The sequence below is a fragment of the Engystomops pustulosus genome, chromosome 3, assembly GCF_040894005.1.
Source record: "Engystomops pustulosus chromosome 3, aEngPut4.maternal, whole genome shotgun sequence".
In the NCBI taxonomy this organism is placed as follows: Eukaryota; Metazoa; Chordata; class Amphibia; order Anura; family Leptodactylidae; genus Engystomops; species Engystomops pustulosus.
In genome coordinates, this window is record NC_092413.1 from 11,282,847 (window position 1) to 11,399,452 (window position 116,606).

Here is a 116,606-nt window from a genome sequence, read left to right on the forward strand (position 1 = left end):
CAAAGTCATGTGACAATGAGCAGAAAAGAGTCACATTTAATTTGAAATGTGTCAAAATTAGAGATTGCAGGGGGAGAGTCACCTCAGCAATCTATACAATTAAAGATGTACTTAGAAAAGTGAGCGGCAGGTAAATAGAGGCTGGAATAGGATCTTTATCTGCCTCTCCCAGAACCACAATCCCAATAGGACCTGAAAGAACTGAATCTTTAAAATGACACCAGTGTCATTTTTCTAAGTGCTATAGCACCGCGAGATAGAGACTTCTTTTGTCATTTTAAAGATGTGATGCAGCATCGGGGTTCTGGGAGCTACCGAACCAGAAATACAGGCAGGAACAGGACCTTTAATCTGCAGCTCACATTTCTAAGGCAGAACAGTGGCTCGGTGGTTAGTATTACAGCCTTGCAGCGCTGAGGTCCTGGGGTAAAGTCCAATCCAGGTCAACATCTGCAAAGTGTTTGTATGTTCTCTCCATGTTTGTGTGGGTTTCTTCTGGGTCCTCCGGTTTCCTCCCACACTCCAAAACATACTGGTAGGTTGACTAGACTGTGAGCCCCCACAGACAGGAATGTCTGTGCAGCGCTGCATAATCTGTGTGCGCTGTATAAATAAAGGAATTACTATTATCAGTGTCTTCAGTTGTCCGTATCTCCCCTTGTGTAGATCACAGAACCATAATCTTCAAAAAAAAGATATTTTTATCTTTAATATGACACCAGTTAAGGTGCTATAGAACAGTAGAAAGGGACGTCTAAATTGACTCTCCCCCTGCAGCTCTAAACATGACTCCTCTCACTAAAATATGACTCTTCTCTGCTCATTGGTGAGATTTTACATTTCATCCCCGACCTGAGGGGTTGGGCATTTCGTGGGGTAAAATCTGATGACAGGTTCCTTCTAAGGTCCTGGGGTCCTGTGCGTCTCCCCCAGTTTATGTCGTACACATCACCAGGAGACATTTTTATTAAAATCTTTTCATTCTCTTCCTCTCGGTTGATGACGTCTAAGCTACGAGTAAAATAAATATATCACAATGTTTTTTGTTTTTTTTTAGTAAAATCCCTAAATCTACAAGTTGCTAAAAAAAAAAATGTATATGAGTCTTTGTTAGTGAAGAAAAATAAAAAAGGATCCGTAAAATCCGTAGAAATATAAAGTCCGGATTCTGGATGTGCGAAAGTCACGTGGTGCAAGAGATGAGGTGGCCTCCGGGGGGCGCCATGGGAAGTCCCAATAATATCAGGAGACCTGGAGGCTGAGAGTCCATACATATAGTTCTGTTTTAAAGGTGAAATCCTTCATATTGTGGCGGAGCGGCATCTCCCGGGATCTGGTTTATGCCAAAGTTCTCTGTCGCGGTTTAATCCTGGGGTAAAGCTGTAAAACGAATGTAATAAATGTCACTCCCAATATATGAAGGTCATGATGGCCATTAGCTCCTCCCACAGAGGACACTGCCCCAAGTGGCTGCACCGGGTATGACACGTTACCAATCCTTTCATTACACACATTCTACAACGTGGATACAATGTATAATCCAACAGCAGCGACACTTACCCCCAGGAGATTACGTGGGACGTATCCTTCCTTATCCTGCAGGCGAGCCCACCACCAGTCTGTCTCATTGTCATCCTCCCTGCGCAGAACAGTCATACAATCCCCTTCCTTCAGGGTCATCTCATCGTCATTCTCAGCCTCATAGTCCCATAAAGCGTAGATGACGCCGCGGTTCATGATGCCCATCTTCTCCTGGACACCTATAGATGTGTACAGCGCACAGTGTCATATATAACTGCTATAATACTGCCCCCTATGTACAAGAATATAACTACTATAATACTGCTCCCTATGTACAAGAATATAACTACTATAATACTGCCCCCTATGTACAAGAATATAACTACTATAATACTGCCCCCTATGTACAGGAATATAACTACTATAATACTGCCCCCTATGTACAAGAATATAACTACTATAATACTGCCCCCTATGTACAGGAATATAACTACTATAATACTGCCCCCTATGTACAGGAATATAACTACTATAATACTGCCCCCTATGTACAAGAATATAACTACTATAATACTGCCCCCTATGTACAAGAATATAACTACTATAATACTGCTCCCTATGTACAAGAATATAACTACCATAATACTGCCCCCTATGTACAAGAATATAACTACTATAATACTGCCCCCTATGTACAGGAATATAACTACTATAATACTGCTCCCTATGTACAAGAATATAACTACTAAAATACTGCCCCCTATGTACAGGAATATAACTACTATAATACTGCCCCCTATGTACAGGAATATAACTACTATAATACTGCCCCCTATGTACAGGAATATAACTACTATAATACTGCCCCCTATGTACAGGAATATAACTACTATAATACTGCCCCCTATGTACAGGAATATAACTACTAAAATACTGCCCCCTATGTACAGGAATATAACTACTATAATACTGCCCTCTATGTACAAGAATATAACTACTATAATACTGCCCCCTATGTACAGGAATATAACTACTATAATACTGCCTCCTATGTACAGGGATATAACTACTATAATACTGCCCCTATGTACAGTAATATAACTACTATAATACTGCCCCCTATGTACAAGAATATAACTACTATAATACTGCCCCCTATGTACAAGAATATAACTACTATAATACTGCCCCCTATGTACAGGAATATAACTACTATAATACTGCCCCCCATGTACAGGAATATAACTACTATAATACTGCCCCCTATGTACAAGAATATAACTACTATAATACTGCCCCCTATGTACAAGAATATAACTACTATAATACTGCCCCCTATGTACAAGAATATAACTACTATAATACTGCCCCCTATGTACAAGAATATAACTACTATAATACTGCCCCCTATGTACAGGAATATAACTACTATAATACTGCCCCCTATGTACAGGAATATAACTACTATAATACTGCCCCCTATGTACAGTAATATAACTGCTATAATACTGCCCACTATGTACAGGAATATAACTACTATAATACTGCCCACTATGTACAGTAATATAACTGCTATAATACTGCCCACTATGTACAGGAATATAACTACTATAATACTGCTCCCTATGTACAGGGATATAACTACTATAATACTGCCCCCTATGTACAGGAATATAACTACTATAATACTGCTCCCTATGTACAGGGATATAACTACTATAAAACTGCCCCCTATGTACAGGAATATAACTACTATAATACTGCCCCCTATGTACAAGAATATAACTACTATAATACTGCCCCCTATATACAAGAATATAACTACTATAATACTGCCCCCTATGTACAAGAATATAACTACTATAATACTGCCCCCTATGTACAGGAATATAACTACTATAATACTGCCCCCTATGTACAAGAATATAACTACTATAATACTGCCCCCTATGTACAGGAATATAACTACTATAATACTGCTCCCTATGTACAATAATATAACTACTATAATACTGCCCCCTGTGTACAAGAATATAACTACTATAATACTGCCCCCTATGTACAGGAATATAACTACTATAATACTGCCCCCTATGTACAATAATATAACTACTATAATACTGCCCCCTATGTACAGGGATATAACTACTATAATACTGCCCCCTATGTACAGGAATATAACTACTATAATACTGCTCCCTATGTACAATAATATAACTACTATAATACTGCCCCCTGTGTACAAGAATATAACTACTATAATACTGCCCCCTATGTACAGGAATATAACTACTATAATACTGCTCCCTATGTACAATAATATAACTACTATAATACTGCCCCCTATGTACAGGAATATAACTACTATAATACTGCTCCCTATGTACAAGAATATAACTACTATAATACTGCCCCTATGTACAAGAATATAACTACTATAATACTGCCCCCTATGTACAGGAATATAACTACTATAATACTGCCCCCTATGTACAGGAATATAACTACTATAATACTGCTCCCTATGTACAAGAATATAACTACTATAATACTGCCCCCTGTGCACAAGAATATAACTACTATAATACTGCTCCCTATGTACAATAATATAACTACTATAATACTGCCCCCTATGTACAGGAATATAACTACTATAACACTGCCCCCTATGTACAGGAATATAACTACTATAATACTGCCCCCTATGTACAGGAATATAACTACTATAATACTGCCCCCTATGTACAGGAATATAACTACTATAATACTGACCCCTATGTACAAGAATATAACTACTATAATACTGCCCCCTATGTACAGGAATATAACTACTATAATACTGCCCCCTATATACAAGAATATAACTACTATAATACTGCCTCCTATGTACAAGAATATAACTACTATAATACTGCCCCCTATGTACAAGAATATAACTGCTATAATACTGCCCCCTATGTACAAGAATATGACTACTATAATACTGCCCCCTATGTACAAGAATATAACTACTATAATACTGCCCCCTATGTACAAGAATATAACTACTATAATACTGCCCCCTATGTACAGGAATATAACTACTATAATACTGCCCCCTATGTACAGGAATATAACTACTATAATACTGCCCCCTATGTACAGGAATATAACTACTATAATACTGCCCCCTATGTACAGGAATATAACTACTATAATACTGCTCCCTATGTACAGGAATATAACTACTATAATACAGCCTCCTATGTACAGGAATATAACTACTATAATACTGCCCCCTATGTACAAGAATATAACTACTATAATACTGCCCCTATGTACAGGAATATAACTACTATAATACTGCCCCCTATGTACAGGAATATACATGTATATGATCACTTCTCGCTGGAGTCCTGTGATGGGTCACATTCCTGGGATACATAGTTCTCTCCCTCGGGCATCTGATAATATATTACCGCCACCTGCCTCTCACAGAGGATGACACATGGCGCCAGTTCTCTCTCATAAAACTTAATCATAGTATAGTCTTCAGATTATGTTCTTTGCTTGCAGTCAGTGAATGTAACATTCTTCTTTCCCTATAGACCTGTCCATGGCTTCTGTGTGGCCAGTAAAGGGCTATAGACCTCCCCCATCACTGCACTGTACTGAGGGCATGGTTCTGGTCTGAGGGTGGACTTCCCCTTTAAGGAGTTATCTATTCTGTGAGTGCAGTAGCTGCAGAGCTCATGTATAGCACTGGCTGGGAAGTACTTACCGTACAGGAACTGGGAGCACTGACTGTACCCCTCCTCCATCTCCTCGCACTTGTCGGCTGCGGTCTGGCGGTCGCTGTATGTCATGGCGAACACCGCGGCTCCGGACTCCACCAGGAACTTGCACACCTGGACATTGTTACAGGAGGCGGCACAGTGCAGCGGGGTCCTGACAACAGCACAAGGGGAGAAGTGGTCACAGGCAAATACAGAGCTCTTCCTAAAGGGGGATTTTGGTTAAAACAAAGTAAAGGGAACCTGTCAGCAGGTGTGACCATACAGACTGCACCCAGTGTTGGAGAGATGTGTAATCAGACCTTTGTGTGTGTTAGTAGCTGCAGGACTGTGAAATATAGATTTTTATTCCAGGATTTTATTGGGGGGTGGGGGGGGGGGTTAGGCTCATACTGCTGTTCTCTGTGCTCTCTGCAATGAGTGTTATGTATAGTCCCTGGAGAGATGTGTAATCAGACTTTTGGATATTCTGTTAGTGGCAGCAGGACTGTGATGTATGGATTTATATTCCAGCATTGTACTGGAGATTTGTCCCTACAAAGACGTGTAATCAGACCCCTGTGTCAATAGCAGCAGGACTGTGCAGTATAAATTTATATTCTGGATAAGGCTTCTATAAGTGCACTGGAGTTGTGTCCTCACACTGCTGTGCTCTCTGCATTAGACTGCTTCACAGTCATTCCTATGCTGCAAGTAATGTAAGTAGCAGTCATATGGTGGACTCGCCCAGAGCAGAGAAGAGGCTGTGGAGCAGTTCAAACAAAAAGCACAGCAGTGTGAGAAAATGCCTGCAGTGCACTTAGAGAAGATACAAACCTGGATTATAAATCTATACATCACAGTCCTGCTGCTACTAACATCATACACAAAGGTCTGATTACACATCTCTCCAGGGACAGTACATAACGCTGACTGCAGAGAACATAGAGCACAGCAGTGTGAGGTCTGATTACACATCTCTCCAGGGACAATACATAACACTGACTGCAGAGAGCACAGAGCACAGCAGTGTGAGGTCTGATTACACATCTCTCCAGGAACAATGCATAACACTGGCTGCAGAGAGCATAGAGCACAGCAGTGTGAGGTCTGATTACACATCTCTCCAGGAACAATGCATAACACTGGCTGCAGAGAGCATAGAGCACAGCAGTGTGAGGTCTGATTACACATCTCTCCAGGGACAGTATATAACACTGGCTGCAGAGAGCACAGAGCACAGCAGTGTGAGGTCTGATTACACATCTCTCCAGGGACAATACAAAACACTGGCTGCAGAGAGCACAGAGCACAGCAGTGTGAGGTCTGATTACTCATCTCTCCAGGGACAATACATAACACTGGCTGCAGAGAGCACAGAGCACAGCAGGGTGAGGTCTGATTACACATCTCTCCAGGGACAATACATAACACTGGCTGCAGAGAGCACAGAGCACAGCAGTGTGAGGTCTGATTACACATCTCTCCAGGGACAATACATAACACTGGCTGCAGAGAGCACAGAGCACAGCAGTGTGAGGTATGATTACACATCTCTCCAGGGACCATACATAACACTGGCTGCAGAGAGCACAGAGCACAGCAGTGTGAGGTCTGATTACACATCTCTCCAGGGACAATACATAACACTGGCTGCAGAGAGCACAGAGCACAGCAGTGTGAGGTCTGATTACACATCTCTCCAGGGACAATACATAACACTGGCTGCAGAGAGTACAGAGCACAGCAGTGTGAGGTCTGATTACTCATCTCTCCAGGGACAATACATAACACTGGCTGCAGAGAGCACAGAGCACAGCAGTGTGAGGTCTGATTACATAACACTGGCTGCAGAGAGCACAGAGCACAGCAGTGTGAGGTCTGATTACACATCTCTCCAGGGACCATACATAACAGTGGCTGCAGTGTGTATGGTAATCTGATCCGCTCACAGTCTACAAAATACTTTATGTAATAAGACCACTGCTTGCTGCCATTTAATAGAATCTTTCCAGGTCATGTGATGTCAGTCACATGATCAGGAGATATTTTTAACCCCTCGGAGCTCCACACTGAAGGCCCCACCCATAACATGGACGTACCAGCCGTCGCTGTCTGCCGCGTTGACGTTCACTCCAAACTGTACCAGGAATTTGACGATCTCGGTGTGACCGGCGCACACGGCGTTGTGGAGGGCGGTGATCCCCTCATCGTTGGGCTGACTGGGGTCTTCCACCTGCACAGGAGGAGGAGGAGAGAGGACATCCATCACTGCTCCAGTCACTGCCAAAGCTGCGAGCAGAATTTACAGCCACATTCATCAACACAATGAGCCTCATCCATCAAAGCGAGCGAGCGGTATGGTAATGAGCGAGCGGGACAAGGTCGGCATTCACCAGGACTGAATGTTATATAAGGGGGTGGGGGTTTTATAATAAGAATGATATAAGAGAGATCACCCTCCCCGCAGAGCACAGATCCTACACCCCACCCCTGAAGCTGAAAACAGATCTGTAACTTCAGCATGGTGCCCAGGTGACCATGTGGTTCTGACAGTTCTGACATTTATACAGATCTAAATATATCTTTATCTTTTGGATCATCAGAATCTTCCAAACCCTGAATCTATGGTCAGTTCTTTATGACTTTCTGCACTGTGGCATACAATTCTGGTGTTATTTTGAAGAAGAGAATCTCCCCTTTAATACAGCACAAGGATTGTGCCTAAAGATGCCAAAGAAGCAGAGGTATCCACTGCTATAGTCATAGTCTGGAGCCGGAGCTGTATATGAAAATTACATTACTTTGTGTCATATTAAAGAGGAGATTGTGTTCTTTAAAAGGACACCAGAACAGTGTTTTTATATGCCCTCGTTCAGGATATGCAATTCTTTGTAACTGTAGAAAATTACTGCAGTCATAATGGGAATCACTGGAAAATCTATCAATACAATCTATTAATTCATACAGCAGGAGACCTCCATGTCCCTATGACAGCTCTGCCTGCAAAATACCTGACCCTGGAGTAAAGTCTCTGGCCCACAATCCTATCACTTACTTCATAGATTATTCTCTGGACGAGGTCAAATTCTCCCTCCAAGGAGGAGTCCAGGAGCAGCGCGAGGGGGTTGAACCGCACCCGCATGCCGTGATTGATCCGCTCCGAGCCCGTCTTCCTCAGGTTTGTTCTTTTACCCTACAAGTAAAAAAACACAAAAAGTGTATGAGCGCTAAGAGACCTCAAGAGCGCGGGCACCCCGCCAAGGGCCTACAAGAGCGCGTGCACCCCGCCAAGAGACCACAAGAGCGCGTGCACCCCGCCAAGAGACCACAAGAGTGCGTGCACCCCGCCAAGGGCCTACAAGAGCGCGTGCACCCCGCCAAGAGACCACAAGAGCGCGTGCACCCCGCCAAGAGACCACAAGAGTGCGTGCACCCCGCCAAGAGACCACAAGAGCGCGTGCACCCCGCCAAGAGACCACAAGAGTGCGTGCATCCCGCCAAGAGACTACAAGAGTGCGTGCACCCCGCCAAGAGACCACAAGAGCGCGTGCACCCCGCCAAGAGACCACAAGAGCGCTTTGAACCCTTTCTGTGTCACACAATTAAAAGATTTGCTTTCTTTTTTTATATTTTTTTTTCTGTAATGGATGAGCATTGTTTTTTCCTTTATTATTTTTGTTTTATGCTGGGTTGGTGCGAAAAAAAAAGTGTACATGATTTTAATTTTTTTACTTCAAGTTAAAAAACGTTATTAATCTATAACCACTTTGTCCCACAAGGGGGCACTGACAGGAGATCACTTGATCTCACTCGGACAATGCATTATACTGTCATCTACATGTCTATGGCCTGGTCCAATAGAAAGCTACTACAGGCAGCTGAGGGGTCCCTCAGAGGACCCCCAGGCTACCTGTGACATCATCGGCGCCCTGCGATTGCTGTTGGCAGAGGAAGCTCAATCCCACTGAGCTTTTTCGATCCCGGTTGTTAGTTCTGGGCTGTGAAAGCACAGCGCCGGCACCATGTATTCTTCTTCTCATATGGCGCCGTAAGAGGACGATATGGTGGTCATTAGGGGGTTAAGAGGCACGAATAGTATTTAGAGACAAAGCCAGCCCTAGTGGAAAACCCTTTGAAGAATGAGGGTCTGGGTTGATGTGAATAGACCAGTGGCCATTCACAAGAACAGCTGCAGGCGTCTAAAATATCAGAGATGGAAATAGCCCTGGTGCAAGATCTGACTACACAGAGTGAGCTTGTAGTCTGTAGCCATGGAGACAAATAGATCTACATAGGAATCTGAATAACCTGTAAATGTAGATTATATGGTGCCTGGTACTTACTGGAGGGAGGGAGAAGTGGCCGGTGATCTCCGGGGGGCTCAGGTTACTGGTGTCCTCCACCATATTGTCCTGCTCTCCGGCAGTGGGATAAGGCGGTGGGGGATAAGGAGGATATTCCTCAATGTAAGGCTCCGGGGGTTGCGGCAGCTCTGGATTCAGCTCCGTTTCTACAGGGGGAGGAGGGAGACCCTCGAAGGGAATCCCCTCAGGAATACTGTCAGGCCCCAGCTCTGGTGACGGCAGCTCAATGTCCTCAGGGAACATGTCTATGGTCTCCTCGGGAGGAACCACGTCCATGACGTGTAGGGTGGAGGAGCTTTCTGAGGGAACCTCGGTGTCTACGTCTGCCGATACCTGGGCCCCTTCTGCAGAGCTCTCGGAGATGGAGGTGACAGCAGTCTGTTTGGGGGCAGAGATGGTCTCCATGGCGGCCAGCGTCGTCCTCTGGTAGAGGAGCTTCTGAATATTTGGTCCATTAGGTCCTTCAGGCTCGGTGATGGAGCTGCGTTTTTTGAGGGGTCGGGGGGCGTTGTAAAGCTTCTTCCGGAGAGCCTCCAGGTCTGCGTCGCTCTGGTTCCGGTACGGGTTAGACAGGAAGGGGAGGAGCTTGGTCGGACTGAGAGGTCGAGGGATTCTCTCCGTCTCCTGGTTCTCGTTTCCGGGTGCTGGGGCCTCCGTCTCAGGCTCTGGACTTGCGGATTTACCGTCTACCTGCGAACCATCGCTGGACAGGCTGCCGTTGTGCTGGTTCTGAGCGGAGCCTCCGATCACGGGTTTACCATACACTGCAGATAGAAGATAAAAAAAAAATTGATAAACCCAATAACATATTAAAGGGATCCTCTGATATGTATAGAAACTTTAAAGGGATCATCTGGTTGCGAAAAAACCCTTATAAACACCCAATTAGTGCAATTTGCAAAGGCTCCATGTAATGCTTCTTTTCACCAGCGAGGGCGCTACTGAGATATTGCAACTAGGGACCAGGATTCCCTTATATATAGAGATTATCTTTGTACAAGATTAAAGGAAATGTGAACGGTGTAGACTTGATGCCTGTTCTCACTGCTCTGCATTTATCTACTAGACACTCCTCACTGATGTAATGCTGTGTTGCAGCTAAATGCAGAGAGCACAGAGCACTGCAGTGTGAGTACACACCTCCAGTGCACTAGGAGAAGCTATAATCCTGGAATATAAATCCATGTATCACAGTCCTGCTGCTACTAACCTACAACCTTAAAGCTTTGATTACACAACTCTCCATGGACAATACATAATATATTGGCTGCAGAGAGCACAGAGCACAGCAGTGTGAGGACACAATACTGGAATATAAATCCATGCATCACAGTCCTGCTGCTACTAACATATATAATGGACAATTCATAACACTGACTGCAGAAAGCACAGAGCACAGCAATGTTGGGACGTGCTCCCTATAGAATCCGGGAATATATATCAATATTTCACAGTCCTGCTGCTACTAACAACATACCCAAAGATATGATTACACATCTCTCCAGGGATGATTCCTAACACTGGTTGCAGTCTGCATGGTTACACTGCCCTACTGACAATGATGGACGTACCGCTGGGGAAATGTGTCCGGGTCTGGGCTCGGCTGAGTGCGTTCTGGACGCTGTAGTTCTTCCCCGGATTCTGGGTGTACATGGAATAGATGGAACTGGCGGCCACCATCTGAGGCTTGCGGAGCGGTGGAGGAGGCGGCTCTTTCACTGGTTGTGGTGTGAATGGACGCACGGCCACCGCAGGAGGGGTCTCGATTTTGGCTGGAGAAGGGGTTTCCTGGCCTGGAGGCACAGGGACCCTCTGTGGGGGTCCTCCTTTCTGCTTGTGTGCCGCTGGGGTCTTCACTTCAGGCTTTGAGTCTGCGGGAGGCGCTGGAGCGGCCTGACCGTAGTAAGGCAGGTTTATCTGTTTGGGCTTTGAAGGAACCGGCGGAGGCACCTTCACCACATTCTTATTTGGCGCCTGGAGATACAACAACATATTTTAGTTACCGGCAAAGCCGTGAGGACCTTGTGACGGCAATGACCAATAGCTGGCCTCATGGGTTACAAGACATCACTGTTATTGCTCATGTGACAATGAGGCCGGTGATTGGCTGCAGTGGTCATGTGATCTGCACCACTTCCAGTCCGGCCGCTGCACTGGCATTTAAGAGATTTTCCCTCTATAATAAGAGAGAACCTACCTGCGCGTCTCTCAGGAGATCTTCACTGCTCTGGTTTTTCCTTAATGTCCCGAAGTTAGGGAGTGCGGGGGGCTGCTGGACGGAGTCAAACATGGAGCTGGGTCTGATCTTCTTGTCTTTATCCCTCATAGAGGGGTCAGCATCTGGAGCTGGAAAGATCAGTAATAGCTTGTGACCCCTTATCTGATGTCTTTACGTGGCCCATGAATGTCTGACACCTGTCGAATGTGTATGTCAGCTCCCAGGTCACATAAGGTCACGCCTGGGCCGTGCATATAGAAAATCTTCATCATTATTCATATGCAAAGGAGCTTATTTGGTGCACCATGGCTGGTGCACCCTTTCTTAACCGGGTCTACTCCCAGTTAGACTTGATTGACAGCTCCCGGCTGCTCCTCCAACGAATAAGAACAAGAGTTTGTGCAATGGACCTTATGGCAACACCCACAATCCACCAAAAGGTCTGTTTGCATATGAGTAAAATGAGAAAATCCCTGACCCAAATGCAGATAATTCTTCAAGAAAGACTTCCTGATGACAGTGGGAATGCCATCTACAAGGCCATAGGTTTAATTTATAAATTTATATCTAGACTCTTTCCAGTCTCCCAAGGACAAGTCCCTATAGTCGGCCTCTGCTGATAACAGAGAACAATACCCTGAATTCAACAGTGCAGCAGCAGAGGAACCATCTGCAACGCTACACGATAAACTACAATCAAGTGATCCATTTCCCTGCATGGTGTATTGCAGTGTAACGCCGTGTCCTGTCCACTCACCTGCTGCGGGGGTATTCGTGGCACCTTTCGCCGGTGCCTGGCCGTTGCCATTGACAGCGCTCCAATCGGTGCCAGTCTGCAGCTGAGGTTTGATGTTCTGAATCCCGGTCCCTGGCAAACAGAATGGAGAGACATCAGCACAATGCACACTTCAGGCGTCAGACACTGGGGTCATTGTGATCTATAGTGTCACAGCAAAACTGTCAATGTTAAAGTGACATTGCCCCAATCTAGTAGCTGGGCTGGGTTCTGTAGAAGTGGGTTTCGGTATCACTCAGTAGCCTTGGCACCTATACCATACGCTCTGATCTATACTGTGGATGGCAGCAGAAAGCTCCGTCCATCGTGTAGTGGTGGTGCCAGGGTATTACAGCTTAGCTATTACCTACTTACATAGAACCTGACCTGCTGTTCCCCGGTGGATTGAACCTTCTGTTTCATAATCTATGTGGACCCCCACAATCTGATACTGATTACCTATCCTGGGTATAGGTCATCCGTATGAAGAAAGCATAAGGGGTCAGACCAGACGACCTCTAAGAAGTCGGCATGAAGGTTTTCCTATGGGCCACACATTTGGACAGCAGTCGCCTCTCACCCCTATAATACAGGGGTAATGTACAAGCAATGGGTCAGAAAATTACCGGATGGCGCTTTGCCCTGGGACGCAGTCTTCATGTTGGGCAAGGTCTGTGACTTCAGCGGCACTTCGGGCACTTGTGTGGTCACGGTGCCCTCTGTGTAGGCAGGTTTCACCAGCAGCTCGGGCCTGGACGGCATGCGGGGCATGGTGGCGGACTGGATGTAAGGGCCGACAGCCGCCACTCTGCTGGAGCCACCCGCTACCTGCTGAGGTAGATTCCCGTCAGATGCAATCTAAATTGAAGAGAGGGGGCAAGCTATTCAACACAAAAACACACATGCGGCAACAGAGCAGAAGATGGGGGGCATGCAGGATGGGGTAACAAATCAGCCAAATGCAGAACGTTCAGAAATATCGTATTCAATTAGAAATCTAATGGCATGAGCTCAGGATTGGCAGATAGCCCGGGTATCATATGGTCCCCCTGCAGGTGGCAGAACAACAGACATCCTGTCTGATCATCCCCCCAGACCAATAATGGCAGAGAGGAAAAAAAAAAATTGCATCAATTTTGCAACTTTCAAGTATAATTTGTGAGTCAATTGTAAAGTCCTGGATAGAACAAATACTTCTCACAGATGTGGGTTTGTTACAATCGCATTAAAGCTTACGTAATCCTCTAAACCGTTTTTCGAAACAATGTTTCAGTAACAATCTGTTAGTAGTACACCAACATAATTGTAACAACCTCTCATGCTATCAGACACATGACTGGGGTCCAGGTGTGGGGCCCCCGCTCTGGCCACATAGTGAGGACTTGCCAAGGGGGAAGGTCAATAGTCTCAAAGATGAATGGTGAGAAATGGCTGCAAAAATATTCATTGGAACGAAGCAAAATTAGGTTAACTTATATAAAAGCATGAAGTGAGATGTAGACTCTAAGTATATACGCGACATGTATATGACCCTGTACGTATATACGCGACATGTATATGACCCTGTACGTATATACGCGACATGTATATGACCCTGTACGTATATACGCGACATGTATATGACCCTGTACGTATATACGCGACATGTATATGACCCTGTACGTATATTTGCGACATGTATATGACCCTGTACGTATATTTGCGACATGTATATGACCCTGTACGTATATTTGCGACATGTATATGACCCTGTACGTATATTTACGACATGTATATGACCCTGTACATATATTTACGACATGTATATGACCCTGTACGTATATACGCGACATGTATATGACCCTGTACGTATATACGCGACATGTATATGACCCTGTACGTATATACGCGACATGTATATGACCCTGTACGTATATTTACGACATGTATATGATATGCCCCATTCATGCAATGCCACCATCACCCTATATGCAGTGCCATCCCGTTCCAAGCATCAATAATTTACATGCCACGTCCACTAAATCTCCCACATTTCACACTTCAGAGGGCATGAAAAGCCAAGGATCTCTGCCAAAGCCTTGCTTGGCGCTGGGGAGGAGCGTACGCGACACGACACACAATCTGCCATGTGAACCGTGTGCCGGATATTGGGTCGGCTATAAAAAACACAATCCATTATCCCGAGGACCATGGGCTGATTTATAGGAACAGTACGGCATATTATATTAACAAGGACTTATGCAAATCGAGGCGTGGGAACTATAAGGAACTGTTCCAGGGAAGTTATTATTAGAAGGGACACAACCAGTGCGACGGGTTTATGGTCCCATCATTTATCCGGGAGGCGGCCTGGCAGTGCCGGGGTTAATGGGCGTCACTTACTGGTACGTTCTCCTTCTGCTGCAGAGCGGCTTTCTTCTTCCAGAGCCGGTCCCGCAGCTCGCTGACGCGCTTGTCCATGGCGGCCACCTCCGAGTTGCGCTTGTTCAGGCTCTCCCTCTGCTGCTGCAGCTTTGCATTCTGCTCCTGATTCAGCTTGTTCCTCAACTGAATGGAGTCACACAACCACAAAACACTTAGGACGGAGGGGCACGAAAAGACAGGCTGAGCAAAGCCCTGCATGCTAATTCTAGAGGACAAACACAGCCCAGATCCACTTCCTGAAAGAACCCAGAATCTACCTATACCGGGGGATATTCAGGGAACGGCAGACCACAGCCGGGACACGAACTAACAATTAGGAGGCTAAAAATATAAGAAGAAACAGGAGCCGTCCTCCCTACACATGACCAATGCGGACATCACCTTCACCACCGTCTCCCCAACATGGATAATACAGGATTGTGCCCTTCATGTAACACAAACAAGTGCCGGACCCTCCAGAACTGCACTGGCCCTCGCTATACAGGGGGTGGTCTACAGGGACAAATCACCTGTACAATAACCCAAAAAGTAAATCGACAACCAGGAAAAACCCTCCTGGTATAATGTAGACAACAAGCAGCGCATTGAGAAGTACTATTATTTAAAGGGCATCTACCACCAGGATGAAATACTGCATGCAAATGAGCCTCAATGGCTCCAGGCTCCATTAACAACTACGGAGCCCCTCCGGCTCATTTGCGTAAAGTCCTTCATCCTGGTGGTAGATACCTGTTAAGAAGGATGAAATATACCTCAACAAGGATCAGTGGGCAGCAAAGAAAAAGCATTGAAGGCCTGTGAGTTCAGCCTATCCCCCTCCCAGTCATAGAGAAAGCCTGCGAGTCCTGCTTCCTCCTCCCAGTCATAGAGAAAGCCTGCGAGTCCTGCTTCCCCCTCCCAGTCATAGAGAAAGCCTGCGAGTCCTGCTTCCCCCTCCCAGTCATAGAGAAAGCCTGCGAGTCCTGCTTCCCCCTCCCAGTCATAGAGAAAGCCTGTGAGTCCTGCTTCCCCCTCCCAGTCATAGAGAAAGCCTGTGAGTCCTGCTTCCCCCTCCCAGTCATAGAGAAAGCCTGTGAGTCCTGCTTCTCCCTCCTACTCATAGCGAAAGCCTGTGAGTCCTGCTTCTCCCTCCCACTCATAGAGAAAGCCTGCGAGTCCTGCTTCTCCCTCCCACTCATAGAGAAAGCCTGTGAGTCCTGCTTCCTCCTACTACTCATAGAGAAAGCCTGTGAGTCCTGCTTCTCCCTCCTACTCATAGCGAAAGCCTGTGAGTCCTGCTTCTCCCTCCCACTCATAGAGAAAGCCTGCGAGTCCTGCTTCTCCCTCCCACTCATAGAGAAAGCCTGTGAGTCCTGCTTCCTCCTACTACTCATAGAGAAAGCCTGTGAGTCCTGCTTCTCCCTCCTACTCATAGAGAAAGCCTGTGAGTCCTGCTTCTCCCTCCTACTCATAGAGAAAGCCTGTGAGTCCTGCTTCTCCCTCCTACTCATAGAGAAAGCCTGTGAGTCCTGCTTCTCCCTCCTACTCATAGAGAAAGCATGTGAGTCTTACGTTCCTTCCCAGTCAGTCCTTGCTCCCCCTCATATGTCTTATGTAAGGTCCTGTAATCCGCAGCTAAGAGTACACGATGTTTGTATAAAGTTTGTGGCTCACCAGGGATGTGTGGTGACCCATAACCTGTGACTATCTGCTGCTGATCATTACATCTGCCCTACATTAGAGAATCCCGCCATCTCCATCACTTACCTGAAGCTCTTTGTAGAGTCGGTCGAGTTCAGCCACAGCGGACTGGTTGTCGTGATAGCCCTCAATGCGGCCGTTCTTCAGCATCTCCAGCTGGCGGCTCAGTTCCTCCACCTTGGACACGGCCACCATGAGCTCTTTTTGCTTCTGCTGGAACAAGTTGTTCATCTGTTCGATTTCCTCCACTAAGCGAAACAAAAAACCATAGAAATCCATTATCTCTTATGAGCAATCTGAGAAAACGGAGCGTGCAGGACAGAACGCAGACGCTCACCTAGTCGGCCATTGCTGAGCCTCTTCTGCTCCACGTGACCCTTTAATGCCCGCACTTTCTTCAGCTTGGCCTCCTGGTTTTCGGCGATCTCCCGCAGACGCTTCAGCTTCTCCTGCTCGCTGGCCTGCTGCTGCTGACGCTGGTCCTGCTGCTTCAGGTACCTCAGGCGCTGCTCCTGCAGGATGTTCATAGACCGGATGTAACTACGACTTAGGGTAAAGCTCACACTGCGTTTTGTGTAGTTTGTGCTAATAGCTAATGTGATATATCAGGATTTTCCTTTAAATACTTGATCCATATAACATCAGCGGGTTCCAATTTGATATACCCCCACAATCAGCTATTTGCAGGGACACACTTTTGCTGTCTCTTCACAATCCACTAGGCACAGCGCCGTACACTGTATAGTGGCTGTGCTTGGGATTGCAGCTCAGACTCTTCACTTGCAACCAGGTCAACGTCCTGGGAAGTGAAAACGGGACTCCCTGGAGCGCCATAACCTGATTGGCAGGAATGTGTCGGTGGTTTTACCTTTGTGGCCAGCATTAGCTGCTGGGCCTCGATCTGCTGCTGCTGTCTCGCTGCCATCTCCTGCAGTTCGGCCAGAGTCATGTCCATCCTGGGGCCGTTCACCTATTTCATAGGGGAAATCAAAGTTCATTACTGCGCTCTAAGACTCTACCACAACCCATCAGCACAGAAGGACAATGATTTGTATAGCTATCCTATACACTACAGCTATAGATAGAGACAAATCTTGGCGTCTGGGGTAACACTGAGATAGAAGTCTGTATAGGGACACGTAATATACTCACCCCATTCTCAATCCTCCTATCAGAAGGAACCTTCACCCCATTTCTCTTCACATTGGGATCATGGGATCTTTGTAGATTTCCTAAAATGAGGTAACAAAAAAAAAAAAAAAAAAAAAAAAAAACACATGAAATTTCCTTCTGCTCACGGACATTGATAAAACCCCTATAGCAATGTCATAAAGCAGTTACATTGGGCAGGATTAGGTAAAACTTAAAATCTACTGTTCTCCCCACGACTTCCCATCTTGGTGATGTTAGGCCTGTGTAATCCCACTTCAGCTCCCTCTTCCCCTCTCACAGCAAGAGGAAACCTGCAGCTGCATCCCCTGCCCCACTACTACATAATAAATCACTGTAGACAAGTTCCAGGACAACTCACCGGACTCTCTAGACGGAGGGCGATTGTGGCGCAGGTAAAAGCGCACCTCGTTGCGCTGCATGCCGTACTTCTGCAGAACATCGATCATGCGCTCGTTGTCCGCCACGGGACGTTCTGTAACACAGGAGAAAAGGAACCAGTTGTCATGGGAGGCCTAATCTTATGAATATTGGCGGGAGCCACAGTGGGGTCCCAAGCAATCGGGCACCTATTCTGTGGACTTCCTATAAGTTGCTAGAGTGGGACAACCCCTTGAAGGTCTTCTCCGTACTGCGTAATGGTGGCGCAGGTCACCCCCCCTCCCTACATTTCTAAGATTTCTTCCTCTACAAAATGTCAGAAATAATTAATTATAGAACAAAAATGTGCAAAGAGATTTGAAAAATGCACAGAAAGTGGCAAAAGCCTAAGCACAGGTATCACTGGACTCAACAGCAGGAAGGATGGTCCGATGGGTGCGTGATAGTCCAATGGGTGCATACCCACCCCCCCCTTCCTGGTGAAATGTGACATTCAGATTTCAGGTATTTGGGGGGTTCAGAGCATGTAAAGCATATACTTAATATCTATACATTATATATGTGACTATTATCCATCGTCAATCATAGCAGTACGGGTGTAATAAGAGCGGACACCGCTCCACCAGCGCGGCCCTCACATGAATAATGGGAATTACGGGCAGAGAGCGCGGCGCTTTGTCCTGCCAAAGGCTCAACCTGCCAACACAAAGCCCCTTTCTTCTCCTCTGGATACACAGGACTGGACAAACAGTATTACACAATCACCATCTACAGGTCCCGTCCCCCTGCAGGACCCCCCACCCCCCAGTGGGATTGCAGCACAATCAGGAGTCATACACAGATATATTTAGAGAGCAAGAGAAGTTCATTATCAGAAAGACTGCAAACTTCCTGGGGGTTTAATAGTCACTTTCCAGGTGGTCTAGTGTAGTGTAAGGATCTAAAACTAGCATTACTTGTGTGGACAGGTTACTACACACTTCTCAGGGGGTCTAGGGTAGTGTAGGGATGTAATACTAGCATTACTTGTGTGGACAGGTTACTACACACTTCTCAGGGGGTCTAGGGTAGTGTAGGGATGTAATACTAGCATTACTTGTGTGGACAGGTTACTACACACTTCTCAGGGGGTCTAGGGTAGTGTAGGGATGTAATACTAGCATTACTGGTGTGGACAGGTTACTACACACTTCTCAGGGGGTCTAAGGTAGTGTAGGGATGTAATACTAGCATTACTGGTGTGGACAGGTTACTACACACTTCTCAGGGGGTCTAAGGTAGTGTAGGGATGTAATACTAGCATTACTGGTGTGGACAGGTTACTACACACTTCCCAGGGGGTCTAGGGTAGTGTAGGGATGTAATACTAGCATTACTTGTGTGGACAGGTTACTACACACTTCTCAGGGGGTCTAGGGTAGTGTAGGGATGTAATACTAGCATTACTGGTGTGGACAGGTTACTACACACTTCTCAGGGGGTCTAAGGTAGTGTAGGGATGTAATACTAGCATTACTGGTGTGGACAGGTTACTACACACTTCCCAGGGGGTCTAGGGTAGTGTAGGGATGTAATACTAGCATTACTTGTGTGGACAGGTTACTACACACTTCTCAGGGGGTCTAGGGTAGTGTAGGGATGTAATACTAGCATTACTGGTGAGGACAGGTTACTACACACTTCTCAGGGGGTCTAGGGTAGTGTAGGGATGTAATACTAGCATTACTGGTGTGGACAGGTTACTACACACTTCTCAGGGGGTCTAAGGTAGTGTAGGGATGTAATACTAGCATTACTGGTGTGGACAGGTTACTACACACTTCCCAGGGGGTCTAGGGTAGTGTAGGGATGTAATACTAGCATTACTGGTGAGGACAGGTTACTACACACTTCTCAGGGGGTCTAGGGTAGTGTAGGGATGTAATACTAGCATTACTGGTGAGGACAGGTTACTACACACTTCTCAGGGGGTCTAGGGTAGTGTAGGGATGTAATACTAGCATTACTGGTGTGGACAGGTTACTACACACTTCTCAGGGGGTCTAGGGTAGTGTAGGGATGTAATACTAGCATTACTGGTGTGGACAGGTTACTACACACTTCTCAGGGGGTCTAAGGTAGTGTAAGGGGTTACTACTAGCATTACTGGTGAGGACAGGTTACTACACACTTCTCAGGGGGTCTAGGGTAGTGTAGGGATGTAATACTAGCATTACTGGTGAGGACAGGTTACTACACACTTCTCAGGGGGTCTAGGGTAGTGTAGGGATGTAATACTAGCATTACTGGTGAGGACAGGTTACTACACACTTCTCAGGGGGTCTAGGGTAGTGTAGGGATGTAATACTAGCATTACTGGTGAGGACTTCTCAGGGGGTCTAGGGTAGTGTAGGGATGTAATACTAGCATTACTGGTGAGGACTTCTCAGGGGGTCTAGGGTAGTGTAAGGGTCTAATACTAGCATTACTGGTGTCCTTTATCGTTTAGCCTGTGAATAGGGAATAACGTGCTGTAACTGGATAACCCCTATAACTTCCCTTGTAGTCTACGTTAGGCCATCGCTGGTGGTTCAGGATATCAGACGGGTTCATGCACACTTTCCAGCTGGTCTAGGGTGGTAGATGTGTTACAATCACTTTCCCAGTGGTGTGAGGCAGCGAGGAGAGTCCCTGGCAAGTGAAGGATTCAGTGCAGACTACAGAAGTGATGCACATTATTAGTTTCCCTGGTTGTCTGGAGTAGTGAAGGAGATCCCTGCTGGTCTAGTGTAAATGAGAGAAGCGTACATGAGGGTGTTACACCGCCATACATATCTATACGTACCGCTGCCTCGCCATACTTCAGACAGGTGGCACTCTGCCTCGCCGGGCTCCTTGCACAGCTCCACCACGTCCCTGCAGGTGGTGTCAGGGGTGACCGGCACCTCGCTAAAATGCTGCTCATTGTTACTCAGATAAACCGTGAGGAACATCTGGAAGAAAATCAGAAAAAAGAATAGATAAGAGACATTGAAGAACGATGGATATTCTGCAGATATGGAGCACAAGTCCACACCCGGCGGGGGCCTACACATCACATACAAGCCCCGGGTACAGGGACAGGATCCACAGTCCTACCCGGGACTAACAAACAACCTGCCCCCCAATGCAATAGGACTATAGTAGTGGGGGGCATCTGGGTGAGGTACAGGGTCTCTAGGGTTCCCCCCGCAGAGCCCTCTACCAGCTTGTAGGCTTTCTACCCTATAAACAAGGTAAAGGGGCCAAGTAGAATTATTTATGTTTTTACTAGGGACACATTTGTTCCTGGACTATAAGCCCCTCAATGTGGCCCCCTCTGCCGGAGATGCCACTGCCGTCCTGTACTTTCCCCGGCCTGTCAGAAGGTACACGTTACATCCACATGGAAATATTGGCGTCTCAGCGGAACGGTTTAAACACACAGATGTCGTAAGCGCAGAGAGATGATTCACGTGAAGACACGAGGCAGCAGAGCGACACCCGGATGTAGAGGAACCGGGACACAAACACCGCAGCAGAATCGCAGGCAGAGGATAACCCTACTGTAATACAAGGGTTAGGCCTCCCTCATCATAGTCATGGGAACAATGATGCACCCACTTAAATTGAGGTCAGACTGGAGAAGATCGGGTGGAAAAAGCCATACATTGCTTTCCCTGGTCATCTAGGATGGGGAGGGGGGCAATCGCTTTCCCTGGCCATCTAGGATGTGGAGGGGGCAATAGCTTCCCTGGTCATCTAGGATGTGGAGGGGGCAATAGCTTCCCTGGTCATCTAGGATGGGGAGGGGGGCAATCGCTTTCCCTGGCCATCTAGGATGTGGAGGAGGCAATAGCTTCCCTGGTCATCTAGGATGGGGAGGGGGGCAATCGCTTTCCCTGGTCATCTAGGATGTGGAGGGGGCAATAGCTTCCCTGGGCATCTAGGATGGGGAGGGGGGCAATAGCTTCCCTGGTCATCTAGGATGGGGAGGGGGGCAATAGCTTCCCTGGTCATCTAGGATGTGGAGGGGGGCAATAGCTTCCCTGGTCATCTAGGATGTGGAGGGGGCAATAGCTTCCCTGGTCATCTAGGATGGGGAGGGGGCAATAGCTTTCCTGGTCATCTAGGATGTGGAGGGGGCAATAGCTTTCCTGGTCATCTAGGATGGGGAGGGGGGCAATAGCTTCCCTGGTCATCTAGGATGGGGAGGGGGGCAATAGCTTCCCTGGCCATCTAGGATGTGGTGGGGGGCAATAGCTTCCCTGGTCATCTAGGATGTGGAGGGGGCAATAGCTTTCCCTGGCCATCTAGGATGGGGAGGGGACAATAGCTTCCCTGGTCATCTAGGATGTGGTGGGGGGCAATAGCTTCCCTGGTCATCTAGGATGTGGAGGGGGCAATAGCTTCCCTGGTCATCTAGGATGGGGAGGGGGCAATAGCTTCCCTGGTCATCTAGGATGTGGAGGGGGCAATAACTTCCCTGGTCATCTAGGATGTGGAGGGGGCAATAGCTTCCCTGGTCATCTAGGATGTGGTGGGGGGCAATAGCTTCCTTGTTCATCTAGGATGTGGTGGGGGAAATAGCTTCCCTGGTAATCTAGGATGTGGTGGGGGGCAATAGCTTCCCTGGTAATCTAGGATGTGGTGGGGGGCAATAGCTTCCCTGGTCATCTAGGATGGGGAGGGGGGCAATAGCTTCCCTGGTCATCTAGGATATGGTGGGGGGCAATAGCTTCCCTGGTCATCTAGGATGGGGAGGGGGGCAATAGCTTCCCTGGTCATCTAGGATGGGGAGGGGGGCAATCGCTTTCCCTGGTCATCTAGGATGTGGTGGGGGGCAATAGCTTCCCTGGTCATCTAGGATGGGGAGGGGGGCAATAGCTTCCCTGGTCATCTAGGATATGGTGGGGGGCAATAGCTTCCCTGGTCATCTAGGATGGGGAGGGGGGCAATAGCTTCCCTGGTCATCTAGGATGGGGAGGGGGGCAATAGCTTCCCTGGTCATCTAGGATGTGGAGGGGGGCAATAGCTTCCCTGGGCATCTAGGATGGGGAGGGGGGCAATAGCTTCCCTGGTCATCTAGGATGGGGAGGGGGGCAATAGCTTCCCTGGTCATCTAGGATGGGGAGGGGGGCAATAGCTTCCCTGGGCATCTAGGATGGGGAGGGGGCAATAGCTTCCCTGGTCATCTAGGATGGGGAGGGGGCAATAGCTTCCCTGGTCATCTAGGATGTGGAGGGGGCAATAGCTTCCCTGGTCATCTAGGATGGGGAGGGGGCAATAGCTTCCCTGGTCATCTAGGATGTGGTGGGGGGCAATAGCTTCCCTGTTCATCTAGGATGTGGAGGGGGCAATAGCTTCCCTGGTCATCTAGGATGTGGAGGGGGCAATAGCTTCCCTGGTAATCTAGGATGTGGTGGGGGGCAATAGCTTCCCTGGTCATCTAGGATGGGGAGGGGGGCAATAGCTTCCCTGGTCATCTAGGATGTGGTGGGGGGCAATAGCTTCCCTGGTCATCTAGGATGTGGAGGGGGCAATAGCTTCCCTGGTCATCTAGGATGGGGAGGGGGGCAATAGCTTCCCTGGCCATCTAGGATGTGGAGGGGGCAATAGCTTCCCTGGTCATCTAGGATGTGGAGGGGGCAATAGCTTCCCTGGTCATCTAGGATGTGGAGGGGCAATAGCTTCCCTGGTCATCTAGGATGTGGAGGGGGCAATAGCTTCCCTGGTCATCTAGGATGTGGAGGGGGCAATAGCTTCCCTGGTCATCTAGGATGTGGAGGGGGCAATAGCTTCCCTGGTCATCTAGGATATGGTGGGGGGCAATAGCTTCCCTGGTCATCTAGGATGTGGAGGGGGCAATAGCTTCCCTGGTCATCTAGGATGTGGAGGGGGCAATAGCTTTCCTGGTCATCTAGGATGTGGAGGGGGGCAATAGCTTCCCTGGTCATCTAGGATGGGGAGGGGGCAATAGCTTCCCTGGTCATCTAGGATGTGGAGGGGGCAATAGCTTCCCTGGTCATCTAGGATGGGGAGGGGGCAATAGCTTCCCTGGTCATCTAGGATGGGGAGGGGGGCAATAGCTTCCCTGGTCATCTAGGATGGGGAGGGGGCAATAGCTTCCCTGGTCATCTAGGATGTGGAGGGGGCAATAGCTTCCTTAGACTAGACGGGGAGGAGAGTGTAGCCTGGTCAGAAGAGCCAGACAAGGCAGCAGCTATGGGGTGAGTAGCTGAGAAGGAGGATAGCCTGCAGCTGAGTGGAGGTGGGCTGTGCCCATACATAAGAGATACCCATGAAGGTGACTACAGGTATCGGGGGGCTGGTTCTGCAGGTGTGGTCCATATATCAGGGGAGCGCAGACCGGAGTCAGGACGCTGCAACCACTGCAGATTTTTCTTTTTTGCACAAATCAGCAACATCTACGAGGTGAACCTGAAATCTGCAGAACAGGAGGCGGCGATGGCTGCGCGGCGGATATTACCGTGTCATCCACTGACTGCAGAGATCACAGCAATGTCCTTCATGGTCTGGGTCCCCGTCATACATAATGCGCAGAGATCAATGGGTATGATCAAACATCTCTCCAGGGCTGCAGAGAGCACAGAGCACAGCAGTGCGAGGACACAACCCGAATACAGTCCTGGAATATAAATCCATATATCACAGTCCTGCTGCTACTAACAACATACACAAAGGCCTGATTGCACATCTCTCCATCGACAATGGCTGCAGAGAGCACAGAGCTGGAATATAAATTAACAGTAGCAGCAGGACTAAAGTGTGACTACAAGGCAGCTGTCAGGGATGCACTTTCCTAACCTAGATTTGGGAGCGCAGTTACCTACACTCCTGGATACTGACACTATGACTATACCCACACTTGTGTCTGGGTACACGGAGGTGACCTCAGCTCCACGTGGCATGTATACAGGACATATACAGTAACACGCAGGCTGATACCCCGGGGTGACTCACATATAATGTAACACATTGTATCCTCCCGCAGGCCATGATGTAACCAGTAACCAGGCAAACAGCCACGGCGGCTGAGTCACCTGCCCAGCACCTCCTCCCCAGAACTGGTTCCTCCGGTCTCCTGGGCACAGGCTGCTCTATGGGGATCCGGATGATGAGATCCAAGGAATCGGAACAACCTTACAATATACGTGTATCCATAGGACGCCCTGTGGTGGTCCGGTGCTGGGGATGGGTTAGGGGCTACAGCCAGTTGTTACTCACCTCCAGTAACACAACGACCACTATAAGGGGGTCAGACCTGGTGGTGGGGTCTATATAATGTCCAAACTACTATCACTATTAGTGCAGGGGGTCCTGCATCATTATTCTGTCTTTCATTACGTGCAGCTACTTGCGCTCATTTTGATGCAGAGAATCGACTGCCCCCGCATATTGAGACTTTTTAACCCCTTACCGCTGCACCCGTTTTCCTCCGTTGCCCCCCAGGCTCTTTCAGATCTTAGGTGTAGGGGGGGGTATGTTTTTTTGCGGGACGAAAGGTAGTTTTAAATAGCACAATTTTGGGTTTCACGTGTCCTACTGTTGACCTTTCATTAACCCTTTCTGTGCAGTAGGTTTGAAAAAAAAGAACAGATATGCTTTTCCAATCATAAATTTCTGTACTTCATTGTGGAACCAAAGTTTGTGAGACGCTTCCGATGTTCTTGCACGTGTGGAATCACTGTATCTGGAAGACAATGTCACCCATTTATAAAGTGGGAGCACCCCTTTAGCGCTCTGTGGCAGTGTGCAGGTACGCCGGGTGCTGGGACATTCAGTTCTGGCAGTCACACGCTCTTATCTACATGTCACACATTCCAGGAATAGTTCTCGGCAGGAGCTCGGCGGCACCAGGAGAGGAGAATAACTCACACTTTCTAGTCCGTGTACACACCAGCCCCAGCACCAGAGAGGGATCAGGTGACTGGCACCATGGGGAGGGTACAGGGGAGACACCAGGAATAAGGTCACCTTACATGATGCCCGGGCATCACACACCGCCTGGGCCATTCACATAGACAAGTTCGTTCAAGTTGTTCCCATTATGTGACTACTGGGGGGCAGGGGCATGTACTGTATCCCACAATAAATCTAGGGAGACATATAGTCCCTGAAAGAGATGTAACCCAATCCCAAAACATTATGACGTGCAAGAGAGCAAACTGATCAGCGTCAGGCAAGACGCCACATTCCCCCCCCCCCCCCCCACGTAAGATAACGCAGAAGGCGGTAAGCGGAGATGATGCCCAGGAGCTGACAATCTGACTCTCATCTACTAGAATTTCCCTGATCCGAATAAACAAAAAGTCTCTCGGGTTACAGCAGATGCGGAGGAGATAAGGTGATGGTGTTATACCTGGGCCAGAGCATGGCGGTGCCAGGGTGTTGGGAGGTGGTATTATAACCGGTCCAAAAGCATGGCGGTGCCAGGGGGGGGGGGGGCGTAAGGTGCATGGGAAGAGATAAGCAGGGGAAGTGATGGGATAGTATTATACCTGGTCCAGAGCATGGCAGTGCCAGGGGGTAAAGGGCCACGGGAAGTGATAAACAGGGGAAGTGAGAGGATGGTATTTTACCTGGCCCAAAGCATGGCGGTGCCAGGGGGTGGAGCGGCACGGGAAGAGATAAACAAAGGAAGCAAAGGGGATGGTGATCTACCCAAGTTTAGAGTATAGCAGTGCCAGGAGGGCACAGGATGAGATGTGAGGGAACAGTTTTATACCTGGGTACAAAGCATGGCAGTGCCAGGAAGAGATGTGCAGGGATTGTGTCATACTGGATCTAGAACATGGCATTGGCAGGCGGCGAGGTGAGTGGAACATGTTATACCCAGGTCCAGAGCATGGCAGTGCCAGGGGGGACACAGGAGGAGATGATGTGACTGGATGCTGTTATACCCAGGTCCAGAGCATGGCAGTGCCAGGGGGGACACAGGAGGAGATGATGTGAGTGGAACATGTTATACCCAGGTCCAGAGCATGGCAGTGCCAGGGGGCACAGGAGGAGATGATGTGACTGGATGATGTTATACCCAGGTCCAGAGCATGGCAGTGCCAGGGGGGACACAGGAGGAGATGATGTGACTGGATGATGTTATACCCAGGTCCAGAGCATGGCAGTGCCAGGGGGCACGGGAGGAGGTGATGTTATACCCAGGTCCAGAGCATGGCAGTGCCAGGGGGGACACAGGAGGAGATGATGTGACTGGATGATGTTATATCCAGGTCCAGAGCATGGCAGTGCCAGGGGGTTCACAGGAGGAGATGATGTGACTGGATGATGTTATACCCAGGTCCAGAGCATGGCAGTGCCAGGGGGTTCACAGGAGGAGATGATGTGACTGGATGCTCTTATACCCAGGTCCAGAGAATGGCAGTGCCAGGGGGGCACAGGAGGAGATGATGTGACTGGATTATGTTATACCCAGGTCCAGAGCATGGCAGTGCCAGCGGACACAGGAGGAGATGATGTTATACCCAGGTCCAGAGCATGGCAGTGCCAGGGGGGACACAGGAGGAGATGATGTGACTGGATGATGTTATACCCAGGTCCAGAGCATGGCAGTGCCAGGGGGTTCACAGGAGGAGATGATGTGACTGGATGCTCTTATACCCAGGTCCAGAGAATGGCAGTGCCAGGGGGGCACAGGAGGAGATGATGTGACTGGATTATGTTATACCCAGGTCCAGAGCATGGCAGTGCCAGCGGACACAGGAGGAGATGATGTTATACCAAGGTCCAGAGCATGGCAGTGCCAGCGGACACAGGAGGAGATGATGTTATACCAAGGTCCAGAGCATGGCAGTGCCAGCGGACACAGGAGGAGATGATGTTATACCAAGGTCCAGAGCATGGCAGTGCCAGCGGACACAGGAGGAGATGATGTTATACCCAGGTCCAGAGCATGGCAGTGCCAGGGGGGCACAGGAGGAGATGATGTTATACCCAGGTCCAGAGCATGGCAGTGCCAGGGGGGGCACAGGAGGAGATGATGTGACTGGATGTTGTTATACCCAGGTCCAGAGCATGGCAGTGCCAGGGGGGCACAGGAGGAAAGCCTCTAGAACTGTGTGATTGTTGATGTGACAGGTTTTCCTTTTCCTTGTACTGGAGGAAGCCGCCATTGTCCGCACCACATTGTGTTTACACAGGAGACAATGGCGCTGGCAACAACAATGGGAAAGTAAGAGCAGCCGGAGAAACTGAAAATCAAGGCTTTTTACCAGTAAAGCTTAGTTCTGGCCCTGCACCAAAACCTCAGCTGTGAGAAGCATTAGCCTTTAAACGTAAACAGAATATTCTCTTTGATCTCCGCTTGATGTAAGGGAATGGAAACCTAAGGCTGTGGGGCTTTATTATAATTTCTGAATTCTATCTATCAGTTTCTGGGAAAGCTGGGTGACATTAATAGAAGGAGACCTTGGAACGGCAAGTCTGCAGTCCCCTATACTGTCCCCCATCACTCAGCTTTCCCAGGCACTGGGTCCTTTATCGGAAGGGGGGGATGCACACATGACTAATGCCTGCATTTAAGGGGGCGGGTAGGGTCACATCCCTATTATTAAGGACTCTTCATTAACCCCCACCCTCCCCCCAGGGATGAATCAGTCTTCTGCTGGATTCATTATAGGTCAAAGGACGACCTCGCACAAAGAATAAGCCATAAAACATGAAGGAGAAGATCCTCTCAGGCTCCATGAAGACGAACAGCGCAAAAAAATCCAGAACCCCCCTCCCCCAGAGCCGCAGGCGGACAGCACAGATACGGATTACAGAGGAGAAGACGCTCATCACAGCTCAGAAAAGTTTTTAAACTTTCTAGTAAACTTTGTGTTTCAATTTGCCCATATGTCCTACATTTCTGCTTGCTGTCAGTGAATGAGCCATTAGAGGGGCATTCCATATATGTCAAGGTATCCCCTGTCCACATCATGCCCGATCCATGGGGAAAGGGGGTCCATGAAAGGGGACTATCATCTCTGATATACATCTGGGGGTTTGTTACAATTGTGTCACGATCGGGAAGATTTTAAAAACTTTTCATCCTGGGATCATGAAACTTTAGTGACTTGAAGACATTAAAGGGGCGATACCAGACGGTGATTCACTGCAGGGATACAGACCTGAACATGCACACAGTGACGACCCACCCAGCAGCGCCTATGGAAGGACCTCAGTGGGTGGGAGAAGTTTCTGTAGGGCACTAGCACCCCCACCCTCCTTCTTGCTCCAGGCGTAGGAGAAGATTGCACCCTAGACCCCCCCCCCCAACCCCCACCACCACCCGGGCCTCTGCTTCATGTTATAGAATACAACAACCCATCCTCCCCTTATCTGTCCGAGATAACAGGATGGATATGGATATGGAGGGGTCCCCCCCCCCCCCCCGATGTGCCCAGCCCTAGCCCAGAGGTCATCACAGGTAGTCACCGGCCCATTAGCTGTTGTGTACACAGGGATCCCAAACACAACACAAGTGTCCAGACCTTCTCCTCTTTATAGATAAGAGGCTGATCTGTTGTGTACATAACATTACACCAAGTACAAAGACAGGACAAAGCCTGACAGCCCCAGTATATAGGAGCCGAGGACAGGGGAAACTATAGATCCTGACATACAAGTTACCAGCAGAATAGTGAGTGCAGCTCTGGGGTATAATAAAGAATGTAACTCAGGATCAGTACAGGATAAGTAATGTCATGTATGTACACAGTGACTGCAGCAGAATAGTGAGTGCAGCTCTGGGGTATAATACAGGATTTAACTCAGGATCAGTACAGGATAAGTAATGTCATGTATGTACACAGTGACTGCACCAGCAGCAGATTAGTGAGTGCAGCTCTGGGGTATAATACAGGATGTAACTCAGGATCAGTACAGGATAAGTAATGTCATGTATGTACACAGTGACTGCACCAGCAGCAGAATAGTGAGTGCAGCTCTGGGGTATAATACAGGATGTAACTCAGGATCAGTACAGGATAAGTAATGTCATGTATGTACACAGTGACTGCACCAGCAGCAGAATAGTGAGTGCAGCTCTGGTGTATAATACAGGATGTAACTCAGGATCAGTACAGGATAAGTAATGTCATGTATGTACAGTGACTGCACCAGCAGCAGAATAGTGAGTGCAGCTCTGGGGTATAATACAGGATGTAACTCAGGATCAGTACAGGATAAGTAATGTCATGTATGTACACAGTGACTGCACCAGCAGCAGAATAGTGAGTGCAGCTCTGGGGTATAATACAGGATGTAACTCAGGATCAGTACAGGATAAGTAATGTCATGTATGTACACAGTGACTGCACCAGCAGCAGAATAGTGAGTGCAGCTCTGGGGTATAATACAGGATGTAACTCAGGATCAGTACAGGATAAGTAATGTCATGTATGTACACAGTGACTGCACCAGCAGCAGAATAGTGAGTGCAGCACTGGGGTATAATACAGGATGTAACTCAGGATCAGTACAGGATAAGTAGTGTCATGTATGTACACAGTGACTGCACCAGCAGCAGAATAGTGAGTGCAGCTCTGGAGTATAATACAGGATGTAACTCAGGATCAGTACAGGATAAGTAATGTCATGTATGTACACAGTGACTGCACCAGCAGCAGAATAGTGAGTGCAGCTCTGGGGTATAATACAGGATGTAACTCAGGATCAGTACAGGATAAGTAATGTCATGTATGTACACAGTGACTGCACCAGCAGCAGAATAGTGAGTGCAGCTCTGGGGTATAATACAGGATGTAACTCAGGATCAGTACAGGATAAGTAATGTCATGTATATACACAGGGACTGCACCAGCAGCAGAATAGTGAGTGCAGCTCTGGGGTATAATACAGGATGTAACTCAGGATCAGTACAGGATGAGTAATGTCATGTATGTACACAGTGACTGCACCAGCAGCAGAATAGTGAGTGCAGCTCTGGAGTATAATACATGATGTAACTCAGGATCAGTACAGGATAAGTAATGTCATGTATGTACACAGTGACTGCACCAGCAGCAGAATAGTGAGTGCAGCTCTGGGGTATAATACAGGATGTAACTCAGGATCAGTACAGTATAAGTAATGTCATGTATGTACACAGTGACTGCACCAGCAGCAGAATAGTGAGTGCAGCTCTGGGGTATAATACAGGATGTAACTCAGGATCAGTACAGGATAAGTATTTCTATAGTGATTATCCTGCTCCTATAATAAATTTTCAGGCATGAATATGCAGGACCTTATCTTTCTTGTTTATGTCACAATAAAGGAGCAGTTTCCTCAATAACGAGCCTGTGGGGAGTAGTAGTAGATGATGTTGGGGGTTTCAGGTGCAGCTTTGTCCCTATTATGTCCATGTTTATCCTGTGAGATGAGGGAACAATGGCGCAGAATACAATGGAAGCTTCAGCTCATTATGTAAAGCGGATTATACGATCCTATTAACAATCAACCAATTAAAAAGAGGAAATGCTGCAAAAAAAAAACTGTAAAAATCGAGGAGACAACTTGTAATAGTCCCACAATTACCCCTTATCCAGGACAAGAGGAGGGGTCATGTGTATACAAGGGGCTCTCTATCCAATATACTATAGCAATCTCCATTCCACGGCTCCCCAGCTGCTGAAGCACTACAACTCCCAGCATGCTGTGGCTGTAGGAGAATGCCTGGAGTTGTAGTCTTACAGGTTCGGAGGAGACTCTGCTCCTTGCAGCATGTTAACTCCTCCACGGCTGCAGTGTGAACTTTACACCCGCACTACCATGTGCATTATTCAGACAGATCATGGCGAGAGGCTGAGGGTGCAGGAGCCGCACAGACACCGCGGCATAGCAGAGCCGACCGAGCGGGGGCAAGGAACAGCCGCCACGCACTGCACCGCGCACAATGACAACCTTTGTTCTGCCGCGAAACATAACGCAGCTTTGTGTTACTAGGAAGTCACTTCACAGATCACAAGCAAAATGCACCGAAAAGGGTCAAAACCCATCACAAAACATCAAAACAGGGTCAAACGGCCCCCATCTATGCTACCGCAGCGAGAGGGGGGGCGCTGGGACTGGTGGAGAGGTTACCATAACTGTTTATGTCTGTAATAACAATAATAATCTTTATTTATATAGAGCCATTATTTTCTGTAGTGCTTTACGTTTTTTGCTGTGGAGGAATCAGGCTGCGAATAGTTAACTTTGCAGGGACCCCAAAAGGAAATGACACATCATAAAGCGCCCAGTGAAACCGACAAGACAGGCAGATGGGCAAAAGCCGTAGAGGGGGGCGACTGGCGGCCAAGCAGGCAAACATTACAGAGGGGGGCAACTGGCGGCCAAACAGGCAAACATTACAGTGGGGGGCAACTGGCGGCCAAACAGGCAAACATTACAGAGGGGGGCAACTGGCGGCCAAACAGGCAAACATTACAGAGGGGGGCAACTGGCGGCCAAACAGGCAAACATTACAGTGGGGGGCAACTGGCGGCCAAACAGGCAAACATTACAGTGGGGGGCAACTGGCAGCCAAGCGGACAAACATTACAGTGGGGGGAAACTGGCGGCCAAGCGGGCAAACATTACAGAGGGGGGCAACTGGCGGCCAAACGGGCAAACATTACAGAGGGGGGCAACTGGCGGCCAAGCAGGCAAACATTACAGAGGGGGGCAACTGGCGGCCAAACAGGCAAACATTACAGTGGGGGGCAACTGGCGGCCAAACAGGCAAACATTACAGTGGGGGGCAACTGGCGGCCAAACAGGCAAACATTACAGTGGGGGGCAACTGGCGGCCAAACATTACAGAGGGGGGCAACTGGCGGACAAGCAGGCAAACATTACAGTGGGGGGGAAACTGGCAGCCAAGCGGGCAAACATTACAGAGGGGGGCAACTGGCGGCCAAACAGGCAAACATTACAGTGGGGGGCAACTGGCGGCCAAACATTACAGAGGGGGGCAACTGGCGGCCAAGCAGGCAAACATTACAGAGGGGGGCAACTGGCGGCCAAACAGGCAAACATTACAGTGGGGGGCAACTGGCAGCCAAGCGGACAAATATTACAGTGGGGGGAAACTGGCGGCCAAGCGGGCAAACATTACAGAGGGGGGCAACTGGCGGCCAAACATTACAGAGGGGGGCAACTGGCGGCCAAGCAGGCAAACATTACAGTGGAGGGCAACTGGCGGCCAAACATTACAGAGGGGGGCAACTGGCGGCCAAGCAGGCAAACATTACAGAGGGGGGCAACTGGCGGCCAAGCTGGCAAATATTACAGAGGGGGGCAACTGGCGGCCAAGCTGGCAAACATTACAGAGGGGGGCAACTGGCGGCCAAGCTGGCAAACATTACAGAGGGGGGCAACTGGCGGCCAAGCTGGCAAACATTACAGAGGGGGGCAACTGGCGGCCAAGCAGGCAAACATTACAGAGGGGGGCAACTGGCGGGCCTTCCCCCAATCGGTACAGAGGGGGCAACTGGCGGGCCTTCCCCCAACCCTCACAGAGGGGCAACTGGCGGGCCTTCCCCCAACCCTCACAGAGGGGCAACTGGCGGGCCTTCCCCCAACCCTCACAGAGGGGTCAACTGGCGGGCCTTCCCCCAACCCTCACAGAGGGGGCAACTGGCGGGCCTTCCCCCAACCCTCACAGAGGGGCAACTGGCGGGCCTTCCCCCAACCCTCACAGAGGGGGCAACTGGCGGGCCTTCCCCCAACCCTCACAGAGGGGGCAACTGGCGGGCCTTCCCCCAACCCTCACAGAGGGGGCAACTGGCGGGTCTCAACCCAACCCTCACAGAGGGGGCAACTGGCGGGTCTTCCCCCAATCCGTACAGAGGGGGCAACTGGCGGGTCTCAACCCAACCCTCACAGAGGGGGCAACTGGCGGGTCTTCCCCCAATCCGTACAGAGGGGGCAACTGGCGGGTCTCAACCCAACCCTCACAGAGGGGGCAACTGGCGGGTCTCAACCCAACCCTCACAGAGGGGTCAACTGGCGGGCCTTCCCCCAACCCTCACAGAGGGGGCAACTGGCGGGCCTTCCCCCAACCCTCACAGAGGGGCAACTGGCGGGCCTTCCCCCAACCCTCACAGAGGGGGCAACTGGCGGGCCTTCCCCCAACCCTCACAGAGGGGGCAACTGGCGGGCCTTCCCCCAACCCTCACAGAGGGGGCAACTGGCGGGTCTCAACCCAACCCTCACAGAGGGGGCAACTGGCGGGTCTTCCCCCAATCCGTACAGAGGGGGCCATCAAGTTGTTATTCAAAAGATTTTAGAAGGGACTGAATGCAACAGACCCTTCTACACAGATAAGTGATGACATAAATCCTTGTGCACCATGTGAGCTTCATCCTCCCTGCACTGTGCGGCCTCCCCCGGCTGTGCGGACCTGCCAGTAACCTGCTGGTAACCTCAGCCGCACCCAAAGACTGACGGATTTATAGGAATCTCTCCTGCTGTTTATATACATCTGGAAAGAATTCCTTTACCTCCGAGCCAGAGGCGTGCAGCTGCCACGGTAATAAGACACTGCAAGGGAAGCTGCTGACAAAGCACTCACAGCAGCACAGAGTATGTAAGATATATAAGCAGTAACTAACCTACCGGCCTTGGGGTCAGGGGCCCTTACTCCCACCCATAGCACCAGGACCACAACCCTTTAATTTGTAGTGTATATGGAGAAAGGGAGGGGGTCTTTTGGATTAGGACCCAGCTTTCCCAGGTGCTCCCCAAGACAATAGGATACGTACAGGTGATAGTAGACAGGCAAGACAATGGACAGACGCCCAGCAGATGCGTCCCCCTCCCACCAGACAGTTACATGACAAAGCCTGTTACCATATCAACACAACACTCCTTCATAGAGACCTGAGGACTGAAGAATTGGGGGGGGCTCACCTGATACTGACTATGGACGAAACCTGCTTCAATACAATGCAACAGACCTGCGATGCCCCGCATCATAGTCATAGAGGGGAGTACAAAGGGCTATAGTGAGACACATGGACGTCAGAGTGGGACCCCAATTACTAGTCCATACGTATCGCCCAATCCAAGAGTAGGTACTGCACCCCCCGTGTACTCACCGGCATCATCTTGGCTCCGTACCGCATTTATAGAAGCCGGGGGGGCGACGTCAGCTGCCGAGAAGTAATCCGGGGGGTGTCCGGGTGACGTCGCTCATTCAAGACGCAAGAGAAGGTTTGAGAAGAGGCCGAGACCCTGCGGAGGGAAAGAAAAGGAATGAATCCAGGAACGACAGATGACATCACCTCCATCCTCTGCTACGGATGATGAGGATCCACTCCGCTGCAGAGATCTCTATAGGCTACAGGACTATATCCACTTACCTGCAGCACCTGCTCATACACATCTGCTAACACTGCTTTGTCCTGATCCGGCACAACACTGAGCCCCCTATGGACCCCTAATACAGGACCATAGTGTTCCCTATGCCGCCATATAGTGCACAGACGCTTACATTACAACAGATCCATATAAAGTCTCCGGACATGATGGATGCCCAGACGTGCAGCAGTCGCCCCCATAACTTATGAACATTCCTGTAGCCTTATCTCACCTGCTGCCTAATCTGTAACCCCCTCTCCATACACACACACACTGTAACGCCCCCGCAGCAGCTTACCCTCAGCACCCTGTGTGCCTGATCTATATCAGGATAATCTGTACCTGTCTAACCAGCGCCCCTCCCCCACACAGACCTGCTGACAACCTTCTATAGGGCCAACATCATGGACCAGGTAAGGTCAGGGGTCACGCTGATATCCCTAATATGGCATCATGGCAGACTTAAAGTTCTGTAATTCGTACAACTGAGGGTTTGTTACAATTGCATCCAGTCTAGCGGTGCCCCTGCTGTGGGTGTTAGTGGCAAATTCCTAATCTACATCAGGACGAGTCCAGCAACAAGTGGTTAATCACCAGCGATATCCTGACCCTTAATATCACCCTTTAGGGGTACAACTGTAACAAAGCTTCAGCTGTAAGAACATTGTATTGGCTCCAAGTATAAGCCGGAAAAAAATAAATAAATCACCTTCTCCTTCTAAATTGGAAACAACTGAAACGAACCCTCTGCTGTGAGACTGCTTGTGAAAAAACAATCAAAAGCAACATAAGTTTCTCTCCTGTACTGGTCCCTTGTTACAATGTATCAGCGCACTATCCAGGCTGTTCACATCTATCTAAATATAAACTACTGTAACAAACCCTCTGCTGTGAGGCTGCACTCGTACTCTGCTCGGATACCACTTAAATAACACCTCAAAGCATAAGCAACAACATTTCTCTTTATACGCTGTTGTTTGTTACAGTGTATCAGTGCACAAATCAGGGTCTGATCAAGTCCTTCTTAAATGTAAACTCCTGCAACAAACCCTCTGCTGTCCAAGTATCAAGTCTGTGCCGCTTCTTAGATCCTATACGTAAAAAGAGTCATCTCATTCACTGTCAGCAAGCGGAGATCTTAAAGAACTGATGTACAAAGTATCTGAGAAAGTAGAGAAAGTTGCAGAACTTATCAGTGCACAATGATCAGCCTACAGGTAACAGATGGACCCCTTCAACGCCCCTGCAGGGCCCCACATTGTGACTCATAAGATGGGGGGGGGGGGCTCTTAAAGGGATAAACAGTGTAAGATGTTGGTGATGTTTACAATGATTTATTAACCCATTCTGTTCACTGTGGGACAGAATCCCTTCTATATGTCAGGGCAGCTGCACATACATGTAACATGTGTCATATATGTAACATACATAAAAAATTATTATACATTAGTTGTGTCATACAGGCAACAAATATGCACCATACATCAAATAAAGGTACATTACATTCATCATACATACAATACGCATGTCATACATGTAACATGTCCATTATATGCATCATACATCAGATATGGGTACTTTAGATGCAACATACGTCCATTATATGCATCATACGTGTAACATACGTCCATTATATGCATCATACGTGTAACATACGTCCATTATATACATCAAACATGTAACATACGTCCATTATATACATCAAACATGTAACACACGTCCATTATATACATCATACATACAATATGTGTGTCATACATGTAACACATGTCCATTATATGCTTCATACATGTAACATACGTCCATTATATACATCATACATACAATACCTGTGACATACATGTAACATACGTCCATTATATACACCATACATTATATATATGACCACTTTATTAGCACAGCTAACCATTCCCCCAGTGTAAATAAGTAGCAAGAAGCCCCTCAGCTCCATAGCGCCCCCCATCCCGTGCAGTATGAGGAGCAGCCCCCGTTTCATCTCCTGACACCTCCCCTTTAAGGACTTGTCCATGTCCCACCTGTGTCCGTGCAGTCCCCCGTCCTCTCCTGGGATCTCCAGCTTTGTCCTGTGGAGAGGAGACGCGTCTGACCGCAGCTGAGAGGCCGAAACCGCAGCGCCCGCCCCCTCCTGCCTGAGCGGCGGCCGTGACGTATCGCCCCGCCCCGCCCCCCCCCGGGTTACGTCACTCCTTACCTTGAGATCACATGACCCGCCGCTCCTTCTTCTCCCCGGGCTCTGAAATCGGCGACCTGATGCGTTATAGAGGTCGTGAGGGGCGACAGACGCGACACTGAGCGGCGCTTAGGACTTTGTGGTAGTTGAGAAAAAGTTAAAATGGCCGCCGCCCCTTCCCGGGGCACAACATGGGTTGTCATGGTAACAGTGGAGTCATCCCCCTGGCGGGGATGAGGGGAGGGGCTGCAGTCCTCTGCTCACAGCGCCCTCTATAGTGTGGAGGCCGGCACTGCATCCAGAACAGGCGTATCAATGGCGATCAGTTATCAAGCATAAATAATACAAGTATTTAGAAAATATTGGTTATTTTGTTTTTGGAGTCTTAACCCCTCGTCGCCCATGCATTTCCGCTCATCTCCTCCGAATCCATAACTTTTTACATGTGAATATCTGTACGAGGGCTTGTTTTTTTATTGCACAGCAGATTGTACCTCCTGGTGGCTCCATTTAATATGTCATGGATTATATTGTAATGGGAAGCTGGAAAACATTCCAGACACATTGAATTTGACAAAAAAAAAAAATCACATTTGCGCATTTCTCCTACAGGCTCCGTGTCTACGGCTTTCAATGTTCGGTCCAGGTGACATCTCCCCTTTATTCTTTGTACAATCAGAGATAACACATTCAGACAGGATTTATTATAGGTTATTAAATTGGTCGTCACCTTTAAAAAAAAAATAAAAAATTTATATACTTTCTTGTAACAATTCCTCATTGTTTGCAAGATCTCTGCTTGCTGTCATTCTATCGGTAGCTTCATTGGTTACTTCCCTTGGATATATATTGGTCCCTGGCCATGTGATGTCACACAGGTGCACGGCTCATTATATCCCTGGTCATGTGATGTCACACAGGTGCACGGCTCATTATATTCCTGGTCATGTGATGTCGCACAGGTGCACGGCTCATTATATCCCTGGTCATGTGATGTCACACAGGTGCACGGCTCGTTATATATCCCTGGTCATGTGATGTCGCACAGGTGCACGGCTCATTATATCCCTGGTCATGTGATGTCACACAGATGCACGGCTCATTATATTCCTGGTCATGTGATGTCGCACAGGTGCACGGCTCATTATATCCCTGGTCATGTGATATCACACAAGTGCACGGCTCATATCTCTGGTCATGTGATGTCACACAGGTGCACGGCTCATATCTCTGGTCATGTGATGTCACACAGGTGCACGGCTCATTATATTCCTGGTCATGTGATGTCGCACAGGTGCACGGCTCATTATATCCCTGGTCATGTGATGTCACACAGGTGCACGGCTAGTTATATGCCTGGTCATGTGATGTCACACAGGTGCACGGCTGATTATATTCCTGGTCATGTGATGTCGCACAGGTGCACGGCTCATTATATCCCTGGTCATGTGATGTCACACAGGTGCACGGCTAGTTATATGCCTGGTCATGTGATGTCACACAGGTGCACGGCTCGTTATATCCCTAGTCATGTGATGTCACACAGGTGCAAGGCTGATTATATTCCTGGTCATGTGATGTCACACGGGTGCACGGCTCGTTATATCCCTGGTCATGTGATGTCACACAGGTGCAAGGCTGATTATATTCCTGGTCATGTGATGTCACACAGGAGCACGGCTCATTTTATCACAAAGCTCTGATTATTCTCTGTGATATAGCGAGTTGTGCACCTGTGTGACGTCACATGATTTTTAATTACGAAACTTTTTTTTTTCGTAGACAAGGTTTTGATTTTTTAAAATCTACTGAAACCTGAAAAAGCCTATATAAATTTGGTACCCCCCCCCCCTGATCGTGCCGTCCAAGAGAATAACATCCAGGTGTCATTTGTGGAGCACAGTGAAGGCTGTGAAAAAAAAACACAAGAAAATGGGCCAAATGGTGTTTTTTGCCAATTTTGCCACATTTGGAATTTTTTTCCAGCTTCCCAGTACACGGCATGGAATGCAGCACGGTGGCTCAGTGGTTAGTATTACAGCCTTGCAGCTCTGCACATCTGGTTTCAAGTCCCAAGGTAAACATCTACAAAGAGTTTGTATGTTCTCTCCGTGTTTGTGTGGGTTTCCTCCGGTTTCTTCCCACACTCCAAAACATACTGGTAGGATGATTAGATTGTGAGCCCCATTGCGGACAGGTACCGACTTGGCAAACTCTGTGCAGCGCTGCAGAATCTGTGTGCGCTATAAAAATAAAGGAATAGATAGATATTGAATACCGGCACTAGGAAATACAGTTTGTTAGGCAGAAAACAAGCCCTTATAAAGCTCCAAACACAGAACATTAAAAAAGTTCTGGAGTTTTAAAGGAGGGGAGCGAAAAATGGAAATGCAAAACATCAGCGAGAAAGGGTTAAAGATGTTGGAAAGCTTTTGCCATTTTTCTTTTGGAGAAACCATATGAATCTCCCTCTCCGTGCTGGTTTCTAGTGATGTGTCATTCACGAATCAGCTGGCTCTTGTTCATGAACGTCGTGAGCCCATGAGCCAATGGCTCTCTTAACCCCGCCCCTTACCGTCTCACCACGCCCCCTTTAACCCGATACAATCGGGTTAAAAGTGGAGTGGTGAGGGTTGATTGACTGGTCTGCGGATCCCTATTATATATTTAATAGGGAGCCGTTCAGGAGCCAGAAGAGCCGGCTATTCTTAGTGAGCGGAGCCAAATGAGCCAGCTCACTAAGAAGAGCCGGAATTCCCATCACTACTGGCTTCAGAGATTCACCTACCTGCATGCCACTATGGGCGTATCGGAGGGGAGGGGGGCCGGCAGAGGGCGGGCCCAGGCAAAAAAAACGGAGGAGACTATAGCGACAAACTTATATTTACTAAAAGGACGCAGTCTCTTTGTAATTACTGGCGCAGGAACGCTCACGGGGGAAATATTAAGAATGTGTTTGTGTTTGAAACACGCTGTATTTTACATGACTTAATAAAAATAACCATTTTTAACATGGAAAGGGCCTCTTCCGTGCAGAGCTGGATTAAATCGGACCGACTTCCGTCATTCACCTGGAAAAGATGCGTCTCTACTATTCAATACTCTCCGATACTCTCAGGAGGAGTCCCGCTCATTTTGGTGGTGCGGTGGGTCCACGCCCGCAGTGTTACAATGGGATTCTAGAATATCCTAGATCACTAATATATAAAGTATTTTGGTGCATTTTTCCTGCATGAAGATCAGGGCAGGAACCGTCAGGAACCCACAAGTGATGACGTTCTGTGACGTCTCCCAGTAGTAGGGAAACATTTTTTCTTAATTACTTCACACCAATTGTTATGTAACATAAGGGATGAGTAATTAGAGCTCCGCTGGCTACGTGTTTGCTCCATGTATATTTTAAGTTTCCAAAATTACTCTTGTTATATATAGTTACCATGTGGCCCCACATTATACCCCCACAATGTCCTGATATGTAAGTCAGTCCACTGCCCATAGTTGTACCAAATCTATAGGGGAAGTAGAGGTGCCTCATTATTGTCATCCTGTATCACAAACGGAACTCCGTGTCACCCCTATTTATCTGTTCGGCGCTTATGTGGATGGACAAAGGCCGATAATGGTTTTTGGCGTGCGAGGTGCATGTGGCGGCATTATTTATACCAATATTTTATGTATTTTCTGATGTAGTCAGTCCACACCTAGTAGTGACTGTGGAGAGGGCAGTGAGGGTACATAAAGAGTGGTGGTGACTGGTAGAGGGACACTGAGTATGTAGAGGGCAGTGAGGGTACATATAGAGTGGTGGTGACTGGTGGAGGGGCACTGAGTATGTAGAGGGCAGTGAGGGTACATATAGAGTGGTGGTGACTGGTAGAGGGGTACTGAGTATGGAGAGGGCAGTGAGGGTACATATAGAGTGGTGGTGACTGGTAGAGGGACACTGAGTATGTAGAGGGCAGTGAGGGTACATATAGTGTGGTGGTGACTGGTAGAGGGACACTGAGTATGTAGAGGGCAGTGAGGGTACATATAGAGTGGTGGTGACTGGTAGAGGGGTACTGAGTATGGAGAGGGCAGTGAGGGTACATATAGAGTGGTGGTGACTTGTAGAGGGGTACTGAGTATGGAGAGGGCAGTGAGGGTACATATGGAGTGGTGATGACTGGTAGAGGGGTACTGAGTATGGAGAGGGCAGTGAGGGTACATATAGAGTTGTGGTGACTGGTAGAGGGGTACTGAGTATGGAGAGGGCAGTGAGGGTACATATGGAGTGGTGATGACTGGTAGAGGGGTACTGAGTATGGAGAGGGCAGTGAGGGTACATATAGAGTGGTGGTGACCGGTAGAGGGGTACTGAGTATGGAGAGGGCAGTGAGGGTACATATAGAGTGGTGGTGACCGGTAGAGGGGTACTGAGTATGGAGAGGGCAGTGATGGTACATATAGAGTGGTGGTGACTGGTAGAGGGGTACTGAGTATGGAGAGGGCAGCGAGGGTACATATAGAGTGGTGGTGACTGGTAGAGGGGTACTGAGTATGGAGAGGGCAGCGAGGGTACATATAGAGTGGTGGTGACTGGTAGAGGGGTACTGAGTATAGAGAGGGCAGTGAGGGTACATATAGAGTGGTGGTGACCGGTAGAGGGGTACTGAGTATGGAGAGGGCAGTGAGGGTACATATAGTGTGGTGGTGACTGGTAGAGGGGCACTGAGTATAGAGAGGGCAGTGAGGGTACATATAGAGTGGTGGTGACTGGTAAAGGGGTACTGAGTATGGAGAGGGCAGTGAGGGTACATATAGAGTGGTGGTGACTGGTAGAGGGGTACTGAGTATGGAGAGGGCAGTGAGGGTACATATAGAGTGGTGGTGACCGGTAGACGGGTACTGAGTATGGAGAGGGCAGTGAGGGTACATATATAGTGGTGGTGACTGGTAAAGGGGTACTGAGTATGGAGAGGGCAGTGAGGGTACATATAGAGTGGTGGTGACTGGTAGAGGGGTACTGAGTATGGAGAGGGCAGTGAGGGTACATATAGAGTGGTGGTGACTGGTAGAGGGGCACTGAGTATGGAGCAGGCAGTGAAGGTACATATAGAGTGGTGGTGACTGGTAGAGTGGTACTGAGTATAGAGAGGGCAGTGAGGGTACATATAGAGTGGTGGTGATTTGTAGAGGGGTACTGAGTATAGAGAGGACACTGAGGGTACATATATAGTGGTGGTGACTGGTAGAGGGGTACTGAGTATGGAGAGGGCAGTGAGGGTACATATAGAGTGGTGGTGACTGGTAGAGGGGTACTGAGTATGGAGAGGGCAGTGAGGGTACATATAGTGTGGTGGTGACTGGTAGAGGGGCACTGAGTATAGAGAGGGCAGTGAGGGTACATATAGTGTGGTGGTGACTGGTGGAGGGGTACTGAGTATAGAGAGGGCAGTGAGGGTACATATAGAGTGGTGGTGACTGGTAGAGGGGTACTGAGTATGGAGCGGGCAGTGAGGGTACATATAGTGTGGTGGTGACTGGTAGAGGGGTACTGAGTATGGAGCGGGCAGTGAGGGTACATATAGTGTGGTGGTGACTGGTAGAGGGGTACTGAGTATGGAGCGGGCAGTGAGGGTACATATAGTGTGGTGGTGACTGGTAGAGGGGTACTGAGTATAGAGAGGGCACTGAGGGTACATTTATAGTGGTGGTGACTGGTAGAGGGGTACTGGGTATGGAGAGGGCAGTGAGGGTACATATAGAGTGGTGGTGACTAGTAGAGGGGTACTGAGTATGGAGCGGGCAGTGAGGGTACATATATAGTGGTGGTGACTGGTAGAGGGGTACTGAGTATAGAGAGGGCACTGAGGGTACATTTATAGTGGTGGTGACTGGTAGAGGGGTACTGGGTATGGAGAGGGCAGTGAGGGTACATATAAAGTGGTGGTGACTAGTAGAGGGGTACTGAGTATGGAGCGGGCAGTGAGGGTACATATATAGTGGTGGTGACTGGTAGAGGGGTACTGAGTATGGAGAGCGCAGTGAGGGTACATATAGAGTGGTGGTGACTGGTAGAGGGGTACTGAGTATGGAGAGGGCAGTGATGGTACATATAGAGTGGTGGTGACTGGTAGAGGGGTACTGAGTATAGAGCAGGCAGTGAGGGTACATATAGAGTGGTGGTGACTGGTAGAGGGGTACTGAGTATAGAGCGGGCAGTGAGGGTACATATAGAGTGGTGGTGACTTGTAGAGAGGTACTGAGTATAGAGAGGACACTGAGGGTACATATATAGTGGTGGTGACTGGTAGAGGGGTACTGGGTATGGAGAGGGCAGTAAGGATACATATGGAGTGGAGGTGACTGGTAGAGGGGCACTGAGTATGGAGCGGGCAGTGAGGGTACATATAGAGTGGTGGTGACTGGTAGAGGGGTACTGAGTATGGAGAGGGCAGTGAGGGTACATATAGAGTGGTGGTGACTTGTAGAGAGGTACTGAGTATAGAGAGGGCAGTGAGGGTACATATAGAGTGGTGGTGACTTGTAGAGAGGTACTGAGTATAGAGAGGGCAGTGAGGGTACATATAGAGTGGTGGTGACTTGTATAGAGGTACTGAGTATGGAGAGGGCAGTGAGGGTACATATATAGTGGTGGTGACTGGTAAAGGGGTACTGAGTATAGAGAGGGCAGTGAGGGTACATATAGTGTGGTGGTGACTGGTAGAGGGGCACTGAGTATGGAGAGGGCAGTGAGGGTACATATAGTGTGGTGGTGACTGGTAGAGGGGTACTGAGTATGGAGAGGGCAGTGAGGGTACATATAGAGTGGTGGTGACTTGTAGAGAGGTACTGAGTATAGAGAGGGCAGTGAGGGTACATATAGAGTGGTGGTGACTGGTAGAGGGGCACTGAGTATGGAGAGGGCAGTGAGGGTACATATAGAGTGGTGGTGACTGGTAGAGAGGTACTGAGTATAGAGAGGGCAGTGAGGGTACATATAGAGTGGTGGTGACTTGTAGAGAGGTACTGAGTATAGAGAGGGCAGTGATGGTACATATAGAGTGGTGGTGACTGGTAGAGGGGTACTGAGTATGGAGAGGGCAGTGAGGATACATATATAGTAGTGGTGACTGGTAGAGGGGTACTGAGTATGGAGAGGGCAGTGAGGGTACATATAGAGTGGTGGTGACTGGTAGAGGGGTACTGAGTATGGAGAGGGCAGTGAGGGTACATATAGAGTGGTGGTGACTGGTAGAGGGGTACTAAGTATGGAGAGGGCAGTGAGGGTACATATAGAGTGGTGGTGACTGGTAGAGGGGTACTGAGTATGGAGCGGGCAGTGAGGGTATATATAGAGTGGTGGTGACTGGTAGAGGGGTACTGAGTATGGAGAGGGCAGTGAGGGTACATATAGAGTGGTGGTGACTGGTAGAGGGGTACTGAGTATGGAGAGGGCAGTGAGGGTACATATAGAGTGGTGGTGACTGGTAGAGGGGTACTGAGTATGGAGAGGGCAGTGAGGGTACATATAGAGTGGTGGTGACTGGTAGAGGGGTACTAAGTATGGAGAGGGCAGTGAGGGTACATATAGAGTGGTGGTGACTGGTAGAGGGGTACTGAGTATGGAGCGGGCAGTGAGGGTACATATAGTGTGGTGGTGACTGGTAGAGGGGTACTCAGTATAGAGAGGACAGTGAGGGTACATATAGAGTGGTGGTGACTGGTAGAGGGGTACTGAGTATAGAGAGGGCAGTGAGGGTACATATAGAGTGGTGGTGACTGGTAGAGAGGTACTGAGTATAGAGAGGGCAGTGAGGGTACATATAGAGTGGTGGTGACTTGTAGAGAGGTACTGAGTATAGAGAGGGCAGTGATGGTACATATAGAGTGGTGGTGACTGGTAGAGGGGTACTGAGTATGGAGAGGGCAGTGAGGATACATATATAGTAGTGGTGACTGGTAGAGGGGTACTCAGTATAGAGAGGACAGTGAGGGTACATATAGAGTGGTGGTGACTGGTAGAGGGGTACTGAGTTTAGAGAGGGCAGTGAGGGTACATATAGAGTGGTGGTGACTGGTAGAGGGGTACTGAGTATGGAGAGGGCAGTGAGGGTACATATAGAGTGGTGGTGACTGGTAGAGAGGTACTGAGTATAGAGAGGGCAGTGAGGGTACATATAGAGTGGTGGTGACTTGTAGAGAGGTACTGAGTATAGAGAGGGCAGTGATGGTACATATAGAGTGGTGGTGACTGGTAGAGGGGTACTGAGTATGGAGAGGGCAGTGAGGATACATATATAGTAGTGGTGACTGGTAGAGGGGTACTGAGTATGGAGAGGGCAGTGAGGGTACATATAGAGTGGTGGTGACTGGTAGAGGGGTACTGAGTATGGAGAGGGCAGTGAGGGTACATATAGAGTGGTGGTGACTGGTAGAGGGGTACTAAGTATGGAGAGGGCAGTGAGGGTACATATAGAGTGGTGGTGACTGGTAGAGGGGTACTGAGTATGGAGCGGGCAGTGAGGGTATATATAGAGTGGTGGTGACTGGTAGAGGGGTACTGAGTATGGAGAGGGCAGTGAGGGTACATATAGAGTGGTGGTGACCGGTAGAGGGGTACTGAGTATGGAGAGGGCAGTGAGGGTACATATAAAGTGGTGGTGACTGGTAGAGGGGTACTAAGTATGGAGAGGGCAGTGAGGGTACATATAGAGTGGTGGTGACTGGTAGAGGGGTACTGTGTATGGAGCGGGCAGTGAGGGTACATATAGAGTGGTGGTGACTGGTAGAGGGGTACTGAGTTTAGAGAGGGCAGTGAGGGTACATATAGAGTGGTGGTGACTGGTAGAGGGGTACTGAGTATGGAGAGGGCAGTGAGGGTACATATAGAGTGGTGGTGACTGGTAGAGGGGTACTGAGTATAGAGAGGGCACTGAGGGTACATATAGAGTGGTGATGACTGGTAGAGGGGTACTGAGTATAGAGAGGGCAGTGAGAGTACATATAGAGTGGTGATGACTGGTAGAGGGGTACTGAGTATGGAGAGGGCAGTGAGGGTACGGTACATATAGAGTGGTGGTGACCAGTAGAGGGGTACTGAGTATGGAGAGGGCAGTGAGGGTACATATAAAGTGGTGGTGACTGGTAGAGGGGTACTAAGTATGGAGAGGACAGTGAGGGTACATATAGAGTGGTGGTGACTGGTAGAGGGGTACTGAGTATGGAGCGGGCAGTGAGGGTACATATAGTGTGGTGGTGACTGGTAGAGGGGTACTGAGTTTAGAGAGGGCAGTGAGGGTACATATAGAGTGGTGGTGACTGGTAGAGGGGTACTGAATATGGAGAGGGCAGTGAGGGTACATATAGAGTGGTGGTGACCGGTAGAGGGGTACTGAGTATGGAGAGGGCAGTGAGAGTACATAGAGAGTGGTGGTGACTGGTAGAGGGGTACTGAGTATGGAGAGGGCAGTGAGGGTACATATGGAGTGGTGATGACTGGTAGAGGGGTACTGAGTATGGAGAGGGCAGTGAGGGTACATATAGAGTGGTGGTGACTGGTAGAGGGGTACTGAGTATGGAGAGGGCAGTGAGGGTACATATAGAGTGGTGGTGACTGGTAGAGGGGTACTGAGTATGGAGAGGGCAGTGAGGGTACATATAGAGTGGTGGTGACCGGTAGAGGGGTACTGAGTATAGAGCGGGCAGTGAGGGTACATATAGAGTGGAGGTGACTGGTAGAGGGGTACTGAGTATGGAGAGGGCAGTAAGGGTACATATGGAGTGGAGGTGACTGGTAGAGGGGCACTGAGTATGGAGCGGGCAGTGAGGGTACATATAGAGCGGTGGTGACTGGTAGAGGGGCACTGAGTATGGAGCGGGCAGTGAGGGTACATATAGAGTGGTGGTGACTGATAGAGGGGTACTGAGTATGGAGAGGGCAGTGAGGGTACATATAAAGTGGTGGTGACTGGTAGAGGGGCACTGAGTATGGAGCAGGCAGTGAAGGTACATATAGAGTGGTGGTGACTGGTAGAGGGGTACTGAGTATAGAGAGGGCAGTGAGGGTACATATAGAGTGGTGGTGACTTGTAGAGGCGTACTGAGTATAGAGAGGGCAGTGAGGGTACATATAGAGTGGTGATGACTTGTAGAGGGGTACTGAGTATAGAGAGGGCAGTGAGGGTACATATAGAGTGGTGGTGACTTGTAGAGAGGTACTGAGTATAGAGAGGGCAGTGAGGGTACATATAGAGTGGTGGTGACTGGTAGAGGGGCACTGAGTATAGAGAGGGCAGTGAGGGTACATATAGAGTGGTGGTGACTGGTAGAGAGGTACTGAGTATAGAGAGGGGAGTGAGGGTACATATAGAGTGGTGGTGACTTGTAGAGAGGTACTGAGTATAGAGAGGGCAGTGAGGGTACATATAGAGTGGTGGTGACTGGTAGAGGGGTACTGAGTATGGAGAGGGCAGTGAGGGTACATATATAGTAGTGGTGACTGGTAGAGGGGTACTGAGTATGGAGAGGGCAGTGAGGGTACATATAGAGTGGTGGTGACTGGTAGAGGGGTACTGAGTATGGAGAGGGCAGTGAGGGTACATATAGAGTGGTGGTGACCGGTAGAGAGGTACTGAGTATGGAGAGGGCAGTGAGGGTACATATAAAGTGGTGGTGACTGGTAGAGGGGTACTAAGTATGGAGAGGGCAGTGAGGGTACATATAGAGTGGTGGTGACTGGTAGAGGGGTACTGAGTATAGAGAGGGCAGTGAGGGTACATATAGAGTGGTGGTGACTGGTAGAGGGGTACTGAGTATGGAGCGGGCAGTGAGGGTACATATAGTGTGGTGGTGACTGGTAGAGGGGTACTGAGTATGGAGCAGGCAGTGAGGGTACATATAGTGTGGTGGTGACTAGTAGAGGGGTACTGAGTTTAGAGAGGGCAGTGAGGGTACATATAGAGTGGTGGTGACTGGTAGAGGGGTACTGAGTATAGAGAGGGCAGTGAGAGTACATATAGAGTGGTGGTGACTGGTAGAGGGGTACTGAGTATGGAGAGGGCAGTGAGGGTACATATGGAGTGGTGATGACTGGTAGAGGGGTACTGAGTATGGAGAGGGCAGTGAGGGTACATATAGAGTGGTGGTGACCGGTAGAGGGGTACTGAGTATGGAGAGGGCAGTGAGGGTACATATAGAGTGGTGGTGACTGGTAGAGGGGTACTGAGTATAGAGAGGGCATTCAGGGTACATATATAGTGGTGGTGACCGGTAGCGGGGTACTGAGTATGGAGAGGGCAGTGAGGGTACATATAGAGTGGTGGTGACTGGTAAAGGGGTACTGAGTATAGAGAGGACAGTGAGGGTACATATAAAGTGGTGGTGACTGGTAGAGGGGTACTAAGTATGGAGAGGGCAGTGAGGGTACATATAGAGTGGTGGTGACTGGTAGAGGGGTACTGAGTATGGAGCGGGCAGTGAGGGTACATATAGTGTGGTGGTGACTGGTAGAGGGGTACTGAGTTTAGAGAGGGCAGTGAGGGTACATATAGAGTGGTGGTGACTGGTAGAGGGGTACTGAGTATAGAGAGGGCAGTGAGGGTACATATAGAGTGGTGGTGACTGGTAGAGGGGTACTGAGTATGGAGAGGGCAGTGAGGGTACATATGGAGTGGTGATGACTGGTAGAGGGGTACTGAGTATAGAGAGGGCAGTGAGAGTACATATAGAGTGGTGGTGACTGGTAGAGGGGTACTGAGTATGGAGAGGGCAGTGAGGGTACATATGGAGTGGTGATGACTGGTAGAGGGGTACTGAGTATGGAGAGGGCAGTGAGGGTACATATAGAGTGGTGGTGACCGGTAGAGGGGTACTGAGTATGGAGAGGGCAGTGAGGGTACATATAGAGTGGTGGTGACCGGTAGAGGGGTCCTGAGTATGGAGAGGGCAGTGAGGGTACATATAGAGTGGTGGTGACCGGTAGAGGGGTACTGAGTATGGAGAGGGCAGTGAGGGTACATATAGAGTGGTGGTGACTGGTAGAGGGGTACTGAGTATGGAGAGGGCAGTGAGGGTACATATAGAGTGGTGGTGACCGGTAGAGGGGTACTGACTATGGAGAGGGCAGTGAGGGTACATATAGAGTGGTGGTGACCGGTAGAGGGGTACTGAGTATGGAGAGGGCAGTGAGGGTACATATAGAATTGTGGAGACCGGTAGAGGGGTACTGACTATGGAGAGGGCAGTGAGGGTACATATAGAGTGGTGGTGACCGGTAGAGGGGTACTGAGTATGGAGAGGGCAGTGAGGTTACATATAGAGTGGTGGTGACCGGTAGAGGGGTACTGAGTATGGAGAGGGCAGTGAGGGTACATATAGAGTGGTGGTGACCGGTAGAGGGGTACTGATTATGGAGAGGACAGTGAGGGTACATATAGAGTGGTGGAGACCGGTAGAGGGGTACTGAGTATGGAGAGGGCAGTGAGGGTACATATAGACTGGTGGAGACCGGTAGAGGGGTACTGAGTATGGAGAGGGCAGTAAGGGTACATATAGAGTGGTGGTGACCGGTAGAGGGGTACTGAGTATGGAGAGGGCAGTGAGGGTACATATATAGTGGTGGTGACTGGTAGAGGGGTACTGAGTATGGAGAGGGCAGTGAGGGTACATATAGAGTGGTGGTGACTGGTAGAGGGGTACTGAGTATGAAGAGGGCAGTGAGGGTACATATAGAGTGGTGGTGACTGGTAGAGGGGTACTGAGTATGGAGAGGGCAGTGAGGGTACATATAGTGTGGTGGTGACTGGTAGAGGGGTACTGAGTATGGAGAGGGCAGTGAGGGTACATATAGAGTGGTGGTGACCGGTAGAGAGGTACTGAGTATGGAGAGGGCAGTGAGGGTACATATAGAGTGGTGGTGACTGGTAGAGGGGTACTGAGTATGGAGAGGGCAGTGAGGGTACATATAGAGTGGTGACCGGTAGAGGGGTACTGAGTATGGAGAGGGCAGTGAGGGTACATATAGAGTGGTGGTGACTGGTAGAGGGGTACTGAGTATGGAGAGGGCAGTGAGGGTACATATAGAGTGGTGGTGACCGGTAGAGGGGTACTGAGTATGGAGAGGGCAGTGAGGGTACATATAGAGTGGTGGTGACAGGTAGAGGGGTACTGAGTATGGAGAGGGCAGTGAGGGTACATATAGAGTGGTGGTGACTGGTAGAGGGGTACTGAGTATGGAGAGGGCAGTGAGGGTACATATAGAGTGGTGATGACTGGTAGAGGGGTACTGAGTATGGAGCGGGCAGTGAGGGTACATATAGAGTGGTGGTGACTGGTAGAGGGGTACTGAGTATAGAGAGGGCAGTGAGGGTACATATAGTGTGGTGGTGACCGGTAGACGGGTACTGAGTATGGAGAGGGCAGTGAGGGTACATATAGAGTGGTGGTGACCGGTAGAGGGGTACTGAGTATGGAGAGGGCAGTGAGGGTACATATAGTGTGGTGGTGACTGGTAGAGGGGCACTGAGTATAGAGAGGGCAGTGAGGGTACATATAGAGTGGTGGTGACTGGTAGAGGGGCACTGAGTATAGAGAGGGCAGTGAGGGTACATATATAGTGGTGGTGACTGGTAGAGGGGTACTGAGTATAGAGAGGGCAATGCGGGTACATATAGAGTGGTGGTGACTGGTAGAGGGGCACTGAGTATAGAGAGGGCAGTGAGGGTACATATAGTGTGGTGGTGACTGGTAGAGGGGCACTGAGTATAGAGAGGGCAGTGAGGGTACATATAGAGTGGTGGGGACTGGTAGAGGGGCACTGAGTATAGAGAGGGCAGTGAGGGTACATATATAGTGGTGGTGACTGGTAGAGGGGTACTGAGTATAGAGAGGGCAATGCGGGTACATATAGAGTGGTGGTGACTGGTAGAGGGGCACTGAGTATAGAGAGGGCAGTGAGGGTACATATAGAGTGGTGGGGACTGGTAGAGGGGCACTGAGTATAGAGAGGGCAGTGAGGGTACATACAGAGTGGTGGTGACTGGTAGAGGGGTACTGAGTATGGAGAGGGCAGTGACGGTACATATAGAGTGGTGGTGACCGGTAGAGGGGTACTGAGTATAGAGAGGGCAGTGAGGGTACATATAGAGTGGTGGTGACTGGTAGAGGGGTACTGAGTATGGAGAGGGCAGTGAGGGTACATATAGAGTGGTGGTGACTGGTAGAGGGGTACTGAGTATGGAGAGGGCAGTGAGGGTACATATAGAGTGGTGGTGACTGGTAGAGGGGTACTGAGTATGGAGAGGGCAGCGAGGGTACATATAGAGTGGTGGTGACTGGTAGAGGGGTACTGAGTATGGAGAGGGCAGTGAGGGTACATATATAGTGGTGGTGACTGGTAGAGGGGTACTGAGTATAGAGAGGGCAGTGAGGGTACATATATAGTGGTGGTGACTGGTAGAGGGGTACTGAGTATAGAGAGGGCACTGAGGGTACATATAGAGTGGTGATGACTGGTAGAGGGGTACTGAGTTTAGAGAGGGCAGTGAGGGTACATATAGATTGGTGGTGACTGGTAGAGGGGTACTGAGTATGGAGAGGGCAGTGAGGGTACATATAGAGTGGTGGTGACTGGTGGAGGGGTACTGAGTATGGAGAGGGCAGTGAGGGTACATATAGAGTGGTGGTGACAGGTACAGGAGTACTGAGTATAGAGACGGCAGTGAGGGTACATATAGAGTGGTGGTGACTGGTAGAGGGGTACTGAGTATAGAGAGGGCAGTGAGGGTATATATAGAGTGGTGATGACTGGTAGAGGGGTACTAAGTTTAGAAAGGGCAGTGAGGGTACATATAGAGTGGTGGTGACTGGTAGAGGGGTACTGAGTATAGAGAGGGCAGTGAGGGTACATATAGAGTGGTGGTGACCGGTAGAGGGGTACTGAGTATGGAGAGGGCATTCAGGGTACATATATAGTGGTGGTGACTGGTAGAGGGGTACTGAGTATAGAGAGGGCAGTGAGGGTACATATAGAGTGGTGGTGACTGGTAGAGGGGCACTGAGTATAGAGAGGGCAGTGAGGGTACATATAGAGTGGTGGGGACTGGTAGAGGGGCACTGAGTATAGAGAGGGCAGTGAGGGTACATACAGAGTGGTGGTGACTGGTAGAGGGGTACTGAGTATGGAGAGGGCAGTGACGGTACATATAGAGTGGTGGTGACCGGTAGAGGGGTACTGAGTATAGAGAGGGCAGTGAGGGTACATATAGAGTGGTGGTGACTGGTAGAGGGGTACTGAGTATGGAGAGGGCAGTGAGGGTACATATAGAGTGGTGGTGACTGGTAGAGGGGTACTGAGTATGGAGAGGGCAGTGAGGGTACATATAGAGTGCTGGTGACTGGTAGAGGGGTACTGAGTATGGAGAGGGCAGCGAGGGTACATATAGAGTGGTGGTGACTGGTAGAGGGGTACTGAGTATAGAGAGGGCAGTGAGGGTACATACAGAGTGGTGGTGACTGGTAGAGGGGTACTGAGTATGGAGAGGGCAGTGACGGTACATATAGAGTGGTGGTGACCGGTAGAGGGGTACTGAGTATAGAGAGGGCAGTGAGGGTACATATAGAGTGGTGGTGACTGGTAGAGGGGTACTGAGTATGGAGAGGGCAGTGAGGGTACATATAGAGTGGTGGTGACTGGTAGAGGGGTACTGAGTATGGAGAGGGCAGTGAGGGTACATATAGAGTGGTGGTGACTGGTAGAGGGGTACTGAGTATGGAGAGGGCAGCGAGGGTACATATAGAGTGGTGGTGACTGGTAGAGGGGTACTGAGTATGGAGAGGGCAGTGAGGGTACATATATAGTGGTGGTGACTGGTAGAGGGGTACTGAGTATAGAGAGGGCAGTGAGGGTACATATATAGTGGTGGTGACTGGTAGAGGGGTACTGAGTATGGAGAGGGCAGTGAGGGTACATATAGAGTGGTGATGACTGGTAGAGGGGTACTGAGTTTAGAGAGGGCAGTGAGGGTACATATAGATTGGTGGTGACTGGTAGAGGGGTACTGAGTATGGAGAGGGCAGTGAGGGTACATATAGAGTGGTGGTGACTGGTAGAGGGGTACTGAGTATGGAGAGGGCAGTGAGGGTACATATAGAGTGGTGGTGACAGGTACAGGAGTACTGAGTATAGAGAGGGCAGTGAGGGTACATATAGAGTGGTGGTGACTGGTAGAGGGGTACTGAGTATAGAGAGGGCAGTGAGGGTATATATAGAGTGGTGATGACTGGTAGAGGGGTACTAAGTTTAGAAAGGGCAGTGAGGGTACATATAGAGTGGTGGTGACTGGTAGAGGGGTACTGAGTATAGAGAGGGCAGTGAGGGTACATATAGAGTGGTGGTGACCGGTAGAGGGGTACTGAGTATGGAGAGGGCATTCAGGGTACATATATAGTGGTGGTGACTGGTAGAGGGGTACTGAGTATAGAGAGGGCAGTGAGGGTACATATAGAGTGGTGGTGACTGGTAGAGGGGTACTGAGTATAGAGAGGGCACTGAGGGTACATATAGAGTGGTGGTGACTGGTGGAGGGGTACTGAGTATGGAGAGGGCAGTGAGGGTACATATAGAGTGATGGTGACTGGTAGAGGGGTACTGAGTATGGAGAGGGCAGTGAGGGTACATATAGAGTGGAAGTGACTGGTAGAGGGGCACTGAGTATGGAGAGGGTAGTGAGGGTACATATAGAGTGGTGGTGACTGGTGGAGGGGTACTGAGTATGGAGAGCGCAGTGAGGGTACATATAGAGTGATGGTGACTGGTGGAGGGGTACTGAGTATAGAGAGGGCAGTGAGGGTACATATATAGTGGTGGTGACTGGTAGAGGGGTACTGAGTATAGAGAGGGCAGTGAGGGTACATATAGTGTGGTGGTGACTGGTGGAGGGGTACTGAGTATGGAGAGGGCAGTGAGGGTACATATAGAGTGGTGGTGACTGATAGAGGGGTACTGAGTATGGAGCGGGCAGTGAGGGTACATATATAGAGTGATGGTGACTGGTAGAGGGGTACTGAGTATAGAGAGGGCAGTGAGGGTACATATATAGTGGTGGTGACTGGTAGAGGGGTACTGAGCATAGAGAGGGCAGTGAGGGTACATATAGTGTGGTGGTGACTGGTAGAGGGGTACTGAGCATACAGAGGGCAGTGAGGGTACATATAAAGTGGTGGTGACTGGTGGAGGTGTACTGAGTATGGAGAGGGCAGTGAGGGTACATATAGAATGGTGGTGACTGATAGAGGGGTACTGAGTATGGAGCGGGCAGTGAGGGTACATATATAGAGTGATGGTGACTGGTAGAGGGGTACTGAGTATAGAGAGGGCAGTGAGGGTACATATAGAGTGGTGGTGACTGGTAGAGGGGCACTGAGTATGGAGAGGGCAGTGAGGGTACATATAGAGTGGAAATGACTGGTAGAGGGGCACTGAGTATGGAGAGGGCAGTGAGGGTACATATAGAGTGGTGGTGACAGGTACAGGAGTACTGAGTATAGAGAGGGTAGTGAGGGTACATATAGAGTGGTGGTGACTGGTAGAGGGGTACTGAGTATGGAGAGGGCAGTGAGGGTACATATAGAGTGGTGGTGACTGGTAGAGGGGTACTGAGTATGGAGAGGGCAGCGAGGGTACATATAGAGTGGTGGTGACTGGTAGAGGGGTACTGAGTATGGAGAGGGCAGTGAGGGTACATATATAGTGGTGGTGACTGGTAGAGGGGTACTGAGTATAGAGAGGGCAGTGAGGGTACATATATAGTGGTGGTGACTGGTAGAGGGGTACTGAGTATAGAGAGGGCACTGAGGGTACATATAGAGTGGTGATGACTGGTAGAGGGGTACTGAGTTTAGAGAGGGCAGTGAGGGTACATATAGATTGGTGGTGACTGGTAGAGGGGTACTGAGTATGGAGAGGGCAGTGAGGGTACATATAGAGTGGTGGTGACTGGTGGAGGGGTACTGAGTATGGAGAGGGCAGTGAGGGTACATATAGAGTGGTGGTGACAGGTACAGGAGTACTGAGTATAGAGACGGCAGTGAGGGTACATATAGAGTGGTGGTGACTGGTAGAGGGGTACTGAGTATAGAGAGGGCAGTGAGGGTATATATAGAGTGGTGATGACTGGTAGAGGGGTACTAAGTTTAGAAAGGGCAGTGAGGGTACATATAGAGTGGTGGTGACTGGTAGAGGGGTACTGAGTATAGAGAGGGCAGTGAGGGTACATATAGAGTGGTGGTGACCGGTAGAGGGGTACTGAGTATGGAGAGGGCATTCAGGGTACATATATAGTGGTGGTGACTGGTAGAGGGGTACTGAGTATAGAGAGGGCAGTGAGGGTACATATAGAGTGGTGGTGACTGGTAGAGGGGCACTGAGTATAGAGAGGGCAGTGAGGGTACATATAGAGTGGTGGGGACTGGTAGAGGGGCACTGAGTATAGAGAGGGCAGTGAGGGTACATACAGAGTGGTGGTGACTGGTAGAGGGGTACTGAGTATGGAGAGGGCAGTGACGGTACATATAGAGTGGTGGTGACCGGTAGAGGGGTACTGAGTATGGAGAGGGCAGTGAGGGTACATATATAGTGGTGGTGACTGGTAGAGGGGTACTGAGTATGGAGAGGGCAGTGAGGGTACATATAGAGTGGTGATGACTGGTAGAGGGGTACTGAGTATAGAGAGGGCAGTGAGGGTACATATAGAGTGGTGGTGACTGGTAGAGGGGTACTGAGTATGGAGAGGGCAGTGAGGGTACATATAGAGTGGTGGTGACTGGTAGAGGGGTACTGAGTATGGAGAGGGCAGTGAGGGTACATATAGAGTGCTGGTGACTGGTAGAGGGGTACTGAGTATGGAGAGGGCAGCGAGGGTACATATAGAGTGGTGGTGACTGGTAGAGGGGTACTGAGTATAGAGAGGGCAGTGAGGGTACATACAGAGTGGTGGTGACTGGTAGAGGGGTACTGAGTATGGAGAGGGCAGTGACGGTACATATAGAGTGGTGGTGACCGGTAGAGGGGTACTGAGTATAGAGAGGGCAGTGAGGGTACATATAGAGTGGTGGTGACTGGTAGAGGGGTACTGAGTATGGAGAGGGCAGTGAGGGTACATATAGAGTGGTGGTGACTGGTAGAGGGGTACTGAGTATGGAGAGGGCAGTGAGGGTACATATAGAGTGGTGGTGACTGGTAGAGGGGTACTGAGTATGGAGAGGGCAGCGAGGGTACATATAGAGTGGTGGTGACTGGTAGAGGGGTACTGAGTATGGAGAGGGCAGTGAGGGTACATATATAGTGGTGGTGACTGGTAGAGGGGTACTGAGTATAGAGAGGGCAGTGAGGGTACATATATAGTGGTGGTGACTGGTAGAGGGGTACTGAGTATGGAGAGGGCAGTGAGGGTACATATAGAGTGGTGATGACTGGTAGAGGGGTACTGAGTTTAGAGAGGGCAGTGAGGGTACATATAGATTGGTGGTGACTGGTAGAGGGGTACTGAGTATGGAGAGGGCAGTGAGGGTACATATAGAGTGGTGGTGACTGGTAGAGGGGTACTGAGTATGGAGAGGGCAGTGAGGGTACATATAGAGTGGTGGTGACAGGTACAGGAGTACTGAGTATAGAGAGGGCAGTGAGGGTACATATAGAGTGGTGGTGACTGGTAGAGGGGTACTGAGTATAGAGAGGGCAGTGAGGGTATATATAGAGTGGTGATGACTGGTAGAGGGGTACTAAGTTTAGAAAGGGCAGTGAGGGTACATATAGAGTGGTGGTGACTGGTAGAGGGGTACTGAGTATAGAGAGGGCAGTGAGGGTACATATAGAGTGGTGGTGACCGGTAGAGGGGTACTGAGTATGGAGAGGGCATTCAGGGTACATATATAGTGGTGGTGACTGGTAGAGGGGTACTGAGTATAGAGAGGGCAGTGAGGGTACATATAGAGTGGTGGTGACTGGTAGAGGGGTACTGAGTATAGAGAGGGCACTGAGGGTACATATAGAGTGGTGGTGACTGGTGGAGGGGTACTGAGTATGGAGAGGGCAGTGAGGGTACATATAGAGTGATGGTGACTGGTAGAGGGGTACTGAGTATGGAGAGGGCAGTGAGGGTACATATAGAGTGGAAGTGACTGGTAGAGGGGCACTGAGTATGGAGAGGGTAGTGAGGGTACATATAGAGTGGTGGTGACTGGTGGAGGGGTACTGAGTATGGAGAGCGCAGTGAGGGTACATATAGAGTGATGGTGACTGGTGGAGGGGTACTGAGTATAGAGAGGGCAGTGAGGGTACATATATAGTGGTGGTGACTGGTAGAGGGGTACTGAGTATAGAGAGGGCAGTGAGGGTACATATAGTGTGGTGGTGACTGGTGGAGGGGTACTGAGTATGGAGAGGGCAGTGAGGGTACATATAGAGTGGTGGTGACTGATAGAGGGGTACTGAGTATGGAGCGGGCAGTGAGGGTACATATATAGAGTGATGGTGACTGGTAGAGGGGTACTGAGTATAGAGAGGGCAGTGAGGGTACATATATAGTGGTGGTGACTGGTAGAGGGGTACTGAGCATAGAGAGGGCAGTGAGGGTACATATAGTGTGGTGGTGACTGGTAGAGGGGTACTGAGCATACAGAGGGCAGTGAGGGTACATATAAAGTGGTGGTGACTGGTGGAGGTGTACTGAGTATGGAGAGGGCAGTGAGGGTACATATAGAATGGTGGTGACTGATAGAGGGGTACTGAGTATGGAGCGGGCAGTGAGGGTACATATATAGAGTGATGGTGACTGGTAGAGGGGTACTGAGTATAGAGAGGGCAGTGAGGGTACATATAGAGTGGTGGTGACTGGTAGAGGGGCACTGAGTATGGAGAGGGCAGTGAGGGTACATATAGAGTGGAAATGACTGGTAGAGGGGCACTGAGTATGGAGAGGGCAGTGAGGGTACATATAGAGTGGTGGTGACAGGTACAGGAGTACTGAGTGTAGAGAGGGTAGTGAGGGTACATATAGAGTGGTGGTGACTGGTAGAGGGGCACTGAGTATGGAGAGGGCAGTGAGGGTACATATAAAGTGGTTGTGACTGGTAGAGGGGTACTAAGTATGGAGAGGGCAGTGAGGGTACATATAGTGTGGTGGTGACTGGTAGAGGGGTACTGAGTATGGAGAGGGCAGTGAGGGTACATATATAGTGTGGTGACTGGTAGAGGGGTACTGAGTATGGAGAGGGCAGTGAGGGTACATATAGTGTGGTGGTGACTGGTAGAGGGGTACTGAGTATGGAGAGGGCAGTGAGGGTACATATAGAGTGGTGGTGACTGGTAGAGGGGTACTGAGTATGGAGAGGGCAGTGAGGGTACATATAGAGTGGTGGTGACCGGTAGAGGGGTACTGAGTATGGAGAGGGCAGTGAGGGTACATATAAAGTGGTGGTGACTGGTAGAGGGGTACTGAGTATGGAGAGGGCAGTGAGGGTACATACAGTGTGGTGGTGACTGGTAGAGGGGTACTGAGTATGGAGAGGGCAGTGAGGGTACATATAGAGTGGTGGTGACTGGTAGAGGGGTACATAGTATGGAGAGGGCAGTGAGGGTACATATAGACTGGTGGAGACCGGTAGAGGGGTACTGAGTATGGAGAGGGCAGTGAGGGTACATATAGAGTGGTGGTGACTGGTAGAGGGGTACTGAGTATGGAGAGGGCAGTGAGGGTACATATAGAGTGGTGGTGACTGGTAGAGGGGTACTGAGTATGGAGAGGGCAGTGAGGGTACATATAGAGTGGTGGTGACTGGTAGAGGGGTACTGAGTATAGAGAGGGCAGTGAGGGTACATATAGAGTGGTGGTGACTGGTAGAGGGGTACTGAGTATGGAGAGGGCAGTGAGGGTACATATAGAGTGGTGGTGACTGGTAGAGGGGTACTGAGTATGGAGAGGGCAGTGAGGGTACATATAGAGTGGTGGTGACTGGTAGAGGGGTACTGAGTATGGAGAGGGCAGTGAGGGTACATATAGAGTGGTGGTGACTGGTAGAGGGGTACTGAGTATGGAGAAGGCAGTGAGGGTACATATAGAGTGGTGGTGACTGGTAGAGGGGTACTGAGTATGGAGAGGGCAGTGAGGGTACATATAGAGTGGTGGTGACTGGTAGAGGGGTACTGAGTATGGAGAGGGCAGTGAGGGTACATATAGAGTGGTGGTGACTGGTAGAGGGGTACATAGTGGGGAGAAGGCATTGAGGGTACATATAGAGACCTGACTGCTCACAATGTGGAATATCTGGATAAGTTGGGGCCCTCTTTGTGAGCTCCTGATCCCGATACCTGTCATCTTCTCGGTGGTTGGTCTCGGCTTGCGATGTGGTACTTGGCTCAGATTTGTCATCTCCCAATCATCCGAGGAATGTGCATTGTGAAATCTCAGATTTTCCTTAAAATATGTTTCTATTTAAGGAGGATTTGCATGTAGGTGCCCTCCCTGCACGGGATCGTGACCTTGTAACTAGCAAAGTCTCCATACAGCGGATGTCATTAAAGGGCATCTACCACCCGGATGAAGGTTTGTATGCAAATGAGTCTGGGGAGCTCCAGGATCCAGATGTGTTAATGGAGCCTGGAGCCCCTCAGGCTCATTTGCATACAGTCCTGCGCATGCACAGAACGGCCATCCCGCGGCCACTGCTCCAAAGCCGGAGCTACTGCGCAGAACTCTGGCTTCTCAGACGAGGGCACGCCGCTACGAGGAGCTGTGCGCTGAAGATGTTAGGTAGGAGGAGAAAAGAGGCTACTGGGGTGTGGAGTAGCCGCGACGTGTAGCCTCCTGTCCCGCTACTCCACACTCCAGTAACCTCTTAAGAAAATTTACATATTAGGGTATTAAAGATTTTTAAAAGATAGCGGGGACATGAGGATTAGCTCTATAAAGGGCTATCCTCACGTCCCATACATCCGCCTAACACCCGATCTATAGGTAGAATCGTGGTGGTAGGTTCCCTTTAACATTGCGTTTACGATGCGTTTTGTAAATGTTAACAGTAATGTAATTAGGTCAATTCCCTCCCCCCTTCATTAACAAAACAATGCGTCTGAATTGCGTTTTTTTGAATATGCGCTGTATGAACGCGACCTTACAAGATAATAAATCGTGTCGGTCTGTACAGGCTCCTAAAAATAAAACCCCTGTGAGACGCAATGTTTCCTTTTACTTTCTCACTGCTGTGATTACTGTGCATTGTTGTATATTGTATATGTGGTCGGTTTTCGGTTACATGTGTGTGTGACGGGTGCTGCCGGTTCCGGTGCCCGGTGACGGTCCCGGGGCGGAGGCTCCGCCCGGCGGAAGTGACATCATATGATGACGTCACCGCTGAGGAGGAAGAGAAAGATGTCGGCGTCTGAGGAGGAGCGGGGGAGCGAGGGCGGCCCGGGGGGCTCCTCACCGGCCTCGTCCTCCCCCAGCCACCAGCTCCCCCAGAGTAACACCCTGCTCGGACTACCCATCGTCGCCATCGAGAACATCCTCAACTTCCTGACCTACGACGAGATCAGCCAACTCCGCCTGGTGAGGAGACATGTCAACAACCCGGGGAGGAGGCCCGCACCTGCACCCCCGGCCGGGCACGGCTGCGCTATTCCTCCTCATCTATAAACCAGCGGATTTGGTTATTTTTTTAAGGATCTCTGCTTGCTGTCACTGAGTGGGACTCGTGGGAATGCAGAGTTGACCAATTGGATTTAGGTTTCTTCTGTCAGGAAGGAAATGAGGAGGGTTCCCATTCGCTGACAGCAAGCAGAGATCTTATGGTTGTGCAGAACAGTGGAAATAAGGAAACATCTAGAAGGTACCAGGGGGGGGAAGGGCAAGGTGTTTGATGTGGTGCTTTTAGAGGTGGTTGGTTTTGATATAGTGGGGGCGAGGCAGCACTATCTGTGCCTTCATCATGTATGATAAGATGAGAATGGAAATATGTACCTATAATATACAGGGGGAGATGAGGAGGCAGCACTATCTGTGCCTTCATCATGTACAAGATGAGAAATACTTACCATATACAGGGGGAGGTGAGGAGGCAGCACTATCTGTGCCTTCATCATGTACAAGATGAGAAATACTAACCATATACAGGGGGAGGTGAGGAGGCAGCACTATTTGTGCCTTCATCATGTATGACAAGACGAGAATAGAAATTTGTACCTACAATATACAGGGGGAGATGAGGAGGCAGCACTATCTGTGCCTTCATCATGTACAAGACGAGAATGGATATATGTACCTACAATATACAGTGGGGGAATGAGGCACCAGCACTATCTGTGCCTTCATGTACAACATGAGAAATACTAACCATGTACCATTTACAGGGGGAGATGAGGAGGCAGCACAATCTGTGCCTTACTCAAATACAAAACGAGAATGGGCGTATGTACATAGATTATATACAGGGGGCGATGAGGAGGCAGCACTATCTGTGCCTATAAAATGTTCAGAAAGAGACTAGGAGGCAAAACAGCCTGAGTTACATTGTATGCAGGGGAGATACTTATACAGCGCTAAGCACAGACAAGTCTTCCTCCTCCTGCACATTCTATAAGCACAGATAGTGCTGTGTCCTTTCCAGTCTGTACCTTCATCATGTACAAGAAGAGCATTGTGTCTGTGCCTACAACATTTACATACCTGTGTTTGCTAGTTACATGGGTAGATAAGGAGGCAGCACTAACAAACACAGGTCTGTAAATGTTGTAGGCATAGATACAATGCTCTTGTACACGATGAAGGTGCAGACTGGAAAGGACACAGCACTATCTGTGCTTATAGAATGTGCAGGAGGAGGCAGAATTGTCTGTTCTTAGTGCTGTAGAAGTATCTCCCCTGCACACAATGTAACTCAGGCAGTTTTGCCTCCTAGTCTCTTCCTGCACATGTTATAGGCACAGATAGTGCTGCCTCCCTATCTCCCCATGTAACTATCCGTGCCTCCAAGATGCAGCATTATCTGTTCCTGGATCATCTATAGGAAGAGACGGGCAGGCTGAGCAATTTGTGTACATAATTGATTAACAAGGAGAGAGTGAGGAACGGTCCTGTATGTAAATTTACAGGAAGTGACAATGGGCTATCTATATATAATTTTCAGGACCATTGTAATATATCAAACCGTATAATATGCAGAGAGGGAATGTTATCTCTGTATACAGCATCTACCCTCATCATGTAGAAGATGAAAGCAGAAGGCAGCACCTACATTATGTACAGGGAGGGGTAGTAAAGCATCTGTGACCGCTTAAAGGGCATCTACCTCCAGGATGAACGGCTGTATGCAAATGAGCCTGAGGGGATCCACGCTCCATTATCATCTATGTAGCCTGGAGCCTCTCGGGGCTCATTTGCATAAAACCCTTCATTCAGGTGGTAGATGCCTTTTAATTTATGTGGAGGGACAAGGGTGTGGTACAGGGTTGTAGTGCTACCTGTGCCTCCATGGAGTACAGGGAGAAATCTTAAGGCAGTACTGCCTGTGCCTACATGATTTACATGTTATTAGTTCTATCTGTGCCTACAAAATGCACATAAAGAGGTAAAACTTTCTGTGCCTAAATCATGTATAGGGAGGCAGTACCACCTACTTCCATTATACCTAAAGCTATACAAGCCAAACAGAATGTGTAGAGCGGCACCGTGTATATATATAAACATTCGGGTGCAGGTCTTCTTAAGAGGTCCGACACCGACCCCAGCATGTAATAGTAGACAATGGAGAAGCAGCACTCCGGTATTCCCACTGAGAAACAAAGATTTATTCCACCATAATAGTGTCTACTAAAGCTATACAAGAATGCAGTAACTACATCATTTGCTGGGAGAGATGGGAAGGCAGTAATATCTGTGCCGCCATTCTTTACAGGGAGAGATAAGAGGGTAATATCTGTACTGATATCTTTTATGGCGAGAGATGGGACGGAAGGAATATCTGTACTAACATCCTTTACTGGGAGAGATGGGAAGGCGGTAATATCTGTGCCACCATCATGTACAGAAAGGCATGAGAAGGCAGTAATATAACGACCGCCATTCTTTGATTTCAGGGATGAGACTGCAGTAATTTCTGAGAGATGGTATGAAGGTAATATCTGTGCAGCCTTCATTACACAGGGAGAGATTCAAAGGCGGTAATATCTGTGCCGGCATCATTTACAGGGAGAGATGGGATGGCGGTTATATGTGCTGCCATCATTTATAGGGAGAGAGGGCAAGGAGGTAATATCTGTGCCGCCATCATTTACAGGGAGAGATGGGATGGAGGTTATATATGTGCTGCCATCATTTATAGGGAGAGAGGGCAAGGAGGTAATATCTGTGCCGCCATCATTTACAGGGAGAGATGGGATGGAGGTTATATATGTGCCGCCATCATTTACAGAGAGAGATGGCAAGGCAGTAATATCTGTGCCGCCATCATTTACAGAGAGAGATGGCAAGGCGGTAATATCTGTGCCGCCATTCTTTACAGGGAGAGATGGCAAGGCGGTAATATCTGTACCAACATAATTTACCAGACGAAATGGGATGGCGGTAATATCTGTACCAACATAATTTCTAGGCTTCTATCTCTTTGCTATTATCTGTGAGTGTCAGTATTTCCTGGCTGCAGATCCTAAAAGAAGCCTGTGCCCGCTGTCTGCAATTCTGCCTTGCCTAGATGTGCCCACCTGCCTCATGAGGGTCACTAACAGGACTTGTATCCGGAGGTTTTATCCATTGATCATCTGATCGCTGCCATCCCCTGTGGTCATCTCCTGCTGGATAGAGATAACGTGTACAGTGGCCACTACTGGACAAGTGCGGTATTACATGCTGCTATTCAGATGAATGGATGGGACCATTTGCCTTACAGAATGGCTGATCTCCTGGGACGTACAAGGTGTAGAAGTACATTTGGGGACTCTATGGTTTTGATTGTGTCTTCCAGGTCTGCAAGCGGATGGATCTGGAGTGTCAGCGCATGCTCAACCAGGGCTTCCTGCGAGTGGAGCGCTACCACAGCTTATGTCAGAAACAGGTCAAGGCGCAGCTGCCGAGGTACGACTCCCTGCATCACCCCCGCACACCAGCACTGCCTCAAGCACTTTCCTGTTAGCTCCGTGCCAAGTACAGGATCATTCCTTATATGTACATGTATATCAGTCATCACTACTCCAAGTATACAACAAGATCGCGGGCTGCTATATGGCAGTGTTACTTATTATAAGTGTTCTATGTGATGGAATATATGAGGAGACATAATGTCATGTATGTACACAGTGACTACACCAGCAGCAGAATAGTGAGTACAGCTCTGGGGTATAATACAGGATGTAACTCAGGATCAGTACAGGATAAGTAATGTCATGTATGTACAGTGACTGCACCAGCAGCAGAATAGTGAGTGCAGCTCTGGGGTATAATACAGGATGTAACTCAGGATCAGTACAGGATAAGTAATGTCATGTATGTACACAGTGACTGCACCAGCAGCAGAATAGTGAGTGCAGCTCTGGGGTATAATACAGGATGTAACTCAGGATCAGTACAGGATAAGTAATGTCATGTATGTACACAGTGACTGCACCAGCAGCAGAATAGTGAGTGCAGCTCTGGGGTATAATACAGGATGTAACTCAGGATCAGTACAGGATAAGTAATGTCATGTATGTACACAGTGACTGCACCAGCAGCAGAATAGTGAGTGCAGCTCTGGGGTATAATACAGGATGTAACTCAGGATCAGTACAGGATAAGTAATGTCATGTATGTACACAGTGACTGCACCAGCAGCAGAATAGTGAGTGCAGCTCTGGAGTATAATACAGGATGTAACTCAGGATCAGTACAGGATAAGTAATGTCATGTATGTACACAGTGACAGCAGCAGCAGAATAGTGAGTGCAGCTCTGGGGTATAATACAGGATGTAACTCAGGATCAGTACAGGATAAGTAATGTCATGTATGTACACAGTGACTGCACCAGCAGCAGAATAGTGAGTGCAGCTCTGGAGTATAATACAGGATGTAACTCAGGATCAGTACAGGATAAGTAATGTCATGTATGTACACAGTGACTGCACCAGCAGCAGAATAGTGAGTGCAGCTCTGGGGTATAATACAGGATGTAACTCAGGATCAGTACAGGATAAGTACATGTATTTATAGTGACTTTCTTATCCAGCTTCTAGTGTAAACAGATTAAGGATTGAATGCGGAAGATCTTGTCACACACAATAAGAGAGTTGCAGTAGGAGGTGATGTGGATGTTGGGGGTTTGTGATGCAGCTTTGTACATTGGATGTATATACTGTATCTGATTCCTCTGCTCCTGGCCTTAGTCCTTTGTGTGGCTGTGGTCGGTGCTCCTGGCTGCGTAGCGGTGTGGTTAGTGCAGTGTGTCAATGGCGCCAGGGCCAAATAATCTGCATGATATTATATACATGACCACTGATTTTTTTTTTTTTTTTTTTTTAATTATTATTTATTTTTTGTTAAAGAGTTGGTGCCAAGATTGTCATCTCCCTTACACAGGCTTGGAAATTGCTGAGCACAGCGCTCTGCTATCTCTGACACTCCCATTCCCTGTCTGTAAGATACCAGAGCGCTGTGGTCAGCAGTTTCTGACTCTCCTATAGTATTGAATAGAGCAGGAGGACTCACGCCCCCCTCAATTAGTGGAACAAGACCCCCATTCTCCTCATCAGTGGTAGTCCCAGCAGTTGGAACCCCATCAATCCAATTATTCCCTGTCCTGCGGATAGGAAATAAGTCATACTTGGTATATCACCTTTAACCCCTTAGGGACGTGGCCCTTTTTCGTTTTTGCGTTTTTATTTTTCACTCCCCCACCTTCAAAAATCTATAACTTTTTTATTTTTCCATATAAAGAGCTGTGTGACAGCTTATTTTCTGCGTAACAAATTGCACTTCGTAGTGATGGTATTAAATATTCCAGGCCGTGTACAGGGAAGCAGGAAAAAAAAATTCTAAATGCAGTGAAAATGATGAAAAAACACATTTGCGCCATTTCTTGTGGGCTTGGATTTTACAGCTTTCACGGTGCACCCCAAATGACAGGTCTACTTCATTCATTGGGTCAGTACGATCACAGGGATACATAATTTGGATAGGTTTTATAATGTTTTCATACATTTACAAAAATTAAAACCTCCTGTACAGAAAAAAAAATCCATTTTGCCGTGTACTTGCGCTAATAACTTTTTCATGCTTTAGTGTACGGAGCTGTGGCTGGTGTCATTTTTTTGCGACTTCTGATGACGTTTTCAACGCTTTTATTTTTAGGACAGTGCGACCTTTTGATCACTTTTTATAGAATTTTTTTTCTATTTTTCAAAATTGCCATTTGCGACTTCGGGCGCTATTTTCCGTTTCGAGGTTAAACGCAGTGAAAAACGGTTATTATATTTCAATAGATCGGGCATTTTTGGACGCGGTGATACCTAATGTGTTTATGATTTTTACTGTTTATTTATATCACTTCTAGGGAAAGGGGGAGATTAGAATTTTTATGTTTTTTTAATATAAATTTTTTTTTACTATTTTTCAGACTCCCTAGGGTACTTTAACCCTAAGTTGTCTGATTGATCCTACCATACACTGCCATACTACGGTATAGTTGTATATGGGGATTTTGCACACCATCTATTACAATGTGCAAATCGCACATTATAATAGATAGCCGAGATCATGATAGCCTCGGATCTTTGTGTGACCCGAGGCTGTCATGACAACGGATCGCTGCTCGGTGACGTCATGGGGAGCGACGATCGGAGCCAAGATGTCGGCGCCCACGCGCCGCCGGCTCTTTAATGCCGTTGGCAGTTTTGCCGGCGGCGATCAAAAGGTTAACACCCGCGCCCGGTGAGTATGAAGAGGGTTCCTCTTCATACTCCCCCATGCGCAGCAAGACGTAAGGGTACGTCTTATTGCGCTATGGGGTTAAAGGTGTTTCCCATGTAGACTATTGATGAGAAATTCCACTTGATGTATCACAAATGGATGAAAGCTTCAGGTTCTACCTTTGGGACCCTGCACCCATCCTCAGACCCCCTCTATGCATCTGTGGGAGCCTAAAAAGGACCCCTGTGCAGTCTGAACCCTGCATTGTTCTGACAGCGGTCCATGTCCCGGTATCATAGGCAGGTGATGCATTACACAGAAGGTTAATACACTCCATAAAAATGTAAATGTGTGATATTATTTTAGCGCTAATTACATATTTTACACTTCCCTTTCTTTCGTGTAGGCGAGAATCTGAGCGGAGGAACCACTCGCTGGCGCGGCACGCGGATATCCTGGCCGCAGTGGAGACCCGGCTGTCACTACTTAACATGACGTTCATGAAATACGTTGACTCTAATCTGTGTTGTTTCATCCCGGGCAAGGTAAGACTAATCCAGGGCGGCTTATGTGCGAGCAGGGTCACCCATGCACAGAGGTCACCCGCGTCCTGCCGGGCGCAAACGCATGTACAGGACTTTTATTTGTATGGGAATAGCTGAGCTTATCCTGCAGAAAATGTGCAGCCCCCTCTTCACTCTCTGCAGTAGAAAGATTGGGGGTCCCCCTATCATCCTGAGTCTATAGATGTGCACTTCTCTGTGATGGCCACTAGGTGTCAGTGTGTGAGCGCACTATGGGCTTGCAAAGCCAATCTAGAATTCCCATAGAAGTCAAAGGAGAGCAGAACGTCTTGTCCATTGACTTCTATGGGAATTCTAAATCTTCTTACAGGTCGGCTGAAACCCGTAAGTTTGGAGCGAGCTAGAGATTTGGGTCCCCCGATCTGTAGAGGGTTTCTGCATTTGGATTCCCTGCAATTATACAATAATGCACCATTATAAGTGTTCAACTTGATATAACCCGTGTTGTACAACCTCCCGCTGTGGTGATGATAAAATCTGTAATGGATTGGAAGTGACAGCTCATCCCTTCTCATGATCTGTGAACGCCCCTTTAAATACTCCTGCAGCGACACTCTGAGGGTTTAGAAATCGCAGACGGTTGCGTAGTGTGAACCGGATTGTATAAAAATGTTCTATTTGCAGGTTATAGATGAAATCTACAATGTGTTACGATACGTCAACTCCACGAGATCCCCCCAGCGAGCTCACGAGGTTCTGCAGGAGCTGCGGGACATCTCCTCCATGGCGATGGAATATTTTGATGAAAAGATTGTTCCGATCCTTAAGAAGAAGTTACCCGGCTCTGAAGTGTCGGGGCGTCTCATGGGCTCTCCTCCAGGTACGGCCAATGCATAATCTGTTATCCCAGGTCCATTTAGTGAGGAACCAGTCACCGGTTACTGATCCGATTCTTAGGGAGTCCACTACATGATCTGCTTCACGGTCCCGTCTCAAGGAGGGTCATTGCTGTGGCCAGTGATTGGCTTAGTGGATATTTCCTATATCTTGAGAAGGGAATATGAAGTAGATATCTAGGAGATCCCATTAAGAATTAGGGTGACCTCTGACCTCTGTGCCGAAACGTTCTTAAGAGTAGTTCTCTACTCTAGCTTCCAGGGGGTGTCTCCAATAGGGAAGGCAGACCCTTCCAAATACCCTGGTTGCCTTCAGATTAAGATCTTTGACTTGAGCACAGCAGTGTGAGGACACTCCCTCAGTGTGCTTGGAGAAGCTCTAATCCTGGAATATAAATCCATACATCACAGTCCTGCTGCTACTAACACTATACACAAAGGTCTGATTACACATCTCTCCAGGGATAAAACTTAACCCTGTCCACAAGAATGCACAGCAGTGTGAGGACATACTTTCAGTGCAATTGGAGAAGCTACAATCATGGAGTATAAATCCATATACATCACAGTCCTGCTGCCACTAACAATATACACATTGGTCTGATTACACAGCTTCCCAGTAACAATACATTACACTGGCTGCTGTCTGAATTGTCACACCTGCTGACGGGTTCCTTTTATACCTACATACTGATTGATGGCTGAATGATTTGTAGTGATTGTCTAGTGACCTCTTCTCCTGTTCTTGCTCTGTGTAGTTCCAGGCCCATCCACCACCCTGAGCACAATGCAGCTCTTCTCCAAGCAGAACCCATCGAGGCAAGAAGTGACGAAACTAGTACAGCAAGTGAAAACCAACGGCGCGGGGCTGACCGTCATGAGGCGGGAGCTGTCCGAGCTCCGCACCAAAGTACAGGAGCAGCAGAAGCAGCTTCAGGACCAGGACCAGAAACTGCTAGAACAGACCCAAATCATAGGCGAGCAGAACGTGCGCCTCTCTGACCTAGAGCACAAACTGCGCGATGTGGTGGAGAGCGCGGTGGGCCCCTCCGGAACAGGCCCAAGGGATGAGCCCCCCCGAAAGCGGAAGAAAGTAGTGGGGGGCAAGGACTGTCCTAGGAAATCAAAACGTCTCCGAACCCGGAAGTAACTGTATAAAAACTGTATAAGCCAGCGGCATGGTGATTGGACTGGGCACTGGTGGGCAACGGAGGCACAAGTGGTTCCACTCTACCCCCCCTTATACAGTCCAGCACCTCAGTTACAGACGAGCACCTTGTAGGTTACTCCTGAGCTTCAGATTTCCATATCAGTTTTGTTTTGTTTTCCGTTTTTGCAGCCATTAAGAGGTAGGTCACTACGGAGGGGGGTGTTATTGCTGTTGACGGATCCAGTGACCCCCGTAGACTGTAGTATGACGCTTCCTCACAGCACGACTTCCTCTACATTAGATGTGCAGAGCGCACGGTCTCCTGTTTAAGTTTATTTATTGATTGGACGGGCGTCTTCTCTGCTATAGGAGGATACTGACCGCGCTTCTTCACGGTGCGCAAACTTCTAATATATCTGTATCTAATATACATGAATGTGAAGGCACTTTGCAAAAATCTTGGCGTCTTGTGTTTACTGCGATATGGTTCTGGGCGGGTTTGTGTATCCATGGTAACAGACTACAAGCAACCTCTGTGTAGTCTGATCCTGGAGTAATGTTTTAGGGCAAGAGACGTGATCCCACCAAACCCAGCCTGAACCCGGCTCTATACTGTACACTGCGTGATGCTTATGTACAGCTGATGTGGGTTTGTGCTGGTAAATACAGATTTAGTAATATTTCCTTAGTATATGACCCTTGCTCTACACCCCATAGCACCTCTTAAAGGGGTATTTTCAGTTATAGGTCAGTGGTGGCGAACCTATGGCATGGGTGCCAGAGGTGGCACTTGGAGCTCTTTCTGTGGGCACCCAAGCTACAACTCAAGGCTTTCTCCTGTGATCCAATACAGCCCAGGACGTGCCATGCTCAGCGCTATTTGGCTACCTGGACTATAGGATGAGCAAGAAGGTGTGGATAGAGATAGATTGTCATTTAAGCTCCGGCTCTGAACCCCCTAATCCTTCCTCTTCAGGGGACCCTGGAGGGAAGCTACAATCCAAATTTCTCCATCATCTTTCTATTGTATTGGTGAACTCAGGACACCAATACGATTAAAACCTGTGATACAGCAGGGATCAAAGAGTTACCGCTTAAATTGTCATGTTGGCACTTTGCGACATACAAGTGGGTTTTGGTTACAGCTTGGGCACTCTGTCTCCAAAAGGTTCGCCATCACTGCTGTAGGTTATACTTGATCATAGAGGATAACTGGTTGGTGGGTGTATGATCGCTTGGACCCTCTACTAACAATAATGGGGGGGGGGTTTAGGGGCTCAGTGCTGTTCCATTTATTACGTTGGCTACAGACACTAGGGTGAAAACACACATAGGGGATACATAGATCTGCATGGGAGCTGTATACACACAACGCCAGGATGGTTTTATTAGAAATGGACAGTTTGCAAAGTCTCTTTATGTTCATTGTGTTGGAGCAGTAGACGTTTTCCATGACCCTGTACAGACTGAATGTTATGGATGGGCGATCCAAAAACCGACATCCTTAAAGGGGTTGTCTAGAGGTAGAAAAACATGTCTGCTTTCTTCCAAAACCAGAGCCATACCTGACCATCGTAAGTTCTGGCACTGCAGCTCAGCTGTATAGAGATTAAAGGAAACTTACCATTTGATTTGATGCATTATAAAGCAAACCTACCTTGAGAATGCTGTAGCTACAGTGATGCAGGATCAATTAAACATTCAGGACCTTTGGAAAGCTGGGTCAGCATGGCTTCCTAGATAAACACATTATGAATGGCTGCTAACTAAAGCATGACTAGTCAAGCGCTAATCAACCTGAGCTGGATCACTTATACACAGCAGCTAGGGGATGGTGCAGCAATTGATTATTCTGTCTGGCAGGGAGAAAAGTGATTGCATCATCACCTCCTGCAGAGAAAAACTCTCCTGCTATGAGAAGCGGAAAGCAAGCGCTGAAGGAGCCATAGAAGGGGCAGAGCTTCATTATCATAATGATATATCTGTTTTATCAGCAAAACCATTCCGCTCAGGGATTAACCAAGATATGATCCTGTATCAGTGTCGCTACAGCCGTTTCAAGGTATGTTTGCTTCATAATGCATCCACTAACATGGTAGGTTTCCTTTAATTAAACTTAGTTGCCGTACCACACACTACCCATGGTCAGGAGAAGCGCTGTTTTTGGAAAAGCGGATCCATATATTTTTAACCTCCAGACAACTCCCCCCCCCCCCCCCCCTTAATATCCTCCAGAACAAAGCCATCTTCAGTCTGCTTTATATAAGATGTCACTTGAGTGGATTGTCCGGGTTTAGAAAACCATGGCTGCTCTCTGTTTTAAAGCTCTACTTAAAGGGTCATTATACACACTTATCCCCCACAATGAGGAACCTCCAGGAGACCTACATCTCTCACAAGGAGCCAATGCAAAGAGACCAGTGGTGCAGGAGCAGTTCCCGAAATTCGGTCCGGTAATACTAGGACTGCTAATGTCCTAATTATTGTGCACATAACCACTGAGCCAGTCCCTGCGGTCACATCTGCAGAATGATTTGATGTAGGCATGAAAAATGGGAGCTGCCACTTGGGGGGATGAGTCAATACTGAACATAACCCACGGGAAATGAGCCATATTTTTCCATTCCTGGACCAGCCATGTAACATATACTCCTCAAATTGCTATAGAAGATGAAGCCGTACAATGAATCGATCAATTGCATCCAGATGGTTCGGCCGACCGAATTGCTGCAGCTATTGTGTGTACGTTTTCTGTAATTTATAGATGATCCCTTTAAAGGACATCTATCACCAGGATGAAGAATTGTAAACCAAGCACACTAACATAATGGTGTGTGCCCCTTCGGGCTGCATCTGCTCTTCACTTAACTTATTATGCCCTGATTTTCACAAAAAAAATTAAAAAATTATGCAAGAGAGTCTATGGAGCCCCTTAGGCTCATTTGCATAATTTTTAAACATATTTTTCTTAAAAACAAGGGCATAAGAAGCTTAAAGAAGAACAGATCTTGCCAGAGGATGCACACACCAGTATTGTCAGTGTGCTTGGTTTACAATCCTTCATCCTGGTGGTAGATTTCCTTTAAGACATGACGTAGCTCTGCTGCTGACCACCCCGGCTCCAGGCCTGTGAGCAGATCACTATAAAGGCCGCTATTAGTTTCTGATCCCCCTCCATGCTTAGCACCTTACCCCCCCTCATAATCCACCCGCACCCCATACGTGTTATTTATGTTCCGTTGGTTTCGGTAACCGAACTCCTCAGTGCCTATTATCCTGTTCAATGAATTGTAACAAAGAAGAAGAAGAAACAAAGGCAGAAATGGTAATTGTGACGCTGTCCCTTTAATTTGAGTTCAGTGCTGGATCCTGGTTTATGATTCGCTGATGTCTGAAGCCAGTGCTGATAAACCATCACTTAGACTTGAATTGTCTATACACCGTATATATATATAATATATATATACATATCCGTATAAATATATATTATACCTTTTCCCTTGTGACGTGGATTATTATTGTCTTGCACGTTTATTTATTTTTGGGATTATTTTTATTATTTACATTTTGGGGGTGGGGGGGGTGTGTGTGACTTTTTGTCACTATGCTGCTCAAGTTTTGACAATGGGAGCTTTGAGCAAGGTCTGGCAGCATATGTGTAAGCAGCTCCATGCAGTCCTCAGGGTTTAGGAATGCTATATATATATATATATATATATATATATATATATATATATATCTGATCCTACAGCTATGAGTTAAAGGGGTTGTGTATAGAAGATAAAAGGGTGATCGGTCGGGGTCCGACAACTTCATCATGCATGGATCTATCTAGTATTCTGTCTGTGCCCCATAGAGCAGTGATGGCGAACCTTTTACAGACAGAGTGCCCAAACTACAAACAAAATCCACTTATTTACTGTGAAGTGCCAACATGGAATTTTAAACAGTAACTTACTGCTACCTGTTCTTCCACATCTTTCAATTGTATCGGCCACCTGAGGCCACCAATACAGTTGACAGAAGGAGGACAAATTCAAACTATCGTAGCTTCTTTCCAGGGTCTCTCTGTACAGGAAGTATGGTGGGTCCAGCAGAAGGACCTCCAAAGATAATACAGCTCTGTCAACACCTTACTTTCCTGCAGTTCCAAACAGCCAATAGTGTCACTTTAAAAAAGCGCTGAGAGCAGCATCTGTTAAGTTGAAGATTAAGTATTTGGTGAACTTTATCCTTGGACAATGGCCTGAGTGCCTGCAGAAAGGGCTCAGAGTGCCACCACTGGCACCCATGCCATAGGTTCGCCACCACTGCCATAGAGATACATCTTGTCATCTTTCTACAAAAGACCAGTAGGGGTCAGCATAGGCCTAATACACAGCGAGCTGCCATGTCCTGTGTCCTGACACCTTTCTATCATAGCCAGCAGTGGTCAGGGGTCAGCATGGGCGCTCTGACCCCTCTGTGACTACACCCCCCATACACAGGGAGCTGCCATGTCCTGTGTGTCCTGACACCTTTCTATCATAGCCAGCAGTGGTCAGGGGTCAGCATGGGCGCTCTGACCCCTCTGTGACTACACCCCCCATACACAGCGAGCTGCCATGTCCTGTGTGTCCTGACACCTTTCTATCATAGCCAGCAGTGGTCAGGGGTCAGCATGGGCGCTCTGACCCCTCTGTGACTACACCCCCATACACAGCGAGCTGCCATGTCCTGTGTGTCCTGACACCTTTCTATCATAGCCAGCAGTGGTCAGGGGTCAGCATGGGCGCTCTGACCTCTCTGTGACTACACCCCCCCATACACAGCGAGCTGCCATGTCCTGTGTCCTGACACCTTTCAATCATAGCCAGCAGTGGTCAGGGGTCAGCATGGGCGCTCTGACCGCTATGTGACTACACCCCCATACACAGCGAGCTGCCATGTCCTGTGTCCTGACACCTTTCTATCATAGCCAGCAGTGGTCAGGGATCAGCATGGGCGCTCTGACCGCTCTGTGACTACACCCCCCATACACAGCGAGCTGCCATGTCCTGTGTGTCCTGACACCTTTCTATCATAGCCAGCAGTGGTCAGGGGTCAGCATGGGCGCTCTGACCCCTCTGTGACTACACCCCCCATACACAGCAAGCTGCCATGTCCTGTGTGTCCTGACACCTTTCTATCATAGCCAGCAGTGGTCAGGGGTCAGCATGGGCGCTCTGACCCCTCTGTGACTACACCCCCCATACACAGCGAGCTCCCATGTCCTGTGTGTCCTGACACCTTTCTATCATAGCCAGCAGTGGTCAGGGGTCAGCATGGGCGCTCTGACCCCTCTGACTACACCCCCCATACACAGCGAGCTGCCATGTCCTGTGTACTGACACCTTTCTATCATAGCCAGCAGTGGTCAGGGGTCAGCATGGGCGCTCTGACCCCTCTGTGATTACACACCCCATACACAGCGAGCTGCCATGTCCTGTGTGTCCTGACACCTTTCTATCATAGCCAGCAGTGGTCAGGGGTCAGCATGGGTGCTCTGACCCCTCTGTGACTACACCCCCATACACAGCGAGCTGCCATGTCCTGTGTGTCCTGACACCTTTCTATCATAGCCAGCAGTGGTCAGGGGTCAGCATGGGCGCTCTGACCCCTCTGTGATTACACACCCCATACACAGCGAGCTGCCATGTCCTGTGTGTCCTGACACCTTTCTATCATAGCCAGCAGTGGTCAGGGGTCAGCATGGGTGCTCTGACCCCTCTGTGACTACACCCCCATACACAGCGAGCTGCCATGTCCTGTGTGTCCTGACACCTTTCTATCATAGCCAGCAGTGGTCAGGGGTCAGCATGGGCGCTCTGACCTCTCTGTGACTACACCCCCCCATACACAGCGAGCTGCCATGTCCTGTGTCCTGACACCTTTCTATCATAGCCAGCAGGGGTCAGCATGGGCGCTCTGACCCCTCTGTGACTACACCCCCCATACACAGCGAGCTGCCATGTCCTGTGTGTCCTGACACCTTTCTATCATAGCCAGCAGTGGTCAGGGGTCAGCATGGGTGCTCTGACCCCTCTGTGACTACACCCCCCATACACAGCGAGCTCCCATGTCCTGTGTGTCCTGACACCCTTCTATCATAGCCAGCAGTGGTCAGGGGTCAGCATGGGTGCTCTGACCTCTCTGTGACTACACCCCCCATACACAGCGAGCTGCCATGTCCTGTGTGTCCTGACACCTTTCTATCATAGCCAGCAGTGGTCAGGGGTCAGCATGGGCACTCTGACCCCTCTGTGATTACACACCCCATACACAGCGAGCTGCCATGTCCTGTGTGTCCTGACACCTTTCTATCATAGCCAGCAGTGGTCAGGGATCAGCATGGGTGCTCTGACCCCTCTGTGACTACACCCCCCATACACAGCGAGCTCCCATGTCCTGTGTCCTGACACCTTTCTATCATAGCCAGCAGTGGTCAGGGGTCAGCATGGGTGCTCTGACCCCTCTGTGACTACACCCCTCATACACAGCGAGCTGCCATGTCCTGTGTGTCCTGACACCTTTCTATTATAGCCAACAGTGATCAGGGGTCAGCATGGGCGCTCTGACCCCTCTGTGACTACACCCCCCATACACACCGAGCTGCCATGTCCTGTGTGTCCTGACACCTTTCTATCATAGCCAGCAGTGGTCAGGGGTCAGCATGGGCGCTCTGACCTCTCTGTGTCTATATCCCCCATACACACCGAGCTGCCATGTCCTGTGTGTCCTGACACCTTTCTATCATAGCCAGCAGTGGTCAGGGGTCAGCATGGGCGCTCTGACCCCTCTATGACTACACCCCCCATACACAGCGAGCTGCCATGTCCTGTGTCCTGACATCTTTCTATTATAGCCAGCAGTGGTCAGGGGTCAGCATGGGCGCTCTGACCCCTCAATGACTACACCCCCCATACACAGCGAGCTGCCATGTCCTGTGTCCTGACACCTTTCTATCATAGCCAGCAGTGCCTAGGGGTCAGCATGGGCGCTCTGACCCCTCTGTGACTACACCCCCATACACAGCGAGCTGCCATGTCCTGTGTGTCCTGACACCTTTCTATCATAGCCAGCAGTGGTCAGGGGTCAGCATGGGCGCTCTGACCCCTCTGTGACTACACCCCCCATGCACAGCGAGCTGCCATGTCCTGTGTGTCCTGACACCTTTCTATCATAGCCAGCAGTGGTCAGGGGTCAGCATGAGCGCTCTGACCTCTCTGTGACTACACCCCCCATACACAGCGAGCTGCCATGTCCTGTGTGTCCTGACACCTTTCTATCATAGCCAGCAGTGGTCAGCATGGGCACCCTGACCCCTCTGTGACTACACCCTCCATACACAGCAAGCTGCCATGTCCTTTGTGTCCTGACACCTTTCTATCATAGCCAGCAGTGGTCAGGGGTCAGCATGAGCGCTCTGACCTCTCTGTGACTACACCCCCCATACACAGCGAGCTGCCATGTCCTGTGTGTCCTGACACCTTTATATCATAGCCAGCAGTGGTCAGGGGTCAGCATGGGCGCTCTGACCCCTCTGTGACTACACCCCCCATGCACAGCGAGCTGCCATGTCCTGTGTGTCCTGACACCTTTCTATCATAGCCAGCAGTGGTCAGGGGTCAGCATGGGTGCTCTGACCTCTCTGTGACTACACCCCCCCCCATACACAGCGAGCTGCCATGTCCTGTGTGTCCTGACACCTTTCTATCATAGCCAGCAGTGGTCAGGGGTCAGCATGGGCGCTTTGACCTCTCTGTGACTACACCCCCCATACACAGCGAGCTGCCATGTCCTGTGTGTCCTTACACCTTTCTATCATAGCCAGCAGTGGTCAGGGGTCAGCATGGGCGCTCTGACCCCTCTGTGACTACACCCCTCCATACACAGCGAGCTGCCATGTCCTGTGTGTCCTGACACCTTTCTATCATAGCCAGCAGTGATCAGGGGTCAGCTTGGCGCTCTGACCCCTCTGTGACTACACCCCCCATACACAGTGAGCTGCCATGTCCTGTGTGTCCTGACACCTTTCTATCATAGCCAGCAGTGGTCAGGGGTCAGCATGGGCGCTCTGACCCCTCTGTGACTATATCCCCCCATACACAGCGAGCTGCCATGTCCTGTGTGTCCTGACACCTTTCTATCATAGCCAGCAGTGGTCAGGGGTCAGCATGGGCGCTCTGACCTCTCTGTGACTACACCCCCCATACACAGCGAGCTGCCATGTCCTGTGTGTCCTGACACCTTTCTATCATAGCCAGCAGTGGTCAGGGGTCAGCATGGGTGCTCTGACCCCTCTGTGACTACACCACCCATACACAGCAAGCTGCCATGTCCTGTGTGTCCTGACACCTTTCTATCATAGCCAGCGGTGGTCAGGGGTCAGCATGGGCGCTCTGACCTCTCTGTGACTACACCCCCCATACACAGCGAGCTGCCATGTCCTGTGTCCTGACACCTTTCTATCATAGCCAGCAGTGGTCAGGGGTCAGCATGGGTGCTCTGACCCCTCTGTGACTACACCCCCCATACACAGCGAGCTGCCATGTCCTGTGTGTCCTGACACCTTTCTATCATAGCCAGCAGTGGTCAGGGGTCAGCATGGGCGCTCTGACCCCTCTGTGACTACACCCCCATACACAGCGAGCTGCCATGTCCTGTGTGTCCTGACACCTTTCTATCATAGCCAGCAGTGGTCAGGGGTCAGCATGGGCGCTCTGACCCCTCTGTGACTACACCCCCATACACAGCGAGCTGCCATGTCCTGTGTGTCCTGACACCTTTCTATCATAGCCAGCAGTGGTCAGGGGTCAGCATGGGCGCTCTGACCCCTCTGTGACTACACCCCCCATACACAGCGAGCTGCCATGTCCTGTGTGTCCTGACACCTTTCTATCATAGCCAGCAGTGGTCAGGGGTCAGCATGTACTTTAGGGACACAACACTTCCTGTAATGATCTGCACTATATGTTACTTGAATCAGCAGCATCAAGGCTTTATGTGAGTCGATCTCTATTTTTAGCTTGTAAATCCTGTAGAGGTTATTTTTATTAGGATATAAGATCACATATTGTGGAAACATTCCTTGAAAAAAAATGATCTTAGACACAAGGACAGATTTTTGGATTTTTATAGGACATAAATATGTCTTCATATGTGTCACATTTAGTGAGGGTTTTAGACACTGAATGAGTGTGTGTGTCCGGATGATAGAGGTAAGTGGTGTGGGAAATGGTCATGGCTCTAACAGGGGGAGTATAGATTGGCACAAAGGACTTTGAGTAACAGAGAAAAATACAGGTCATTTTTGACACCATGAATTTTAACCGTCTCTTGTCTTTAACTCGTGATGATTTTTTTGAATAAATTGAAGCACAAGAAAAGCAAACAGTGACAAGAACAAACACGATCCATCAGATAAGCTGAAGGCTGCAAATACAGACATGGAAAACATGGCCAACATGTGATGGATTCAGGGGAATGAATGAAAGTGATGGAACACATGAATATTCCCAAATAATCTCTAAATTATACTACACCACACAGGAGACACATCCTCTATATACTACACCACACAGGAGACACCTCCTCTATATACTACACCACACAGGAGACACCTCCTCTATATACTACACCACACAGGAGACACATCCTCTATATACTACACCACACAGGAGACACATCCTCTATATACTACACCGCACAGGAGACACAGCCTCTATATACTACACCAAACAGGAGACACATCCTCTATATACTACACCATACAGGAGACACATCCTCTATATACTACACCACACAGGAGACACATCCTCTATATACTACACCACACAGGAGACACATCCTCTATATACTACACCACACAGGAGACACATCCTCTATATACTACACCACACCGGAGACACATTCTCTATATACTACACCACACGGGAGACACATCCTCTATATACTACACCACACAGGAGACACATCCTCTATATACTACACCACACGGGAGACACATCCTCTTTATACTACACCACACAGGAGACACATCCTCTATATACTACACCACACAGGAGACACATCCTCTATACACTACACCACACAGGAGACACATCCTCTATACACTACACCACACAGGAGACACATCCTCTATATACTACACCACACAGGAGACACGTCCTCTATATACTACACCACCCAGGAGACACGTCCTCTATATACTACACCACACAGGAGACACATCCTCTATACACTACACCACACAGGATACACATCCTCTATATACTACACCAAACAGGAGACACATCCTCTATATACTACACCACACAGGAGACACAGCCTCTATATACTACACCAAACAGGAGACACATCCTCTATACACTACACCACACAGGAGACACCTCCTCTATATACTACACCACACAGGAGACACGTCCTCTATATACTACACCACACAGGAGACACATCCTCTATATACTACACCACACAGGAGACACGTCCGCTGTATACTACACCACACAGGAGACACCTCCTCTATATACTACACCACACAGGAGACGCATCCTCTATATACTACACCACACAGGAGACACATCCTCTATATACTACACCACACAGGAGACACATCCTCTATATACTACACTACACAGGAGACACATCCTCTATATACTACACCACACAGGAGACACCTCCTCTATATACTACACCACACAGGAGACGCATCCTCTATATACTACACCACACAGGAGACACATCCTCTATATACTACACCACACAGGAGACACCTCCTCTATATACTACACCACACAGGAGACATATACTCTATATACTACACCACACAGGAGACATATACTCTATATACTACACCACACAGGAGACACATCCTCTATATACTACACCACACAGGAGACACATCCTCTATATACTACACCGCACAGGAGACACAGCCTCTATATACTACACCAAACAGGAGACACATCCTCTATACACTACACCACACAGGAGACACCTCCTCTATATACTACACCACACAGGAGACACGTCCTCTATATACTACACCACACAGGAGACACATCCTCTATATACTACACCACAAAGGAGACACATCCTCTATATACTACACCACACAGGAGACACATCCTCTATATACTACACCACACAGGAGACACATCCTCTATATACTACACCACAAAGGAGACACATCCTCTATATACTACACCACACAGGAGACACATCCTCTATATACTACACCAAACAGGAGACACATCCTCTATATACTACACCACACAGGAGACACCTCCTCTATATACTACACCACACAGGAGACACCTCCTCTATATACTACACCACACAGGAGACACATCCTCTATATACTACACCACAAAGGAGACACATCCTCTATATACTACACCACACAGGAGACACATCCTCTATATACTACACCACACAGGAGACACATCCTCTATATACTACACCACAAAGGAGACACATCCTCTATATACTACACCACACAGGAGACACATCCTCTATATACTACACCAAACAGGAGACACATCCTCTATATACTACACCACACAGGAGACACCTCCTCTATATACTACACCACACAGGAGACACGTCCTCTATATACTACACCACACAGGAGACACCTCCTCTATATACTACACCACACAGGAGACACATCCTCTATATACTACACCACACAGGAGACATCCTCTATATACTACACCACACAGGAGACACATCCTCTATATACTACACCGCACAGGAGACACAGCCTCTATATACTACACCACACAGGAGACACATCCTCTATATATTACACCACACAGGAGACACATCCTCTATATACTACACCAAACAGGAGACACATCCTCTATATACTACACCACACAGGAGACACCTCCTCTATATACTACACCACACAGGAGACACCTCCTCTATATACTACACCACACAGGAGACACATCCTCTATATACTACACCACACAGGAGACACATCCTCTATATACTACACCACACAGGAGACACATCCTCTATATACTACACCACACAGGAGACACCTCCTCTATATACTACACCACACAGGAGACACCTCCTCTATATACTACACCACACAGGAGACACATCCTCTATATACTACACCACACAGGAGACACATCCTCTATATACTACACCACACAGGAGACACAACCTCTATACACTACACCACACAGGAGACACATCCTCTATATACTACACCACACAGGAGACACATCCTCTATATACTACATAACACAGGAAACACCTCCTCTATATACTACACCGCACAGGAGACACATCCTCTATATACTACACCACACAGGAGACACCTCCTCCTTATACTACACCACACAGGAGACACCTCCTCCTTATACTACACCACACAGGAGACATATCCTCTATATACTACACCACACAGGAGACACATCCTCTATATACTACACCACACAGGAGACACATCCTCTATATACTACACCACACAGGAGACACATCCTCTATATACTACACCACACAGGAGACACATCCTCTATATACTACACCACACAGGAGACACCTCCTCTATATACTACACCACACAGGAGACACATCCTCTATATACTACACCACACAGGAGACACCTCCTCCTTATACTACACCACACAGGAGACACCTCCTCCTTATACTACACCACACAGGAGACACATCCTCTATATACTACACCACACAGGAGACACATCCTCTATATACTACACCACACAGGAGACACCTCCTCTATATACCCCACCACACAGGAGACACATCCTCTATATACTACACCACACAGGAGACATATCCTCTATATACTACACCACACAGGAGACACCTCCTCTATATACTACACCACACAGGAGACACCTCCTCTATATACTACACCACACAGGAGACACCTCCTCTATATACTACACCACACAGGAGACACCTCCTCTATATACTACACCACACAGGAGACACATCCTCTATATACTACACCACACAGGAGACACATCCTCTATATACTACACCACACAGGAGACACATCCTCTATATACTACACCACACAGGAGACACATCCTCTATATACTACACCACACAGGAGACACATCCTCTATATACTACACCACACAGGAGACACAACCTCTATACACTACACCACACAGGAGTCACCTCCTCTATATACTACACCACACAGGAGACACATCCTCTATATACTACACCACACAGGAGACACATCCTCTATATACTACACCACACAGGAGACACAACCTCTATACACTACACCACACAGGAGACACATCCTCTATATACTACACCACACAGGAGACACATCCTCTATATACTACATAACACAGGAAACACCTCCTCTATATACTACACCGCACAGGAGACACATCCTCTATATACTACACCACACAGGAGACACATCCTCTATATACTACACCACACAGGAGACACATCCTCTATATACTACACCACACAGGAGACACCTCCTCTATATACTACACCACACAGGAGACACATCCTCTATATACTACACCACACAGGAAACACATCCTCTATATACTGCACCACACAGGAGACACATCCTCTATATACTACACCACACAGGAGACACATCCTCTATATACTACACCACACAGGAGACACATCCTCTATATACTACACCACACAGGAGACACATCCTCTATATACTACACCACACAGGAGACACATCCTCTATATACTACACCACACAGGAGACACATCCTCTATATACTACACCACACAGGAGACACCTCCTCTATATACTACACCACACAGGAGACACATCCTCTATATACTACACCACACAGGAGACACATCCTCTATATACTACACCACACAGGAGACACATCCTCTATATACTACACCACACAGGAGACACATCCTCTATATACTACACCACACAGGAGACATGTCCTCTATATACTACACCACACAGGAGACACCTCCTCTATATACTACACCACACAGGAGACACCTCCTCTATATACTACACCACACAGGAGACACATCCTCTATATACTACACCACACAGGAGACACATCCTCTATATACTACACCACACAGGAGACGCATCCTCTATATACTACACCACACAGGAGACGCATCCTCTATATACTACACCACACATGAGACACATCCTCTATATACTACACCACACAGGAGACGCATCCTCTATATACTACACCACACAGGAGACACATCCTCTATATACTACACCACTCAGGAGACATGTCTTCTATATACTACACCACACAGGACACACATCCTCTATATACTACACCACACAGGAGACGCATCCTCTATATACTACACCACACAGGAGACGCATCCTCTATATACTACACCACACAGGAGACGCATCCTCTATATACTACACCACACAGGAGACGCATCCTCTATATACTACACCACACAGGAGACACATCCTCTATATACTACACCACACAGGAGACACATCCTCTATATACTACACCACACAGGAGACACCTCCTCTATATACTACACCACACAGGAGACACATCCTCTATATACTACACCACACAGGAGACACAGGAGACACATCCTCTATATACTACACCACACAGGAGACACATCCTCTATATACTACACCACACAGGAGACATGTCCTCTATATACTACACCACACAGGAGACGCATCCTCTATATACTACACCACACAGGAGACACATCCTCTTTATACTACACCACACAGGAGACACATCCTCTATATACTACACCACACAGGAGACACATCCTCTATATACTACACCACACAGGACACACATCCTCTATATACTACACCACACAGGAGACACCTCCTCTATATACTACACCACACAGGAGACACCTCCTCTATATACTACACCACACAGGAGACACATCCTCTATATACTACACCACACAGGAGACACATCCTCTATATACTGCACCACACAGGAGACACATCCTCTATATACTACATCACACAGTAGACACATCCTCTATATACTACACCACACAGGAGATAAATCCTCTATATACTACACCACACAGGAGACACATCCTCTATATACTACACCACACAGGAGACACATCCTCTATATACTACACCACACAGGAGACACATCCTCTATATACTACACCACACAGGAGACACATCCTCTATATACTACACCACACAGGAGACACATTCTCTATATACTAAACCAAACAGGAGACACATCTTCTATATACCACACCACACAAGAGACCCATCCTCTATATACTTCACCACACAGGAGGAGAGCCCTCACATCCTCTATATACTGCACAACACAGGAAGAAAGTCTACATATCCTCTATATCAGTGATGGCGAACCTTTTAGAGATCGAGTGCCCAAACTGAGACCCAAAAACCACTAGCTTTTCCTAAAGTGCCAACATGGCAATTTAGGCAGTATCAAACTTATTGCTACCAGAATCTTTGAGCTCCAATCTGACACCTTTTCACTCTTCGAACAGGACCAAGCAGCACAGGATGGGTCACCTTAAAGTAGCAGGGCACTACTTGGACTACCCGAGACTGCAGGAAGATGCCATGTCTGGCAAACTCTGTGCCTGGGAGACAGCCCGTGTGCCCACAGAGATGCCTCTGAGTGCCATCTCCGGCACCAGTGCCATAGGTTCGCCACCACTGCTCTATATATTACACCACACAGAAGACACATCCTCTATATACTACACCACACAGGAGACACATCCTCTATATACTACACCACACAGGAGACACATCCTCTATATACTACACCACACAGAAGACACATCCTCTATATACCAAACCACACAGGAGACACATCCTCTATATACCACACCGCACAGGAGACACATCCTCTATATGCTACACCACACAGGAGACACCTCCTCTATATACTACACCACACAGGAGACACCTCCTCTATATACTACACCACACAGGAGACACATCCTCTATATACTGCACCACACAGGAGACATATACTCTATATACTACACCACACAGGAGACATATACTCTATATACTACACCACACAGGAGAAGAGCCGACACATCCTCTATATACTACAGCACACAGGAGACACCTCCTTTACATACTACAGCACACAGGAGACACGTCCTCTATATACTACACCACACAGGAGACACATCCTCTATATACTACACCACACAGGAGACACATCCTCTATATACTACACCACACAGGAGACACATCCTCTATATACTACACCACACAGGAGACGCATCCTCTATATACTACACCACACAGGAGACGCATCCTCTATATACTACACCACACAGGAGACGCATCCTCTATATACTACACCACACAGGAGACACCTCCTCTATATACTACACCACACAGGAGACACATCCTCTATATACTACACCACACAGGAGACCCATCCTCTATATACTACACCATGCAGGATACACATCCTCTATATACTACACCACACAGGAGACACCTCCTTTATATACTACACCACACAGGAGACACATCCTCTATATACTACACCACACAGGAGACACATCCTCTATATACTACACCACACAGGAGACCCGTCCTCTATATACTACACCACACAGAATTGCTCACAGATCTTCTTTATAGTATAGCCAGTATGACGCATTGGCACTCCGCTAGCGTGAGTCACCAGGGCGGCAAATTTGGGAGAAGTCTTCATTAGGTTTTATATCTGATGGAGAAGAATTGTCCCGGGTAAAGGGCCCATCAGGATGGAGCAGAACATCATAGAAGGAGAAGGAAACAGCTGCTACCTAATTTTGTCTCATAGGTTTCTCTAAGCCCTGGTGTACACTGCATTTATTGCTGTTATATATTTTTGTGCGGATATTCATTGCTGCTTTACACTTACAGGCAGTCCCTAGGTTACGTACAAAATAGGTTCCTTGGGTTTGTCAATTTGTATGTAAGTCAGAACTGTCAAGTACAGCGGTTAGGCAATTATCAACGCCAAACCCACTAGGGTTAGAGCCACCAAACCATATGTAGAGCAACAAAAAGGTGGGAAGTTTTTAAACATAATCATAGGCTTCTTATATTTATACATTATCATTTTATTGTATGTAAGTCGGAACTGTAAATTTTTTTTTTGTCCCAGTGACAACTGGATTTTCAAATTTTGTTTGCTATAATGTGACCAAAGATTATCAATAAAACTTTATTACAGACACATTACAGCCGATCATTGCAGCTTGGGACTATAGTAACATCCAGAGAACTTCACCAGAGGTCACAGCATGCAGAGGAATTCATCTGTAACCAGGGGTCATCTGTAAGTCAGGTGTCCTTAAGTAGGGGACCGCCTATGTATGTGCAGTTTATTATAAGTTTGGTATATTATTTGTATATGTGAGGTATATTTATTGCTGGTATTTGTATATGTGTTTGTTACATTCATTGTATATGTGGGGTATATTCATTGCTGGAATCTGTATATGTGTTTGGTACATTCATTGTATACTTGGGGTATATTTATTGCTGGCATTTGTATATGTGTTTTGTAAATTCATTGTATTTGAGGGGTATATTCATTGCTGGCATTTGTTTATGTGTTTGGTACATTCATTGTATATGTGGGTATATTTATTGCTGTTATTTGTATATGTGTTTGGTGAATTCATTTTATATGTGGGGTGTATTTATTGCTGATATTTGTATATATGTTTGGTACATTCATTGTATATGTGGGATATATTCATTTCTGGTATTTGTATATGTATTTGGTACATTCATTGTATATGTGGGTATATTTATTGCTGGTAATTGTTTATGTGTTTGGTACATTCATTGTATATGTGGTATATTAATTTCTGGTGTTTTTATATGTGTTTGGTACATTAATTGTATATGTGGGGTATATTTAATTCTGGAATTTGTATATGTGTTTGGTACATTCATTGTATAGGTGGAGTATATTCATTGCTGGTATTTGTTTATGTGTCTGGTACATTCATTGCATATGTGCGGTATATTCATTGCTGGTATTTGTATCTGTGTTTGGTACATTAATTGAATATGTGGGGTATATTTATTGCTGGTATTTGTATATGTGCTTGGTACATCCATTGTATACGTGGGGTGTATTTATTGCTGGTATTTGTATATATGTTTGGTATTTTCACTTCAAGTACATTTTTTTTGTGTGGTATTTTCACTGCTGGTGCTTCATTCTTTTTATTTATGCTTAATTGTGAATGATTCAACAGTTAATTAAATTTTTCAGAAGAAAGGCTAGTAAAACTTTCTTTTGGCGTCATCGTTTTTTAATCGTAGCCTCTACTACCAGCAATTGGTGATTCTCACCGTCTTAGCAGGCTACGTGTCTAATCATGTTCTCCTCAACGTGGAGCAGACATGTCGCACACTGTAATTTTCTGCCTTAAAGGGATTGGCCAGGAATAAATAATGATTACTTATCCTATGTTATGCTGTTTATACTTCACATCACTGTTTTCAGATGGGTGTGGGGGGCCGCTGTTGTGTTGTGTTAATGGTGGGGGGGATTTATGACATGTCCTTAGTATACGTCATTAAAGGAATTGTCCATGATTCATGAACTATCTTCTGGAAAGACTGTTGAGATCTGAACCATTAGAAGGGGAGAGGGATCAATCATCAATCATCTAGAGAGTATGGACATGGCAGAAAATGGCTCCGTGCTCTATTTAGTGGTCAAGGGACATAACTGCATGAGGAGCTTGACTTCTATTTACTGCAGTCACCACTAGAGGTGTCTTTGTAGTGGATCTTCTTCTGTACATATATGTTATACGGTATATTAAACTTAAAGGGGTTGACCACAATTACCAAAGTTTATCAGGGTACATATAATCCCATAATAGTATCACCCATATTGTGCCTTCTGCCAGGACAAGCCTCTGGTCACTTGACCCGTTGGCAGCCACTTTTGGGACAATAATGACTCCTCATGTCCTGTGGAACCTCCTGGGGGCTTGAGTGTTTTACTGAACACCTCCTCCTTGAATAAAATTCCCGACAGGAAGTGCATAAGGACATGAGACATCACCAGAAGTCTTGAAAGTGGGGGCCAGGGAACTGACCCCCACGTCATACTGGGAGACGACCTACATTCCAGATGCAGCATCTAGAGCTTTCAGTAGTTCCAAACTATTCATTAGTCATATAAAAATATATATATATAAATAAGCTGTCACTTAATATTTGTTACACTTCACTTATCAGCTTTGCTGTACAGACTGGGAGAAACGTGCAGAGCCATGTCATTATCAATGTATAGACAGAAGGGGTGGTTTAGGAAACCAAAAGAGGGCTGCAACGGCGCTATTCGGACAAGGGTCTTCAAGAAGGTTAAAATGCTTTATTCCATAGTAGACGCGTTTCGGGCTTTTATTGGTTTGGCGGATTAAGCTGCCGCTGAAAATCACCTCCTATTTTATCCAATTGTACTTGAAGAAGGGCTGATTAGCCCGAAACGCGTCTACTATGGAATAAAGCATTTTAACCTTCTTGAAGACCCTTGTCCGAATAGCGCCGTTCCAGCCCTCTTTTGGTTTCCTAAACCACCCCTTCTGTCTATTGGATCACTGGTTTAACTTAGGTTAAACACCAGCACGCTGAAGGGCAGCTTACGGATACTTTAAAAGCGCATTAACTTTATAATAAGGTGAGCACACCTCTAGGGGGGGGGGGGTCACTTCCTACATACCCCCCCCCCCTATTTTCTGTGTGGTTCCATTGGATACCATACGTACCTCTTTCTCCTTATCCTCACAGTATCACACGAGGCGCCGTCCTCTTGTTTGCCTTTGTTTAGTTTTTTTCCCCTACTTTTAGTACTCTGATTATCAATGTACGGTTGGGAAAGTTGTTCCAGCTGTATTGCAATGCTGGAGCTCTAGATAAGGCAGGATACTAGTGACATACAGTATATTGAGATGAGGCTTGTTATGCAGCATCTCAGTTATTCTCCGGTCGCTGAAGGGGAGGAGCTATATTTGATCACTTCCTGTGTAATACATTTCACTTGTCAGCTTTGTTCTACAGACTGGGGCAGTATGAGGGTGAGCCATCTCATTTTCAATGTAGGGTGAGGAAAGTAATTCCAGTTCTATTGTAATGCTAGAGGTCTAGATAAGGCAGGATACTAATGATATGTACAGGGATGAGGCTTGCTATGCAGCTCCCCTGTCGTTCCCCGTTAATGAGGGAGGGGCTATAGTCCTTAACTTCCTGTTTGATGTAGTTCACTTATCAGCTCTGCTGTACAGGCTGGGATAGTATATACAGAGCCATCTCATTATCATTACAGGGTGAGGAAATTAATTCCAGCTCTGTTGTAATGCAGGAGGTCTAGATAAGGCAGGATACTAATGATATGTACAGGGATGGGGCTTGGTATGCAGCTCCCCTGTCATTCCCCGTTACTGGGGAGGGGCTTTAGTCCATAACTTCCTGTTTGAAGCAGTTTACTTGTCAGCTTTGCTGTACAGGCTGGGGTAGAATATACAGAGTCATCTCATTATCATTAGAGGGTGAGGAAATTAATTCCAGCTCTGTTGTAATGGTGGAGGCCTAGATGTATCCTAAAGATACATCCATAGATGAGGCTCGGTATGCAGCTCTTTGCTCGTTCCCTGGTCGGTTAGGGAGGGGGCTTCATACCATCACTTTCTGAACATTGTCCTGGTTTATGATTATTTTCTGTCAATTATTTCCTTTACCTTGCAGCTGCCATAAACCGTGAACATCCTGCTGCACAGTCTGTGCCGGAAATACAGTTCTTCAATTTGTCCGTCCTGGGGGAAGGGGATAAAGACACCATAAAGATTAAAAGTAATATAATGTTCACACTCTCGATTTTCAGTTTCTTTCACTGTGAAAAATGGATTTATGTTCTATGATTGCAGCTGTGCTCGATGAACTGGATTTATATCCTCACACTGCTGTGCTCTTGGCTCTCTGCCTTAAACAACTACACAGACATAGAATGCTGTGGACCCAGATTGTACTGACTAATGGTTACAAAAATAGGATCCTGAGTAATAAGGAAATTAGAAATGACAACTGGTGGTCCCAGCCATTAATTGGTTGAAGCCTTTCTTGTGACCCCCTTGGAACTTCCAGCTGGACGCAGACTACAAAGAACTGGATTGATGTGGGTACACTTTCCTGCCAACCCTTCCCTGACCCACTCAGAGTTTTCCAAAATTCTGGGAAATCCCATTTACTTTAGCCTACATAATACCGCCATACGGTGCTAAGTTATATGTGACGTCCTCTTTCAAAATGGGTCCTCTTTCCAGTATGGATGTCTCAAGTGTTCCAGAATGGGCTGGAGTGTCTAGTGGGTCCTAAATAGGGAACATCCCCCTATAAAGTCTTTATTTTCCTCTAATACCACCATATATTCTAGTGAAAAAAAATAAATTAACCACAATAATATTCCTTGATTTTCCACAATTTCTATGTCCTGCGGCACGTTGTCCGATATCCACTAGGTGTCGCTGCTGCGCCGAGGTTCACATTCTTCGTCGCAGTGTATGTGAGTGCTATTCTTGCGTCACATTTTTTTTTTTTAATTCCGCGGTTTTTCCGAATCTGTCGGGTTATCCGACGGCCACACCCCCGTTTTTTGTTGCGTGAAAGCCGGCCCGATCTGCCACAATCCGATCGCGTGCGCCAAAATCCCGGGGCAATTCGGCGCAAATCGGAAATATTCGGGAAACCCGACGAAAATGCGCGATTCGGACCCTTAGTAAATGAGCCCCAATGTGTGACAATAGAAATCTTTCCCTTTAAAGGAAACCTACCATCACGGATCTACCTATAAAGGTAGATCGGGTGGTAGGTGCATCTATAGGATGTGAGAATAGCCCTTTTGCACTTTAATAGGGTTGGTGATCTGTACCTTTAAGATGTGTTCTCACTCCACCCCTGTTACTTACCTCATAATTTCCTCCCATCCTACAGGAGCTGAGGTTATATAAATGACTGATCACTCAAGGATATCTCCCTCTTTTAGGCGACACTCAAGCTGTCCCTACCTCCCTCCCTATGTTATTAAGATGTTATGTCATTTTGTAATGTATTTTTAGTTAATTTCAAGTCACAGCAGGCAGAACGGTGGAAGATGTGAGATGGTGATCGCTCCGTTGGCCGACTTGCCAGCTGGGAGTCCAGCTGGCAAACAGCTTCCAGAGCTCAAAAATGTGTGATTCTATTCCAAGTGCCTGATTTTGGATATTTTAGGTTAATATATAAAATAAATAAAGCTGTGACCTAATTTTCCACCCAGCAAGATGTGTCTGTCATATTTTGGAAGTTATAATTTACTGATATTTGTGTTATGGGTAAACAATTAAAGTGCCCTTACAGGTGGTTTACCTAGGGTGTTCTGTTGCATGCCCTCCAGTTTTAGAAAATCTGCATATTAGGGAAATAAAAGTTATAAAAAGATTGTGGAATAGCCCTTAAAAGGTTTATCCTCACGTCCTATAGATGCACCTACTACCCAATCTATCTTTATAGGTAGATCCGTGGTAGTAGGTTTCCTTTAAACTATCGTCCCTCTTGTGAAAGCAAAGTGCTCACGTGTTGAAAGTGACATTGTGCCGGCTCCTCAGCGAGACCTGTGCCAGGCGGAGCGATCAGGAAGCCCTCGTTACAATGTTTACCAAATCTCAAAACTAAACGGGAGAACTTAAACCGGTTCAGTCCCGCACGTCTCCATTTACACCACAAATAATGAAGGACAATTACTCATATTTAAAGGAGATTAAGGTTACACGTCGGGGACATTCCTTTTATACATCGCTCCTTCTCCTGAGTTTAAAGGGGTATTCTGAAATGTTATGATCACCTACCCTTAGGATGTCAGATTGGGGGGGGGAGGGGGGGGGAGGAAACAGCATTCAAAGTGTTTGTAACTTTCTGGAGAGCGCCACTTCACTGGGCCAATAATATCACGTTAACTTGTCACATGACCTGTTTGCAGCCCGGTCCTATTTATATTAATGAGGTTTAACTGCAATACCAGGCATAGCCACTATTAAATGAACGGTGCTATGTAGGGTTGCCTGCAGTAGGAGATCCTGCGATAATCCTATTTTGGGGGAAATTTTGATTTAATTGAAGGATATTAACTTTTTTTTTTTTTTTTTATTCTTGACCACCTTTCCTTAAAGGGGATGTCTAGGATCAACTGTAGTCTTCTGCTGCAATACCAAGTGTAGCCACTATATAATGTACGGTGCTGTGTTTGGTTGCCTGCGGCAGAGAATCTTCTAATTATCTTATTTTTCTGGATTTTTTTAATTTAGTTTTTAAAGGGTATTACCTTCTTTTTTTAATGCCTGACCACCTGTTCTTAAAGGGGTTGACCAGGACCAGTTGTATTTTTAGCAAAGGTATAAAAGAACATAAAAATGAATACCTTTGTCTTCCCTCCAGCCTCTGTTTATATACTTGGGGTCAGCAGTGACGTCACATCGAGACGCTACAGCCTCATAAAGGTGACCCCCTGTATTACAAAAGAGACTGGGGGTGACTGGTGCGCTGTGCTGGACTGGAGAGGATTTTGTAACCCCACCCACCTCTGGATGTAGTAGTTTCTATCGCCACCAGAGCCCACTAATAAAAATATAATTGATCCCATACAACCCCTTTAAGATAGGCCATCAATATATGATTGACTAATCAGAAAAGCAGCACCCAGTATTCAACACTTATGTGGGTTCACCCCTTTAATGCAAATTAGGCATATGCCCCACCCCCTTTGGCGTCCTCAAATAATCGTCATGATTGATGAAATGTGCGTTTTTAGTTTTTTCTTATGTATCTAGGTTAAGTTTCCTTTAATTACAGTAAATATGGGCATGTCCCCGACCGCTCTAACCGCGTTAACCCTTTCCCTTACCCAGCTATTTAGATTGCTACATGTTATAATTATAATCGTTCCAATGATTTTCCGCCTCGGAGACGTATCAGATGGGACTCAGCGCCTCCCGTATTGTGTGAGGCCTTCGCTATTTATTTACACGGATCAGCAGGAAGCGAGAGGCAAGCGTGGAGCCAATATACAGAGCTAGGAGGGAGAATATTCCCAAACTTCCTGAGGAAACGGAGCTCCGGCCTGTAGTAATCAGAGTTTATAGGAGTCAAATGTACATTTCATTCAGCCTAAATTCTGAGGCCTAAAATCTAAGATTGGGAAAGCTGCGCTACGGAAGATCTATCGCCTCAGTCTGGCGCCTGGAGCCTGAATGGGACATATGCAGACACTATGGACCTGTATTACGGTTGAGATCTGGTGCAATGTGGACATAACGGGGCACATTTACTTACCCGGTCCTGTCGTGATCCCCAAGGTGCGTTGTCCGCCGAGGATGAAGTCCGGCACGATTCACTAAGATCATGCGCCCGATATCCTGCATGTGTCGCTTCCCCGCTCAGGTCCGCCGGAGCTCACCTTCTTCTTCCCGCTGCATGTAAGTGCTTTGTCTTGCGACACAATTTTGAATGTTAAATCTTGCGCTTAGTCCGAATCAGTTGGGTTGTCTGACGGCCACGCCCCCCGATTTGTGTCGCATGAAAGTCGTCACGATTACGCCAAAATCCAATCACGTGCGCTAAAACCCCCAGTTAGATGCGTCGCAAAACGTTCCCCACAGGAGCGATTTATTTATGCTGTATCTCACCCAGGTCCTCTTTGGTGAGATAGGAAAAACCACTGGGGGCAGAACTGTTGATCCAAAATCCTTCCTCGAATAGATGGAAGGATTCGATGCGCCATTCACTTCTATGGGGCTACGTAAAATCACAGTCCATAGAGGTGAATGGAGCGCCAGATCACATGGTACTGAATTAAGGGGGACTTTACCGTTCTGCCAATCACAGGGGGTCCCAGCAGTCATCTCCTCAATGGTCTATAACTTATGGACGGTATAATTTACTTTCAATGGACAACCCCTTTAAGACCGCATCTATCAGACTATATTCCCTATTGTGTGTGTAACAGGCGCTTCACTTTATCGCCAATTGTCTACGCTACATACGCCTAGAACGTTTCATTCACTGAGGTTGCGTTTTGTTTGCGTTAACTCGTGCGTTTTTTTTTTTTAAACGGATCACAACAGCTGAGGAGATTTGCCTAATTACATCGCTGTCAACATCACGTTAACAAAACACATGCGTTGATACGTTAACACATGTCATTTTGTAACATTGTGTTGATGCATACATTTGTTAACATTATATAAAACAAACACGTTAACGCTTTTTGTAAACGCAATGCTGACAAATTAGGCAAATCTCCTTCTCAGCTGTTGCGGTGAATTTGAAAACGCATGAATTAACACAAACAGAACGCAACATGTGAACACCTCCTGACAGCAAGCAGAGATCTTAAAATTGGTGATGAACCAAAACTTTCAATTTATTTTCCTCCTTCATTATATAGTAAGCTGAATCCCCACATAGGGGTTAAAATGGGGGTAAACTTCTTAAAAATGAAAAAAACTGCCCCATGCCGTTACAACCAATCATAGCACAGCTTTTAATTTCCAAGCCCAGGGTGAGCTATGCAAGCTGCGCTCTGATAGGGCCAGTCTTCCTCTCATCACACAGGACCACACCCTGGACCGTTATTCGCCGCTTGTGGTACGAAAAAAAAAAAGAGCCGTGTCAAGACTATGCCCTTATATGGGCAATGGGCGTGGCTTTGGTCACACCTTCCCGCCCGCACTATGATTGGATAATTCTTATTCTTCCTGTGGTTGTAGGTGAAGTAGTACACCCCATCGCCCCTATTTGTTGTGTACTTGGTATAAACCGTACCCCATCACCTTCTTTCATTAGTTAGTTATTCGCCCTAGGTGGGCGTGGGGGTTTTGTAACCCCGCCCAGCTCCTCGGGGCGCGCGTCACGTGTCTGGGCGTGTCGTTGTGGCCGGCTGCCTGTCAGTGTGGGCGTGTCCCGGGCTGTGCTGTGCTCAGTGTGGCGGAGGCGGCAGTGCGCAGTATCCGCGGCTCAGCTCAGCGCTCGCACCGCAGTCATGGGGAACAAGGTGGCCCGGGAGGACTTCGAGTGGGTGTACACCGACCAGCCGCACGCCGACCGCCGGAAGGAGATCCTGGGTGAGTGGCCTGCGCATGGCGGCGCTGCTGCATCACGTCTGCCGGTCATGGGATGCCTGTGCCGGCCTATAGACTAGGGCGCCGTCCACACATAGCGGTTTTACCCTCTGCCAGAATCTTCTGCCTGCTGATTGGTCGTTAATTAATTGCAACTTTCTTAAAGGGGAACTTCAGGATCATCAATCTATTAACCCTGCTGATTACTAGGCTCTACTGTGTAGCTACAGGGGGATACAGGACCCCCTACTAATTGGATTGTAAGGGCCCCCAATGATCACAAATACTCCCCAAAAACATGTTTGCCCAATATGTGTGTCTCCAGTACTACACCCAGCATTCCCTGTCTGATGGGGGTTGTAGTAGTGCAGAGGGGCTTTAGGGGGAGTGGGTGCAGCATAAGAGAGGAGGTTTCTCTTAATAGTTGTGGGGTCTCCCAAGTTTAGTGAGCGCACACTATGGAGGTGCATATGTGAGACCCCCCCCCCTCCCCATCCATAAGGTGCAGGGGTCCCACCCGCTGACATTCACTCAGGAGAACCATCCTTTATTATTAGGATCCTGCAGATAAGTTGTCATTTCACTCCCCCAAATCAAGACCCGGTGCAAGATTAACACCTGAGAGGAGTCAGATTTTGCCCCAGATGAGTCAAGTTTACAGGCCGGAGGAGTAGTTTCATTTCCTACGTCTCCATCTTCCGTTCTGTTGCACCTAGAAACTTGCTGCTGGTGTCACAATAAAGATGAGAATTTTAGCTTTCGTGTCAGGTTTGTGGTTCATTGAGCTCATTTATTTTACTGGAATCTTTGCTTCTCTGGATCCCAGGACATGACCTCAGATGGGATATTTTTCTTAAAGGAAGTTAACCACATGGATTTAATGGTTTTAGCTCAAGCTTAAGTACATGTTGCAGTGTGTCCCCCTCTGAAACAGGATCTGTTCTTCATTTAGCTGTTAATGACATATATTGGTGTGGAAAAGGACTTTTAAATGATGCAAATGAGCCTCAGGGGCTTCTGTGTACACGACAGAAGCCCCTTATAGTTCTGTCGGTTGCTAATTATTCCTGATGTTCTTCTGCATTACTCCTCCCTTCCTTCCCCTGTCAGGTATCCAGTGATGAACACACAGGAGCCACTGAGGCTCATTTGCATATTTGTAAAAGTCCTTTTTAATCACAAAAACTGATCCTGTTTCGGGGGGCACATGGCGGTGTGTAAGTAAGCTTGGGTTAAAACCACTCAATCCATGTGGTTGATTTCCTTTAAATCTGACACCAGCAGCATGTTTCTAGGTGCTATGGAACTGAAGATGGGGGTGGCTGAAGTGACTCTCCTCCCTGCAGCCTCAAAATTTGACTTGTTTCTGCTTATTGACTTGGTGGGAAATTCTAGATTCACATTCTGGGAAGTTTCATCTCCTCCCTGAGTGGGGGGGGCTGCTTGTATAATGGGGTAATGATCAGGTTCTCCTTAAAGGATCCCTCTAGGCAGGCGCTGCCTAATACAGAGGGCGGAGCCTGAGCTAGAAATTATGTATCCAGCAGGTTTTGAATTGTATCAGGTTCTAATATGTATCCATTTTATTCATTCAAGTGTTTTCATCATGAATCGATCCGAGCCTGACATGTGATTATAAGCCGGTTCTGGTTGGCCGCATATCTCTGTACGATCTGTATTTAGACACGAGGGCGGGGCCAGCCTTTGTGCTATGTTTGATTGCAGAATGAAAGCTCTGGAGTATTACCGACGGTCACATAGTTTTGGTATTGAGGTCCCCACCCACGCATGGCGGTCTCTCACCATATGGTAACCTTGCTGACTGCTGCACCACCTCTTGGAAGCGGCGCTCGCTCTGCTCAGAATATGTCTTGCCTCAGGGAACAGTAACTGCAGTGTGAGAAGAATGACTTCCTGCCAGTGACACACGAGTTATTGTAGACCTCTGACACAACACGTCTGCACACGCGTGTGCGCCGCTCACATTCCTCGCAGGTGGGGAGATAATCGCTGAGTAAGGCTTCCTCCTGGATTACTGGATAACCCGGTCGGGGGAAACCACCTCCACGCTGGACTTTACTTACTTTCATTAACTTTTTAACTAGTTTTAGCGACGTGTGCGCTGGATTATAAATTCCACTTCTCTTAAAGGGGTTGTCCATGGAGGGTGAATACTTAGGTCCTGGACTGGTTTATTCCCTGGGGGCCTATTTCTATCACGTCCTTGAAGACTGGACTCAAGGGGGATGACGTGGTCAAACGTGTGACCCTCTATTCAAACCATCAAGAACCATAGTTTTTGTCCTCCTTGGAATACACCTTTTTAAAGGGGTCCTATCCACCGATCACTAGATCGAGGAGTCTGATGGGATCCATCGTCACTCCTGGGGATGAGCGGAGCAGCAGGTCGCACGTGTCCTGGCTGTGCCCTGTTCATCTCTATGGATCCGACGGAGATTGCCAAGTACATAGAGATGTATGGGGTACATTGGATCTCATCGGACACCTCTAGTGATCTGTGGGGGTCTCAGACCCCACAAATAAGGAAGCCGGACCCTATCCTGTGGGAAATCCCTTTTAAAAAGAGTTGGCCAGGAATGACTCTTGATGGTCTATCCTCACGGCTCCGGCCATGCTGTTAGGGTTAGGGGTTATGAGGATTGACACATTGAAATAAAGGGGGCGACCCCTATTCTGGATACAAATTGTGCCTCTTCCTCCAGATGATACGTGCAGTACTGTCACTGACCACTGATGTAATGCCTCTTTTTCACCTGTGGAGGCACCAATGGAGGGAGGGCGGGGTTAAACACTTGCAGTGGGAGTTCATACACACAGAATAATAAAGGCTAATTAAAGGGAAGTGGCTGTTCCCTTTAAGAGGGGGATAATATAGAGTAGTTAAATGTGAGGTTATCCGCAGGGGGAGTCTTCTGGCCGTTCTGTCACTTATTCTGTGGAGTACCTCCAGGCACAGCATGGAATGACTGATAACAGAGAACAATAGATTGCAGCAAATTCCATGTCACGGGTAGAGGTCAGGCTTCTCCGGTGTGCGGGAGATTCTTCCTGCAGCGTCCTCTTCCTTCCTGTCTGTAGACATGAGGGTCACTACCTTCTACTTCTCCATTGTTTGCTGCATTGTGAAAGTTCCCCCCCTCTTCGTGCAGTAGGTGCTCGGCACTGTCATCTGTGACAGCAGGTGGAAGGTTAGGTAGGTAGCTGCCATGTGGATCACAGCTGCAAGGTATGGACTACTTACCTGGGGACAGATGAGTCCGGGCTGAACACACGCAGGAAAGATCGCGGCTCAGTCAAATATTTAGTAAATGTTGTTGAAAAATTAACATAAATATTTATTCATATCTGCTAGAAATTCAGACTGGACCCCTAAAGTCATTGACACCAATTTGGCCCCTCTAAATTTGCCCCCACCGCCCCAAAGAACTGCTCTTGAAAATTGAACAGATCCCAAGAAGTTTTTAAAATATATGGCAGCACGGTGGCTCAGTGATTAGCACTACAGCCTTGCAGCGCTGGGGACCAGCATTCATGTCCCAGCGTCCACATCTGCAACGAGTTTGTATGTTCTCTTTGTGTTTGCGTGGGTTTCCTCCGGGTCTTCCGCTTTCCTCCCACACTCCAAATACACACTCCATAAAATAGGAATATCTCAAAAGAACAGTTAACCCCAATATCCTCACCATATATATGAGGACCTGCCGTCTATATACATACACACGCACGAGGACCTGCCGTCTATATACATACACACGCACGAGGACCTGCCGTCTATATACATACACACGCACGAGGACCTGCCGTCTATATACATACACACGCACGAGGACCTGCCGTCTATATACATACACACGCACGAGGACCTGCCGTCTATATACATACACACGCACGAGGACCTGCCGTCTATATACATATACACATACACATATATATTACAAATGCTGTATACACAAGGACCTGATAGATGAGATATATATATATATCTATATCACACACCAGGTCCTAATGTATGCATGCATACTAATACCTGCCCTGTATATATACACACACACTGTATACAGGAGCCGCACCAATGATACATTAGTGTGATGAGGTAAATGAGGCATCTGTCAGGTTGTGGCTAATGGCTCCCTCACGGCCTCCCATGAATTCCCCTGATGTGTAAATGGGAACATATCCCTCAGCGGTTAACCCCTTGGGCTCCCAGCCGGGGCGTCTCCCTATACAGGGTGATATTGCGGCTCAGTCCTATAATTGAGCCTTTGTGCCGAATTTGGACTAAGATAATATTTGAGGTTTTCTGCGCACAGGAGAAATGACTGACGACAGGAACATCAGACGCTGCCGCACCGCGGGTAATACTGAGGGTGGAAAACCTAGCGTCTAATTAAAGGGATCCCCTTGTATGTAATTAAAGCACAGAATAAACTCTGACGTCAGTTAGATGTGAATAAGAGTATAAATGAAATATTGTGTAGGGACGATCCCTTTAAGGTGGCTGGAGTATGGGCATAGAGCGCTGTAATCCTCTGTACTGCTGTGTTTATGGCTTTATAACATCCATTATGTGTGCTACGTGTCTCCTATAGGCAAGCATGTCTGTGTGTAATATCACAGGCCTTTAATATTATATACAGGAATCCTGCTCATGTCATGCGCTATATCCAGTATTTGTATACACATCTGTCAGCGGGTGTGATCATACAAACTGCAGCCCGTGTTAGGTATGGTCCCTGGAGGGATGTGTTATCAGACCTTTGTGTATGTTGTTAGTAACAGCAGGACTGTGAAATATGGCTGATGTGTCTTCACACTGCTGTGCTCTCTGCAGCCAGTGTTATGCACTGTCACTGGAGAGATGTGTAATCATACCTCACACTGCTGTGCTCTCTGCAGCCAGTGTTATGCACTGTCTCTGGAGAGATGTGTTATCATACCCTTGTGTATGTTCTTAGTAGCCTCAGGACTGTGAAATGTGGTTGTATATTCCAGTGTTTTAGTGGCGGCGTGTCCTCACACTGCTGTGCTCTGTGCTCTCTGTAGTGAGCTGCTCCAGAGCTCTCTTGTTCGGAGTAATTGAAGTAGATGGCTTCAGGTTTAAAAATGTGTAGAGCAGTGAGCACAGAGCACAGCAGTGTAAGGGCATACACTGTAGATGCTTAAAGGGGTATTCCGGGAATATGAACGTCTGACACAAAAACCCATGATGATATAAATAAATGAATACAACAATACTCAATGTCATTAGTCACAAAACGGAGCTTAAATAATTAGATTTTATGATTTACAAAATTTATGGCCTCTCTAAAGTAGGTGGAGTTATCACTAAGATGGCCGCCACTGGAAACTACAAGTTCCATGATCCTTTAGTTCTCAGTAACTCCTCCTACCACTTATGCTCTGCTCCCAGTGATGATGTAACAGGTTTTCTTGCTCTGTTACCATAGTAATGATGTGTAACTGCCATCACTGTACATCACCAAAACACCGGCCATACTGGATGCACTGCAACCAACCCACTACAGCCAAACGTAGTGGTGATCACATGACCTGCCCAGGCAGGTACAGGACATGTGATGTGGACATGTGACCAGCGGCCATCTTCTGTCCTGCAACGGACCGCGCGGAGGAAATTAACGGACTGATTAAAGGGCCAGTAGCATTTTAATTCTTCATTACAGTCTATGTCACCTCACCAGCATTTTCTGCTAAGGGGAGCAAAATTTTAAATAACAACTAATTACACATTAGCTTATATTTTGAGTGCCCACTTGTATATGAATTATTCTGATTCCTGGAATACCCCTTTAAGGTAATGCTGAGTCTTTAAGGTCTACAACCTTCTGTCTTCTAATGTGTCTTCCCATTGTCTCCTGCAGCCAAGTATCCCGAGATAAAGAGGCTGATGAAACCCGACTCTAACCTCATCTGGATTGTCACCACCATGGTGGTCACTCAGTTTGTGGCCTTCTACCTGGTGAAGGACCTGGAGTGGAAGTGGCTGATGTTCTGGACCTACGTGTTTGGGAGCTGCATCAGCCATTCCATGACGCTGGCCATCCATGAGATCTCCCATAATTGCGCCTTTGGAAACAACAAGGCCATGTGGAACCGCTGCTTTGGGATGTTTGCCAACCTACCCCTTGGTCTTCCTTATTCCATCTCCTTTAAGAGGTACCACATGGACCACCATCGCTACCTGGGTGGAGATGGCATCGACGTGGACATCCCGACTGATTTTGAGGGCTGGTTCTTCTGCACTCCCCTGAGGAAGCTGGTGTGGATCATCCTGCAGCCGCTCTTCTACACCATCCGGCCCGTCTGCATCAACCCCAAACCCGTGTCCCGGCTGGAGCTCATCAACCTGACGGTGCAGTTCTCCTTTGACGCGTTGGTTTACTATTTCTTGGGTGTCAAGTCGGTGGTCTACATGCTGGTGGGGTCCATCCTGGGCCTCGGACTTCACCCAATATCGGGACACTTTATCGCTGAACATTACATGTTTTTAAAGGGCCATGAGACCTATTCCTATTATGGGCCATTGAATTATCTGACATTCAATGTCGGCTACCACAACGAGCACCACGACTTCCCGAGTATTCCTGGAAGGAACCTGCCTCTGGTAAGTGTCCTATATGTTATCTGCTACTCTATAGATGGAGTAACCAGTCCCATCCGAGGAGCTTTGCACACAACCAAGTTCAGGTCGGCAAATCGGGTCAATATGTCAATCTAATTTTACCAACCTGAACTGAACCTAGTCACTCATCCCCATAGCCCACCCTACTACCCCCTGTACCCCACTGTAGCTGCCAGTCAGTGTCTACCCCACAGTAGCCAAGGACAGGCCACAGAAAAGGGGGGCATTAACCCCTGCACTTATGACCCCTTTCGCTAGCACCCCCTCCCCGTGTGGTGGCTGTACACCGTTCTGTATAGCTGTGTACAGATGCCATTCAGAGGAGGAGAAGAGGACTGCTGCTGCCTTGGGGGAAAGGCGAGTATCAGACTACTGATACCAGAGATTACACTGCACGGAGACGGGCAGGATAACACATAAGTGTTTGACACCTGTACTTTACATATACCCATTGCAACGAATTGTATTTATCCATTGTATAATAAAAATGCAATATCCCTCCTACAGCTCCATACTCTTAGTAGAAAATGGAACCAAAAATGTCTCTTACACTGGCAGCAAACTGAGATCCTGGCAATTTCATGAATATAGATATAATGCAGACATCTGTGTAGGGTTTATCTACGGAAACTGAAAATTACACGTAAAGGAGATTTAAGAAATTATATTTCCTGTGCAGGGCCTCAGGGGCGGAGCATGTTGGGCATCCTGGAATGATGCTCCTCCCCTGAGGATCTACAGTAGGTATTAAACCGCGCATTTCTTTTTATGTTGTCTATTAACTTTTTTTGTGTTTTTCCACCTGTAAGGATGTATGTTAGGCCCCTTTCCCCTGACGCTCCCTGTCCTGTTTGTTTCTGTGCTGTACATCTTGCACCCCTAGGATTGGGATGACCTGTGAGACAGTTTGGTCATATTGCCATCTGTGTAAATACGGCTTTAGATGAGTCACAGAATCCACTGGGAAAATTCTAATAACTTAAATCGGATGGAAAAATGTCCCCCCTCCGCCCTGGATTTGCAGTTCTGCAATCTTTGGCTTCCATTCATTTTTCAAGACCAGGCCTGGCCCATACGCAAAATACAGAGTCCAGCCCCAATGCTTGGATATGATGGGACAATACTAGCGCTGCACTACTACAGCTCTGAGTACGTCCCTGCTGGGCTGTGGCCACCGGCTCCTGCACTGACTGTGATCTTACGCAATGGGACGACACTTTCACTGCGCTCCTTTACTGACTGATCTCACATAATGGGACGACAATCGCACTGCGCTGCTGCACAGACTGTGATCTCACATGATGGGGCTTCACTGCGATCCTAATCTCAACAAACTCACGTGATGGAACGTCACTCGCACTGCGCTCCTGATCTCATGCGATGGGGTGACACTCGCACTGCGCTCCCGATCTCACGCGATGGGGTGACACTCGCACTGCGCTCCCGATCTCACGCGATGGGGTGACACTCGCACTGCGCTCCCGATCTCACGCGATGGGGTGACACTCGCACTGCGCTCCCGATCTCACGCGATGGGGTGACACTCGCACTGCGCTCCCGATCTCACGCGATGGGGTGACACTCGCACTGCGCTCCCGATCTCACGCGATGGGGTGACACTCGCACTGCGCTCCCGATCTCACGCGATGGGGTGACACTCGCACTGCGCTCCCGATCTCACGCGATGGGGTGACACTCGCACTGCGCTCCCGATCTCACGCGATGGGGTGACACTCGCACTGCGCTCGCTCTGAACTCAACGTGACCTCGCGCGATGGGGCCGCACCGCGCTCCAGATCTCAACAACCGTGATCCCGTGCGATAGGATGACACCCGCACTGCGCTCCTGATCTCACTGACCATGATTTCATGTGTTTGTTCATGCAGAGCGCACAGCTGGAGAGATCCCAGACTCCGTCCAAGTGTCAGATTAATCCTGTAACTGCTTCTTATCAGATGGGCAGCGTACCCAGGCATTAGGGGGTAGTACAGCTCCCACACAATTACTCATTTACTGCAAGTACAAAGCCTTAAAGTGTCTGTACACATTATTTGAATTCTGGTCGAACCCTCTAACCCCCCAAAATGGGACAGAAGGGTCAAGCGTGTGGGTCCTTTTACTTTGGGGTTTTCCGTGCCTCCAGATTTTTTCTCATTATGTTCCTCTTTCAGGTCCGGAAGATCGCAGCAGAGTATTACGACCCCCTGCCGCAGTACTCCTCCTGGGTGAAGGTGCTCTACGACTTCATCATGGACGACACGCTCAGCCCGTATTCCCGTGTCAAGAGGGAACTGAAAGGAGAGGTGAAACAGGACTAAGTCCTAGAGCCTTTAGGACACTTGGTTTGGCCCCCAGGGGCCCCCCCATGCGCTTTAGTCTGGGAAATATGGATCCCTCCCCAAGACGAAACACCACCAGGACCATCTTGGTTTTTGTTTTTACACTCCAAAAGCTTATAATATAAGAGAGAGATATTTTTTTTTGGTTTTGTAATTTAGGATTTGGATATCAAAGGGTTAAAGCGTCACCATTCCCTCATGGCGACCCACACGGAGGAAGCCTGTGACATCACTGGGGCGGCCATGTTGTGTGCTAAACATTTTTGTTTTTTTCCTTCAGGGTCACATAGCGAAGCGTTCTGCTCCTGTGGTTCTAGGCTCGGGCTGCCGGATCTAATCCACGCCCCCCACCCCCCCTGCGTCATAGCATTTCACATTGTACTAGTGCTGACCTCCTGTGTGTATCCCCCCTACACCGCATAGTTGCCTTATACACATGGACAGTCCATACTGAAACCCCCTTAGTATATCCCCTGCTGTCAGGCTGGTGTATTCTCTTGGTACATTTCATTTCGAAGGTACAGCTTCTCCCAGAATCCCTCTTGTCCCATGAGTATAAAGCCAATTTATGGAATACCCACCGCCCCAGCCACCATAAAAACATTCCTTTACATGCTGATGTTTGCATCATAAACATCTGCGTTTATTGCTCTAATACGTCCTTGGCCCGAAGCCTTTCCACGTGGCTTTCACTTTACCTGTCGCGATTATCTTATCATTTAGATGAGACTGCCTGGACTATGGCTACCAAGGAATGGAAAACAAGATCTCCAGACCTGAGCGGGAGACAAGCAGAAAGAATCGCACTTTGTTCGGGGAAACAACTATAATTATAATACAGTGTAATTCCACACTACACCCCTAAACCTGTTATATGCAAGTAGTCTGAAGTTTTTTTTTTTTCAACCTGCTACTTTCCTGCTGTTGCACAACGACAACTTTAGGTTTAGTTTTGGAATAGGTAGGAAACCATGACAGGAGTGGTTGTAGCACATTATACATATCATACACTGTACACATCCTATATGCCTCTTTGAAGGGCAATGAGGCAGAAAACCTCTGACCCCCCGGTGTTGGGGAACATGGAGTCTGCCCTGTGCTATATAAAGCCTCCAGATCTTTCAGGAAACAAAAATTCCCTTTCTTTTTACTTCCGACCTTTGACTTGTGACTGTAGATGACTGCCAGCTAAGCGGCTCCCCCTCCCCCAGCTCCTCGTCCTCCATACATTTCTGCAGTTAACAATGGCACTTTTCACTTTCCGCCCTAACGCGGTCCCGGGCTCAGCTGATGTTACATAATCCGTGCATTCGGGCGGACTGACAATGGATCCTGTTTGCACAGCAGCAGCTGATCTGGCGTCACGTGTGTAATATATGCAGGATGTGTAATATACCCGTGAGAAGAGGAATATGATGCAGAGATGATCTCCTATAAAACGCCCTCCTCTAAGCCTGGCAGCGGCTCCATGTGCTCCTAGGTCAGGGGTCTCCAGCGGTTGTGACCGTTTAACCCCTAACAGGCTGTCAGGTCACAGTGGGAGTCGTGGGTTATAGATATGGGATACATAAAGACCATTTCCTAAATTTCCCCTTTAAATTTAAGCAAACCCTGCACAGGCTGGTTTGTCCAGTTGAGTGTGTAGAACCCAATATCCAGGAAGGACCACAACACGTTTGTCTTGGCTGTGCCACCACCCCCTAGACATTGAGACATTGGATTAGTCTACAGAATCCCTAAAATAAACTTTAATCTGTGTCCTCTTACAAAACATTTACCCGCCCCCCCTCCCCATATGTTTGTCTGTTTAGAGTTCCCATAGAAGATTATTAAAATTTTTCCCTATGACTTGACATGGCAGCCCTTTTATATGGACCCCATTACCCAAGAGCCAGGAAGGGAGGGCGGTGTCCTGTATGAAGAAGGGTGCGACCATCCGCTGTCCCCTGCACTATGCACCGCCCTGCGGGCGAGACGACCTGCACACATGGCTCCTAGGTAATGGGGTGTCTGTATCAGGCCTGACCACTAAGGTCACATTCAACTTTGCTTTTACATGTTTAAACCAAAACCACGTCCAGGACTCGCTTATTGAAGCTGCTTTTTGTAACTTTGTCAGTATTAAAAGGAAAAAAAAAATTGTTGACCTATTAAAATGTAATAAATATTCTATGCAAAGTTTTCTTCCTTTTGTTATACATTTACAACACGGAAATCTTTGAGGTGAAGGATTTGACTATAATGGGCCAACAATGCTGGAGGGAAGTGACCATAGACAACGTAGCAGCATGAACCTCACTTCTACAGTGACAGGAGCTGAACCCCTGCTTATTGGACATCGATAGTGATTGGGCATCAATGTCTCTACTGTCCTGATTAGTGAGGGTCCAGCCACCATCACCCCCCAATGATCAGGCCATGGTGCTCCTGAAGCAGAGGGTGCTCCACACCTGAAGTAATGGCCAGGTCTGGTTACTAAAAACTCCCTAGAACAGTAACGAGGCTCAGCCAGTGCCACTGATCTACTATTTATAGCTGGACAAGTGATGTCACACAGGTACATGGCTCGTTATATCCCTGATCTTGTGATGTCACACAGGTGCACGGCTTGTTATATCATGTAATATCACAAAGGCTCGTTATCTCTCTGGTCATGTAATGTCACACATGTTTGTGGCTTCTTATATATCTGGTCATGTGATGTCACACAGGTGCACGGCTCATATCCCCGGGCAGGTGCACAGCTTGTTATATCCCTAGTCATGTGATGTCACGGGTGCAGAGCTCTTATATCTGGTCATGTAATATCACACAGGTGCACGGCTCGTTATATCACTGGTCACGTGCTTGCGCACAGGTTCACGGCTCCTTATATATCTGGTCATGTGATATCACACAGGTGCACGGCTCATTACATCCTGGTGCAGGTGATGTCAAAAAAGTGCACAGCTCATTTCATCCGTGGTCATGTGATGTAGCACAGGTCCATGGCTCGTTATATCAGAGTGAAAGAGGGTTTGGTTATCATTTTGGCATGGCCTAAGTTCTGCCAAATTTTTTGCTTCCTTTTTTTCCGGCGTGAAACTAAGCTCACTAATAGGAGGTGCAAAGTTATCCTGAACAGTCTACTAATACATCAGAGTCATCAGATGCTGAGATAGATCATCTATTCTAACTGGGCTGTGTAAGCCTGACATTGCAGAACATACGAGATATTCTCTATCAAACTCTGCTCTCTGGTAGGACGTGGCACAAACATGGAGAAGCAGATCAAATCGAAGTGTTAATCATTGTTATCTCAGAGGAACATCTGGGCCCTTACTTTTCCTAATGTATTTTGCATTATTAATGAATGTTCTCATTATGCAAATTCCGCAAGTATTTACTACAGAATCTGATGGTTATCGTGTATCCATAACCCTGGATACCATATGTATATAATGCATGGGAGACAGAACCGAAACAGATTTTATGCATATTTCAATCATCCGGAAAAGTGGCTGCATACTTTGCCTTTTACATGTAAATGAAGCCATAAGGATAAATGGGAAGAGCTACTGTTGTGTAACCGAAGATGGGAAGGTTACATAAGAGTCAAACATTTTGGGAGATGCCACACCTGGTGCTTTTGGTCCGTTTTTTAAAAACGCCACGTGTGGCATCACATTTTGTGTCTACAGAACTGATCAGGGGGCGGAATGGTCATTCAACCAGGAATTTTCTCCGTGGGCGATGGACCTCGGGGCTGTTTGGTGCAGGATGCTGTGCTCATAATGGCTCAAAATGTGCCTTGATGTATTTATAGGCTCTTCCTCTCTCTCTCTGTCCCTCTTCTCATTAGTCACACCTATGTAGCTTCCTGGAATATTACACAAGAGTGGAGGTTCCTGAGCCATAATGGCCATATAGCCTCTCATACGCATTTTGGACCACAAATAACATAAACCTACAACATCTGCTATTCTAAGAACTGCATTAAGCGATACAATAAATGTAAAAACAAAACTGTATGAAAAGGATAATTAGACATACTAAGTAAATAAACGAAGGGTCCGCAAAACGCACTTTCGTCAATTGTTCGATTTGTGCCACTGTGACAGGTATTTAACTGGGGATTGTGTTGCAAGCGATCGGATTTTGCCGCATCGGTGCCGGCTTTCATGCGACAGAAATCGGGGGCGTCAGACGATCCGACTGATTTGGACCGAGAGCGGGATTTAATATACAAATTGGGTTGCAACCAATGCACTTACATGCACCAGGAAGAAGAAGGTGAACTCCGGCGGACCTGAGCGGGGAAGCGACACATGAAGGATATCGGGCGCACGATCTTTGTGAATTGTGGCACATTGCATTGTCGTGAACTCCGTCGGTTGGTAAGTAAATGTGCCCCACTATGTGTAGGGTAAGCAGTATATATCAGTGACATGGCAATTATATAATACACTATTCATGATCCTTCTGAAATCAGCTGAGGTCTGATGTGTGCTTTGTATTGGAGATGATGAATTTTCACCCTCAACTTTGTAGTTTGCCCTCCCATTATAATACCCCCTCTCTGATGGACCCCCACTTGGAATACCCCCTTACTGTGACCAAAACTTATGCTCACCATGCTGTACTTCCCTTATAATTATACTTCCCTTTGTGTAGCCCCCCCCCCCCCCCCCCAACTTGCGCCCCTTTTAAATGGAGTAGTAACTGGTAATGGCAGGCTGTACTAAGAAAACTAGGGCACCTAAGATTTGGGCTCTTTGCACATAGCCTTGTGCTCACCCGAGCCCATAAACTGGGCATAGCATGCAGCGGGTGGAGGAGGGGGGTGGTGAACACAAATTTTGCAGCCAGGTTATGGCCCCCATTACGGTCAAGTATGTGAGGTTTTAGACATACATATTCTCTTGCAATGTCCAGGAGACATCCATCCAAAAAAGTGACACTTCTCATAGTCCTAAATGAGTGGGCAAATGCTTGAAAAGTAGTGTCATTTGTAAGTGGATGGTCCTAGGATCATGCCTTAAATACACTAAAAATATTGGTATCTCTGACCGTGTCATCTCAAACACACCCTGCAGCAAATGTCATAGCTAGGAGTATATTTATGAAATGTGGGAGAAAACTAGAGAAAACCTACAAGAACACACTGACTCCTTGTAGATGTCCTTGAGGTGACGTACAACCATGTCCCTAGCACTGCCAGGGGGGAATGTTTATGTCTTGTATGACGGTCTATGTGCTGCCATACAGCATCGATGAACGCTACATGGCTGTGTGCACAGTGACATGGCTGTAGAGGTAACAGTACTGGTGGGAGTAAGATTGGGGCATTCAAGAACCCCTCAACCATGTAAATAATCAGTATGAAAAATGCCATAGGAGTGGGTGACATATTTTACATTAGAGCCCAGTATGTAACTAACAGTGTGAAAATATACTTCAGATATATTATACAAGGGTCCCAATTAAGACCCTACTGACGGATAATGGCGTCTACCGGGCCTTATTAAGGGGAACAAAACCTTATTAACCTTATCAAAACTATCTGACAAGAAATTTGGCCTTATTTCCCATAACAACCAATCACAGCCCAGCTCTCATTTCCTAAACTGCTCAATAAAAGTGAATGCAGCTCCGTGATTGGTTACCATCGACAACAAGGCCTATTCTTCCTGTCTTGTTTACATGTTGTCTACAGAGGACCCAAAATCATATTCCTAAAAAAAAGAAATGGTTTCCACCTCTAGATGAGTGACTCAGGCTCCCATCATGACCCCCACCTCATATGCTTCACGACATGTCTGCAAATAGGAAAATAAGCACAAACTCTGAATATGGCTGAGCTTAAACAAGCAAATGAACATGTAAAATCTTCCCTGGATGAACAACATGCAAAACACAAAACCCAAAGTCAGCGCAAACAAATCCCTTGTTCATCAGTCCAATACTTCCGTATGGGCGCCACTCCTGCCTATAGGCATTGACTGGTATTGCAGTGCAGCCGTATTCTCATGTATCTGTTTTCTGACAGAAAGCTGCCATGTTTTTGTAATATTATACCCATCACCTTAACCCTCATCCCGCTGACATATTAGCCAACATTTGTACAGCCCATGCCAGGAGGCACCGCACTGTGAAAACAAGGGCATCTGCCATAACTTTTATAGCTGGAGGCGCAATGTGACCTATATACAACGCAGTCCCACTATTAACCCTATTAAATTACAGTATAATGAACAAAAGTGCAAATGAATCTCACATATCCCATCCACATCATTACCAGGAAAACCCAGGACATGGAAATGAATCCTCTAATACTAAACATCAATGACGCCTAAAAGTAGAAGTCCAGAATCCTGTTACTTAGTCCGTACTGTAACCTGCCAAAATAGCTAAATTATTTAATATTAATGTAAATCTTGTGTTAGACTACCTGCTTTCTCCTAGAAACAGTGCCACACATGTCTGAAGGTCGTGTGTGGTACTGCAGGTTATTCAGATTCACTTTTATAGTGACTACATCACTGAACACACTTGGCGCACTGCTGCTTCGAGTACTTAAAGGAAAACTCCAATCAAAGCTGATTCATTGAATTATACTTTGATTCTAGGTTCTAGTAATACAATGAAACTGAGTCGTGCTCCTCCCTTCGGGCACCATGCATTATTCAATGAATTAGCTTTGACAAGAGGATTTTTTTAACAGCATGGTAACTTCACCCAGCCATGACTTAACCCTGCTGAATTCAATACCAGATATATTCAGCATCATGCAACACATCCCCACACTGCGCTCCTAAAAATACCACAATCACTTAAAGAATAGTCTCCCCTGGATGACAATTATGTCTCACACTGTGCACCTAAATAATATATACCCCAACCGACCACATTATGCCTCCCATGTATATCATATATACCCCTCACACCACAACCAATCACTCTGTACCAGTCAAATACATCATATATACCTCTCTCACCACAATTGACCACACTGTGTCCCGACATCACAAAATTACCCCGCACACCACCGTCCTGATGGTGGTCCTTGTTGCCTATATTCTTTTCATGGTAGTAAGAACTGGTAACTACTCTTGAACAGACCCAAAACTTATTCCATCCACAACTAGCAGGAGCCTAACTAGTTTATATAACTTCTAGAGCGCACCCTAGTGGTGGCTGCAGTCAGAAAGAATGTATAATTTAGCTCTAAGTTTTCACAGAAGATCTGGATGACAAATCTCTACTAGAAAAAAATATTGACAGATGACAGATCTATTTTTTGTATGAATTTATTGTCATTTATTAATTTATTTTGAGCCACAGAGAGATGCATAGGATCCGTCAATAGCCCCGCTGGGATCCAGTTTGACGTGTGAGCCCTAATGCTGCACCTGTTCATACAGGAATCTCTAGAGGTTTTATGAAACCTCTTTATGACTGCACTTTTACCGCAGGTGAGTGCTCCGACCTTATTCAATAGCGATGGCAATGTCATGCTATCCGCGCAGGAGGGGGAGGGGAGCAGCGGGTACAGTTACATTATCACTTCACCTGCTCTGAGCACTTTTTTCTCTTGCTAATGGAGCATAAAAATGACTTTAACTGAGATGAAGACTCATTAACTCCAACACCTTCCTCCAGCCAGAGCCACAGACAGAGACTATCAGGGTGATTTATTCACAGCTCTGTAATGTACTCAAAAGTTAACGCTAAACTATGTTCCTTAAAGGACATCTACCACCAGGATGAAGGATTGTAAACCAAGCACACTGACATACACTGTTGTGCCTCCTGTTCCAGGATCTTCTTTAAGCTCCCTATGCCCTTATTTTTAAGAAAAAAAAACAGCTTTAAAAATTAGTCAGTGTGCTTGGTTTACAAACCATCTTCCTGGTGGTAGATGTCCTTTAAACAAACTTTCCTTTAAAGTGGTCTCCAAACCATAGACTACATTTCCGTAGCAGAATAGTGAGTACAGCTCCGGAGCAGAATACAGGATATAATTCAGGATTAGTACAGGGTGTGTGCGTGCGTGTGTTCTGCACTGTCACGTTTACAATAGGAACTACATGGGCATCTTCCGGCTTACGCTACCCCGGTTCTGAAGGTGATTCGCTGGTGGGGTCTGGGAATGTGGGAGATCAGGACCATGTCGAGGAAAGTCCTTGACAAGAGGGTTCTGTTTGCCCATTTCCAGAAGCCTCTGGCCCTCAGGGATTGCCCAAGTCGGGATCTGGGGGTGGGTTTGAGTTTATTGAATTCTATCAGGATCCCCTTGAAGTTTTGGGACATGACTTGGCGCTGCTTCCATGGAAAGCTGTGTGTGAGGGACAATCTGAAGTGTAGGAGCTCTGAGGAAAGGGGTTGTCCCCGGGAGGAGTGCGGTGGCCTGCTGGAGAGCATGGACCACTTCCTGCTTCAGTGCCCCTATAACACAGAGGTGTACAGCCGGGTGGGCGCTTCCATCCATTGGCCCGGGTTGGCCGGTCTCTCCTATGCGGAGTGGGCCTATGGAGCATTCAGAGGCCTGGGTGGCCGGGACCGCTGCACGTTATTCCTAGTCAGTTTAGTGGTCAGGTACCACACGTGGAACACACGGTGTTTAGTATCGACGCAGCGTAAACTCCTCCCGGTGGATGAGGTGGTTAGGAACATTCTGGGTGACCTGGTGAAGGTGCGCTCTCTGGAGTATGAGAGGCGGGGCACGGGGAGGGCCTCTCTCCTTTAGTGTCCCTTAGTCTGTCATCTCCGCTCCTGGTATTGGGCTGATGCTGCACTGTAGATTTTAGTTTTGTTTTATGAGCATGTAGTGATGTTGGGCTTGCAGGCACTGAACCTGGGCTTTATGTGGTTTGTATTGATATAATTGTATTTTGTTTTCATCATGTTGTAAATATACACAACACGGGTGCCAGGTGTGAATGGGGCTGGACCAGCAGGTGAGTTGTTGTAAATATTATGTATATAATGTTTGGTTTATGTTTTGTGCTATTGTTATGTTTTATATTATATATTTTAATAAAAGATCTACAGGATATAATTCAGGATTAGTACAGGGTGTGTGCGTGCGTTCTGCACCGTCACGTTTACAATCACCAAATTTTGAAGAGTCGCTCTCTGTTACTCATAGGACATAATCATAGACTTGGTTTTAAGCCCAAATTTTCACCCTGCGCTTTCCAAAATATACTTATTAACCACCATATAGTCGTTAACTGCTGTGGCAGTCAACAACCAATCACAGCTCGGCTTCTATGTTGCCACAAGTCATTAATATTAGCTCTGAGCTGTGATTGGTTGGTGTTATATGGATAGAGAGAGGCAAAAAGATCTAGAGAGAGATATAAAATATTTTTTGGTAACCCATTCTATTTTGTTATAGTTAAGAGCAGTTATTTACTATCCTGGGCAGCGCCGGCAGCTACAGCTAGTACAGAATAAAATAAAACATGGACCCCGGCACAGGAAATATTTGGTTACCTTACAAAATTTTGTAGCTTTCCCTATGAATTGGTGATCAGCTATTTCATAATGGACTCCTGGCTCTACTCAAGCCAGACAGGCAGGTACAGGCAGCAGCAGTAGCGTCTCTAGTATAAGCACAGGGTCCATGCAGGTCACTTTCTCCCAGGTAAGTGGTTTGCACAATAAGCTCATAAATCATGGAAGGTTTTGTGGTCATGACAGGACCAGTGCATTGTGCTGCTCTCCAGTCATGCAGGACCTGCCAGGGATCTACAAGGTCAGACGTGCAGTTTGAAAGAATAATTAGTCTCCAGGCTAAACTACACAGGGAGACGCTGCCAAGAAGTAGTTAATCAGGTGTGTTGTACCAGGCAGGTTATAGGGAATGTCCAGCATTGAAAAAAAAAGTTCCCAAAATCAATAACCTGAGCTGAAGAGTTTAGTAATATCCTGTAAAGCAGTCATAGACCTACATAACCAGCAGAAAGTGTTAAATAATAAAATAATGTCTGCCTGCAGTCACCACTAGGGGGAGAGGAGGAGTGTGGTGCATACTGTTCTCTGACCTCAGCATTTTCTTAAGCCGAAGTGTTTGTCTGATGATTTGCATCTAAATATATGGTTCAAGAGTATCATACAGGATGAGGATCAGTACAGGATAAATAATGTCATGTATGTACACAGTGACTGCACCAGCAGCAGAATAGTGAGTGCAGCTCTGGAGTATAATACAGGATGTAACTCAGGATCAGTACAGGATAAGTAATGTCATGTATGTACACAGTGACTGCACCAGCAGCAGAATAGTGAGTGCAGCTCTGGGGTATAATACAGGATGTAACTCAGGATCAGTACAGGATAAGTAATGTCATGTATGTACACAGTGACTGCACCAGCAGCAGAATAGTGAGTGCAGCTCTGGGGTATAATACAGGATGTAACTCAGGATCAGTACAGGATAAGTAATGTCATGTATGTACACAGTGACTGCACCAGCAGCAGAATAGTGAGTGCAGCTCTGGGGTATAATACAGGATGTAACTCGGGATCAGTACAGGATAAGTAATGTCATGTATGTACACAGTGACTGCACCAGCAGCAGAATAGTGAGTGCAGCTCTGGAGTATAATACAGGATGTAACTCAGGATCAGTACAGGATAAATAATGTCATGTATGTACACAGTGACTGCACCAGCAGCAGAATAGTGAGTGCAGCTCTGGGGTATAATACAAGATGTAACTCAGGATCAGTGCAGGATAAGTAATGTCATGTATGTACACAGTGACTGCACCAGCAGCAGAATAGTGAGTGCAGCTCTGGAGTATAATACAGGATGTAACTCAGGATCAGTACAGGATAAGTAATGTCATGTATGTACACAGTGACTGCACCAGCAGCAGAATAGTGAGTGCAGCTCTGGAGTATAATACACAATGTAACTCAGGATCAGTACAGGATAAGTAATGTCATGTATGTACACAGTGACTGCACCAGCAGCAGAATAGTGAGTGTAGCTCTGCAGTATAATACAGGATGTAACTCAGGATCAGTACAGGATAAGTAATGTCATGTATGTACACAGTGACTGCACCAGCAGCAGAATAGTGAGTGCAGCTCTGGGGTATAATACAGGATGT

At 47.6% G+C, this 116,606-nt stretch overlaps 3 protein-coding genes across 8 annotated transcripts; 2 read left to right on the forward strand and 1 right to left on the reverse strand.

Annotated features, from left to right (window-relative positions):
• Nucleotides 1-1,016: 1,016 nt before the first annotated feature.
• On the reverse strand, nt 1,017-96,303 carry TP53BP2 (tumor protein p53 binding protein 2). Of its 6 annotated transcripts, XM_072140030.1 has the most exons (20): nt 96,206-96,303; nt 91,093-91,167; nt 35,391-35,526; nt 21,113-21,260; nt 18,269-18,382; nt 17,890-17,969; nt 17,606-17,707; nt 17,075-17,249; nt 16,804-16,985; nt 15,016-15,180; nt 13,260-13,491; nt 12,616-12,726; nt 11,838-11,986; nt 11,212-11,614; nt 9,620-10,404; nt 8,332-8,469; nt 7,376-7,509; nt 5,282-5,448; nt 1,561-1,760; nt 1,017-1,380 (listed from the first exon to the last, which is right to left on the reverse strand). In XM_072140030.1, exons 3-20 carry the CDS (start codon nt 35,415-35,417, stop codon nt 1,339-1,341), a joined length of 3,354 nt encoding a protein of 1,117 aa, XP_071996131.1. In that variant the 5' UTR covers nt 35,418-35,526; nt 91,093-91,167; nt 96,206-96,303; the 3' UTR covers nt 1,017-1,338. The 6 variants fall into 6 exon arrangements, with proteins under 6 accessions (XP_071996131.1, XP_071996132.1, XP_071996130.1 ...); XM_072140031.1 differs by lacking the exons at nt 91,093-91,167; nt 96,206-96,303 and adding an exon at nt 60,192-60,347; XM_072140029.1 differs by lacking the exons at nt 91,093-91,167; nt 96,206-96,303 and adding an exon at nt 37,865-38,014.
• Nucleotides 61,167-73,819, forward strand: FBXO28 (F-box protein 28). Its single transcript, XM_072140027.1, has 5 exons — nt 61,167-61,428; nt 64,838-64,947; nt 68,160-68,298; nt 68,962-69,157; nt 69,932-73,819. Exons 1-5 carry the CDS (start codon nt 61,219-61,221, stop codon nt 70,321-70,323), a joined length of 1,047 nt encoding a protein of 348 aa, XP_071996128.1. The 5' UTR covers nt 61,167-61,218; the 3' UTR covers nt 70,324-73,819.
• DEGS1 (delta 4-desaturase, sphingolipid 1) lies at nt 96,246-107,680 on the forward strand. The gene is made up of 3 exons (XM_072140036.1): nt 96,246-96,504; nt 102,402-103,144; nt 105,335-107,680. Exons 1-3 carry the CDS (start codon nt 96,423-96,425, stop codon nt 105,479-105,481), a joined length of 972 nt encoding a protein of 323 aa, XP_071996137.1. The 5' UTR covers nt 96,246-96,422; the 3' UTR covers nt 105,482-107,680.
• Nucleotides 107,681-116,606: the final 8,926 nt, after the last annotated feature.

Excerpts from the sequence above, each read along its gene's own strand:
- DEGS1 (XM_072140036.1), top strand. The coding sequence starts at position 96,423 with ATGGGGAACAAGGTGGCCCGGGAGGACTTCGAGTGGGTGTACACCGAC. Across the intron at positions 96,505-102,401 it reads CCGCCGGAAGGAGATCCTGG|CCAAGTATCCCGAGATAAAG; the intron begins GTGAGTGGCCTG and ends TGTCTCCTGCAG. Across the intron at positions 103,145-105,334 it reads CTGGAAGGAACCTGCCTCTG|GTCCGGAAGATCGCAGCAGA; the intron begins GTAAGTGTCCTA and ends TTCCTCTTTCAG.
- FBXO28 (XM_072140027.1), top strand. The coding sequence starts at position 61,219 with ATGATGACGTCACCGCTGAGGAGGAAGAGAAAGATGTCGGCGTCTGAG. Across the intron at positions 64,948-68,159 it reads GTCAAGGCGCAGCTGCCGAG|GCGAGAATCTGAGCGGAGGA; the intron begins GTACGACTCCCT and ends TCTTTCGTGTAG. Across the intron at positions 69,158-69,931 it reads TCTCATGGGCTCTCCTCCAG|TTCCAGGCCCATCCACCACC; the intron begins GTACGGCCAATG and ends TGCTCTGTGTAG.
- TP53BP2 (XM_072140030.1), bottom strand. The coding sequence starts at position 35,417 with ATGCGGTACGGAGCCAAGATGATGCCG. Across the intron at positions 11,615-11,837 it reads ATCTCCTGAGAGACGCGCAG|GCGCCAAATAAGAATGTGGT; the intron begins GTAGGTTCTCTC and ends TTGTATCTCCAG. Across the intron at positions 7,510-8,331 it reads TCCAGAGAATAATCTATGAA|GTGGAAGACCCCAGTCAGCC; the intron begins GTAAGTGATAGG and ends CCTCCTGTGCAG.